General features: G+C 43.4%; 1 protein-coding gene across 2 annotated transcripts; it reads left to right on the top strand.

Moving 5' to 3' along the window:
• The first annotated feature begins 59,383 nt into the window (after positions 1 to 59,383).
• Positions 59,384 to 104,543, top strand: LOC139406497 (protein Wnt-7b). Of its 2 annotated transcripts, none has more exons than XM_071149148.1 (4): positions 59,384 to 59,570; positions 67,414 to 67,640; positions 95,176 to 95,447; positions 102,612 to 104,543. In XM_071149148.1, the coding sequence occupies exons 1-4, from the start codon at positions 59,494 to 59,496 to the stop codon at positions 103,089 to 103,091; spliced, it is 1,056 nt and encodes a 351-aa protein (XP_071005249.1). In that variant the 5' UTR covers positions 59,384 to 59,493; the 3' UTR covers positions 103,092 to 104,543. The 2 variants fall into 2 exon arrangements, with proteins under 2 accessions (XP_071005249.1, XP_071005247.1); XM_071149146.1 differs by lacking the exon at positions 59,384 to 59,570 and adding an exon at positions 61,265 to 61,565.
• Positions 104,544 to 144,179: the final 39,636 nt, after the last annotated feature.

Raw genomic sequence — 144,179 nt, 5'->3', positions numbered from 1 at the left:
AAAACTAACATGATGTTATTAAAACTAACACGATACTATAAATACTAACATGATGCTATTAAAACTAACATGATACTTACTATAAATACTAACATGATGCTATTAAAGCTAACATGATGCTATTAAAACTAACATGATACTATAAATACTAACGTGATGCTATTAAAACTAACATGATGCTATTAAAACTAACATGATGCTACTAAAACTAACATGATACTATAAATACTAACGTGATGCTATTAAAACTAACATGATGCTACTAAAACTAACATGATGTTATTAAAACTAACATGATAATATAAATACTAACGTGATGCTATAAATACTAACATGATGCTATTAAAACTAACATGATACTTACTATAAATACTAACATGATGCTATTAAAACTAACATGATACTTACTATAAATACTAACATGATGCTATTAAAACTAACATGATACTTACTATAAATACTAACATGATGCTATTAAAACTAACATGATACTATAAATACTAACGTGATGCTATTAAAACTAACATGATGCTACTAAAAGTAACATGATGCTATTAAAACTAACATGATACTTACTATAAATACTAACATGATGCTATTAAAACTAACATGATCCTATTAAAACTAACATGATGCTACTAAAACTAACATGATGCCATTAAAACTAACATGATGCTTTAAAAACTGTGATACTATAAATACTAACATGATTCTATTAAAACTAACATTATGCTATTAAAACTAACATGATGCTATTAAAACTAACATGATGCTATTAAAACTAGCATAATGTTATTAAAACTGTGATGCTATAAATACTAACATGATGCTATTAAAGCTAACATGATGCTATTAAAACTAGCATAATGTTATTAAAACTGTGATGCTATAAATACTAACGTGATGCAATTAAAGCTAACATGGTGCTATTAATACTAACATGATGCTTTTAATACTAACATGATGCTTTTAATACTAACATGATGCTTTTAATACTAACATGATGCTATTAATACTAACATGATGCTTTTAATACTAACATTATGCTTTTAATACTAACATGATGCTATTAAAACTAACATGATGCATTTAATACTAACATGATGCTATTAAAACTAACAAGATGCTTTTAATACTAACATGATGCTTTTAAAACTAACATGATGCTTTTAATACTAACATGATGTTATTAAAACTAACATGATGCTATTAAAACTAACATGATGCTATTAACACTAACATGATGCTATTAAAGCTAACATGGTGCTATTAAAACTAACATGATGCTTTTAATACTAACATGATGCTTTTAATACTAACATGATGCTTTTAATACTAACATGGTGCTATTAAAACTAACATGATGCATTTAATACTAACATGATGCTATTAAAACTAACATGATGCTTTTAATACTAACATGATGCTATTAAAACTAACATGATGCTTTTAATACTAACATGATGTTATTAAAACTAACATGATGCTATTAAAACTAACATGATGCTATTAACACTAACATGATGCTATTAAAGCTAACATGGTGCTATTAAAACTAACATGATGCGTTTAATACTAACATGATGCTATTAAAACTGTGATGCTGTAAATACTAACATTGTCACGGGATTCTTCCTGGGAAGGAGAGGCGGACCAAAACGCAACGTGGTTATTTTGATACATCTTTAATAAAGATGAAAATAGTACAGTATGCAAAACAAAAAACGTGAAAAACTGAAAACAGCCCTATCTGGTGCAACAAACACAAAGACAGGAACAATCACCCACAAAACCCAACACAAAACAGGCTACCTAAATATGGCTCCCAATCAGAGACAATGACTAACACCTGCCTCTGATTGAGAACCATATCAGGCCCAAACACAGAAACAGACAATCAAGACATCCAACATAGAATGCCCACTCAGATCACACCCTGACCAAACAAAACATAGAACATACAAAGCAAACTATGGTCAGGGTGTGACAGGCACTGGCGGCTCCTGGCTGACTGGCGGCACTGGCGGCTCCTGGCTGACTGGCGGCACTGGCGGCTCCTGGCTGACTGGCGGCACTTGCGGCTCCTGGCTGACTGGCGGCACTGGCGGCTCCTGGCTGACTGGCGGCACTGGCGGCTCCTGGCTGACTGGCGGCACTGGCGGCTCCTGGCAGACTGACGGCACTGGCAGCTCCTGGCGGACAGGCGGCACTGGCGGCTCCTGGCGGCACTGGCGGCTCCTGGCAGACTGGCGGCACTGGCGGCTCCTGGCAGACTGGCGGCACTGGCGGCTCCTGGCAGACTGGCGGCACTGGCGGCTCCTGGCAGACTGGCGGCACTGGCGGCTCCTGGCAGACTGGCGACACTGGCGGCTCCTGGCAGACTGGCGGCTCTTGGCGGCTCCTGGCAGACTGGCGGCACTGGCGGCTCTTGGCAGACTGGCGGCTCCTGGCTGACTGGCGGCACTGGCGGCTCCTTGCAGACTGGCGGCACTGGCGGCTCCTTGCAGACTGGCGGCACTGGCGGCTCCTTGCAGACTGGCGGCACTGGCGGCTCCTTGCAGACTGGCGGCACTGGCGGCTCCTTGCAGACTGGCGGCACTGGCGGCTCCTTGCAGACTGGCGGCACTGGCGGCTCCTTGCAGACTGGCGGCACTGGCGGCTCCTTGCAGACTGGCGGCACTGGCGGCTCCTGGCAGACTGGCGGCACTGGCGGCTCCTGGCAGACTGGCGGCACTGGCGGCTCCTGGCAGACTGGCGGCTCTTGGCGGCTCCTGGCAGACTGGCGGCACTGGCGGCTCTTGGCAGACTGGCGGCTCCTGGCTGACTGGCGGCACTGGCGGCTCCTTGCAGACTGGCGGCACTGGCGGCTCCTTGCAGACTGGCGGCACTGGCGGCTCCTTGCAGACTGGCGGCACTGGCGGCTCCTTGCAGACTGGTGGCACTGGCGGCTCCTTGCAGACTGGCGGCACTGGCGGCTCCTTGCAGACTGGCGGCACTGGCGGCTCCTTGCAGACTGGCGGCACTGGCGGCTCCTTGCAGACTGGCGGCACTGGCGGCTCCTTGCAGACTGGCGGCACTGGCGGCTCCTTGCAGACTGGCGGCACTGGCGGCTCCTTGCAGACTGGCGGCTCTGATGGCGCTGGGCAGACGGGTAGCTCAGGCAGTGCTGGGCAGACTGGAGACTCCGGCAGCGCTGGAGAGGAGGAAGGCTCTGGCAGCGCTGGACAGGCGGGAGACTCCGGCAGCGCTGGAGAGGAGGAAGGCTCCGGCAGCACTGGACAGGCGGGAGCACCTGTAGGGATGAGACGGAGAGACAGCCTGGTGCGGGGGGCTGCCACCGGAGGGCTGGTGCGTGGAGGACCGTGCAGGCGCACTGGAGCTCTTGAGCACCGAGCCTGCCCAACCTTACCTGGTTGAATGCTCCCGGTCGCCCTGCCAGTGCGGCGAGGTGGAATAGCCCGCACTGGGCTATGCAGGCGAACCGGGGACACCATGCGCAAGGCTGGTGCCATGTAAGCCGGCCCAAGGAGACGCACTGGAGACCAGATGCGTAGAGCCGGCTTCATGGCACTTGGCTCGATTCCCACTCTAGCCCGGCCGATACGCGGAGCTGGTATGTACCGCACCGGGCTATGCACCCGCACTGGGGACACCGTGCGCTTCACAGCATAACACGGTGCCTTCCCGGTCTCTTTAGCCCCCCGGTAAGCACAGGAAGTTGGCGCAGGTCTCCTACCTGGCTTCGCCACACTTCCTGTGTTCCCCCCGCAAGAATATTTTGGGGCTGACTCTCGGGCTTCCATCCACGCCGCCGTGTTGCCTCCTCATACCAGCGCCTCTCCGCCTTCGCTGCCTCCAGCTCTTCTTTGGGGCGGCGATATTCTCCTGGCTGTGCCTAGGGTCATTTACCGTCCAACTCATCCTCCCATTGTCCAGTCCTCCTTGCACTGCTCCTGCTGCCACTGCCTGTCACCACGCCGCTTGGTCCTGTTGTGGTGGGTGATTCTGACACGGGATTCTTCCTGGGAAGGGGAGGCAGACCAAAACGCAGCGTGGTTATTTTGATACATCTTTAATAAAGATGAAAATAGAACAATATACAAAACAAAAAACGTGAAAAACAAAAAACAGCCCTATCTGGTGCAACAAACACAAAGACAGGAACAATCACCCACAAAACTCAACACAAAACAGGCTACATAAATATGGCTCCCAATCAGAGACAATGACTAACACCTGCCTCTGATTGAGAACCATATCAGGCCCAAACACAGAAACAGACAAACAAGACATCCAACATAGAATGCCCACTCAGATCACACCCTGACCAAACAAAACAGAGAACATACAAAGCAAACTATGGTCAGGGTGTGACAAACATGATGCTATTAAAACTAACATGATGCTATTAAAACTAACATGATGCTATTAAAACAAACATGATGCTATTAAAACTAACATGATGCTATTAATACTAACATGATGCTATTAAAACTGTGATGCTATAAATACTAACATGATGCTATTAAAACTAACATGATGCTAGTAATACTAACATGATGCTATTAATACTAACATGATGCTATTAAAAGTGTGATGCTATAAATACTAACATGATGCTATTAAAACTAACATGATGCTTTTAAAACTAACATGATGCTAGTAATACTAACATGATGCTATAAATACTAACATAATGCTATTAAAACTAACATGATGCTTTTAAAATCAACATGATGCTTTTAAAATCAACATGATGATATTAAAACTAACATGATGCTTTTAAAATCAACATGATGCCATTAAAACTAACATGATGCTTTTAAAACTGTGATACTATATATACTAACATTATTCTATTAAAGCTAACACGATGTTATTAAAACTAACATAATGCTATTACAGTAAAACTGTGATGCTATAAATACTAACATGATGCTATTAAAACTGTGATGCTATAAATACTAGCATTATGCTATTAAAACTAACATGATGCTATTAAAACTAACATGATGCTTTTAAAACGGTGATGCTATAAATACTAACCTGATGCTATTAAAGCTAACATGATGCTATTAAAACTAACATGATGTTATTAAAACTAACATGATGCTATTAAAACTGTGATGCAATAAATGCTAACGTGATGCTATTAAAGCTAACATGATGGTATTAAAACTAACATGATGCTTTTAATACTAATGTGATGCTATTAATACTTATATGATGCTATTAAAACTAACATGATGCTTTTAATGCTAATGTGATGCTATTAATACTTATATGATGCTATTAATACTTACATGATGTTATTAAAACTAACATGATGTTATTAAAACTGTGATGCTATAAATACTAACGTGATGCTATTAAAGCTAACATGATGCTATTAAAACTAACATGATGCTTTTAATACTAACATACCCAGCTGCTTTGAACTGACTGACTCATGTTTCTGCGCTTAAATGCATGATCATTTTGATCCTGCTGGCCTAGCGTTGGCCATACAGTGTTTGCCGAGGTCGCAGGGTAGGTCACACAACAACCTTGTTGACCCTAGCAGCGACATAGAGAGACAAGGTTTAATGAGATTGCCCAGGCCGAGTGTGAGTGTTTGTTGGTGAAGTCTTTTCTCCAGACTGCGCAAGCAGGCAGTCGTTCAGCCCCGTGGTCATGTGATGAGATCACTGAGTTTAGGAGCGGGGGATTACTTGGCGGGCCCAGGGTGATCGGGTTCATCAGGCCAGGGACTCAGGGCAAGAGTTACATGTGCTCTGTATAAAGAAAGAAAATATATATTACTGTAGGGACTTACAGAGCTAGAGGGTTGGGTATTCCTGACCCTATGCCATTCTAAAAGGAACACTCTGTCTCTATAATGAAATGCTTTCAGATCATTCCAATGCCACAATTCCTGATAACTTGTCAAATCCTTTGTTGATAGCTTTGTTTTTCTATTAGAACTGCATGAATGTGTCTTAAACCAGGTTGTTGTTGACGTGCCCAGGGTGGGTGGGAGGGAGCACATTGCGTGCTATAGTCCTTTGGTGGTGTGACCAGGAAGCAACACTAGAGGTATTACATTTTTATTTTACTAGGCAAGTCAGTTAAGAACAAATTCTTATTTTCAATTTTTTGGTTACTAGCCCAACATTCTAACCACTAGGCTACACTGCCGTCATCACTGGTCAGGATTAAGAAGGTCTCCCAGCCCTATAGCCCTAGTCTTAGACCATGCTGGCATGTTCTCCAGGAGCACATGTGGTGGGAGAAAGCATGGATTTATGGAGCGCTGACACAGACTCCACAGGGAAAGTCTACTTTGGAAGCTCCACAATGCTTTGCTTTGCCCCACCATGAGCCCACCCGACCCACAGCCGTTTCTCTCCCTCAATCCAATACAGACATGGAGCCATCCAGAAGAATAAAGACAGAACTGTAGAGCACCCTGTCAGACCAAGGCACTGCTGTCAATAGGACATGCTGTTGCATATTCAGGAGATTCCAGCTATATGTCAATAGTTCAGCCTCAGTGACACTTTATTTCACTATTAAAGCCTTGTAGTCAATGTTGCAGGAACGAATGAACGCCAAGTACGGAACAAAATGAAAGGGGATTGAGATCTAGGATTTCCAACTGGTTGATTTCCTTGATGTTGAAATAGAAATAAATGTGAATTTACGTCTAATGCATATCTGTAATGGATAATCCAGCAGTACAATCATTCTGGTGAAGAGAAAGCCTGTCTTTCCAATGTGTGGACACATGCTTCCCCTTGTTCCATGTGCTGTGTAGCTCTAACTAAAGACAATGAGCTTCTTATGGTGCCTAATCAACAGGTCAGACACAACATGCTTGCATATCAAGATGCAAACCACCAGATATTTAGCTTAAGGATTACAATTTACTGCCTCAGAGTTTCCGCCTGAAAATCTATTCAATAGAGTTCCCACTGGGAACAGTGGTCATTTCAAAAATAGAGTTTTTATATGCATTTGGTTGAGTTGTCAACTAACTTGAATTCAACGTGAAATCAAACACAAATGTTAACATGTCATTGTATTTAGGTTAAAAGTTGGGTCAAAAAAAGATGACATTTGCTTACGTTGATGACTTTTGGAAAATCCGATCAGTTTTCCAGGTTGATTCAACTTTATCGCATATCATTTTTGTTGTTGAAATGACGTGGAAACAACGTTGATTAAACCAGATTTTGCCCAGTGGGTTGGTTGTGTCACCTGTATGAATTCCAACTCAGAGAAGTGGTGTGGTCTATTGCTAACTATGGTTAGATGTTTGTCTAAATGACCCCTTTGACTGCAAACTGTCTGGAGACTCTCTATACACAGTCACACTAAGCCATGCCTAACGTTCTCTGGATTCTCCTTGGAGAGGAGACTAGTGACAGCACCACAAGTACAACGCTACAACTCTCTTTTGAGTTTGGGCTCCATGTCTGCTGCCTACTATTAACCAGTATAAGTGGCAAAGGTTGAAATTCTGTTTCTTTCGTAACTCTGACTATCGCATGAATTGCACATTGATGGGAATGGTTTCTGCATACCACAGGTTGCATAAAAAGCATCTCCAGTTGGGGATTCACCTGAAGAGTCCATACGCAATAACTGTCCCACCCACAGACCACACAAACCCCTCAGGGGGATTTTCTAACAACAGATTGCAGAAAGATGAACAGGATCGTAAACCAAAAACTGCCATTGGAACCAAATTCCGAAATTCTTAGCTTTTAGCTTTCTCACATAAACCAAGAAACACATTATATGCTAGTTTGTTAACTCTGGGAGATATAATCTTATGAAAACACAGTCATTACACTCCTAGCAGGAGTCCCTATGTGGGGCCTCACCCCTGTCAATGAAAGATGCATGTATGACTAAATATGTGCTTAGATTTGTCAACCTGTGAAGGCTTAAGAAAGAACCAGGGAGACAACGGGCAACTTGAGGGGAAAGCCGCGCTGCCCCGTAGTCTAAACAAAATCTTATTGTTCCTGTTTTCCATAGCTGTGGGAGTGGGGGGCAGGAATTCCCTCAACTACCCCTCCCCAATGGGGGGTGGTGCAGAAAAAAGCATTTGCCCACTCTACAGATGGCTAAATCGGTCCGCTAATACAGGACTAGTAAAGGCACAGTGCACTACTTTTGTTACTATGTATAAGGGAGAGGCAGATTTTTGGTTGTTGACTCTGCTAGAAACGGCTACATCTTTTCTTTTAAATATTGTTTTTTGATTTTTCAAGGGGTTCTGGAGCACCCTCAGCCCCCATACTTCCTGCGGCTAGGACCCCATCTCAAAGACACCCTCTCCTCGTTCTCCTTCCCAATTCTATCCATTCTCTCCCTCCCCAGTCCTCTCCCTCCTCCCTCTCCCTCCCCAGCCCTCTCTCTCCCCAGTCCTCTCCCTCCCTAGTCCTCTCTCTCCTCTCTCCCTCCCCAGCCCTCTCCCCCCCGTCCTCTCTCTCCTTCCTCTCCCTCCCAGTCCTTTCTCTCCTCCCTCTCCCTCCCCAGCCCTCTCCCTCCCGTCCTCTCTCTCCTTCCTCTCCCTCTCTAGTCCTCTCTCTCCTCCCTCTCCCTCCCCAGTCCTCTCTCTCCTCACTCTCCCTCCCCAGCCCTCTCCCTCCCAGTCCTCTCTCTCCTCCCTCTCCCTCCCCAGTCCTCTCTCCTCCCTCTCCCTCTCCAGACCTCTCCCTCCCCAGCCCTCTCACTCCCCAGCCCTCTCCCTCCCCAGTCCTCTCCCTCCACAGTCCTCTCTCTCCTCCCTCTCCTCCCCCAGCCCTCTCCCCCCTCTCCTTCCCCAGCCATCTCCTCTCTGTTCCTCCTCAGCCCTCTCCTCCTTCTCCCTTCACACTCCTCCAGCTCTGAGGCAGTTGCCAGGCTGGTAATTAAACAGTGCCTCCACTCAGTGTCTCTGTCTCCTTGGGGGGAGTCTCGCCCTTATAATGCACCCTCCATTTTGGGTCCAGACGGCAGTTGATGAGGGATTATCTGCTTGCTGGTGGAGGGACGGCGTAACCCCCCCCCCCCCCCCCCCCCCCCCCCCCCCCCATAATATAAAATGAGTTCAATTCACTGCAGTCGCGTTGGGTGGATGTGCCACTACCTTTCCCACGGTTCCTTTGCATACACACGCACATGCACACACACACCCAGGCTCTCTTCACCAGCAGACTACCAACATTGGCACCATTACTCCCCTGGATTTGGCTATCAGGCCTCTAAGATATACTTCGTCGCTCACTGAATTGGTCAGCCTCAGAGTAGTCTATAGAGTACAGCATGAGGTAAAGTTCAATATGGATGAAATACATTTAATTTGGGCGATTAAGATACATCAGTTGATTATTATATGGTCTGCTGAAACACATATCATTTCATGTTGTCAGCTCTTAAGACAACCAGAGTTTAGTTAAGATCTTATTACTGTAAACTGTATGGTAAATTTGTCTCGCAGGCCCTATAGACGTGCATTCCACTATAATTCGAAGGCCTCAGAGTGCCCAGAAATCCTTTAAATTGGTCATATTAATGATCAATCTTTCAACAGGGCTCTCGTGTTCTAGGGGTTTGTATGTTAAAAGGAAGTTGGTTCTGTATTGAATGAGCGACAGTGTTTGGAAAGAAACACAATCTTTCGCTGCGCTGCTTCTTACAGCTATAAACCTGGCCTGGGCTTCTATGGTAGAGCTGTGTGTACTTCTGTGTCACTCAGGACTACCTAATGCCAACAGAGTGTTACTCTGGGGGAGGGGGGGGGGGTATAGTGTGTTTGTCTCTGCTGGAGAAACACATGATCTGGATCTGCAAATCTGCCATGTCAATGGTTTGTCCCAAATCCAAATGGCACCCTATCCCCTATATAGTTCACTATTTTTGACCGGGGCACAAAGGTCTTTGGTCAAAGTAGTGCACTATATAGGGAATAGGTTGCCATTTGGGACAGAGAAAATTTGAGAGTTTCTTGATCTCCAGAACAAACTGCCAAGTGACAGGGAAATAGGATGGACCAGAAAAGATTGTGAATAAAACCCTTAGTGGTTATTTTCTGCTTTCTATGATCAATTGTCATTTTTCATGGGAAGTCACCAACGAAATGTCTGCGTGCTAACCTGAAAATAGTTCTAGATATACTGTGAAGAGACCTCTTGTGGCATGTCTTGTGGGGCATGTCTATGCATGGCTGTCTGAGCTATGTGCTTGTTGTCTAAACAGACAGCTTGGTGCTTTCAACATGTCAGTACCTCTCACAAAGAAAGGTAGTGATGTAGTCAATAGCTCCTCTATTTTGAGCCAGGAGAGATTGATATGCATATTATTAATGTTTGCTCTCTGTGCACATCCAAGGGCCAGCTGTGCTGCCCTGTTCTGAGCCAATTGCAATTTTCCTAAGTGGCTCTTTATGGCACCTAACCACACGACTGAACAGTAGTCCATGTGCGACAAAACAAGAGTCTGTAGGACCTGCCTTGTTGAAAGTTGTCACGACTTCCGCCAAAGTCGGTCCCTCTCCTTGTTCGGGCGGCATTCGGCGGTCGACGTCACCAGCCTTCCATCCATCGCCGATCCACTTTTCATTTTCCATTTGTTTTGTCTTTGTTTTACACACCTGGTTTCAATTCCCCAATTACATGTTCATTATTTAACCCTCTGTTTTCCCCATGGTTTTTCTGCGGGTTTGTTTTATGTATTTCGGTCCTTTTGTGTTGGCTTGGTATTACTACATGTATTTGGTAATTTTGAGTAAAGTTACTTTTATTACTCATCTCTGCTGTCCTGCGACTGACTCCTCTGCACCAGCTACACCCAGACCTTTTACAATAGTGGTGTTAAGAAGGTAGAGCAGCGTTTTACTTTGGACAGACATCTCCCCTTAGCTACCGTTGTATCAATATGTTTTGGCCATATCAGTTTACAATCCAGAATTACTCCAAGCATTTTAGTCACCTCAACTTGCTAAATTTCCACATGATTTATTACAAGATTTAGTTGAGGTTTAGGGTTTAGTGAATGATTTGTCCCAAATACAATGCTTTTAGTTTTTTAAATATTTAGGACTAACTTATTCCTTGCCACCCATTCTGAAACTACCTTCATCTCTTTGTTAAGTGTTAAAGTAATTTCAGTTGCTGTAGTAGCTGACGTGTATAGTCTTGAGTCATCTGCATACATACACACACTGGCTTTACTCAAAGCCAGTGTCATGTTGTTAATAAAGAAAATATTTCAAAAAGTAAGGGGCCTAGACAGCTGCCCTGGGGAATTATTGTTTCTATCTGGATTATGTTGGCGAGGCTTCCATTAAAGTACTATTAGACAGGTAACTCTTTATCCACAATATAGCAGGGGGTGTAAATCCATAACATACATTTTTCCAGCAGCAGACTAGGATCGATAATGTCAAAAGCTGTCTAACAAAACAGCCCCCACAGTATTTTGATCATAAATTTCTCTTAGCCAATCCTCAGTGATTTGTGTAAGTGCTTCCCTATAAGCGTGCTGAAAGTCTGTTGTCAATTTGTTAACTGCAAAATAGCATTGTATCTCATCAAACACAAACACCATTTTTTCCAAAACTTTACTAATGGTTGGTAACAGGCTGATTTGTCAGCTATTTGAGCCAGTAAAGGGGGCTTTACTATTGTTGGGTAGCGGAATAACTTTTGCTTCCCTCCAGGCCTGAGGGCACACACCTTCTAGTAGACTTAAATTGAAGATATGGCAAATAGGAGTGGCAATATCATCCTCTTTTATCCTCAGTCATTTTCCATCCAAGTTGTCAGACGCCGGTGGCTTGTTATTGTTGATAGACAACAATAATGTTTCACCTCTTCCACACTCACTTTACGGAATTCAAAATTACAATGCTTGTCTTTCATAATTTGGTCAGTTATCCTTGGATATGTAGTGTCAGTGTTTGTTGCTGGCATGTCATGCCTAAATTTGCTAATCTTGCCAATGAAAAAATCATTAAAGTTGTTGGCAAAATCAAGGTTTTGTAACGAATGAGCCTTGTGATTGAATAAATGATGGAGCTGAGTGTGCCTTTTTTCCCAAAATGTAATTGACTGTGCTCCAAAGCTTCTTACTATCATCCTTTATGTATTTTATCTTTGTTTCATAGTGTAGTTTTTTATTATTTTCTTCAGTTTAGTCACATGCTTTCTCATTTTGCAGTATGTTTGCCAATTGGTTGTGCAGCAACAGTTAATTGCCAGTTGTTTTGCCTCATCCCTCTCAAAAATACAGTTGAAGTCGGAAGTTTACATACACTTAGGTTAGAGTCATTAAAACTAATTTTTCAACCACTCCACAAATTTCTTGTTAACAAACTATAGTTTTGGCAAGTCAGTTAGGACGTCTGCTTTGTGCATAACTGTCACGTTCTGACCTTAGTTCCTTTGTTATGTCTTTGTTTTAGTATGGTCTGGGCGTGAGTTGAGGTGGGCAGTCTATGTTTGTTTTTCAAGGTTGGTTTTTGAGTTTGGCCTGATATGGTTCTCAATCAGAGGCAGGTGTTGTTAGTTGTCTCTGATTGAGAATCATACTTAGGTAGCCTTTTTCCACCTGTGTTTCGTGGGTGTTTATTTTCTGTTTTGTGTGTCATCACTAGACAGGACTGTTTCGTTTGTTCATTCTTCCTAGTTGTTATTTTGTTTAGTGTTCAGTTTCGTTTTATATTAAAAATCATGAACACTTACCATGCTGCACCTTGGTCGTCACCTTCTTCCAACGACGACGGCCGATACAATGACAGAAGTAATTTTTACAACAATTGGTTGCAGACAGATTATTTCACTTATAATTCACGGTATCACCATTTCAGTGGGTCAGAAGTTTACATACACTAAGTTGACTGTGCCTTTAAACAGCTTGGAAAATTACAGAAAATGATGTCATGGCTTTAGAAGCTTCTGATAGTCTAATTGACATACATCATTTGAGTCAATTGGAGGTGTACCTGTGGATGTATTTCAACGCCAACCTTCAAACTCAGTGCCTTTACTTGACATCATGGGAAAATCAAAAGTAATCTGCCAAGACCTCAGAAAAACAATTGTAGACCTCCACAAGTCTGTTTAAATCCTTGGGAGCAATTTCCAAATGCCCGAAGGTACCACGTTCCTCTGTACAAACAATAGTACGCAAGTATAAACACCATGGGACCACGCAGCCGTCATACCGCTCAGGAAGAAGACACGTTCTGTCTCCTAGAGATGAACGTACTTTGGTTCGAAAAGTGCAAATCAATCCCAGAACAACAGCAAAGGACCCTGTGAAGATACTGGAGTAAACAGGTACAAAAGTATCTATATCCACAGTAAAAACGAGTCATATATCGACATAACCTGGAAGGCGGCTCAGCTAGGAAGAAGCCACTGCTCCAAAACCGCCAGGCTACGGTTTGCAACTGCACATGGGGACAAAGATCATACTTTTTGGAGAAATGTCATCTGGTCTGATGAAACAAAAATATAACTTTTTGGCCATAATGACCATTGTTATATTTGGAGGAAAAAGGGGGAGGCTTGCTAGCCGAAGAACACCGTCCCAACCGTGAAGAACGGGGGTGGCAGCATCATGTTGTGGGGGTGCTTTGCTGCAGGAGGGACTGGTGCACTTCACAAAATAGATGGTGTCATGAGGAAGCAAAATGATGTGGATATATTAAAGCAACATCTCAAGACATCAGTCAGGAAGTTAAAGCTTGGTCGCAAATGGGTCTTCCAAATGGACAATGTGTGTTTGTAGAATTGAAAAAGCGTGTGCGAGTAAGGAGGCCTACAAACCTGACTCAATTACACCAGCTCTGTCAGGAGGAATGGGCCAAAATTCACCCAACTTATTGTGGGAAGCTTCTGGAAGGCTGCCCAAAACTTTTGACCCAAGTTTAAGTTTAAAGGCAATGCTACCAAATACGAATTGAGTGTATGTAAACTTCTGACCCACTGGGAATGTGATGAAATAAATAAAAGCTGAAATAAATAATTCTCTCTTCTGTTATTCTGACGTATTTGAATAATAATTCTCTCTTCTGTTATTCTGACGTATTTGACTAAGGTGTATGTAAACTTCCGACTTCAAATGTACATTTGACAATTTCACAATCCAAGGGGATTTAACAGTTTTCAACAATCATTTTCTTAGGTGGTGCATGCATATCAGTAACTGGGATAAGCAATTTCATAAATGTTTCAAGTGCAATGTCTGTTTGCTCCTCATTACACACCACGGACCAACAAATATTATTTTCTCATCAACAACATAGGAATCACTACAAAACTTCTTCTATGCCCTCTTATGCACTTGACTAGGCCTAGACTTTGAACTTTTGATTTCCTAGATATGGCTACACTATTGTGATCACTACATCCAATTGATCTGGATACTGCTTTCAAGCACATGTCTGCAGCATCAGTAAAGATGTGTTGATGTGATTCCTGAATGATGTCATTCCTGTGCTGTTTGTAACTATCCTGGTAGGCTGACTGGTAACCTGAACCAGGTTGCAGCCACTGGTCACAGTTGAAGCTTTTTCTTGAGTGGGCAGCTTGGTGAAAGCCAGTCAATATTTAAATCACCTGGAAAATATACATCTCTGTTGATATCACATACATTATTAAGCATTTCACACATGTTATCCAGATATGGACTGTTAGCACTTGGTGGTCTAATGTATAATGGAATGATTGTTTTGATTATTGTTATGCTGATTGTGACATAGGTAAAGAGGTTGTTGTTATGCTGTTTGTGACATAGGTAAAGAGGTTGTTGTTATGCTGATTGTGACATAGGTAAAGAGGTTGTTGTGTGCTGAAAATGTTGACCAGTGACCATTCTCAGCATGCCTTGGTGAGTGGAGAGGTGAACTCTGATCCTAAGAGTGAAACGGATCCTAATCTATTTGATTTATATCCATTGCCAAATTGCAATTTTTGATGATACAGATAATACTCAGGAACTATAGCAGGTTTATGCTAATGGGACATAGAGTCCATAGGCGATGCCTTATACATAGTGGGATCATGATGCTTGTCCTGTGTCATGTTCATTAGGCACTAAACGGAAGAAATGTGACTTAAACAGGGAGTCACTACCTGGATTTGTCCAACAAGATATGCTAATTTTTGTTTCTACAGATGGTTCTACGGGGAAGAAAATGGTTATCTATTCCATGCTGACCAATGGGGGTATGCTCAGTATCGATATGATGAATTGTTTTGTGCTGATGGAAAATGTACTCCAATTTAGAAGGCTGAGAATTTCTTAAACCATATTTTGATGTTTATATCAATCCCAATGAAGGATATTTTATGTTAATGTAAAAACTCAGTGAACCAACGGATGATCATTTACAATGGTATTATACTAGTGCAAGAAAGATTATGCTTAAAAGTTGTTTGATGGTTTTCTCATCTATGTAATGTCTTTCTAAACCATGTAATTTTATTTTTAAGCTGAGTTAATTCACAAAATGGGGGAATGTGATAGAAAAATGACATATTTACCTGATTTGTTTAATATTAATAGTTAACAATTAATTAACAAATAGGACATTTCTGTTCTGTTTAATTCTGTGTTTCTGTGAAGAGATGGTTTCCACTCTAGTTTCCTGCAGTTAGTCTGCTAGAGATAGCTTGAGCTGACAATGTCTTGGTGATAAAAACCTAAAAGCTGGCAATTCATAGACAAGATGTGGTGTGTGTGACCCAAGATAGAGATAGCCTGGAAGTGTTTAGAGCAATACCTCCTTGTCTCATCTTCCTGGCATCTGGGAAACTACGCCGGGTTGGGGTAAAACACCATCCTGTGTAGATAACCAAGGTGTCTTATGGGACTTGGAACCAGTCTGACTAAGTATTTTTAGGTCCCATATAACTTCAGTTTTTTTCATTATCAGTTAAGCACTCGGCAACACACTTCAGAGTGTGGGGTCGACGGTTTCATTATTGCAATAATTCATCGATATGATAAAGACAATAAAGAGGATTGTTTGAACGAATGACCAAGTCTCTCTCAGTACGGAATTTCTACGACAGCTTCCCAGAAGAATGGGCTTTAAGCGAGGCAGATGAACCTGTAGCCATATTACTTCAACAGTATTTAACATGAGATCCTCTCTAATCTTTACAGGAATGTGGTTCTGAATTTAAACAGACACAGCAGTGGTTCAAAACATTTGAATGTAAAAATGGATTTTATCAAACAAAACTATGCTACATTTTATCTCTGGGACCCTCAGGATGACAAATCAGAGCAAGATTACTGAATGTAAGTACATTATTTACCTTCAGAGGTGAATGTATCAAACCAGTTGCCATGATAAAAGTTTTTGTTGTTGTGCACTCTCCTCAAACAATAGTATGGTATTTCTTCACTGTAAAAGCTACTGCAAATTGGACACCGGTTAGATTAACAAGAATTTAAGCTTTCTGCCCATATAAGACATGTTTATGTCCTGGAAAGTTGGCTGTTACTTCAAACGTCATTCTAGTCACATTAGCGCACATTAGCAACAACCGTCCCAGTATAGGGACACCGATCCCGTTCAGGTTAAATCCTTTGTTGTTGTAATGAATTCTTTACAGTCATGTTTTCATTTATTATATTTTAAATAACTTGTAGAAAATACACTTTATGACACTGTCAAGAAGCATTATGACCATCCTGTGTCACTTTACTTGGACTAAGAAAATACACTTTATGAGACTGTCAAGAAGCATTATGACCATCAGAATCATATAAGCCAGATATGACTCAGGATAAGACCCAGATGCAGACAGCTAGAATCACAGATGTTTATTGACCAAACAGCCTCCACAGCCTCGGGTCCGGAGACCAAGGCTATGGAGTGGGTACATTGAGAACTCGGCCTCCCCCGCCGGCACAGGATTCTTCTTTGTGGAGAAGAAGGACAAAACCCTGCACCGGCGGGGGAGGCCGATGAGCGAATACTCCCTGCAACGAGCAAATTCTCAATGTACTCCTCCATAGCCTTGGTCTCCGGACACGACATGGAGTAAAGCCGCCCCCCGAGGGGGTGTAGCGTCCAGGAGAAGGTCAGTGGCGCAGTCATAGGGTCGATGTGGAGGGAGCGCTGGCCTTTTGAAGACATCCCCAAGGTCCAGGTACTCCGCGGGAATGGCGGAGAGATCCGAGGCTTCTCTCAAGCCTACAGGAAGACGTCCCGGGGCAGGCTGGGCTGACTTGAGACAATGAGCATGGCAGAACGAGCTCCAAACCACGATGCGGGTGACTCTGCCAATAGAGCGCCCATCCAGCACTGAGTGGAGATACCAACCTCCGACACCAAGGTAGCATCGATAAAGCTCTTATCGGCCCCAGAGTCAATGAGCATCCGGAGCAACTGACAAACTGAGAACAGGTATAAATGCATAGGAGATAATGGGGAATATGGGCGACACCTGGAGGGGGGTGGAGACAAGCACAAAGACAGGTGAAACCCATCAGGGTGTGACACCTGTCACATACATGCCCTTATGCCAGTCATCAGTCAAAAATAAGGTGTTTTGTCCTGCACCTGATATCTGCTGCTGCATTCATCCCTGTCATTAGAAACAGAGCATCGGTAGGTGCGTGTCCGAAATCAATGTGTGCGCAATTACAATGATAATTTAAGTGATCAATTTCAGAAAATGTTTATAAATGTTTATAAACATTTTATTGATAAGTAGGCTATGGCGTAATGGAATGTTTTGCCTTGTGTGGTAGGTTTTGTGGGCTTTGACACTCTTATGTAGGTGTTATAACCAGCCATAAAATAATGTGTATAATAATAATAATATATGTCACATGTCTAAATATGTGTCTTGACAGTAATATTTATTTATTTATATTTATTTATTAAATATGTGTCTTGACAGTAAATATGTGTCTTGACAGTGTTATGAACCATATTATGACAGGTTATGACAAGTTATGTCAGCTGTTATAACATATTATGATATGGTTATGATCGTCTCATAATGTGTTATGACGCTGGGTTTCATGTAAAGTGTTACCAATTTTTTTCTCTCACCCATCTACACACAATACCCCATAATGACAAATTGAAAATATGTTTTTTTACATTTTTGCAAATTGAATGAAAATTAAATGCAGAAATATTTTATTAACCTAAGTATTCACACCCCAGAGTCAATACATGTTAGAATCACCTTTGGAAGTGATTATAGCTGTATGTCTTTCTGGGTAAGTCTCTTTGAGCTTTGCACAGCAATATAGGCACTGTGTCATAAATGTTTTGGCACAGCTTATCCATCAAACCGGGTACATTCCTAGAACATTAGCTAAGATTTCCATTAAGTTCGACTTAGGGTTTTATCTAACATGAGGATGATAACATCCCAAAACCATTCAGAGAACGGTAAATGTTCTCCCAATGTTCAATAAAATGGAGTGCACAACATTTTTAAGAACCACCACAGATCATTCCGCAAAAGTTCTCATTAGATTTCCAGGTAATGTAATAACACAATGTGCCAGTACCAGGGTCATTTTATGTGCACTACGTCAAAATTCAAAAGGCACTCGCACATCTGAGCTATCTTTGTTGCAGGTGCATGGCAACAGTTGAATAAGATTAGGATAAATAAGATACCCGCACACTGCTCTTGATAGTATCTCTGCTCTTGATAGTATCACTGCTCTTGATAGTATCACTGCTCTTGATAGTATCACTGCTCTTGATAGTATCACTGCTCTTGATAGTGTCACTGCTCTTGATAGTATCACTGCTCTTGATAGTATCACTGCTCTTGATAGTATCACTGCTCTTGATAGTATCACTGCTCTTGATAGTATCACTGCTCTTGATAGTATCACTGCTCTTTAATAAGTTTTATGTCTGTGCACTATGTCATCACGCACAGCCTTTTATCCACAACAAGTCAATTTGATGGGAAAATGCGCATATTGTTTTTAAGCAGATTTTAGAATATTCACATGAAAATCTGTCGCTAATTGAATGGAAACCTAGCCACAGATTTCACAAAATGTTGTGTCATTTATTATATGATTGCGTGATATTTCTGTGTATACTTTCCGTTGAAACTTGCATCAATCCATGTCAACACAATATTCTATAACTGGCTAGTTTTGTCTCTCCTTACATTCCCTGTTAGATCTTTCCCGGGGGACAAATCCCAGAACTAATATCCCTACAGGTGTAACTCACAGGAGGTTGGTGGCACCTTAATTAGGAAGGACGGGTTCGTGTTAATGGCTAGAGCAGAAGAGGTGGAATGGTATCAAATACAATAAACACATGGTTTCTATGTGTTTGATGCCATTCCATTTGTTCCGTTCCAGACATTATTAGGAGCCGTCCTCCCCTCAGCAGCCTGTGGACAATGCACAAACATGGCCAACTTGAATGTAGATTACATTTATCAACAAAATAAATGATGGGTGTGTTTGTGTCACAAAGACCAAACATTTTCTGCTATAAATAAGCTATCATATTGATTTGCTTATAAAGACAGTATGCTTACACTTTACCTAGAAAATGAAAATAAGTTGTGTGTAGAGTACAACCACAGAGAACAAGTAGCATAACAATCTTTGGTACAACTTATGGCATTCAATTATATTTCTATGGTCTAACCGCACACTGACATGTACAGCTATCTGGGTGAGGTTCTGTCTTCAAGTCTGCAGTGGGCGATGAAGTCCCTTCCAACTATGTAATGTATGACAGGTTATGGACAGATGCAGTCAGGTGGCAGGAGGGGTGAAGTGCATGACACTCCATCCTGGATATGACAGAGTCAACCCATGGGTCCAGCAGGCAGAGTTCAGTAAATACAGGCAGACGTGAGATGTTGGAACATGCCACTCTTCTCAAACCACTCCGCAGCTACTGGCCAAGCTTCTTCAAGGAGGAAACCCCCCACCATTCAATTCAATAATAACAAAAGACAATGAAAAGTGATAGATGTGTCTTGTATAATTTTAATGCCGAGTGTAAGATCTCTCCCAGTTCAGACATCTGTAACAACTTGTCTTTTAGTCAGGGGACTCCATGACAAACAATCTCTCCTGTCCTCCATCTGTAGAAAAACAAGGTAGAGTTGATACACACAGCACTGACTACATTATCAATGGTCGTTAGGCAAATTCAAGAACAAATATGACCAACCTGAAGTGGGACTGATGCCTGGCAACGTACTGCCTCAGCCTTCTGCTCCTGATTTTGTAGGGGTTTCCCACGACACTGCTGAACAACAAATCCACCAGGTTTTGTAAGTAGCCTGTGAATTAAATTAAATATCACTCAATAAACATATAATGAGAAAAAAAAACCTGGAAGTAATTAAATCGCTAGCTATGCAAATCTTCCTCTCTATGACATAACATCACATTACACATTAGGGAGAGGCTACGTATTTAGCTAGTTTACATCACAGTGTCACAGTAGCATAGCTAGCTACTCACCACACCATTCCATTCCTTGACATCTTTAAAAATAACTTTTTATCCCTTTTTCGGGACATCCAGTTGGTAGTTACAGTCTTGTCCCATCACTTCAACTCCTGTACGAACTCGGAGGGGTAAAGTCGACATCCATACATCCTCCGAAACACGACCTCGCCAAGCCGCACTGCTTCTTGTATACACTGCATGCTTAACCCGGAACCCAGCCGCACCAATGTGTTGGAGGAAACACCGTACAGCTGGCAACCAACGTCAGCGTGCATGCGCCTAGCTCGAAAGACAAGGAGTCGCTAGGTCTGTAGTGACGCCTCTAGCAATGCAATGTAGTGCCTTAGACTGCTGCGCCACTCGGGAGGCCCATTCCTTGCCATCTTGCACAATATTGTTGAATGCATTATAAGTATGCACCAACTTTATAGAAGCTCATTTTCACTCCTTTGCCGAGCAAGTGTTTATGTGTTGCAGACTTGACAACATGTCCACAACATATGGCAGCTGGGGGCAGACCACATATTGTCGTCTCTGCAAAAGTGGGCATGTAAGTAATCCATACCCCACCCATCAATACCTTCGTTTTGGCCAAGGCAGCAGCTACTCTTCCTGGGGTCCGGCAAAATTAAGCATAAATGGGACCGTTTTTGTGTTTTGGGAATATACTGTATATCTTGTCATGTCCACACAATGTTCCCACAACCTAATGAAACATTCTGTGAACCTTTAAAGAACAGACAAAATGTGTTCTGGGAACGTTCTTGTAAAATCATGTGAATGTTTTTTCACTTTAAAATAAACATTGTATAATCATCCGCACAACTGGACAACTTTTGTGTTTGGGAAGACATATTTTGTGATGTCCCCACAATATTCTCACCAGACTGTTCCCACAACCGAATGAAACATTCTGGGAACCTTTAAAGAACAGATTAAATGTGTAATAGGAACATTCTTGTAACGTCAGGCGAATGTTTCATACAAACATTGTATAATCATTACCACGACTGGACTGTTTTTGTGTCATGAGAACATTTACCGTGATCTAACAAATGTTCTAGGAACCTTCACAGAATACATTCTGGTTTGCTGGGTAGGCACTTTGTCCTCACACAGGTTCATCAAGGTCACAAAATGTTACACCTCAGAGAGGGAGGGACGGACCACAGTGATCTATAGAACCTGCCTGTATAGCTGCTATAGGCTAAACAACACCATTCAGCTAGGGATTGAGCCCTAAGGTGTGCTGTGGATCAGATTACATTATCATCATTGTCATACGGATAGAATACATAATGAAAGCTACAGGCAGAGCCTCCCATAGATGAGTCATCTATCCTGCTCTGAGTGGGTTATCCCAGTTGAAGAAGAGATAATGCGGGCACACATCGAGGATCCTTACCCACACATTGTGCAACGCAGTCTCACACTCAATTCGCGCAATAACATGCAAAAACTATCACAATGTGGAAGTGGCTGAACCTGGCCCCATATGTAGTGGATGACAGCTCAGGTTGACACACAGCCAAAACCCTGGACACACTAACAAGTCAGAGGGCTGTCTTCTATATCCTTATTCTTATTCTTGACCTATTTTAAGGTTAACTCTAAAGGATGAGCTCCCAAAGGCTGCTGCCAACTCCCTCCCCTAGCTGTCTCTGCTGTCTCTTGTTTGTTTTCACTAGCAGCACAACACATCGATAAGCTTAGGTTGGTTGGCAGATGTGTCTTAACAAGCTATCAGGCATCAGGCATTTAAATGAGCTAACAGTCACTCTAGGTCATCCCGGGACTCCGTGGACTCCCTCACCCCTGGAAGTAGAAGCTCAGGCAAATCAAACTATTTTCAAGGAAAACAAATCATTAAAATTACTAGGGATTCACCAAAGCTAAATCTCTGTTGGTTCAACACTCAGCACTCACAGTGGTAAAAGAGAGTACAGACTGAAGAAGACATAAACAAGACCCCATAAAAGTTAGACTGAAAACAAATATTTATCACTTAATTCTAGGCTTGGCTTGTGTGTCCTTGAGTGCACTCTATCTGTCTGCATATGTAATGTGTGTATGTACACGTTTATAATTGTGTGTGTGTGTGCAAGACTGTAACTTTTGTGTTGCATATTGGTGGGGTCAGGGTCAATGGGTTCCAGGGTCAACACCCTTCTAGGGGGGTCTGGATGTATTTTTACAAAAAATTACAATTTACAATTGCGACCTGGCCAAGATAAAGCAAAGCAGTTCGACAGATACAACGACACAGAGTTACACATGGAGTAAAACAAACATACAGTCAATAATACAGTATAAACAAGTCTATATACGATGTGAGCAAATTAGGTGAGAAGGGAGGTAAAGGCAAAAAAGGCCATGGTGGCAAAGTAAATACAATATAGCAAGTAAAACACTGGAATGGTAGTTTTGCAATGGAAGAATGTGCAAAGTAGAAATAAAAATAATGGGGTGCAAAGGAGCAAAATAAATAAATAAATTAAATACAGTAGGGAAAGAGGTAGTTGTTTGGGCTAAATTATAGGTGGGCTATGTACAGGTGCAGTAATCTGTGAGCTGCTCTGACAGTTGGTGCTTAAAGCTAGTGAGGGAGATAAGTGTTTCCAGTTTCAGAGATTTTTGCAATTCGTTCCAGTCATTGGCAGCAGAAAACTGGAAGGAAAGACGACCAAAGGAGGAATTGGCTTTGGGGGTGACCAGTGAGATATACCTGCTGGAGCGCGTGCTACGAGTGGGTGCTGCTATGGTGACCAGTGAGCTGAGATAAGGCGGGGCTTTACCTAGCAGAGACTTGTAGATAACCTGTAGCCAGTGGGTTTGGCGACAAGTATGAAGTGAGGGCCAACCAACGAGAGCGTACAGGTCACAATGGTGGGTAGTGTATGGGGCTTTGGTGACAAAACGGATGGCACTGTGATAGACTGCATCCAGTTTGTTGAGTCGAGTATTGGAGGCTATTTTATAGATGACATCACCAAAGTCGAGGATCGGTAGGATGGTCAGTTTTACGAGGGTATGTTTGGCAGCATGAGTGAAGGATGCTTTTTTTGCGATATAGGAAGCCGATTCTAGATTTAATTTTGGATTGGAGATGCTTAATGTAAGTCTGGAAGGAGAGTTTACAGTCTAACCAGACACCCAGGTATTTGTAGTTGTCCACGTATTCTAAGTCAGAGCCGTCCAGAGTAGTGATGCTGGACGGGCAAGCAGGTGCGGGCAGCGATCGATTGAAAAGCATGCATTTAGTTTTACTTGCGTTTAAGAGCAGTTGGAGGCCACGGAAGGAGAGTTGTATAACATTGAAGCCCGTCTGGAGGTTAGTTAACACAGTGTCCAAGGAGGGGCCAGAAGTATACAGAATGGTGTCGTCTGCGTAGAGGTGGATCAGAGAATCACCAGCAGCAAGAGCAACATCATTGGTGTATACAGAAAAGAGAGTCGGCCCGAGAATTGAACCCTGTGGCACACCCATAGAGACTGTCAGAGGTCCAGACAATAGGCCCTCCGATTTGACACACTGAACTCTATCAGAGAAGTAGTTGGTAAACCAGGCGAGGCAATCATTTGAGAAACCAAGGCTGTCGAGTCTGCCAATAAGAATGTTGTGATTGACAGAGTCGAAAGCCTTGGCCAGGTCGATGAATACGGCTGCACAGTAATGTCTCTTATCGAAGGCGGTTATGATGTCGTTTAGAACCTTGAGCGTGGCTGAGGTGCACCCATGACCAGCTCTGAAATCAGATTGCATAGTGGAGAAGATATGGTGGGATTCGAAATGGTCAGTAATCTGTTTGTTAACTTGGCTTTCGAAGACCTTAGAAAGACAGGGTAGGATAGATATAGGTCTGTAGCAGTTTGGGTCTAGAGTGTCACCCCCTTTGAAGAGGGGGATGACCGCGGCAGCTTTCCAATCTTTGGGAATCTCAGACGAAACCAAAGAGAGGTTGAACAGGCTAGGAATATGGGTTGCAACAATTTCGGCAGATAATTTTAGAAAGAGAGGGTCCAGATTGTCTAGCCCGGCTGATTTGTAGGGGTCCAGATTTTGCAGCTCTTTCAGAACATCGGCTATCTGCATTTGGGTAAAGGAGAAATGGTGGGGGCTTTGGCGGGTTGCTGTGGAGGGTGCCGGGCAGTTGACAGGGGTAGGGGTAGCCATGTGGAAAGCATGGCCAGCCATAGAGAAATGCTTATTGAAATTCTCAATTATAGTGGATTTATCGGTGGTGACAATGTTTCCTAGCCTCAGAGCAGTGGGCAGCTGGGAGGAGGTGCTCTTATTCTCCATGGACTTTACAGTGTCCCAGAACTTTTTTGAGTTAGTACTACAGGATGCGAATTTCTGTTTGGAAAAGCTTGCCTTAGCTTTTCTAACTGCATGTGTATATTTGTTCCTAACTTCCCTGAAAAGTTGCATATCACAGGGGCTATTCGATGCTAATGCAGAATGCCACAGGATGTTTTTGTGCTGGTCAAGGGCAGACAGGTCTGGCGTGAACCAAGGACTATATCTATTCCTAGTTCTACGTTTTTTGAGAGGGGCATGCTTATTTAAGATGGTGAGGAAGGCACTTTTAAAGAATAGCCAGGCATCATCTACTGACGGGATGAGGTCAATGTAATTCCAGGATACCCAGGTCGATTAGAAAGGCCTGCTCGCAGAAGTGTTTCAGGGAGTGTTTGACAGTGATGAGGGGTGGTCATTTGGTCACAGACCCATTACGGATGCAGGCAATGAGGCAGTGATCGCTGAGATCTTGATTGAAAACAGCAGAGGTGTACTTGGAGGGCGAATTAGTTAGGATGACATCTATGAGGGTGCCCGTGCTTACTGACTTGGGGTTGTACCTGGTAGGTTCATTGATAATTTGTGTGAGATTGAGGGCATCAAGCTTAGTTTGTAGGATGGCCCGGGTGTTAAGCATGTCCCAGTGTAGGTCACCTAGTAGCACGAGCTCAGAAGATAGATGGGGGCAATCAGTTCACATATAGTATCGAGGGCACTGCTGGGGGCAGAGGGAGGTCTATAGCAAGCGGCAACAGTGAGAGAATTTTTAGAAGTAGAAGCTCAAATGGTTTGGGTACAGATCTAGATAGTAAGACAGAACTCTGCAGGCTATCTTTGCAGTAGATTGCAACACCGCCCCCTTTGGCAGTTCTATCTTGGCGGAAAACGTTATAGTTAGCAATGGAGATTTCAGGGTTTTTGGTGGTTTTCCTAAGACAGGATTCAGACACGGCTAAGACATCTGGGTTGGCAGAGTGTGCTAAAGCAGTGAGTAAAGCAAACTTAGGGTGTAGGCTTCTAATGTTAACATGCATGAAACCAAGGCTTTTACGTTTACAGAAGTCAACAAATGAGAGCACCTGGGGGTGGGAGTGGAGCTAGGCACTGCAGGACCTGGATTAACCTCCACATCACCAGAGGAACAGAGGAGAAGTAGGATAAGGGTACTGCTAAAGACTATACGAACTGGCCATCTAGCACGTTCAGAACAGAGAGTAAAAGGAGCAGGTTTCTGGGCACAATAGCATAGATTCAAGGCATAGTGTACAGACAAAGATAAGGTAGGATGTGAGTACATTGGAGGTAAACCTAGGCATTGAGTAATGAAGAGAGAGATATAGTCTCTAGAGATGTTTAAACCAGGTGATGTCATCGCATATGTAGGAGGTGGAACAACATGGTTGGTTAAGGCATATTGAGCAGGGCTAGAGGCTCTACAGTGAAATAAGACAGTAATCACTAACCAGGACAGTAATGGACAAGGCATATTGATATTAGAGAGAGGCATGCGTAGCCAAGTGAACATATGGGTCCAGTGAGTGGTTGGGCTGGCTGGGGACACGGCGATTCAGACAGTTAGCAGGCTAACAAGCTAACAGTCAGTAGGCCGGAGCTAAACAAGCTAGCAGCTAGTAGACCAGGGCAAGCTAGCAGTTAGCAGGCCGGGTTAGCAAGCAAGCAGTTAGCATGGGCTAACAGTTAGTAGACCAGGGCAAGCTAGCAGTTAGCATTCCGGGTTAGCAAGCAAGCAGTTAGCAAGGGCTATCAGTTAGCAGACCGGGCAGGCAAGCTAGCAGTTAGCAGACCGGGCAGGCAAGCTAGCAGTTAGCAGACCAGGGCCCGGCAGTTTAGCAGTTAGCAGACCGGGTTAGCAAGGAAGCAGATAGCAGGGGCTAGAAAGTTAACCTTTGGGGGGGGGGGGGGGGCGTCGTGTTGGGGGTAAGTCTGTTTTTGCCTCTTTGTGGGGTGACGTCGATAGACCAGTCGTGGAATTAGTAGGGTTCCAAGTAGCTCTAGGTAGCTAGCAGGCCGATATTGTGGCCCAGGAGTATGCTTCGGTGGTAGCACAGGAGCCCTGGCCGGGCTAGCTTCAAGCTAAATTGGTGCTTGCTCTGGGATGGAAACGCTAGCCAGGAGTAGCCATCCGGGATTGCGGTTAGCTAGTTGTGAAGATCCAGATGAAAATGTTCAGTTTGCGGTAGGAATCCGGGGATAAAAATAACAGGTCCGTTATGCTCTGCTTAGAGTCACGTTGTTCAAACTGGCGAGAGCTTTCCGAGCTGAAGGTTAGCTGATGACCGCTGGCAATGGTTTGCTGACTGATATCTGGTAGTTAGCTGGCTAGCTTCAGTTGAGGGATTCCAGATCCGAAGTAAATATAAATACTTTAGGAAAAAAAGCAGATCCACGCCACATTGGGTGAGGTGGGTTGCAGGAGAGTATTTAGATGATGAGGTTTAGCAAAATATTTGAAAGGATATGTGACGAAAAATATGTAAAACGATACATACAAGGGACAGGACAGGACAACGACGTCTGACTGCTACGCCATCTTGGATCGCCATCTTATTGCTTTTCTAATAACACAACATGCCATTGGAACACAGGAGTGATGGTTGCTGATAATGGGCCTCTGTACGCCTATGTAGATATTCCATAAAAAAATCAGCCGTCTGCAGCTACAATATTCATTTACAACATTATCAATGTCTACACTGTATTTCTGATCAATTTGATGTTATTTTAATGGACAAAAATATTTGCTTTTCTTTCAAAAACAAAAACATTTCTAAGTGACCCCAAACTTTTGAATGGTAAGGTATATACACTACCGTTCAAAAGTTTTAGAACACCTACTCATTAAAGGGTTTTTCTTTAGTTTTACTATTTTCTACATTGTAGAATAATAATGAAGACATCAAAACTATATGTCACGTATTCTCCCTCTCCAGCTTCGAGGTCATCAAGCTGCTGATTATCCCGCACACCTGTCACCATCATCTCGCACACCTGCGCCTCATGACACTCACCTGGACTCCATCACCTCCTTGATTATCTTCCCTATGTCTGTCACTCCCCTTGGTTCTTTCCTCAGGTGTTATTGACTCTGTTTTCATGTTGGTGCGTTTGTGTTCATTTTATTTATTAACACTCACTCCCTGTACTTGCTTCCTGACTCTCAGCACACTCGCTACACTATAAACTAACACATCATGTCGTAACCAAAAAAGTGTTAAACAAATCAAAATATATTTTATATTTGATATTCTTAAAATAGCCACCCTTTGCCTTGATGACAGCTTGGCAAACTTGGCATTCTCTCAACCAGCTTCATGAAGTAGTCACCAAGAATGCATTTCAATTAACAGGTGTGCCTTAAAAGTTAATTTGTGGAATTAACGCTTAATGCGTTTGAGCCAATCAGTTGTGTTGTGACAAGGTAGTGGGGTGGGTATACAGAAGATAGCCCAATTCTGGTAAAACACCAAGTCAATATTATGACAAGAACAGCTCAAATAAGTAAAGAGAAATGACAGTCCATCATTACTTTAAGACATGAAGGTCAGTCAATACGGAAAATGTAAAGAACTTTGAAGGTTTCTTCAAGTGCAGTCGCAAAAACCATCAAGCACTATGATGAAACAGGCTCTCGTGAGGACCGCCACAGGAAAGGAAGACCCAGAGTTAACTCTGCTGCAGAGGATAAGTTCATTAGAGTTACCAGCCTCAGAAGTTGCAGCCCAAGTAAATGCTTCACAGAGTCCAAGTAACAGACACATCTCAACATCAACTGTTCAGAGAAGACTATGTGAATCAGGCCTTTATGGATGAATTGCAGCAAAAAAAACACTACTAAAGAAGACCAATAAGAAGAAGAGACTTGGATGGGTCAAGAAACACAAGCAAAGGACATTAGACTGGTGGAAATGTGTCCTTTGGTCTGGAGTCCAAATTTGAGATTTTTAGTCTTTGTGAGACACGGTGTGGATGAACAGAGGATCTCTGCATGTGTATTTCCCACCGTAAAGCATGGAGGAGGAGGTGTGATGGTGTGGAGGTGCTTTGCTGGTGACACTGTCTGTTATTTACTTAGAATTCAAGGCACACTTAACCAGCTTGGCTACCACAGCATTCTGCAACAATACGCCATCCCATCTGGTTTAGACTTAGTCCCACTATCATTTGTTTTTCAACAGGACAATGACCCAACACACCTCAAGGCTGTGTAAGGGCTATTTGACCAAGAAGGAGAGTGATGGAATCCTGCATCAGATGACCTGACCTCCACAATCCCCGACCACAACCAAATTGAGATGGTTTGCGATGATTCGGACCACAGAGTGAAGGAAAAGCAGCCACCAAGTGCTCAGCATATATGGGAACTCCTTCAAGACTGTTGGAAAAGCATTCTAAGTGAAGCTGATTGAGAGAATGCCAAGAGAGTGCAAAGCTGTCATCAAGGCAAAGAGTGGGTATTTGAAGAATATGTTTAATACTTTTCTGGTTACTACATGATTCCATATGTGGTATTGCATAGTTTTGATGTCTTCACTATTATTCTACAATGTAGAAAACAGTAACAATAAACCCTTGAATGAGTAGGTGTATATTTCTTTATATTTAACCTTTATTTAACTAGGCAAGTCAGTTAAGAACAAATTCTTATTTACAATGACGGCCTACTCCGGCCAAACCCGGCCACCGCTGCCCTATGGGACTCCCAACCACGGCCGGATGTGATACAGCCTTGATGCATCCCTATCAATGAAGACTAGGGTGGGACAATTTATTTTGTAGATTTTCTCAATTGAAATTACATATATAGGTGGTTCTGGAAGTATTATTTTGTTGATTGTTATGTTAAACAAACATGATGAGTGCTAATCATAAACATTGAGGACAGGTTGCTGCTGATGGTCAGAGTCTGACTGGGGAGAGAAACCTGCTTGCTTGAGCCTACTGCCTGAGGTTCAGAGAAACAGCTCTTCTCCAATTCTGTAGCCTACTAGAAACCAATTGTTTCCAAGTTTATAATACTTCCAAAGCTGTCTTTGAACTCACAAAATTGAGCCCAATATAACCATTACGAATTATCACTAGTTTTGAGAAATACCGGTCAGACACGAGATGTGCATCTCATCAATTCGCAATAAATCTTTCTCCATTTGAAAAATATCCCTTTCTATATAATTCCTATTTGTTCTTATGAATTTACTGCGTTAAATGGGACTGTACTTCTTAATTATGGGTTTGGTAGCCCTTTCCTGCAGTCAAATAACTAATGGCCTCATGGGCGGAGTATTATTCTATTTTTTCATAATTTCATAATTAATATTTTTTTTTTTATGAAACTGCAGTAAATCTGGTGTTTCTATGTCAAGCAGTTTTGTCATATTTCAGTCTTCTGTGAAGTATATAAAGTGTAATACTGAGATTCAAACTCAGAATTGAATACATTTCAACTCTATATCTGACATGGTACTTGTGTCTTCTTTTTTTAAGCCCATAACCATGTGTGTGAGGTGTATACTTTTGTTTAAAACCAGATGTGTTGAAGACTACCAAGAAACACTCTGTGACCCTGATTTAGGCTACTGCAGTAAAATGTTTTAAGAAGAGGAGTGAGAGAGTAAGAAGAGGAGAGAGAGATGAAGAGGAGAGAGAGGAAGAAGAGGAGAGAGAGATGAAGAGGAGAGAGAGAGAAAGAAGAGGAGAGAGAGAAAGAGGAGAGAGAGAGAAGAGGAGAGAGAGATAAAGAGGTGAGAGAGAGAAAGAAGAGTAGAGAGAGATAAAGAGGAGAGAGAGAGAAAGAAGAGGAGAGAGAGATAAAGAGGAGAGAGAGAGAAAGAAAAGGAGAGAGAGAAAGAAGAGGAGAGAGAGATAAAGAGGAGAGAGAGAGAGAAAGAAGAGGAGAGAGAGATAAAGAGAGAGAGAGAGAAAGAAAAGGAGAGAGAGAAAGAGGAGAGAGAGAAGAGGAGAGAGAGATAAAGAGGAGAAAGAAAGAAGAGGAGAGAGAGATAAAGAGGAGAGAGAAATAAGATGAGAGAGATAAAGAGGAGAGAGAGAAAGAGGAGAGAGAGATAAAGAGGAGAGAGAAAGAAGAGGACAGAGAGAGAGAGAAAGAGGAGAGAGAGATAAAGAGGAGAGAGAAAGAAGAGGACAGAGAGAGAGAGAAAGAGGAGAGAGAGATAAAGAGAGGAGCTATTGCTGAGTTCTCCTTATGCAACTTTTTTTCCCTTTACAAACCACGGGCCAAACCAAAAGCATAATTTGTGGGTGAGGGGGATCCAATCATACAATTAGGAATTGAGTAGTACAGTGTAATGTAAAGCCACATAAAGCCAATAGCTATGGTGGGAAAATAATTTCCAATCCATCAAATGTGTCATGGTATATTATTGAGGGCGTCAAATTGTCCAATGTGTGTGTGTGTGTGTACGTGCTTAGGTGCGTGTGTGGCATATGGTGTTGTTTACCTTAAACAACCTTAATCCGTTGTTTCCAGTGGAATTTATGTCTCAACCAGTTGGGGTGGCAGGTAGCCTAGTGGTTAGAGCATTGGACTAGTAACTGAAAGGTTGCAAGATTGAATCCCCGAGCTGACAAGCTAAACATCTGTCATTCTGCCCTTTAACAAGGCATTTAACCCACTGTTCCTAGGCTGTCATTGAAAATAAGCATTTGTTCTTAACTGACTTGCCTAGTTAAATAAAAATATATATCCAGTATTTTCTATGCCAGCTCAGATCTGCTCCACTCCAGGGTTCCTCCAAGCATCTACCCTGAGACCTCCCGAGATTTAGGCTCGCTGTCTGGCCAGGTACCAGCCTAGCTGTGGTTATGTTGCACAACACTTTGTGTCATTTGTCACACATTGTCATTGTCAAAGATGCCTGTGATAAATGACTAGCATTCTGTTTACCAAACCGATGTGTTGGCTTTGTGGTTTGTCAGCGTTGTTATTATGTTTAACTGATCGTTCATGTAAAGTTGTAAACTCCCTTTTGAGGACTTTCCGGGTTATTACTCAAAGGCAGGAGGACATTCAATGTCTAAGCTAAAGTGGTATAACAGACCAATGTTGTTTTATCCGTGCCTGTACTTACAGTAAAATCCTGCCAGAGAAACACACCAACATGACACTAGTGTAATGAATGGTTATGCTAGAATTGCTGTGGATTTGTAGCAGAACAACATTCCTCCTCCCTACAGTAAGAATGACCTCTCTGAACTTACATTACGGAGCCAGACACACCATGGGCACACAATAACATTACTGTATGTCCCATACACCCCCTCTCTGCACCCAGTAATGACAAACATGCATTGTCCAAGAGTAGAACCAGAACAATCACTTCCTTTGTGCTGCAGACACTCAAGGGTCCAGCAAGGTCAAGAAACTTTAAGAGTTTCAAGACACTCAATCATGTCAACAGAATCATATCCAGCTACTGTCTGTTTATTATGAAAATGAGTTTTACTAAAAAGATTGCTGTGACTATTACTGGTTTCTGATACTGTAGGTATTCTAATTAAACATTAACTCCTATTTCCATATTACTTCAAATGTTTGTTTTGGCTAATGAATTTGGCTAATAAAACTACTTATATTAGATAATCTGGATACAGCTATTAAACTTTCTTAAACATTCTCAATACCCAAACCAATTCCCAAAGCACCCATCTCACTCTTTAATTGTTTAATTCTTGCATTTGTACTTTTTCCTGTGCTCTATCTATTTAAAGGGCAAGTGCACTTTCTGATTTGGCCTCGTTTTAGATTTGGTTAATTACGAAATGCTAGAGGCCATGACTGAATTCAAAAGTGAGTTGGTTTCGGGGTTTGGCTTGATGCGAGTGTCTCTTGTGTGTGTTCGCAGGTGGTAAGAGTTATTTAGCCAATTAGCTTCAGCCGGCTGGTGTGCAACCGTGACAAAGTTGGTTTGACTTTGGATAGCCTATCTCCGAGGCTAGTTAGGGACCTTCAATACATTACAGAATGTAACTAAGACAATATTTTCATGTTACACACTTTTTAGTTTTCTCATTAAATGTTTAAAATATTTGTATATGAATTCCTACAATTTATGGTTGGTTTGAGGTGTTTAAGTCATTGAAATATGGAGCTATTGGAATATTTACATACTAGCCCTATATGCATATCCAAAGTAAACCCAAATTTAGCACGGGCATTACGATTGGGTTGCGTGCAGCTGCACAATTGCAGCTTTCGCAACTTGTGTGCTACCAGCTGTAGGCATGTGAGCAGGATTGAAACAAACCCAACCTTCATTTACGTTCTTATGTTGTCACGACCACAAGTCTCACAAAACTCAGTTTTAGATGACCAAAATTGTCCTATTTACACTTTGTAGTCAATTTTGACAGTAGAATACATGTCTCTGACTCATATCGATGCCACATAGGTTGTTTTCTAAATGAGAAGTTTTTTTTAGGGGCAGTTGCTCTTTAAGAGAGCATTGCCTGCTAGAAATATCTTCCCTCCCTCCCTCTCCTCCCTCATTCTCCACAGAGCCTGATTCAGCACACCAGGCTCTGGTATCCCTCTGCGATGACATCATAATATAATAATAATTATTAATATCATCATCATCACACATCTGCCCTGCTGAGCTGGGCCCTTGCATCACAGACGGAACTCGGTCTACCCCAATGACAGAGCCACGAAGGACAAAAGGTCAGAGTGGGTTACACCAGCAGAACAGGCTCTAAGAGAAGTAAAAAGTTGAGGGAAAGTAGACAATACAATATTTAAAAAAATGAATACCAGGCACGGACAGGCACATTGAGATGCAGAAACGATATACCTGCTGTGCCTTTGTGATGCTGTTTTTCCTATGCCTCTCTGAGCAATCCAAAGTTATATCAGATGACCCAAGCCTTTACCTCACAAGTACTCAATTCAAGACAACTAAATGGGTTATGGCTGAACACATTCATACAGTACTTGATCTAACTCTGCATGTCAGGAATGCTACATCCAAACAAAGGAAGAAAATCATCACTCAAACTCTGCAAATGTACAGTTGTTCTGAGCTGGACTTCCAGCTGACCCGTATGTATGATTAAAGCTTCAATCAGCAGTTGAAACAATAACAAGCATTTCCCCGCCTCTGTTTCAGTAAAACGCTGAGGGTTGGGGCTGGAGAAATGCAACTACTCTCAAATTCATAGACAGAGCTATAGATGCAAGGACTGACCATCCATTATATCTAGTTTTAGCCATGTTTTGAGGCTGTATAGTGTTTGAGTAAAACAAGCCTATATTTTGGGTTATGATGGGGTATGATGGGGATTTGCATTTGTATTTATTATGGATCCCCATTAGCAGCTACTCTTCCTGGGGTCCAGCTAAATTAAGGCAGCTTATACAATTTTTAAATATTACAATACATTCACAGATATCACAACACACAGTGTGCCCCTAGACCACTACTTCTACTTGCTTGTGTCAATTACTTGATGTGGAATAGAGTACCATGTAGTCATGGCTCTACGTAGAACTGTGTGCCTCCCATAGTCTGTTCTGGACTTGGTGACTGTGACCTCTTGTGGCATGTCTTGTGGGATTGATGAGGTATGATGGGATATGATGGGTTATGAGGGGTGTAATGGGGTATGATGAGATATGATGGGGTATGATGGGGTATGATGGGGTACGACTAAGCAATGAAGCAGTTCTAAGTTATATTCTTCAAGAATCAGAGGGTTCTTATCATTAATTTATAAGTCCAAAAATAGGAACTGCTGATTGCCCCTCAATCAATCAAGAAAATGTGTAACACATTTACTGTGAGTGATGGAGTTAACTAGGTTGTGGCTCTGCTGAAAGATGCCAAAACTAAACTAAATTGAAAGGGAGGGGAAGTTGATTTTGCCGGGGTAGTATAGTGAACATGTAGTATAATTTCATCACAATTCTGCTTGCATATCAAGAGAAAACACAGGCAGACCTCATATCTATTTTAGCGTCAAATCCTTCAAAACCTTATCTCAAAACACTCTCTGTGCTACCAGTATTGATTCAGGTTATGTCTGGCTAACAGTTCTATTCAGGTGTTCAGATAAAAGAGAAGAATTTCTTCTTAAGAATACTCTCTTTTCCTTTCAATTGAACATGCTAGAGAATCCCTCATATGGCACAGAATGAAAGGACAATGAAATCGGTACCTTCAGGTGTTTGGAAAAACGCGGTACCTTCAGGTGTTTGGAAAAACGTGGTACCTTCAGGTGTTTGGAAATTGCTCCCAAGGATGAACCAGACTTGTGGAGATGTTCAGTTTTTATTTCTGAGGTCTTGACCGATTTCTTTTGATTTTCCCATGATGTCAAGCAAAGAGGCACTGAGTTCGAAGGTAGGCCTTGAAATACATCCACAGGTATACCTACAATTGACTCAAATGATATTAATTAGCCTATCAGAAACTTCTAAAGCCGTTCAACTTAGTGTATGTAAACTTCTGACCCACTGGAATTGTGATACAGTGAATTATAAGTGAAATAATCTGTCTGTAAACAATTATTGGAAAAATTACTTGCACAAAGTAGTAAGTCCTAACCGACTTGCCAAAACTATAGTTTGTTAACAATAAATTTGTGTAGTGGTTGAAAAACGGGTTTTAATGACTCCAACCTAAGTGTATGTAAACTTCTGACTTCAACTGTAGGAGGAGACAGCCTTTTAATTACGGTGCAGTTCATCTAAAAGAGTTGATTACCTCCAGAATGAAACAGACCCTTTGGTCCAGTCTATCAATAACAACAGTGACAGCCAACACATTGAAAATACATGTGTTCATCTTCATGCAGTGTCCATCTTCAATAACACACACACACACACGCACGCACGCACGCACGCACGCACGCACGCACACACACACACACACACACACACACACACACACACACACACACACACACACACACACACACACACACCTTAGTTATCCAACTAATCCATGTCCTTGGCTGCACTCAGGAAGCGCTAATTAAGTTATTAATGATATGCATGTGTGCTGCGGTGCCGTGCAAGCCCTGGCTCAGTAGGGCAGCTGGTAGCTCCTACTCAGCTTTATAAGTGGTGCGAGAGAGGGAGGGGGGTTAGTGGTGATTAATAGTGAGACAGAGAGAGAGGGAGAGGTGTTAGTGGTGATTAATAGTGAGCCAGAGAGAGAGGGTGGTGGGTTAGTGGTGATTAATAGTGAGCCAGAGAGAGAGGGGGGTGGGTTCGTGGTGATTAATAGTGAGCCAGAGAGAGAGAGGGTGGGGTGTTAGTGGTGATTAATAGTGAGCCAGAGAGAGAGAGGGTTGTGGGTTAGTGGTGATTAATAATGAGACAGAGAGAGAGAGAGAGAGGGGGGGGTAGTGGGAATTAATAATGAGACAGAAAGAGAGAGAGAGGGGTTAGTGGGGATTAATAATGAGACAGAGAGAGAGAGAGAGAGACAGAAAGAGAGAGTCAGAAAGAGAGAGACAGAAAGAGAGAGAGAGGGGTTAGTGGGGATTAATAATGAGACAGAGAGAGAGGGAGGGGGGGTTAGTGGGAATTAATAATGAGACAGAAAGAGAAAGAGGGGTTAGTGGGAATTAATAATGAGACAGAGAGAGAGAGGGGGGGGGGTTAGTGGGAATTAATAATGAGACAGAAAGAGCGAGAGAGGGATTAGTGGGGATTAATAATGAGACAGAGAGAGAGAGAGAGAGAGAGAGAGAGACAGAAAGAGAGAGTCAGAAAGAGAGAGACAGAAAGAGAGAGAGAGGGGTTAGTGGGGATTAATAATGAGACAGAGAGAGAGGGAGGGGGGGTTAGTGGGAATTAATAATGAGACAGAAAGAGAGAGAGGGGTTAGTGGGAATTAATAATGAGACAGAGAGAGAGAGAGAGGGGGGGTAGTGGGAATTAATAATGAGACAGAAAGAGAGAGAGAGGGGTTAGTGGGGATTAATAATGAGACAGAGAGAGAGAGAGAGAGAGAGAGACAGAAAGAGAGAGTCAGAAAGAGAGAGACAGAAAGAGAGAGAGAGGGGTTAGTGGGGATTAATAATGAGACAGAGAGAGAGGGAGGGGGGGTTAGTGGGAATTAATAATGAGACAGAAAGAGAAAGAGGGGTTAGTGGGAATTAATAATGAGACAGAAAGAGAGAGAGAGGGGTTAGTGGGAATGAATAATGAGAGAGAGAGAGAGAGAGAGAGAGGGGTTAGTGGGGATTAATAATGAGACAGAGAGAGAGGGAGGGGGGGTTAGTGGGAATTAATAATGAGACAGAAAGAGAAAGAGGGGTTAGTGGGAATTAATAATGAGACAGAAAGAGAGAGAGAGGGGTTAGTGGGAATGAATAATGAGAGAGAGAGAGAGAGAGAGAGAGAGAGAGAGAGAGACAGAGACAGAGACAGAGAGACAGAGAGAGAGGGGGAGGGGGGGTTAGTGGGAATTAATACTGAGACAGAGAAAGAGAGGGGGGGGGGTTAGTGGGAATTAATAATGAGGGAGGGAGAGGGAGAGAGAGACAGAAAGAGAGAGAGAGGGGTTAGTGGGAATTAATAATGAGACAGAGAGAGAGAGGGGGGGGGGGGGGGGGTTAGTGGTGATTAATAGTGTGAGAGAGAGAGAGGGAGGGAAGGGGGTTAGTGGTGATTAATAGTGATGTTGTGATTGAGTTCTTCTTATCAAGACAGTCTGCATGTGAGCCTGGGGAGAAGAGAAGGGAGTGATTAATATACATTGGTATAACTGACTCTATGCACACACACACACTCACCCACTCACTCACCCACTCACTCACTCACTCACTCACTCACTCACTCACTCACACACGCACGCACGCACGCACGCACGCACGCACGCACGCTCGCTCGCTCGCTCACTCACTCACTCACTCACTCACTCACTCACTCACTCACTCACTCACACACACACATACACACACACACACGCACACACACCTCCACACTCCACAGAAATGCAGTCCCCATGATTACAGTGAGTAGCCATCGAGGTCAGGTAAACATTTCTCAATAATGGCGCGAGACATTGCTACCAAGACGGCAGCAATTAAGATGCCGGAATGACTGGAGGACATACGGAACTCTAGCCCAGATCCACTGTTGGAGGAGTTTGAGGCAGGAGCTCCTGCTTTATTCATTGTGAATACTTATGGAATAGCACCCTCTGGTGGGTGTTATTGATAAAATCTCATACGAACTTGAGGTGTTAATACAAATCGTATTCGAAAAATAAAGGCCATTGTAAATCCAATGGAATTTGTCATCCATTGTGTGTGTGTGTGTGTGTGTGTGTGTGTGTGTGTGTGTGTGTGTGTGTGTGTCTGTGTGTGTGTGTGTGTGTGTGTGTGTGTGTGTGTGTGTGTGTGTGTGTGTGTGTGTGTGTGTGTGTGCCCTGACGTTTGAATTTTCTGCACCAATTCAGCCACTTGGATTCTCAAACTAGAACACATGCAAAAATATCACACAACACATGTTCTACAGCAGTAGGCAAACAGGCATTTACATTCAAATAATACATTCTCTCTCTTTCCATGATAATCCATTTTAGACCATTTATTTTGTCTGTTCACCCTGCGCTGTCTCCATCTACTGGGAGGGTTTGGAATGTCTTATTTTATTTATCTTTCAAGCCATTACACAACTAACACAGACGGAACTCTCGACGCACAGTGGAGGACATTCCATGGGTGAGGATGACAGCTCCATGGCAGAATATTATGACTAGGGCAGTGTCTGTGTGTGTTACAAGGAAATGACAGACAAGAATGTTTTCACTAACATACAATAATGGCCAGTTACTCAATCATTTCAACAGAAACAGGAACACACTACAGAGGATATTTACTACAACATCTATACAACATATTGCAATGTATTGAATCACACAAAGACATGACTTATCTTGTTTCATCATGCAATGAATGACAATGAGTGCATGTAAGGTAGGTCTGAATATCATACAAGTTGTGAGGTACAGACCAACCGACCGCCCACTAGCTTCAATATATCCCTCAAATTATTTAATTACTTGGTTATGACATGATTTATCTCTCCGACAACAATCGGAGCCGGCCCTGTGTAAATTCAGGAGCCATTACAGTCATTTCAGTCAAAACTGATAAAATAAATACTAGATAAAATAAATACTAGTTTATTGCCCTGTTCTGTACTGTATAAAAGAGAACCTCATTGTCCAGAGACAGTCCTATCTGCCACTTCCTGTGAGTTTGTGTCTGTGCACGTCGCTGCCAACGACTCAGCACTAGCTACAAATTCCACTGGATTCCAGTAAGTAGCATTTGACAGCTTTCCTGGGCTTAACGGGAAATCACTCAATGGGACCCAAGATTATAACCTCTGTAAACCACTGGTCAATGGAAAAGTCTTAATCCACTCATAGCCAACCACTCCCTGGTGTAACATTGGCCTCGGCAGATACCGAGGTGGCCGATTTCACCATAAAGCAAATAAATTCAGTGTAGAAGAAATACATTCCCAGAGGAACAGTATGTTTGGAGCCACTGCATGGCGTGTGTGGCCTCTCCTCCTAATGGTCACTTCAGCATTTATATATCCTTCTGTATTTATTTATTCACAGAAACAGAGGCTAAATGAGGTATTATCTAAACTAACAGATTCTTAGACAGTGTGTCACAAGGTCAGCTGTGTCCTGTATAGCGCCCCATGCCCTTAACAGGTTACTGGGGGTCACAGTCTACAAACTATACTAGCCACAGCCTTGTTTTGCTTACGAAACTAATTATTGATCCTAGCTTGTTTTACAGTGTAAAGAGAAGCTCCTGGACCCGGAATAAAGACTTGACTTACTTGACTTATTACATTGAGCCCCTAGAGGAGCAAAGGGCCACAAGAGGTCCTCTGGAATAGAGACAACAACTTATTCCACGTCAACACATCACGTTGTATGAGAACATGGTTACTCAGTGAGTTTTTCTACATGAGCCTCATGCAGGCAGGAGCTGATGGCGACCAGTTTTACACTTCAGTATGGCCTCTGTGTAATTGTCTAAAGACATCTACAGACCAAACAGTCTTCTTAATTCTCAAAAGAAAACACATGTAGTGAACTCATGCACCACAGCAAAATAAAACTAAATGGATACCTTTCATGTCAAACAGTTCCAGTTTATAGCTGGGTTACGTTGTGACTGAAAATGTAATTGTCATCTCTGTGTCAGCTGAGGTAATGGATTCAGCATAGCCTTGAAGGTGGCTCTTTCTCTGACTCCCTCTCCAGCTGTTGTCACGTCGGCCACACACTGGAAAGAAACAAGATGGAGACTGCAGACAGAGCGACGCAGACGGAAAAAAACAAGAAATAACCAATGAGGAGCAGAGAGGAGAGAAGTAAAGTGTCAACCACAAACAAACTTCAACAACAGAACCCAAATATGCCTTTTGACCTTCTGTCACCAAAAACCACAGAATGCTTTCTGCTTGCAGTTCCACTGGAGTTCAGCCACTCAGCGGGGGTGTCTGGGTCACCCATGGTGACTGACTGTCACTCTTCTGTCGCCGTGGAAACTGTCCACTTCCCATCCCGTGTCACATGGGCTGAGAGAAAGCCAGGGGGCAAATAGACAGACAGACAGACAGACAGACAGACAGACAGACAGTGACAGGAGGACAGATAGAGAGACGCACAGACATTAAGGAGGACAGAGACAGGAGGACCGACAGACAGACATGAGGACAGACAGAGAGACGCACAGACATTAAGGAGGACAGAGACAGGAGGACAGACAGACAGACAGACAGACAGACAGACAGACAGACAGACAGACAGACAGACAGACATGAGGACAGACAGAGAGATGCACAGACATTAAGGAGGACAGAGACAGGAGGACAAACAGACAGACATGAGGACAGACAGAGAGACGCACAGACAGACGGACGGAGAGACAGACAGGAGGACAGACTGACGGACAGACAGACAGACAAACCACAGGCACCCAAACTGGCTTGACTTCATATAACAGTCATTTCTGTGAGGAAGTCAAGCTCAATGTGACGGTCCATTACTGAAACACAACAAAGCAGCCTTTTCATCAACTCACAAACACCGGGAGAGGAACATGGGGCTCACCACGTGCCAGCTACAAGATGGGGGCTGAAATAGAGTGTATTGAGTACAAACAGTAGCTAGAAGACATTGAGAACTTATTTTTACTTTTTATAAGTCATGTCCTCTAACTAAAAATATAATCCTGTTGGAAAGAAGTGCAGCATTCACTTTACTGTAGAGGTTAAAATCCTCCCCTGACCTGACTAAGATGTCATCAGGTTACTGTTGTTAGGTCCCAAACAAACAAGCAGTCCCTGTGTAATGTATCCTACTAAACATTCCTTTGTGTGTGAGGCCCTGTGGAGGCAGAAGCACTCTCCTGGACTGCAGACAGACACAACAAAGGGCACCTGTGTTTGACAGGCAGCACCATGCCAAACCTGAGGTCAGAAAGAACACTAGGACACACACTAGATCTAGGACAGGCACTAGCAGAGGGGTTCTCAAAGTGGGGTCTGTCCGCGGAGGTACTGCATGGGATCCGCAACCAGAACTAAAATATATATACAGTATCAGTCAAAAGTTTGGACACACCTACTCATTCAAGGGTTTTACTTTATTTTTACTACTTTCTACTTTGTAGAAAAATTGTGACGACATCAAAACTATGAAATAACTTATATGGAATCATGTAGTAACCAAAATAGTGTTAAGCAAATCAAAATATATTTCACATTTTAGATTTCTTCAAAGCAGCAACATTTAGCATTTATGACAGCTTTGCAGACTCTTGGAATTCCCTCAACCAGCTTCACCTGGAATGCTTTTCCAACAGTTGTGAAGGAGTTCCCACATATGCTGAGCACTTGTTGGCTGCTTTTCCTTCACTCTGTGGTCCAACTCATCCCAAACCATCTCAATTGGGTTGAGGTTGGGTGATTGTGGAGGCCAGGTCATCTGATGCAGCACTCCATCACTCTCCTTCTTGGTCAAATATTCCTTACACAGACTGGAGCTGTTTTGGGTCATTGCCCTGTTGAAAAACAAACGATAGTCCCACTAAGCGCAAACCAGATGGGATGGCGTATTGCCGCAGAATGCTGTGGTAGCCATGCTAGTTAAGTGTGCCTTGAATTCTAAATAAATCACTGACAGTGTCACCAGCAAAGCAACCCCACACCATCACACCTCCTCCTCCATGCATCATGGTAGGAACCACACATGCGGAGATCATCCGTTCACCTATTGTGCGTCTCACAAAGACACAGCAGTTGGAACCAAAAATCTCAAATTTGGACTCATCTGACCAAAGGACAGATTTCCACTGGTCAAATGTCAATTGCTTGTGTTTCTTGGCCCAAGCAAGTCTCTTCTTCTTATTGGTCTTCTTTAGTAGTGGTTTCTTTGCAGCAATTCGACCATGAAGACCTGATTCACACAGTCTCCTCTGAACAGTTGATGTTGAGATGTGTCTGTTGCTTGAACTCTGTGAAGCATTTAATTGGGCTGGAATCTCAGGCTGGTAACTCTAATGAACTTATCCTCTGCAGCAGAGGTAACTCTGGGTCCCCCTTTCCTGTGGTGGTCCTCATGAGAACCAGTTTCATAATAGTGATTTATGGTTTTTGTGATTGCACTTGAAGAACCTTTCAAAGTTCTTGAAACGTTTCGCATTGACTGACCTTACCAACAACGACGAGACGGCCTACAGGGAGGAGGTGAGGGCCCTCGGAGTGTGGTGTCAGGAAAATAACCTCACACTCAACGTCAACAAAACTAAGGAGATGATTGTGGACTTCAGGAAACAGTAGAGGGAACACCCCCCTATCCACATGGATGGAACAGTAGTGGAGAGGGTAGTAAGTTTTAAATTCCTCGGCATACACATCACAGACAAACTGAATTGGTCCACCCACACAGACAGCATCGTGAAGAAGGCGCAGCAGCGCCTCTTCAACCTCAGGAGGTTGAAGAAATTCAGCTCGTCACCTAAAGCACTCACAAACTTCTACAGATGCACAATCGAGAGCATCCTGTCGGGCTGTATCACCGCCTGGTACGGCAACTGCTCCGCCCACAACCGTAAGGCTCTCCAGAGGGTAGTGAGGTCTGCACAACGCATCACTACCTGCCCTCCAGGACACCTACACCACCCGATGTCACAGGAAGGCCATAAAGATCATCAAGGACAACAACCACCCGAGCCACTGCCTGTTCACCCCGCTATCATCCAGAAGACGAGGTCAGTACAGGTGCATCAAAGCTGGGACCGAGAGACTGAAAAACAGCTTCTATCTCAAGGCCATCAGACTGTTAAACAGCCACCACTAACATTGAGTGGCTGCTGCCAACACACTGACTCAACTCCAGCCACTTTAATAATGGGAATTGATGGGAAATTATGTAAAATATATCACTAGCCACTTTAAACAATGCTACCTAATATAATGTTACATACCCTACATTATTAATCTCATATGTATATGTATATACTGTACTCTATATCATCTACTGCATCTTTATGTAATACATGTATCACTAGCCACTTTAACTATGCCACTTTGTTTACATACTCATCTCATATGTATATACTGTACTCAATACCATCTACTGTATCTTGCCTATGCCGCTCTGTACCATCACTCATTCATATATCTTTATGTACATATTATTTATCCCCTTACACTTGTGTCTATAAGGTAGTAGTTTTGGAATTGTTAGCTAGATTACTTGTTGGTTACTGCATTGTCGGAACTAGAAGCACAAGCATTTCGCTACACTCGCATTAACATCTGCTAACCATGTGTATGTGACAAATAAAATTGGATTTGATTTGATTTGACCTTCATGTCTTAAAGTAATGATGGACTGTCGTTTCTTTTTGCTTATTTGAGCTGTTCTTGTCATAATATTGACTTGGTGTTTTAATAAATACAGTTGAAGTCGGAAGTTTACATACACCTTAGCCAAATACATTTAAACTCACTTTTTCACAATTCCTGACACTTAATCCTAGTAAAAAATTCCCTGTCTTAGGTCAGTTAGGATCACCACTTTATTTTATTTGTTATTTTAAGAATGTGAAATACCAGAATATTAGTATAATAATATAATTATTTATTTCAGCTTTATTTCTTTCATCACATTCCCAGTGGGTCAGAAGTTTACATACACTCAATTAGTATTTGGTAGCATTGCCTTTAAATTGTTAACCTGGGTCAAACGTTTTGGGTAGCCTTCCACAAGCTTCCCACAATAAGTTGGGTGGATTTTGGCCCATTCCTCCCGACAGAGCTGGTGTAACTGAGTCAGGTTTGTAGGCCTCCTTGCTCAACATGCTTTTTCAGATCTGCCCACACATTTTCTATAGGATTGAGGTCAGGTCTTTGTGATGGCCACTCCAATACCTTGACTTTGTTGTTGTAAAGCCATTTTGCCACAACTTTGGAAGTGTGCTTAGGGTCATTGTCCATTTGGAAGACCCATTTGCGACCAAGCTTTAACTTCCTGACTGATGTCTTGAGATGTTGCTTCAATATATCCACATCATTTTCCTCCCTCATAATGCAATCTATTTTGTGAAGTGCACCAGTCTCTCCTGCAGCAAAGCACCCCCATAACATGATGCTGCCACCCCCGTGCTTCACAGTTGGGATGGTGTTCTTTGGCTTGTAAGCCTCCCCCATTTCTCTCCAAACATAATGATGGTCATTATGGCCAAACAGTTCTATTTTTGTTTCATCAGAGGACATTACTCCAAAAAGTACAATCTTTGTGCAGTTGCAAACTGTAGTCTGGCTTTTTTATGGTGGTTTTGGAGCAGTGGCCTTCTTCCTTGCTAGCCGCCTTTCAACTTATGTTGATATAGGACTCGTTTTACTGTGGATATAGATCATTTTGTACCTGTTTCCTCAAGCATCTTCACAAGGTCCTTTGCTGTTGTTCTGGGATTGATTTGCACTTTACGCACCAAAATACATTAATCTCTAGGAAACAGAACGCGTCTCCTTCCTGAGCGGTATGACGGCCATGGTGTTTATACTTGCGTACTATTGTTTGTACAGATGAAAGTGGTACCTTCAGGTGTTTGGAAATTGCTCCCAAAGATGAACCAGACTTGTGGAGGCGTCCAGGTCTTGGCTAATTTATTTTGATTTTCCCATGATGTCAAGCAAAGAGGCACTGAGTTTGAAGGTAGGCCTTGAAATACATCCACAGGTACACCTCCAATTGACTCAAATGATTTATTTATTTATTTATGATTCATTATTTATTGATTCATCATTTAGCCTATCAGAAGCTTCTAAAGCCATTCAATTTAGTGTATGTAAACTTCTGACCCACTGGAATTGTGATACAGTGAATTATGAGTGAAATAATCTGTCTGTAAACAATTGTTGAAAAAATAATTTGTGTCATGCACAAAGTAGATGTCCTACCCGACTTGCCAAAACTACAGTTTGTTAACAAGAAATGTGTGGAGTGGTTGAAAAACTAGTTTTAATGATCCCAACCTAAGTGTATGTAAACTTCCGACTTCAACTGTAGGTCTATCTTCTATCTACCACCTCTACCTTGTCACAACACAACTGATTGGCTCAAAGGCATTAAGAAGGAAAGAAATTCCACAAACAAGGCACACTTGTTAATTGAAATGCATTCCAGGTGACTACCTCATGAAGCTGGTTAAGAGAATGCCAAGAGTATGCAAAGCTGTCATCAAGGCAAAGGGTGGCTACTTTGAAGAATCTCAAATATAAAACATATTTTGATTTGTTTAACACTTTATTGGTTACTATTGATTCTATATGTGTTATTTCATAGTTTTGATGTCTTAACTATTATTCTGCAATGTAGAAAATATTAAAAATAAATTAAAACCATTGAATGAGTAGTTGTGTCCAAACCTTTGACTGGTACTGTATATTTATATATATACATTTAATATTATTGTCACACCCTGGTCTTAGTATTTTGTGTTTTCTTTATTATTTTGGTCAGGCCAGGGTGTGACATGGGTTTTGTATGTGGTGTGTTTTGTCTTGGGGTTTTTGTTAGGTATTGGGTTTGTGGCTTAGTAGGGGTATCTAGTATAGTCTATGGCTGTCTGGAGTGGTTCTCAATCAGAGGCAGGTGTTTATCGTTGTCTCTGATTGGGGACCATATTTAGGCAGCCATATTCTTTGAGTGTTTCGTGGGTGATTGTTCCTGTCTTTGTGTTTGTTGTCACCAGAAAGGCTGTTTAGGTTTTCTCACGTTTATTGTTTTGTTAGTTTATTCATGTATAGTTTTCTTCATTAAAAAAAACATGAATAGAAACCACGCTGCATTTTGGTCCGCCTCTCCTTCACCTAAAGAAAACCGTTACAATTATTAATATTAATAAAAACAGATACAATTTTGGCCAAGGGATATGTGGAATATGTCTAGCGGGTGTATTACAATACAATATAATTTTATTAATCTAACATATGTTCTTAACTCTGGATGTCACGCCCTGGCCTTAGTATTCTGTGTTTTCGTTAGTATTTTGGTGAGGCCAGGGTGTGACATGGGGATTTATGTGGTTTGTTTTGTCTGGGGTTGTTTGTAGTATGGGATTGTGGTTAGAGTAGTACTCTAGGTAAGTCTATGGTTGCCTAGAGTGGTTCTCAATCAGAGGCAGGTGTTTATCGTTGTCTCTGATTGGGAACCATATTTAGGCAGCCATATTCTTTAGGTCTTTTGTGGGTGATTGTTCCTGTCTTTGTGTTTGTGGCACCAGATAGGACTGTTTTTTTCTTTCTTTTTTTTTTTCCACATTTCTTGTTTTGTAGATTGTTGTATTTTCATCTTTATTAAAGATGTACAAAACTAACCACGCTGCATTTTGGTCCGCCTCTCTTTCACCAGAAGAAAACCGTTACACTGGACAACAAGGGGCTGGGAGGCTCACAGGAATTTGCTATTTCAAAAGGGTTCCCCAGCCTCAAAAAGTTTGAAAATCCCTGCACTAAGACACACTAACTCAAGGAGGACAGGACACCCACCTCACATACAATACTGTGGGTCAGAAGCACAATAACACATGAGTCATATACTGCAGTGTAGAAAGCTGTGAAGTATGGCACAATACGTTCAAACTACATGTATAGGCACAGTATATGAATTAGTATTTTTTTGCCCATGTTTGTTCAGCCATATAAGGTCTGAGGTTATCACCAGCTTAGGATCTCTTATACGTTTTGTTCTGTGAGATATCAATCAGTTAAAATGACCTTCATGAATTATGAAGCCTTTATGTGCTTGTTTTGATTACATAAATGCTTAAAATTTCACAAAAAGTGACGTTAGCTGCAGAAGATTATCTCAGAACAAAACCTAGAAGATCTCCTAAGCCTGTGTTTACCACAAACCATATTTTCAGTGTTTACCCCAAGGCATGAATAGTTAGCCTCCGTTAGTGGCTATAAAAAGACACCATTACTGTTGCTCTCTATGTAGGCTATATCCTGTGGCGTGTGGCAATAGTATAGCATAAAAGCTGGCTTCATCATGACAAATGGTTTTGACATTGACTGGTTAAACAAATTGTCAACTAGGTATGCAGTATAATGTATATGACCTAATGTGCCCCTGAGCTTTCAGAATGGCATGGGTTTAGGAGTCAGGAAATACTGGTTGTGTTTCCTCAATGCCACAGTAATACATTAGTCTGATATTAGACTCACACTCTTGCTGTGTTGCCAAGCCATCGATGGACATGTGAGGAAATAACAGAGGACCTGCCTGCCGTGATATCAATACTCTGTGCTAGATGTTATGATTATATATGAAAGGACCTTGTCGTAGTGCCAAGAATGAAAACCCCAATCTTATAGTTGAACATATCAGCCCATGCCATGTTGAAATAAGAGCCTTAAAAACACCCGAATACAATGTTAAAGATAAACAGTGGGAATCATTGAAGGACATGGTAGATGTAATGGTGAGAGATTGGGGTGGAGGGGAAAGAGTGCAAACTCTAAGCTGAAACAAGTGCACACTAAATACTTGAAATCTTTTGAATGTATTTGACTACATCTCTCTTCTACAGAGCACCCAGTGTGTACAGCATCATTATGCTGCTATTGTCACCCAAGACAAACTCATCATGCTCATCATGTGTGTGAAACTGCTTAGAATACTAACACAATGTCAATGAATGATGACACATAACATTGGGAGAACACACAAGGTACATTACTGGGATTACGATTGATTTCACAATTAATTAATGCTCTTGTTTTTCAAGTGACTGTGCTTTGAGACCTCTCTCTCTCTCTCTCTCTCTCTCTATCTCTCTCTCTCTCTCTCTCTCTCTCTCGCTCTCGCTCTCTCTGCAGTATTTGTTCGTAACAAAAGATAGGCTTTGAGTGTGGTAGAATGTGCTGGGGATGGATGGGGATGGACACATTGCCTGCCTGTTTCAAGCACAGGGTCATTGTGTGAGCAAGAGGAGAGGAAAATGGGTGACCCACTCACACAGCAAACACACCCAGCTGTTCAGAGGAAGAATAGCGTAGTGTGTGTGTGTGTGTGTGTGTGTGTGTGTGTGTGTGTGTGTGTGTGTGTGTGTGTGTGTGTGTGTGTGTGTGTGTGTGTGTGTGTGTGCGTGTGTGTGTGCATGTGCGTGTGTGTGTGTGTGTAGATGGGTCTGTCCGTAACTGCGGTCTGGTACAAACGAGTCAATGCAGTCTGTTAAGTTTTTACAGGTATGCAAACTCACGTGAACTCCCATTAATTTGCTGTTTCCGTAGCATTTGCCCAAGGAATGTTAGTACTGTGACCTACCTGGCAATATCCTCTGAAATAAATCAATAACAATTAAGCAATGCAGTAATATTCAAAACATAATACTAATATGCCACTTGGATGACAGTAGGTTTGTTGCATTAACATTACTTTACTGGAAAGCTTTATGACTTGCAATGGTGACACAACTACGTCAAAAAGCACAATCTATACTACGTCAAAAAGCACAATCTATACTATGCCAAAAAGCACAATCTATACTACGCCAAAAAGCACAATCTATACTACGCCAAAAAGCACAATCTATACTACGCCAAAAAGCACAATCTATACTACGTCAAAAAGCACAATCTATACTACGCCAAAAAGCACAATCTATACTATGCCAAAAAGCACAATCTATACTACGTCAAAAAGCACAATCTATACTACGCCAAAAAGCACAATCTATACTACGCCAAAAAGCACAATCTATACTACGCCAAAAAACACAATCTATACTACGCCAAAAAGCACAATCTATACTACGTCAATAAGCACAGTCTATACTATGCCAATAAGCACCATCTATACTACGCCAATAAACACAATCTATACTACACAAATAAGCACAATCGGTACTACGCCAATAAGCACAACCTAATAAATGGAGGCTATTATTGTCTATCTCTATCATGCCGTCTATTTGAAAACAAAACTAAAATGTACTAGAGGACTAGTTTCCTCTGGATGTAAAGACAACTTTTATAATGCTAATATTACAGAAAAAATCATGTCCAAAAACTAAATTAGACTTCTTAGTCTGTTCTAAAAGTTCTTCTCATATCGTATGGCTTATTAACATAGAACAAACTGTCATTGGTCGGGCCATATACAAGCAATATGTCTGTCTGATTTTATTATCAATGCAAATCCTTCAGTTCCATTTGCAGACCAGAATGTTTTTATGTTTTTGGGGGTAACTACAATCATTTTTTCTTTTGTTTTTGAATGGTGAACTCAAATATGATTGTCTGCTAGTAGATGAACTGGACCCGGTCCTTGTCTGCTAGTAGATGAACTGGACCCGGTCCTTGTCTGCTAGTAGATGAACTGGACCCGGTCCTTGTCTGCTAGTAGATGAACTGGACCCGGTCCTTGTCTGCTAGTAGATGAACTGGACCCGGTCCTTGTCTGCTAGTAGATGAACTGGACCCGGTCCTTGTCTGCTAGTAGATGAACTGGACCCGGTCCTTGTCTGCTAGTAGATGAACTGGACCCGGTCCTTGTCTGCTAGTAGATGAACTGGACCCGGTCCTTGTCTGCTAGTAGATGAACTGGACCCGGTCCTTGTCTGCTAGTAGATGAACTGGACCCGGTCCTTGTCTGCTAGTAGATGAACTGGACCCGGTCCTTGTCTGCTAGTAGATGAACTGGACCCGGTCCTTGTCTGCTAGTAGATGAACTGGACCCGGTCCTTGTCTGCTAGTAGATGAACTGGACCCGGTCCTTGTCTGCTAGTAGATGAACTGGACCCGGTCCTTGTCTGCTAGTAGATGAACTGGACCCGGTCCTTGTCTGCTAGTAGATGAACTGGACCCGGTCCTTGTCTGCTAGTAGATGAACTGGACCCGGTCCTTGTCTGCTAGTAGATGAACTGGACCCGGTCCTTGTCTGCTAGTAGATGAACTGGACCCGGTCCTTGTCTGCTAGTAGATGAACTGGACCCGGTCCTTGTCGGCTAGTAGATGAACTGGACCCGGTCCTTGTCTGCTAGTAGATGAACTGGACCCGGTCCTTGTCTGCTAGTAGATGAACTTGATCTTCTCTACAGACAGCATGTGAAAACACTAAAGCTTAATGCAGTCATTCGTCTACCGCACATTCCAAAACACAACACACATGCTCATTTATGAACAGCCTGTCCTCCTTTCATTTGACAATCCATGTCCACAAATGTGGTGATGGCCTCTTGTCCATCTGATTTCAATTCAAACATCTGTATACAAATTGCTTCTCTAACTATTGCAACAGGCCTTCTATCCCTGGAATGAATTGGAGAGAGTATTGATACATAATGACGGGATCTAAGGGGCTTAGGAGAGGCATACTGTGTCCGGATGCGGCGGGCGCTCACATATTCGGCATTGGCCAGGAGACAATGATTAAGTGGAGGTCTGGTATGCTACAGTACTCTGCAGGGGAGTGTGATTCACTCAATATTACACATGGCCAAAATGTTTGTTGAGTCTATTGTCTCAGGGCTTTGGGGAGGACACGTCACACAATGAAGTCCCAGATGGGATCATAAGTCATCAACAGACTGTTGTCCCCTGTAATCACCATGACAGCTCAGTGTAATGTGGGATGTGATCAGTGCATCATTATAGAGTCGCCACTCTACGTATGTGGCCTTCAGTTAATCATGGCACCATTCTGTTTAACAGGCTGTGTGTTGATTTGGGATACATTTCAGTTGGTGTACAATAGACAAATAAAATGATCTTAAGCTGTTTAACAGAGTTGAGAAATCACTGGTCGCTCACGTCTGCAGATGGACTCTTCACTTGATTGGTGTATTCTGCTAATAAGGTAATTTGTGTGTGGAATTTGTTGTGGAAAAACTTCTGACCCTTACTCAACACACACAGCTCACCATGACCCAGACAGAGTAGTGGCAGCACATCCTAATCTCTTCTCAGACAGAGGAAGCTCCTCTCCTGTTAGAAACGGAATGATTTTCTCTCTCTAAGCCACTAGACAATTTAGAAATGTACTCTTGACAAAAAGGGCTTTAGCTTTGAGTCCAAAACTGTCAGATCTGGGTAAATCGATCTGGGTAAATCGATCTGGGGACTCTCTGCAATGTCTGAGTGATCAGACTGATCAGAAAACACACTTGACAGGTTGGCAAGAGGCCCAAGTGAGAAGTGCACTCTATTTAAAATAGCAACCTCGCAAATTAGCATTTGAAGGTTTAACATTAGCAAAACCCCCGCTCACTTTTGAGTTTTTTAATTAAATCTTTATCCAAGCACTCCTGATGTGGCATTCGGCTCTGGCAAGCAACAGTGAACCTCAGAAAACCTGCTTTCCATCTAGAGGGCATGGTGGAGCATTTCAGCTTGCTCTAATCAGCCAGTGGAGCGAGCCGGGCCACATGTGGACACAGTCTGGCGTATCTACACACACCCAGTCAAGCCTCTCCTCTCAGGCCCCAATATCAGTGGGCATGTTGGGGAATTAATCAGGCCTTGGTCCACTCCACACCCCCGTACGGTTATCCACAGCTGTGCCCGACCAGAAAATTAGGAGTTCAGTCGCATCCATCAGGTTAGGAAGTAGACGTTTTTTATATACCTTTAAATGGTTAGAATAACTAATTGTGTGATGTTTTCTGCACTGGTCATACAGGTCACGCCCTCTCTCTCTCTTTCAGTCTCTCTGTCCCTTTCTAATGCTCTCTTTCCCCATCTCTCTCTCTTTCCCCCTCTCTCTCTTTCCCTCTCTCTCTCTTTCCCTCTTTCTCTTTCCTCCTCTCTCTCTTTCCCTCTCTCTCTTTCCCTCTCTCTCTTTCCCTCTCTCTCTTTCCCTCCCTCTCTCTTTCCCTCTCTCTCTCTTTCCCTCTCTCTCTCTTTCCCTCTCTCTCTCTCTTACCCTCTCTCTCTCTTTCCCTCTCTCTCTCTCTTTCCCTCTCTCTCTTTCCCTCTCTTTCCCTCTCTCTTTCCCTCTCTCTCCCTCTCTCTTTCCCTCTCTCTCCCTCTCTCTATTTCCCTCTCTCTCTCTTTCACTCTCTCTCTCTCTCTTTCCCTCTCTCTCCCTCTCTCTTTCCCTCTCTCACCCTCTCTCCCTCTCTCTCTTTCCCACTCTCTCTTTCCCTCTCTGCTGTGATCCATATCCTGGTCTCAGTCTTTTCTCTCTCAGACAGACCGCGCCTACTACTCCCTCTCTTTCCCTCTCTCTTTCCCTCTCTCTCCCTCTCTCTTTCCCTCTCTCTCCCTCTCTCTATTTCCCTCTCTCTCTCTTTCACTCTCTCTCTCTCTCTTTCCCTCTCTCTCCCTCTCTCTTTCCCTCTCTCACCCTCTCTCCCTCTCTCTCTTTCCCACTCTCTCTTTCCCTCTCTGCTGTGATCCATATCCTGGTCTCAGTCTTTTCTCTCTCAGACAGACCGCGCCTACTACTCCCTCTCTTTCCCTCTCTCTTTCCCTCTCTCTCCCTCTCTCTTTCCCTCTCTCTCCCTCTCTCTATTTCCCTCTCTCTCTCTTTCACTCTCTCTCTCTCTCTTTCCCTCTCTCTCCCTCTCTCTTTCCCTCTCTCACCCTCTCTCCCTCTCTCTCTTTCCCACTCTCTCTTTCCCTCTCTGCTGTGATCCATATCCTGGTCTCAGTCTTTTCTCTCTCAGACAGACCGTGAGCTGGGGCCCCCTTTCAGGAATAGGAAGTCCTCTTTCATCCACACCATCTCCGTGCCAACCTAAATCTTCCCTGGGCTAATTGAGGGAAGTGTTAAAATCTGGAGAGAGAGTGTGGAGCTGATGGAGCCGGAGACACCAGGGAGCAGCATAATGCCCGGTTGGTTCCCCCTCTGAGCTGCATCTGCCTTGGGCCTTGGTTTGGCATGCTGCTGCATTTATCCCTTTCACTGCACTGCTGCAGCCGCTTTCCAGCTGACAGAACTCCCACACAAACACATGGATGTCCGGTGGGTTTTCTTGGGTTTTCTTGTTTAGTTGTTGGTCAAGAGTACTTAATAATATTCAAGAAGACAGTACAACATATCATCTGACTTCTGCCAAAACACAGGCCGATCTTTTTTCAACTTTCCTTCTTCCCTCCTGCAGTTTGAAAAGATCGCAAATGAAAAGCAGATACAATTGTGCAATCTTCCAAAAAAAAATCACTGACCATTACAGAGGAGCATACTGTAGAGATCTCAGAAACTTTTAAGGGGACACTTTGAACTTTCGTAACACAATGTAAATGGGACAAAACTGCCAATACAATTTAGTGTAAGATTATAATACAGGTATTATATGTGTAACATAATGTTTATAATTGGGTCAAATAGTGACGGATCTAGCTACAGGAAATACAAAGTGATAATAGACCAAACTAAATAAAAACGTTTGGTCCAGGAGTTTTCCTGATCATGTCGTTGGGGCCCAAGGTTTTCAATCTCAAAAAAAACTTTCCCTATACAGCGCCTTCAGAGAGTATTCACATCCCTTGACTTTTTCCAAGTTTTGTTGCGTTACAGTCTGAATTTAAAATGGCATGAATTCCAATTATTTGTCAATGGCCTACACACAATACCCCATAATATCAAAGTGGAATTATGTTTTTAGAAATGTTTACAAATTAATTAAAAATGAAAAGCTGAAATGTCTTGAGTCAATAAGAATTCAACCACTTTGTTATGGCAAGCCTAAATAAGTTCAGGAGTAAAATAGTCACATAGTAAGTTGCATGGACTCATTCTGTGTGCAACAATAGTGTTTAACATGACTTTTTTAATGACTACTTCATATCTGTACACCACACATACAATTACAGTGGGGCAAAAAAGTATTTAGTCAGCCACCAATTGTGCAAGTTCTCCCACTTAAAAAGATGAGAGAGGCCTGTAATTTTCATCATAGGTACACTTCAACTATGACAGACAAAATGAGAAAAAAAATCCAGAAAATCCCATTGTAGGATTTTTAATGAATTTATTTGCAAATTATGGTGGAAAATAAGTATTTGGTCAATAACAAAAGTTTATCTCAATACTTTGTTATATACCCTTTGTTGGCAATGACAGAGGTCAAACGTTTTCTGTAAGTCTTCACAAGGTTTTCACACACTGTTGCTGGTATTTTGGCCCATTCCTCCATGCAGATCTCCTCTAGGGCAGTGATGTTTTGGGGCTTTTGCTGGGCTACACAGACTTTCAACTCCCTCCAAAGATTTTCTATGGGGTTGAGATCTGGAGACTGGCTAGGCCACTCCAGGACCTTGAAATGCTTCTTATGAAGCCACTCCTTCGTTGCCCGGGCGGTGAGTTTGGGATCATTGTGATGCTGAAAGACCCAGCCACGTTTTATCTTCAATGCCCTTGCTGATGGAAGGAGGTTTTCACTCAAAATCTCACGATACATGGCCCCATTCATACTTTCCTTTACACGGATCAGTCGTCCTGGTCCCTTTGCAGAAAAACAGCCCCAAAGCATGATGTTTCCACCCCCATGCTTCACAGTAGGTATGGTGTTCTTTGGATGCAACTCAGCATTCTTTGTCCTCCAAACACGACGAGTTGAGTTTTTACCAAAAAGTTATATTATGGTTTCATCTGACCATATGACATTCTTCCAATCTTCTTCTGGATCATCCAAATGCTCTCAAGCAAACTTCAGACGGGCCTGGACATGTACTGGCTTAAGCTCACCGTTCTTGTGATCATTTTGACCCCACGGGGTGAGATCTTGCGTGGAGCCCCAGATCGAGAGAGATTATCAGTGGTCTTGTATGTCTTCCATTTCCTTAATAATTGCTCCCACAGTTGATTTCTTCAAACCAAGCTGCTTACCTATTGCAGATTCAGTCTTCGCAGCCTGGTGCAGGTCTACAATTTTGTTTCTGGTGTCCTTTGACAGCTCTTTGGTCTTGGCCATAGTGGAGTTTGGAGTGTGACTGTTTGAGGTTGTGGACAGGTGTCTTTTATACTGATAACAAGTTCAAACAGGTGCCATTAATACAGGTAATGAGTGGAGGATAGAGGAGCCTCTTAAAGAAGAAGTTACCGGTCTGTGAGAGACAGAAATCTTGGTTGTTTGTAGGTGACCAAATACTTATTTTCCACCATAATTTGCAAATAAATTCATTAAAAATCCTACAATGTGATTTTCTGGATTTTCTTTCTCATTTTGTCTGTCATAGTTGAAGTGTATCTATGATGACAATTACAGGCCTCTCTCATCTTTGTAAGTGGGAGAACTTGCACAATTGGTGGCTGACTAAATACTTTTTTGCCCCACTGTATCTGTAAGGTCTCTCAGTCGAGCAGGGAATTCCAAACACAGATTCAACTACAAAGACAAGAGAGGTTTTCCAATGCCTCGCAGAGATGGGCAACTATTGGTAGATGGGTAAAAAAAGCAGAAATTGAATATCCCTTTGAGCATGGTGAAGTTATTAGTTACACTTTGGATGCTGTATCAATACACCCAGTCACTACAAAGATACAGGCATCCTTCTTAACTCAGTTGACGGAGAGGAAGGAAACTGCTCAGGGATTTCACCATGAGGCCAATGGTGACTTTAAAACAGTTACAGGTGGCTGTGATAGGAGAGAACTGTGGATCAACAACTTTGTAGTTACTCCACAATAGTAACCTAAATAACAGAGTGTAAAGAAGGAAGCTTGTATGGAATAAAAAATATTATTTGCAATAAGGCACTAAAGTAAAACCCCCCAAAATGAACTTAATGTGCTGAATACAAAGCATTATGTTTGGGGAAAATCCCACACAACGCATCACTGGAGTTGCTTACGAAGACAACATTCAATGTTCCTGAGTGCCTGTCAGAATGGTGGGTGTAGGTGGTGTATGCAGTCAGGCGCAGGAGAGCAGAGAATTGGGAGCAACGTAACTTTACTCAGAATAATGAATGGTGCAAGGTAAAACAATACACTTGCCCAAACACAAACACACGAACATCAACTTTTACGCACGGGCAAGAAACAGCACCCGTCGAAATAACCACCAACATTACCGAACATGACATAAAACAATCCCACACAACACCATGGGGGAAACAGAGGGTTAAATACATGAACAATAATTAGGGGAATGAAAAACAGGTGTGTAGAAACAAAGACGTTACAAATGGAAAATGAAAAGTGGATCGGCGATGGCTAGTCGACCGGCGAAGCCGACCGCCGAGGGTCGCCCGAACAAGAATAATGTGCAAATATTGTACAATCCAGGTGTGCAAAGCTCTTAGAGAGAGACAACAACATGTGGAATAAGTAAAGGGGTATGACATCTTTCTGAAGGCACTGTATATGCTATTGTAACAGGATGTTTCCACTTGCCTTTGCAGAAATATGTAGTATAATGTTTATGTATTCCTATTGGCTGGTTGAATTTACATATTAATAAGGCGTTATGCCATTGGTCATGCTTGCAGATAGGGGATGATTGCGAATGTCAATTCTTCCCAGTCTACAATTACAAGCAAGTATTAGGTTCAATTCTAAAGCATTCTATAAACAGGGTGGTTCGAGCCCTGAATGCTGATTGGCTGAAAGCCAAGGTATATTAGACCGTATACCACGGGTATGTGAAAACATGTATTTTTACTGTTCTAATTAGGTTAGTAACCAGTTTATAATAGCAACATGGCACCTCAGGGTTTGTGGTATATGGCCAATATACTGTGGCTAAGGGCTGTATACAGGCACTCCGCGTTGCGTGATGCTTAAGAACAGCCCTTAGCATGGTATATCGGCCATATACCACAAACCCCCCCGGGCCTAATTGCTTTAGTAGTCTATTTATGTTATTTACTATTTGTACAAGTTATTTATGTACACTATGCACATTAAATATGTAACTAATTTGAACATCATCAATATCTAAATATTCTTCACTGTCTGCAACTGTCTTAACTGTCTTAATTAATTATCTAATTAATTACAATCACATGAGTATCACTAGAGTTTTCTGCTTGAAACAACTGACTGCATTGTGTGCTGTGGCATAGGACTTGGCTTGATTGATGAGTCCTCCCTGTCCCTAATGCTCTCATCTCTGCTCCTGTTCCCTAAGCTCTTTAAAGTAGAATAAACACTATAAACACTATGTCATAAGATGTTCCACATGCCAGCCACCACAGTGTCATGAGTGTGTGTGTGTGTGTGTGTGCGTGCGTGCGTGTGTGTGTGCGTGTGTGTGTGTGTGTGTGCGTGCGTGCGTGCATGTGTGTGTGCCTGTGTGTGTGTAGGCCTATGTGTGTGACATGTCTGTCTGCAATGACAGTGGCGGGTGACAAATGCCGCTGACGTATTTTGTCCCTGGTCTTTGAGGACCGGGCCTAATAAAACATGGGAGCTCCTTTGAACGTTTTAATTAAACTAAACAGGACCATCCCCATACAGCCTCTACCAAGAGTTATGTTTGAAGAGAGAGAAACAAATCCATCTTTTACAGGGACACATCAAATACGTGTATTTTTATGTCGCCCTGGGTCTTTATGTTGACGTTCATTATTTCAAAAAATCCATCTGGAATTTTGATGGACATGTTTTGAAGGAAAATGCCTGGAAACCACAAAGCAAGGATGTCTTGGAACAAAGGTTTCTGCTGTTTTGTCTGTTTCTCGTGGTTAACAATAACTCTCAGCAGCACAGAGATGGGTCATGTCTGTCATTTTTGTTTAAACTGTCATTATTATTCCAGTTTAGATGTTTTCATGCGGATAGTTTTATTCAAATATGGTATGACTTACAGTTTATGTGCTGTTTTAACAAAGAGCATTAATGATTCATAAAATCTTATGGAATCTTGAATAATGGATTACATTTCTTTGTCATTTAAACAATTCAAATGCAACAAAAAAATACAGAAATTAACAAAACTCAATTTAAATACATTTGCATATTGCATATTGATGGTGATTTACACTTTCTAATGAATACTCAGGCACACATCATATTAAAATATACATGAAATGAGCCACCAAACTGTCTGTAATGTCAAGTGTGATGGCATCTTGATGTGAAAAGAGTAGTGATATAACTAGAAGACCTAGCTTGACCCACAGTCAGAAACACATTCAGAGGCACACCCACTCACATCATTTAGGACAGTACAGTAACACAGAAGACTTCTGGCAGTAAGACAGCAGTTGTCTCCTTTAGCCACCAGGGGGAGTATTATACAGCAGGAAGGGACCCCAGGGGACAGACATTCAAGGAGGCATTTTTATGAATTGTTCTAAAACGCATTCATTATAGTAGGAAAATCTGTCGCGTATGTAATGAAAACGAGCCCTATGATTTGATCTATCGAAAAAAAAGAAATACATTTCCCTAATGAGCTTTACATATTGTCTATAATTCACAAAATGTGCCATAAAAGTTGTTTTTGTTGCTATACGAATTAAATGCAGAATACTCTTCTGCTCACTAGTCACAATGTAAACTGGTGGACTAACCGCTACTATTGATTGGCTACTTGATGAGGAAAGTCTATCTCCTGGTGGGCAATACCCAAGGTTGCAACCTCAACTAGCCTACAGTATATAAGGCCGTTTCGGTTCGGCTATCTGTGTGTTACTGTACAACAACTGCACGTGTTCAGCTCAACCCCGAAGCCCGTCCCATGCCCTGCATATCCATACCAGTTCAAAGGAGGAGGCGTGGATAGAACTTTTCTTACCTGTATTAGAGTACCTGCAGCTACATGGAAAGAATTTAAGATGTCGTCAAGGGAGAGGAACTGCAACCGATGTGTCACGGCTTCAATACAGACGAGATTCTATTGAAAAGGAGGACATTGCACCGGGTGTAAATGTACCTGGCGCTAGCAAGAACAAGTGAGAATACATAACTTGCCCTACTTTGATACAAAGGACGAAATATAAGAACGCTTCACTCGAGAACTCATCTTTCTCATCGACCCCTCTCTCTCACTCTCATAAGTGTTTCGTTTTTTAACACGCACGTTTTGGATCAACATCACTCTGCGACTCTCACCTGTGACGCGTTGACAATGGATTTCAGACGGCTAAATATTTCAAAGGTGTTTAGATTTTACATTTTGGAAAACAGAAGTTACAGGCCTATCTGCATCTGGAAAGGTTAGGTATTGTAGTGTTGCCAATGTGAACATAAGCGTGACCATTTCATTCTAGTGAATGGCCAGTCCCAGAAGCGGTTATGATCGTGCACAGACCCCTCCGAAGGTGGAGTTTTTACGTCTTCTTGTGTTTTGGCATCATCTACTTAAGGCTTGGGTAAGTGTAAATGTACTTATTGCAACTGTCAATATGTTTATGTTGCTTTGTTGTGTGTATTATTATTTTAAATATAGCCTACAACACGCTGTACCACATACGGCTATGGATATTCTGAATGTATACAAATGCAGTGTAATTCGGGCAGTAATTCGACCCACCTGCCCTTTTGACCTAAATGACATATAACAAACTAACTAAAAAAACTCAGTGTGTTCCGTCCATGTCAGTGTTCAAATAAACCTGACACCCATAGCCATCAGGGACAACTGCTGGACGCGTGCGTAAAAGCTGTCCAATTATTTAGCGGTTTGCAAAAACCCCCAAAGAAGATTAATCCATATTCAATTTTATTTTTTGTTCCTCTGCTCAGAGTCTGGTTGGTCTGTCGCTCTATAGGGAGATAATTTGACCCGCTGTCTGTCTCCACCGCTCCGGCTCACTGCTGCATACCTTCATTAATAGCGGCAGCCTGGTTGAGTTGTATTTCCACATTCCACAGCCTAGACTGAGTTTTTACCTGTTTTGCAATAGCTCACCTTGATGCATAAAGAGAGATGATTTATACATGTTCTGTGTTTGCAAAAACAAGAAGAGATGCCATACCTCATAGAGAATAATTATATGCAACCAGTTCATAAAAAATTGTAATAAAACACATCTATTTCAACAGAGGTAAGACTTTCAGACTAGTGTTGCTCCTCATACAAGAATCCATAGCCATGTCACAGTTATCAAAACAACAGGTGTCATTCCCCAGCTCGTTCCATTGCTGTGATCCTTGAGTGAAATTGGCCTAACGGATAACCTCCACAGGTATTCATATCTAAACAGTTCAAACAGGGAAAATCACTCCAAGTGAAGCGTCACCAGATATCTCATGGTTTCATCAAGCCAAACCAGTTAGCTCATTCCCGCGCCTACTACTCCCTCCATCAGCCTGGGAAAATCTTTCACGATGACCTCTTCACACACAATAAGTGGAGTCTGCAGGTGACGAGTGAAATCACGTTGGGCTGAAGCGATTGTGCAGACGGAGCCTTTCATTCACTGGGTTCAACGCAAAGATGCACCTTGCGGATCCTGAGTATTAAAACGTCTAATTCTGCAGTGAGACTGTGAGAGCTTGTTGGTATTAACACCTTAACCTGCAGTACTCTTTTATAGATAGACTGAAGCCATTAATAACACATCATATCAATTGATAATTTATATACAGTTAGTTATTAGGCTTTTCACAATGTATGTCTATTAATTAAATAACGATATGATCACATTAACTTTTTTAACAAGCTTTGGATAAAATGTTTGCAATACAATTTAATATATTTGCTTTACGCCATTACGCACGGACGTTTTTTTTCTTCAACCTGATGATGTGTGTGTGAATCAGTAGGCCTAAAGATGAAACCGTCGGTGAGTGCGCCAGTGTTTGTTTACTTTGGAGTTTGATTTGATGAATGAAATACAGCTTTCCAGGGTTGCAGCGGATCACTATCACCCTATGGTCCTGTTGTGGCGCAAAAGTGGGCGGATAGCAGTGTCTCTCTGCCCAATGGCAGCCACGACTCTCATGAGAGTGAAGAAAGGCACTTTTCTGCCATCCAAAATCCCTAAAACCATCATCATTCCGGCTCGGAAACCACACTCTGTAACAGCCTCTACCGCTGAGAGATGACAGAGCCAATCTCCGCGCCCGCTGCACACTCACGGCCCTGGGACTGGGAGCTAGGAGCTGCATAGCACCGCCACTCAAGCGAGCACCGCAAACGCTTCGCAGCAAACCGGGAGTCAGCTGTTTGATTTTGGAGCAAAGGGGAACTAAAACGAGCGACATCAAGGAATTAAAAAGGAGTTTATCACATTATTTCGTTTCACTCCATCAGAAAGCGGCCATTTGTTCAATGTCATCATGATCATATTCTCGTCGCGCAGTGTACTGCTATCAGTCTACTATCCACAGATCTTCCTCATCCTTACGAGTGGGAGCTACCTGTAAGTTGACCCAATCAACGGGCCCCTTAGTTAGCTCACTTGTGTGCTTTTGTGTTCAAAGACATACTGAGTAGGCCTATATGAATTTAATTTTCGAGATACTTGTTGGATAATTCTGTTGTTAAATCTCTCTCTGAAAGATTGGCGCAGGTTGTTGGTTAAGGTATGGTTGTTTGCTTCCACAGTGTACGTCCCTACTAAAAACGGTTTGAACATAGAACATACAACATCGTTGAATATAGGACAACTAGGGTATATCAAAATGAAGATTCCAACATTATTTCGATGTCAGCGCTTTTCTGCTTGGGTGTGCATTTTACGCACCGAATTTGATTGAATATTGGGTATTTCCAGACATTCGATTGTGTTCTAAAGACGTTACCGTTTAAAATGACAAAATTATACTCAAAATCTATTCGTTATCAAAGCATACATGTATGTTTCAGGTAGCTGGGGAATCCCTCCGGTCCACGTGGTAAATAACGGATCGAGTTTTACGTCGATGTCAATTACCCGAAGTCCTATTTTATGGGCAGGTTGTAACACAGGACTTGCTTCTGATGAGGTAATATAAATACTTTTTTTGTTAGGTCTATTTATTCTTCTTAAAGACCCAAATCCTCCTTACAACATTGTAATGACGGTTGGACACGGTTTCATTTGGCCACAGAGTGGCAGAGATGTTCAAGACAATTAAATGGAGAGAGAACATTATTTCATTTTTCCCCCTATGTTAGCAAACCCCGAAGGTATGAATAGCTTTTACGCATGCATTGGATTATTACCTGTCACAGATGTGGATATGGATTCGGATTTATGCATTACATCACCCATGGTTTTATGCAGATCTACTAAGGTATAATTTAAAGCCACATCTGGAAAAGTGGCTGTAAAACATCGGTCTCTGACATGTAAGCACGTGATTGACACTAGTCATAATACTTGCGTCATTTAATCAGTTGCTCTCGCAAGATAACGTTTTATTTTCGGTTTAAAAATAATTACTGAACCATACTTTGAATCCATCCTGGAGACCCGAAACTTGATGTTACTGGAGACCCCAAACTTGATGTTAAAATATATGTGGTTCATGGTTGCAGTTAAAAGTGGCTATGCCTATGTTTAGTATGGATTTGCACATTATAAACTACATACCATTGTTTGAATTTGTAATTTAAACATGCTTAATTACAGTACAGAAAATGAAATAGGTTTTAGGGATGAGGATGTTTTTAAAGTGGAAAAAGAAAAGAGAGGATTGTGATCCCCATCCTCCAAGGTGCTCCTTTCTCTCTCGTTACATGTGCAAATAATGTTTATATGTGTTAAACTCACATTGACATTTGGTGAACTGCATGGGTGACAAATAAATCATCCACACACAGAGGGATTAGTCAGAGTACGCTATAATTCAATTAAATAATATTCAATTAAGGTCAATCACACATTTAAAGTTGCCTTTATTGCACCACGTCACCAAATAGGAACATTATGTCGTTTTTAAAACGGGGAACTTTAGAACTACGTTTTTACCTTATTAAACCCTAATAAAATCAACGTGGAATAAGACATGAAAACGAGCTCCTTTGCTGTTCTACTTATTTATCTTGCCTTCAAATAGGCCTACATATATTACACAAGTTTTAAAAGCTTTTCATTAGAGAACTATTTGTTTTTACTTAAGGTAAATATTATTCATTGATATCGTAAATTTCCACAAAACAGCTTAATTTCGTTTCACAATTGATATTCCAGCAATTTGCCACTGGAGCACTTTGTGTCTGACATCTTATTTCTCAGTGAGACATACCTGTGAGCTTAATGCTGTGTCATATCAAAGGCATTCTTTCTGATGGAATAGGTGTGTGTGTGTTGGTGTGTCTGTAGCCCCATCCAACCCACCACTTTATAATGGAAGGTTTGTGGGAAGGTTATTTTGCCTGGACAATAATACACTGTGGGAATCACTGGATTTGCTATAGTTAACATCCCTACATAGCCTACTGTACATTTCTGGTAGCAGAATTGTTTCTATAATGAGCAAAAATATGAACGCAACATGCAACAATTTCAACAATTTTACTGAGTTACAGTTCATATAAAGAAATCAGTCAATTTAAATAAATGCATTAGGCCCTAATCTATGGATTTCACATGACAGGACATAGGCCCACCCACTAGGGAGCCAGGCCCAGCCAATCAGAAATAGTTTTTTTTGCCACAAAAGGGCTTTATTACATAAATACTCCTCAGTTTCATCAGCTGTCCGGGTGGCTAATCTCAGATGATGCAGAGGTCCAGGGGCGGCGTGGTTACACGTGGTCTGAGGTTGTGAGGCCGGTTGGATGTGCTGAAATAATGATCTAAAATGACGTTGGATGCGCTTATGGTAAAGAAATTAACTTTAAATTCTCTGGCAACAGCTCTGGTGGACATTCCTGCAGTCAGCATGCCAATTTTTGAGTGGCCTTTTATTGTCCCCATGCAGCACAAGGTGCACCTGTGTAATTATCCTGCTGTTTAATCATCGTCTTGACATACCACACCTGTCAGCTGGATAGATTATCTTGGCAAAGGAAAAATGCTCACTAACAGGGATGTAAACAAATTTGTACACAAAATTTGAGACTAATAAACTTTTGTGCTTTTGGAAAATGTCAGAGATCTTTTTTTCACTCATTAAACACGGGGCCAACACTTTACATGTTGCGTTTATACAGCATTTTTGTTTAGTATATATTGTAGATCTTTTTTTTTCTTTAAAAACCTTTACCAAAAGTACTTACACTTTCAACATGAAGACCGGATAACACATTTTTGGTTAACACATTCTTTGGTTAACACATATTCACAATATCTAATTTGAGCAGGCAATGGGGCTCCTAGCTGTGTCTATTGCAGTGCTCCCTGTCGCAAACTGCTACTGGGCACACAGAGTTGTCACTAAGCAAACAGAATCGCATTTGTGCACTTTGATGATGCAGGGATTTAACAGCTTAACTGAGGAACACTCTGTTTTGCATTGTCTGCTGCTTTTGCAAGCCCATGTTAGACAGTGATACTGGGAATTGGCAGCTGGAAATGGCAAGGATACTATTACCCAGGAGAATAATAGCAATATCATTAAGCTCCTCATAATCACTTTAATAGTCAGTGAGGTGCACAGTGACTCGTTGCTGACCGAGACGCGACACACAGGTATTACTGTTGTTATTGTTGTTATAGGATATTTGGGATCTATGTCTGCCAAACTCTTTTGTTCTCCTGACTGTGTCACGTGATGTAATCCAGAGCATCGGTTTACCTTGCTAGAGCAGTGCACCTGACCTCATAAACATTAGCATAATGCAGTATATGATTCCAACATACATTTAAACCACAAACTCCATGGGGGTTGTTTTACAGTAGAGAAGGTTGGTGGAGCATTTGGATGGTTTTGTTTGGTAGACATCAAGGAACAACAGGTTTGAGAGGTATGCAGAGTTATTTTAGTGCTCTGTGCTTCACAAATTATTTGCTTTATATCTCAATTTCAGTTTTGGATGGATATGAAGCTGAGATTTTGAATGACATTTGAGAGATTTCTAATGGCATTTGCCAGACTTTGATTATGCACCTGATTTCGTTACGCCTGCATGGTGATTATGTTATCTTTGCAAAGATCAAAGCATGGGTGAGGTTAATTTATCATATGGTTTTGGATATGAAAAACAGAGAGGTATATGTTGCTTAGGATGCACAGCAGTTTTGAAGCAAGCAGGGATGACTGAATCATCTCTTTTGCACTAATGAAATCCTTTGCAGTTCATTTGAGTTCACTGGGCTTAAATGTTTGAATCTTTAAGAATTTTAAACAACTTTTGCAACTGAAGCTTACCCACAACACATCGATAGTACATCCTCTAGTGCAGATGAAGTACCAACGATCCTGAATTAGACAGAAGTATTTCTTGTTTCCAGAGATGACTGGTTGCCGTTCTGGTTTAATTTCAACATGTCATGTGGTTTTACATTCAAGGTTTATTTTTTATCTGGAGAGAGCCAAACAATTAAGATGAACATGGTTGGCCATAACCAATTTACAATCAATATTCTTTCACTCTTTGGGTTGTTTGAGTCAGAGGGGCAGTATGGTTTTGTTCCATAATCGTTTTGAAGGGGAATCCACAAAATGCAGTCGACCCCGCTCTCTCTTCTCTCCCTCTTTTCTTTGTCACACTCCCTTCTCCCCCACTCTCCTCTCCTCCCCTTTCTCTCTTCTCTCCCTCTCTCCTCTCTCTCCCCTTTCTCTCTTCTCCCCCTCTCTCTCCCCCCTTTCTCTCTTCTCTCCCTCTCTCCTCTCTCTCCCATTTCTCTCTTCTCTCTCCCCCCTTTCTCTCTTCTCTCCCTCTCTCCTCTCTCCCCTTTCTCTCTCCTCTCTCTCCCCTTTCTCTCTTTTCTCTCCCCCTTTCTCTCTTCTCTCCCTATCTCCTCTCTCCCCTTTCTCTCTTCTCTCCCTCTTTCCCCTTTCTCTCTTTTCTCTCCCCCTTTCTCTCTTCTCTCCCTCTCTCCTCTCTCCCCTTTTTCTCTTCTCTCCCTCTCTCACCTTTCTCTCTTCTCTCCCCCCTTTCTCTCTTCTCTCCCTCTCTCCCCTTTCTCTCTTCTCTCCCTCTCCTCTCTCTCCCCTTTCTCTCTTTTCTCTCCCCCCTTCTCTCTCCCCTTTCTCTCTCCCTCCCCCCTCTCTCTCTACCCCTACTGTCGTTTTTCGCTGACACACAACTTGCCTGCATCAGCCTGCCCTGCTTGTGGTAAAGCCCTTGAAGGCCTACGTCAGACATCAAAGCTGGCATTCGTCTTCATGCTCTTTTACGGCTCCTACTGACATGTTTGAAAGGCATGTATCTGCAGGGTTTGGATGGCAATAAACCATCTGATAGAGAAATAACCCCATTTGTTTAGCCGTCTGTTTTCTGGTACATGACTGTTCCAAACCCATCCAACATGTGTCAGGAACAGGGATGATATTAAGTCCCAAGGCGGTGATCAGAGGTGCTACAGAACAGCCTCTGAGGAGCAGAAGCTCCAAGGTGTCATGTCATGTCATGGGTTAAATGGCTGCTTGATCTAGGGTTAACCCTCGAGGACTTGCACCTCATTGGGCTTGCAGAGAGGCTGGTGTCGGAAACCTTGCTATTAGCCAGGCATACTGTAGCATAGCTATCAAAATGTGGATAAAGGAAAGAAATCTCACACAGGAAATATATTTATAGGCGGTGCAGTACACTGCATGCATGCTTTAAACAGATCAATCTCAAATTCGTGGGGATAACATAGTTGTGTGTGACCTCTTGGTTGAGAAGCCCAGTTACAAATTGAAGGCACGGTTGTGCCGGTGCAAGGCTTGCCCAGCTCCCTCATCCCTGGAAACAATTCTAGCCATGTTACCTAAAAATTAACGCAAAACTCCCAACTCATTTCTCTACGATCACGAGCCAAACCAATGCGGAGAGGCATTGTCAGTAAGAAAATAAACACAATGTCATTTTCTGCCTTGGATCTGTTTTACAATCCTATGCAGCGTCAGATATTGGTTTCAGATGCTCTCTTTTTATCTCACCTCTAATCCATTAAAATCTAATATTTTTTGTAAAACAGCACTGTGTAATTAAGGAATGCTCATCAAGGCTTTGGTTTAATTTATTCCTGGTCTGGAGAGGCCTAAAGTCCATGTAATCTATCCTGCAGTAGCACTGACTGACTATGTGTGTGTGTGTGTGTGTGTGTGTGTGTGTGTGTGTGTGTGTGTGTGTGTGTGTGTGTGTGTGTGTGTGCGTGCGTGTGTGTGTGTGTGTTACCTCCCGATCCATAGGGCCCTGTCTTCCGTGGTGGCATTGGGTGCCAACATCATCTGCAACAAGATCCCTGGGCTGGCTCCTCGCCAGAGGGCCATCTGCCAGAGCCGCCCGGATGCCATCATCGTGGTGGGGGAGGGCGCCCAGCTGGGCATCAATGAGTGTCAGTACCAGTTCCGCTATGGCCGCTGGAATTGCTCCGCCCTGGGGGAGAGGACTGTCTTTGGACAGGAGCTGCGAGTAGGTCAGTCTGGGCTTCTTGGGCCTGTCTCAAGGCTGGGGAGGATTTGGCTTTGGAGGGGGAGATCATTGTCTGCTGCACTAGGGTCTGACGCTGTAATTTCCTCAACTCAGAAAGACATGTATGCCAGATTTAGATTCAGAGTGTTTAATTGTCACATGGACAGGTTTGCAGGTGTGATTGCAGGGTACAGTGAAAATCTTAGGCTCCGAGCTCCAACATGCAGGACTGAGTAGAATGAAAGAATGAAAATAATAATAATAGTAATAAACAACAACAACAATAGACACAGAAATCATAACTGTAGCAATGATGAATAAATACATGTCCATTGGAGTTGGGGGGGGGGGGGGGTGACAAAAGGGGGAGCAGCATGACCATTGGGGGGGTGTGGGGACCATTTGAGATAAAAACAATACCAATTATAATAAAACAAAAATAAGTTTGCTACATTTGTGGGGAGGCATGAGGCTATCATTTTAAGAGTTACTTCAAATCTTATTTGCAGGGAGGACTGGATTGCAATCAGGGTGGGAAATTAACACCAGCCACCAGCCAAATGTTTGTAGATTTTGGCATTGGCTGGTAGAATGTCTATTCTTACCAGCCACATTGGAGGGTGGTCACACAGAGCATTTGGGAGTAGTAAAACAAAATGTCTCCAAAGCCCACATGGTAAAAAGCAACAACAACATGTGTGTGTGTCATCTCAATGCTACAGTGGTGAAAGCGGGATGGGGTACCGTTTTTTCTGTTATTTATCTGGTAAACAAATTGAGTGGCTGGTAAAATTAGGGCATCCACCAGAGACTGGTGGACCAAAGAGGACATTTCCCACCCTGATTGCAATGGTAGTCATCGGTCATTGAAGCTGTGATTGAAAACATTTTAATGGTAGCCTTCTCTAAATGGTAGCCTTCTCTAGATGGTAGCCTTCTCTAGATGTTAGCCTTCTCTAAATGGTAGCCTTCTCTAAATGGTAGCCTTAGAGTGGAACTCAGTACACTACCAAGCCCCGACCCCTGTAGCCTTGTGAAAAATGGATCTTCGCAAGCCAAACCCAAGCTGTACACATCAGAGTCTAACTTTAACCAACTGAGCACAACTCTATTGTATAACCATACATATTGTCAATGGTTGCTCAAGACGTCTTCATTATGTTACCATTCCAACATATTCCAGTCCGGTGTATCCTCATCTCAATTAACACTGTTACTTTTCTGCAGCATGGCTTGGTTTCTGTTGATGTAAGATTTGCATTGAACTTCTGGTTAAAAGTATGCCGTACATTGCTGGCTGTACCAAAGTTATGGAAAGGTTACCAGAAGCACTAAAGTCTAATGGGGAAAAAGTATGGTGGAAAAATTATATAGCAAATGAGGAGACAACCAATGGTATTATTGTAGAGAACGTTGTTGAACCAAAATACTGTAGATGGCCACATCTGTTGTTCATCTTAGAAAACTGGTTGTGTCCATTGCTTGGTTCGTGTGTGTGTGTGTGTGTGTGCGTGTGTGTGTGGTGTGTGTGTGTGTGTGTGTGTACATACAGTCAGAACAAGCTACAAACAGACAAACATTTACATTTACATTTACGGTGTTTTCGTTGGAAATGGCATTCTGCAGAGCTCTTCTGCGTGGCTTTTTTTTACAAGGACTTTTATACATTTCCTTTCATTTAGAAATGTTTTGTTGCTGTTAAAGTGCGGTTTGACTATGCATTTAATCCAATAGCTCTGTTAACAATCACTGCTATTTAAGAGCGGCTGACTTAGCTCCAACCTCTCTAAAAGCATTTTTCTTTGTTGTAATTCTGGCGCTTTGGTAATGGATCTCGTCTCATTTTCTTCTGTTTTCAGCATCTCTTCTTTTTCATCTTTTCTTTTTTACAAAGCTTCAGAGAGACGTGAAGTGAACAGCACCGCAGGGTACGCCTTGCTTATCACTGAGAACATGATCAGGCTACTGCATGTCTCTGATTACTGGATCTTCTTTTCTTTAGTCCCTGAACAACTATGCTGCTAATGTTTTTAGACAATTTGTATGACTTTTTCTTCTTATTTTACTCATGACCCCGGCCACATCTATGGTCAAAGCCTTAACTCAGTCAGGCTTGGACTTTAACTTTAGAGGGATGTTTCCCTCTCTCCTATACGCTGAGAGAGAGGGAGAGAGAAAGGGAGAGAGAGAGAGAGAGAGAGAGAGAGAGAGAGAGAGAGAGAGAGAGAGAGAGAGATAGATAGAGTCCTTGTTCTCTACAGTACTGCCATACTGTCCTCTATGATAATCTGTGGCAGTGAAACCAGGGATGTTGCACTACACTCTCTCAGAACTGGAGCCAGACCATGGGTACTGGTACTGTACAGTATGACTCACACTGGTTAGTGATTGGCTGCTACCAGGGTCTCCATGGGCGAATTACCTGTGAGGTCACCTGCTCCAGTACTGTAGGTAGAAAGGTCATTGGATGGCCATTCAGTCAGTATTCAGCTTAGGGTTTTCATGTCCCTTACTAGGTCATCATGGGACGCCACATCAACCAGCACTGCTGCATGTCAACTTCCACTTCTAAAAGTGGCCCTATTTAGTGGTTTCCGTAAACACCTTATTGTCAATCTGCCATTGGGTTTTTCAATGCTGCTTGTTTTTGATACTAATTTGATATTTACAATTAGTGAACATTGAGAGTAGCCGTGCTCTCTAATTCTGTTGTATTTATGACAGTACTGTTGTTCAGTGTGGGATATGAAGTCATGGAATACACCTCCTTAGTAGACAAACATTCCAATCCTTTTCCTTCTCCTCCCACATAATCAACTCCTAGGAAAAGATCCCTGTTCTGCTCCTGCTGAAGTTTTTCATTCAAATCCCCAAATTATGAACACTAAACCTTTCCTCTTCTCAATGATCCAGTCTTCATTTTGGATCAGGGGAGATGCCGTCGTTTTCTGAAGAGTTAAAGATCAGGGAACCACAAGCCTAATGCTTTCTCTCTGCGCTGCTTGCACTGGGATGGAGTCGGTCAGTTTGGCCGGGTTCCGTGGTATTACATTCGCCTTCCAAGAAAGCACACATTAATAGCTGGGTTATTGAGAATTACAGAACCCCAAATATCTTGATTCAAGGAAAGATTCTGTTTCAGAAAAGGCCAGTAATTTGATATTTATTTCTGTGTTATACTGTAAATATAGATCCTTTCGAGAAAAAGGGTGCTGTTGGCTAACGCCGCGCTCCTCAACACTGGCAGTTCTGTTCCATGGGACTTTAAAGGATGGATGGAAACATGCTCATTATGGCCATGTCCTTCAACAGTTCCTCTATTGTGCGAAGAGTCGTTGGCTCTCCTGTTATGTTCTAAATGACACGTTGGAGAACAAGGCCATAAACACTGAAACCTGGGTATTAAAATATGTTTGTGTTTCCTCCAATGGACACAGAAGATTTAGCAATCTCACTCACTCACGTTGTAGTATGCCACAGCACAATGACATTGGCACCACTCTGACAGTTGAGCCAATAAAATATGGAGTGAATTATCCTGTGCTAACAGAAGTGGGTGTCATTGAACGGCATATTTCCCTCAGTTAATAACGCAATTGAAGTCAGATCCATCATCAAGGCAGGGAGGGGCTATGGATAGTCAAAGCAAATTGACGCAGTAGGGTTGGACAGAGACATGGAAAAAGCCAGGATAAATGGCAAGAGAGTGATACTCAGCAGCAATTTTCTGATACAGTAAGAATAGTAGGGATGAATGGTGGGTTGTTTCCTGTGGGAAGTCAACACCTTGTCAGTTTTAACACTGCTGTCTACTTTGGCCTGTTGCTGGTCAGTTAAGATTATATATATATATTTTTTTTTTATTTTATTTTTTATTTGACCCCTTTTTCTCCCCAATTTCATGGTATCCAATTGTTTTTAGTAGCTACTATCTTGTCTCATCGCTACAACTCCCGTACGGGTTCGGGAGAGACGAAGTTGAAAGTCATGTGTCCTCCGATACATAACCCAACCAAGCCGCACTGCTTATTAACAGAGCGCGCATCCAACCTGGAAGCCAGCCGCACCAATGTGTCGTAGGAAACACCGTGCACCTGGCAACCTTGGTTAGTGCGCACTGCGCCCGGCACGCCACAGGAGTCGCTGGTGCGCGATGAGACAAGGATATCCCTACCGGCCAAACCCTTCCTAACCCGGACGACGCTAGGCCAATTGTGCACCGGTTCCAACTTGCTCAATGTGACTACAAAATATCTCAAAAGTTACCTGCAAACTTTGCCAAAACAATTCAAACTACTTTTGTCATACAACTTTGGGTATTTTTTAACGTAAATAATCGATAAAATTGAAGACGGGATCTGTGCTCAATACAGGAAGAAAACAAACTGAAGCATGCTTTCTGGTCACGCGCCTGTATCTAACAGTACACTTCAAGTGACCCTCGTTCAAGATGGCGTACTTCTTCATTACACAAAGGAATAACCTCAACCAATTTCTAAAGATGGTTGACATCCAGTGGAAGCGATAGGAACTGCAAGAAGGTCCCTTAGAAATCTGGATTCCCAATGAAAATTCTTTGAAAAGAGAGTGACCTCAAAACAAAACAAATTCTGAATGGTTTGTCCTCGGGGTTTCGCCTGCTAAATAAGTTCTGCTATACTCACAGACATGATTCAAACCGTTTTAGAAACTTCAGAGTGTTTTCTGTCCAAATCCACTAATAATATGCATATCTTATCTTCCGGGGATGAGTAGCAGGCAGTTGAATTTGGGCATGCATTTCATCCGGACGTGAAAATACTGCCCCCTGTCACCAATAAGTTAAAAGAACCCTGTCGTTATATTATGTGAAATAGTAGATTGTAGGGAGCACCAGGGAAGTCCTAAGCCCCTGAGCCTGAGCACCTTCAGATTGAACAACCTCAGCCTGAACAGAAGAGCAGAGCGCTTGATGTTAGCGATTATAGTATGAAAGCAGACACCTTTCAACGGCTACACTCAGCATCAAAGGCAGAGGTAGGCTCCGTCATCTAACTGCCCTGCCCTGGTTACTTTCTATTTAACATTCCAACCAGTTTGTCACCATAGGGATTCATGCTTTTCATCTCAAAGAGGTTCATGTTGTGCTCAATGATGAAATATTGCAGAAGTTAAATCACTTCAGCCCCTGGCTCAGTCAGTCCTCCCCCTGGCTCAATCACTCTGACCCCTGGCTCAATCACTCTGTCCCCTGGCTCAATCACTCTGTCCCCTGGCTCATCACTCTGACCCCTGTCTCAATCACTCTGTCTCCTGGCTCAATCACTCTGTCCCCTGGCTCAATCACTCTGTCCCCTGGCTCAATCACTCTGTCCCCTGGCTCAATCAGTCTGTCCCCTGGCTCAATCACTCTGTCCCCTGGCTCAATCACTCTGTCCCCTGGCTCAATCACTCTGTCCCCTGGCTCAATCACTCTGTCCCCTGGCTCAATCAGTCTGGCCCCTGGCTCAATCACTCTGTCCCCTGGCTCAATCAGTCTGGACCCTGGCTCAATCACTCTGACCCCTGGCTCAATCAGTCTGTCCCCTGGCTCAATCACTCTGTCCCCTGGCTCAATCAGTCTGGCCCCTGGCTCAATCACTCTGTCCCCTGGCTCAATCAGTCTGGCCCCTGGCTCAATCACTCTACCCCCTGGCTCATTGCACAATAATGGAGAATGGATGCAGCAAAGGGGTTGGTGAACCTCAGTGTAGAATAAAGGAACGCTGCTATTATTTCATACCAACGCTAAAAGCCTGGGTTGGGCTTGGGAATCCACTTTATAGAATCTATTAGAGACTGGAGACCTCAACCCACAGGCTTTGATTCAATGACAAAGCAATACAGTAGATGCCTATCCCTTAGTTTTTTGACCAATTATCAGAGAGGAGAAGCTGTCAGACTAACAGGCAGTTCTCACAGGCTGTGAGTTGAGTTATAGCGCTGAGCCTGACATTGCGTTGCACCAGACAGACAGACAGACAGGCAGGCAGGCAGGCATGCTGTGAGTTGAGTTATAGCGCTGAGCCTGACATTGCTTTGCACCAGACAGACAGACAGACAGACAGACAGACAGACAGACAGACAGACAGACAGACAGACAGGCAGGCAGGCAGGCAGGCAGGCAGGCAGGCAGGCAGGCAGGCATGCTGTGAGTTGAGTTATAGCGCTGAGCCTGACATTGCGTTGCACCAGACAGACAGACAGACAGACAGGCAGGCAGGCAGGCAGGCAGGCAGGCAGGCAGGCAGGCAGGCATGCTGTGAGTTGAGTTATAGAGCTGAGCCTGACTCCATGAGTACAGCTCTGGAGAGAGGCACTCCAAGGCACGACCAGGTAGGAGGCGAACGGACTGCAAGAGAAACGCGGACCAGCTCCAACTGCCTGGTTACCAAGCAAACGAGAGGTCCGGTGCTTTAGGAAGAGGCGAAAACAAACAGGGGTGGAATGTGGGAGCTGGTGGGGGGTGGTTCCATCTCTATTTCCTCTCCCCTTGGCCCATAGCAAACAGTATCATCTCCCCAAGGAAGCTCTGTCTCACTCCCACACAGCACGGGGGGTGGGCTGAGAGGTGTAGACGGGCTGGGCTGAGAGGTGTAGACAGGGTGGGCTGAGAGATGTAGACGGGGTGGGCTGAGAGGTGCAGACGGGGTGGGCTGAGAGGTGTAGACAGGGTGGACTGAGAGGTGTACAGTAGAAAGGGTGGGCTGAGAGGTGTACAGTAGACAGGGTGGACTGAGAGGTGTAGACAGGGTGGGATGAGAGGTGTAGACGGGGTGGGCTGAGAGGTGTTTATAGGGTGGGCTGAGAGGTGTAGACGGGGTGGGCTGAGAGGTGTAGACGGTGTGGGCTGAGTGGTGCAGACGGGGTGGGTTGAGAGGTGTAGACGGGGTGGGCTGAGAGGTGTACAGTAGACAGGGTGGGCTGAGAGGTGTACAGTAGACAGGGTGGATTGAGAGGTGTACAGTAGACAGGGTGGGTTGAGAGGTGTACAGTAGACAGGGTGGGTTGAGAGGTGTAGACGGGGTGGGCTGAGAGGTGTACAGTAGACAGGGTGGGCTGAGAGGTGTACAGTAGACGGGGTGGGCTGAGAGGTGCAGACGGTGTGGGCTGAGTGGTGCAGACGGGGTGGGTTGAGAGGTGTAGACGGGGTGGGCTGAGAGGTGTACAGTAGACAGGGTGGGCTGAGAGGTGTAGACAGGGTGGGCTGAGAGGTGTAGACGGGGTGGGCTGAGAGGTGTACAGTAGACAGGGTGGGCTGAGAGGTGTACAGTAGACAGGGTGGGCTGAGAGGTGTACAGTAGACAGGGTGGATTGAGAGGTGTAGACAGGGTGGGATGAGAGGTGTAGACGGGGTGGGCTGAGAGGTGTAGACGGGGTGGGCTTAGAGGTGTAGACGGGGTGGGCTGAGAGGTGTAGACAGGGTGGGCTGAGAGGTGTAGATGGGGTGGGCTGAGAGGTGTAGACAGGGTGGGCTGAGAGGCGTACAGTAGACAGGGTGGGCGGAGAGGTGTAGACAGGGTGGGCTGAGAGGTGTAGACGGGGTGGGCTGAGAGGTGTACAGTAGACGGAGTGCGCTGAGAGGTATAGATGGGGAGGGGTTCAGAAGGGGAGGATAGGGGTGCAGGGTTGCCGGGGTAGGCCGAGCCAAACAGACGTCTAGCCAGATAAATGATGAGCAAGTCAGCAGGTTCATTGAAAGCCACTTGAGTGGAACATTCTAGATCAGTAGCTGAAGATGGAAACTACTACGCCCCTAAACAGACCAGCTCCCCCACCCCGACCCGGATCAGACAAGGTCACTGTCAATAGATCACATCGCTCCATAAGTCACGGTGATTAGAGTGTGTTTTTATCTCTCTTTAGAAGTGGGCTGCACAGAGGAAGGTGAATCATGTTTTGGCATTGTATTGGAGGAGAGTTTGACTTATACAGGTCACTCCAAAGGAATATCTGTGATTTATAGTGCTGAGGGATTAATCAAAATTCTGGTTATTTTTTATTTATTTTTAACAATGAATTGACCCAAGTTAGTTCCATTATTTGAATTCCATTCAATAAGCAACATTCCTCAGATTCTCTAGAGATACAGTGGGGAGAACAAGTATTTGATTCACTGCCGATTTTGCAGGTTTTCCTACTTACAAAGCATGTAGAGGTCTGTAATTTTTATCATAGGTACACTTCAACTGTGAGAGACGGAATCTAAAACAAAAATCCGGAAAATCACATTGTAAGATTTTTAAGTAATTAATAAGCAGTAATGGACAGTCACTACCATCACGGGACTTTATTTAATTGTTTTATTCTGTGTTGTTACAGCATTCAACCAACATCATGCATCGTGCATTTAATGTATAAAAATAATAATATCGAAACCAAAGTAGAAACCATGATTCTTTTTTAATAATCGAACCAAAAACAAACCAAACTCAAAAGCACTAATTGCTCAGCAGTCGTGAATTGGATATATTTTGTGTTTATGTTTTTGTATTAATAACTATTTTTGGGACAGGGAACAGCATTTTCACTTTTGGATGAATAGCCTACCCAGAGCGAACTGCCTCCTACTCTGTCCCAGATGTTAATATATGCATATTATTAGTAGTATTGGATAGAAAACACTCTGGAGTTTCTAAAACTGTTTGAATGATGTCTATGAGTATAACAGAACCCATATGGCAGACGAAAACCTGAGAAAAATCCAACCAGGAAGTGGGACATCTGAGGTTTGTAGTTTTTCAAAGCTTGGCCTACACATTGAGATATGGATAAAGTTGCACTTCCTACGGCTTCCACTAGATGTCAACCGTCTTTAGAAACTTGAATGAGGATTCTACTATAAAGGAGGGGCTCATGAGACCTCTTTGAGTCAGTGGTCTGGCAGAGTGCCTTGGTCTCATGACGCGCGCTCCCGACAGAGTTACCTCTCGTTCCAGTGCTTTTCTTCAGACAAAGGAATTCTCCGGTTGGAACATTATTGATGTTTTATGTTAAAAACATCCTAAAGATTGATTCCATACATCGTTTGACATGTTTCTAAGGGACTGTAACGGAACTTTTGTAGTTTTTGTCTGGACGAAGTGCCTGCGCCTCATGAAGATGGATTACTGGGCTGAACACTCTAACAACAAGTGGCTATTTGGACCTAAATTATGGACTTTATGGAACATTATGGAACAAATCAGTCATTTATTGTCGAACTGGGATTCCTGGGAGTGCCTTCTGATGAAGATCACCAAAGGTAAGTGAATATTTATGGTATTGTTTCTAACTTCTGTTGACTCCAAAATGGCAGATATTCCTCTGGCTGTTTTGGGTTCTGAGCGCCGTTCTCAGATTATGCTTTTTCCGTAAAGTTCTTTTGAAATCTGACACAGCGGTTGCATTAAGGAGAAGTCTATCTTTAATTCTGTGAATGACAGTTGTATCTTTTATCAATGTTTATTATGAGTATTTCTGCAAAATCACCGGATGTTTTGGAATCAAAACATTACTGCACGTAACGCGCCAATGTAAACTGAGATTTTTGGATATAAATATGCACATTATTGAACAAAGCATACATGTATTGTGTAACATGATGTCCTATGAGTGTCATCTGATGAAGATCGTCAAAGGTTAGTGATTAATTTTGTCTATATTTCTGCTTTTTGTGACTCCTCTCTTTGGCTGGAAAAATGGCTGTGTTTTTTTGACTTGGATATGACCTAACAATCATATGTTGTGCATTCGCTGTAAAGCATTTTTGAAATCGGACACGATGGGTAGATTAACAAGATGTTTATCTTTAATATGCTGTATTGGATTTGTTAATGTGTGAAAGTTATATATTTCAAAAAATATATTTTTGAATTTCGCACGTTGCCTTAGCAGCGGAATGTTGTGGAGGGGTTCCGCTAGCGGAATGCCTGCCCTAGAAAGGTTAATGGCTCTGGTCAGATAAAGTATGAGGTGCACTAGATTGCGGTTGGAGCAAAAACCTACAGGAAGGTAGCGCTCCAGAAACACGGTATGAGAGCCCTGTGCTAGGCTCATAGGTGTTCAAATAAATCAGGGTTTCCCAAAGTCGGTCCTGGGACCCCCCTGGGTGCACATTTTGTTTTTTGTCCTAGCACTACACAGCTGATTCAAATAATCAAAGCTTGATGATAAGTTGCAAGTGATAGTGTAAATTATTCATTAGCGGTTTGAGCGCAAACAAAGAAAGTATAGCTCTGTCTCATGGACTGTAATATAGCCAAAGCTCACAATTGGAGGACAACTAATACTCCATTCCAATTATAAATTAATTGGTCAGAGTTACTTCCCTTTCTCAGAATCAATTGATGGTCATTTGATGTGAAAGAGCGCAAATGCCGATGGTATCTACATACAGTTGAAGTTGGAAATTTACGTACACCTTAGCTAAATATATTTAAACTCAGTTTTTCACAATTCCTGACATTTAATCCAAGTAAAAATTCCCTGTCTTAGCTCAGTCAGGATCAGCACTTTATTTTAATAATGTGAAATGTCAGAATAATAGTAGAGAGAATTATTTCATCACATTCCCAGTGGGTCAGAAGTTTACACTCAATTAGTATTTGGTAGCATTGCCTTTAAATTGTTTAACTTGGGTCAAAAGTTTTGGGTAGCCTTCCAGAAGCTTCCCACAATCAGTTGGGTGAATTTTGGCCCATTCCTCCTGACAGAGCTGGTGTAACTGAATCAGGTTTGTAGGCCTCCTTGCTCACACACTATTTTTCAGTTCTGCCCACAAATCTTCTATAGGTTTGAGGTCAGGACTTTGTGATGGCCACTCCAATACCTTGACTTTGTTGTCCTTAAGCCATTTTGCCACAACTTTGGAAGTATGCTTGGGGTAATTGTCCCGCTCTGACCTTTAATATCTCTGTTTTCTTTATATTTTGGTTAGGTCAGGGTGTGATGAGGGTGGGTATGCTAGTTTTTGTATTGTCTAGGGTTTTGGTATGTCTAGGGGTTTTGTAGGTCTAGGTATTTATGTCTATGGTGGCCTGATACGGTTCCCAATCAGAGGCAGCTGTTTATTGTTGTCTCTGATTGGGGTTTATATTGAGGTGGCCATTTTCCCTTTTGTGTTTGTGGGTTCCTGTTCTATGTTTAGTTGCCTGTCTGCACTACTCATATTAGCTTCACGGTTCGTTTTGTTATTTTGTTCGTTTGTTCAGTGTTCATTCTTAAATAAAGAAGAATGTACGCATACCACGCTGCACCTTGGTCTGATTCATACGACGAATGTGACAGTAATTGTCAATTTGGAAGACCCATTTGCGACCAAGCTTTAACTTCCTGACTGATGTCTTGAGATGTTGCTTCAATATATCCACATAATCTTCCTCCCTCATGATGCCATCTAGTTTGTGAAGTGCACCAGTCCCTCCTCCAGCAAAGCACCCCCACAACATGATGTTGCCACCCCCGTACTTCACGGTTGGGGTAGTGTTCTTCGGCTTGCAAGTCTCCCCCTTTTTCCTCCAAACATAACAGTTATATTTTTGTTTCATCAGACCAGAGGACATTTCTCCAAAAAGTACGATCTTTGTCCTCATGTGCAGTTGCAAATCGTAGTCTGGCTTTTTGAAGGCGGTTTTGGAGCAGTGGCTTCTTCCTTGCTGAGCCGCCTTTCAGGTTGTGTCAATATAGGACTCGTTTTACTGTGGATATAGATACTTTTGTAACGGTTTCCTCCAGCGTCTTCACAAGGTCCTTTGCTGTTGTTCTGGGATTGATTTGCACTTTTCACACCAAGGTACGTTCATCTCTAGGAGACAGAACACATCTCCTTCCTGAGCGGTATGACGGCTGCGTGGTCCAATGGTGTTTACACGTACGTACTATTGTTTGTACAGATGAACGTGGTACCAACCAATCCTTGTTTATTGTGGAGAGATTTTTTTAAGAATAATTTTTTGGAAGAGCACTATAAGTTGATGCTTTGACACTCTCCCAAAATATCATTATTCACCTTTGTATAATACAGCTACTGAGCTATTCCTTTCAGCATCACTGTTTCTCCTCTTCCTGTTGGCTATGTTATTCTCAAGTAAATTATTGTAATCAAATCTGATAATTATGCTATCATACTATCTACAGCATTATTATGGATAGATATAGTATCTATTGATTTAATGTGCAACAACATAATGTCCATGAAGCTCTCAGAAAATGGAGTCACCCATAGCCAAGTAATTGATATCATGTGGATAACCCTATGCAAGTGATGCATACACTGTGCTATGCTAGAGTGGCAACAAATAACATACCTATGTTTGGAGCCATCATCATGTGGGTAGGCCTAATCCACTGGCCTCCTCCCTGTCAAGCCGCTGAGGCCAGGGGAAACAGAGTGGGATGAGGGACTCCTAATGGAAACATGCAGGATGTGTATCACCATCTGTAGGCTTTATCAGGATCATTAGAGTTTATCAGGTACTGTACTGTTGTCTGGCTGTGGGTTCCACTACAGTGTGGGCAGTATCTTTAGGCTTTATCAGGTACAGTAGTCTGGCTGTGAGTCGACCTACAGAGAGTGGGTTGTTATTACCCAAGGCAGGGCAAAGGTCAGTTCTTTTTCCCTTTAGACAGTGTGCAGTGTTTTCCCTAATGCGTTTGTTGGCTAGGTGGGGCCCAACACCTACGTCAGGGAAACAGTGATGTCTGATCCCCATGGCTGGTCTCTCTTCCTCTCTCTCTCCCCCTCTTTCTCGCTCTCTCTTTCTATCTCTCATTCTGTATACCCACCCACTCTCTCTCTCTGTTTCTCTCTCTATATATATATACAGTGCATTTGGAAAGTGTTCAGACCCCTTGACTTTGTACACATTTTGCTACATTACAGCCTCATTATGAAATTGATTAAATAGTTCCCCCCCATCAATCTACACACAATACCCCATGATGACAAAGTCTCTTTTTTAATTTATTTAGCAAACAGAAATATTACATTCACGTAAATATTCAGACCCTTTAATCAGTACTTTGTTGAAGCACCTTTGACAGAGATTATAGCCTCGAGTCTTCTTGGGTCTGACGCTAAAAGCTTGGCACACTTGTATTTGGGGAATTTCTCCCATTCTTCTCTGCAGATCCTCTCAAGCTATGTCAGGTTTGATGGGGAGCGTCTCTGCACAGCTATTTTCAGTTCTCCCCAGAGATGTTCGATCGTGTTCAAGTCTGCCTGGGCCACTCAAGGACATTCAGAGACTTGTCCCGAAGCCACTCCTGCATTGTCTTGGCTGTGTGCTTAGTGTCATTGTCCTGTTGGAAGGTGAACATTCACCCCAGTATGAAGTCCTGAGTGCTCGGGAGCAGGTTTTCATCAAGGATCTCTCTGTACTTTGCTGCGTTCATCTTTCCTTCGATACTGACTAGTATCCCAGTCCCTGCCGCTGAAAAACATCCACACAGCATGATGCTGCCACCACCTTGCTTCACCGTAGGGATGGTGCCAGGTTTCCTCCAGACATGACGATTGGCATTCAGACCAAAGAGTTCAATCTTGGTTTCATCAGACCAGAGAATCTTGTTTCTCATGGTCTGAGAGTCTGCTTTTTGGCATGCGCCAAGCGGGCTGTCATTTGCCTTTTACAGAGGAGTGGATTCCGTCTGGCTACTCTACCAGAAAAGGGCTGATTGGTGGAGAGATGCAGAGATGGTTGTCCTTCTGGAAGTTTCTCCTATCTCCACGTAGGAACTCTTGAGCTCTGTCAGAGTGACCATCAGGTTCTTGGTCACCTCCCTGACCAAGGCCCTTCTCTCCCGTTTTCTCAGTTTAGCCGGGCGGCCAGCTCTAGGAAGAGTCTTGGTGCTTTCAAACTTCTTCCATTTAAGAATGATGGATGCCACTGTGTTTTTGGGGACCTTCAATGCTGCAGATGTGACAGTATAAACTTTACGTCCGTCCCCTCGCCCCGACCTGGGCGCGAACCAGGGACGCCCGTCACCCCCCTTTTGACCTCCTCCTCTTTCCGCAGCAACCAGTGATCCGGGTCAACAGCATCAATGTAACAGTATAGACTTTACATCCGTTCCATCGCCCGGACCTGGGCGCGAACCAGGGACGCTCTGCACACATCAACAGTCACCATCGAAGCATCGTTACCCATTGCTCCACAAAAGCCGCAGCCCTTGCAGAGCAAGGAGAACCACTACTTCAAGGTCTCAGAGCAAGTGACGTCTCCGATTGAAACGCCACTAGTGCTAACTAGCTAGCCATTTCACATCGGCTACACAGACACTTTTTGGTACCCTTCCCCAGATCTGTGCCTCGACACAATACTGTCTCGGCGCTCTGCCGACAATTCTCTTGACCTCATGGCTTGTTTTTTTCTCTGGCATGCACTGTCAACTGTGGGACCTTAAATATACAGGTGTGTGCCTTTCCAAGTCATGCCCAATCAATTGAATTTACTCCAAACAAGTTGTAGAAACATCTCAAGGATGATCAATGGAAACAGGATGGACCTGAGCTTAATTTCGAGTCTCATAGCAAAGGGTCTGAATATTTATGTAAATAAGGTATTTCTGTTTTTTATTTTTAATACATTTGCAAACATTTCTAAAAACATATTGTCATTATGGAGTATTGTGTGTAAATTGACGAGGGAAAAAATATATAACTTTTTTTCCCCTCATACAATACCGTTGTTTCTTGGCAATTTCTCACATGTAATAGCTTTCATTTCTCAGAACAAGAATAGACTGACGAGTTTCAGAAGAAAGATATTTGCTTCTGGCCATTTCGAGCCTGCAATCGAACCCACAACTGCTGATGCTCCAGATACTTAACTAGTCTAAAGAAGGCAAGTTTTATTGCTTCTTTAATCAGAACAACAGTTTTCAGCTGTGCTTACATAATTGCTAAAGGGTTTTCTAATGATCAATTAGCCTTTTAAAATAATAAACTTGGATTAGCTAACACAACGTGCCATTAGAACACATGAGTGATGGTTGTTGATAATGGGCCTCTGTATTTATTTATTTAGATATTCCATTAAAAATCAGCTGTTTCCAACTACAATCGTAATTTACAACATTAACAATGTCTACACTGTATTTCCTGATCAATTTGATGTTATTGTAATGGACAAAAAATGTGCTTTTCTTTCTTAAACAAGGTCTTTTGAACAGGAGCGTTTGTACCAGTCAAAAGTTTGGACACCTATTCATTCCAGGGTTTTTCTTTATTTTGATTATATTCTACATTGTAGAATAGTAGTGAAGACATCACAACTATGAAATAACACATATGGAATCATGTAGTAACCAAAAAGTGTTAAACAAATCAAAACATATTTTATTTTTGAGATTCTTCGAAGTAGCCACCCTTTGCCTTGATGACAGCTTTGCATACTGCTAGCATTCTCTCAACCAGCTTCATGAGGTGGTCACCTGTAATGCATTTAAATTAATAGTTGTGCCTTGATAAAAGTTAATTTGTGGAATTTCTTTCTTAATGTGTTTGAGCCAGTCAATTGTGTTGTGATAAGGTAGTGGGGGTATACAGAAGATAGCCCTGTTTGGTAAAAGACCAAGTACATATTTTGGCAAGAACAGCTCAAATAAGCAAATAGAAACGACAGTCCATCATTACTTTAAGACATGAAGGTCAGTCAATGCGGAAAATTTCAAGGAACTTTGAATAACCATCAAGTGCTATGATGAATGATGAAACTGGCTCTAATAAGGACCGCCACAGGAATGGAAGACCCAGAGTTGCCTCTGCTGCAGAGGATAAGTTCCTTGGATTTGCCAGCCTCATAAATTGCAGCCCAAATAAATGCTTCACAGAGTTCAATTAACAGACACATCTCAACATCAACTGTTCAGAGGAGACTGTGTGAATCAGGCCTTCATGGTCGAATTACTGCAAAGAAACCACTACTAAATGACACTATTAAGAAGAAGAAGACACTTGTTTGGGCCAAGAAACACAAACAATGGACACTAGACCAGTGGAAATCTGTCCATTGATCAGATGAGTCCAAATTTGACATTTTTGGTTCCAACCACCGTGTCTTTGTGAGATGCAGAGTAGGTGAACGGATGATCTCCTCATGTGTGGTTCAATCCATGAAGCATGGAAGAGGAGGTGTGATGGTGTGGGGGTGCTTTGCTGGTGATCCAGTCAGTGATTTATTTAGAATTCAATGCACACTTAACCAGCTTGGTTACTAAAGCATTCTGCAGTGATACACCATACCATCTGGTGCGCTTAGTGGGACTATCATTTGTTTTCAACAGGACAATGACCAAACACACCTCCAGGCTGTGTAAGGGCTATTTGACCAAGAAGGAAAGTGATGGAGTGCTACGTCAGATGACCTGACCTTCATAATCACCTATTCTCAACCCAATTGAGATGGTTTGGGATTAGTTGGACCGCAGAGTGAAGGAAAAGCAGCCAACAAGTGCTCAGCATATGTGGAAATTTAAGAATCTAAAAATGTGTTTAACACTTTATTGGTTACTACATGATTCCATATGTGCTATTTCTTAGTTTGAAGTCTTCCCTATTATTCTACAATGTACAACAGTGTAGAACTCTTGACTGGTACTCTGGTCTCTCTCTCTCTCAACTCAATTTCAATGTAAGGGCTTTATTGGCATGGGAAACATATGTTTAAATTGCCAAAGCAAGTGAAATAGATAATAAGCAAAAGTGAAATAAACCATAAAACATTTACACATTGCACTCCCAAAAGTTAATATCACTCTATGTCTCTCCACCTACCCCTTGCTCTCTGACAGCATGGGGTTCCTCCCTCCCTCCCTCCCTCCCTCCCTCCCTCCCTCCCTCCCTCCCTCCCTCCCTCCCTCCCTCCCTCCCTCCCTCCCTCCCTCCCTCCCTCCCTCCCTCCCACTACAGATTATATTGTCTGCTGACAGGGGCTGGGTTTCCCGGCCTGCCCTACCCCTTTGCCCCCTGGGGGCCTGATGCCGTGGGCCGGGGTGGGTGGATAACCCACGTGGCGTTATCGTCCGCTGGGATCTGTGTCCGTCTATGTCTGCCTGGCCGCTAGACGCGGGGGAACAGGATGTGAGAGGATCAACTGTAATCTCAAAGTGTGCTTTGTTCCACACAATCCCAGCACTAACTGTGTTCACTACCGCAGGGCAGCAGAGCACATTTACATGTGCCAACAATCACAGTACTATTGGCCATTAAAGAGAGTTGAGAGACAGATACAGAGAGGTTAGGATGAGGAACTGTTAAAGAGGCTTTAACCCCTTATTGAGAGGAGGATATGAGAATGGAAGGCTTTGCATATTGTTAATGTTGGGACGATCAGATATCCTCTGAGACTTGAATGAGTGGTTGAGTTAAAGTTCAACCAGTACGTTGGATATCTAGGCAGCATACTACTGTTCCATATCAAACAAGATGTCAATAAACAAGATGTCACAAACAATCATTCTAACAATGACCTCAAATTAACTTCTTTCTAAGTTGCACAGTTAGATGAGGACTTGAACTGTACTGACTCATTATAGGATTTTCCATTAAAGGAGTTTGATGGATTCTGGCTCGTTTTTTGACAGTGTCATCATTGTGTCGAAATCTTCATCCTCACCTGGGGGAAGACAGATGGGAGAAGTGTAGGCAAGGCACATGAACAGTGTTCAAACTGTAAGTCTTATGTCCATGTCTTGAAGGCAGATTGGTTGGCTTCCCAGCATTTAAAACCATTGAACCCAAATGACCCCATATTGTTGTTCAGTTCTAATTACAACTTAACTCTTTCTCTCCTCATCATCACTCTATGGAACAGAGGTTAAGACTTTTTTTCGACTGCCGAAGTGTGTTACAATGTGAGTACATCCAGTATGTAGTTCTGGTAAAAAAAAATAAGATTTTATTGTAAAGGAACATGGCTGCGCTAATTCCTCTAGCTGCAAACCTCACGGACCACAACATTGTCTACAATTTTCTCTGAGCATAGGTTCATAGCAACTGTACATAAAGCTGAACGGAAAACAGTAGTACAGGGTATATTAGTCGGAGGGGGGGGGGGGAGTGGTTGGTATACAAAGCAGGGGTTTTCCTTTAAAGAATCGTGAACCATACTGTTCAACTGCAGCACCTCGTGACAACCAGCAGGTGCCACTTTTTTCTTTGTTCCAAATTAATGATTACAGTTGTGCTGTACATTATGGGCTCTCTCTGTGCCTAAAGCTGCAATATGTAACTTTTTGGGCAATTAATCGAAATTCACATAGAAATGTGAGTTATAGATCTGTCATTCTCATTGAAATTAAAGTCTAAGAAGTTCTATGTGCGCTATTTCTATGCTTCCTGTTCTTAAGTTTTGGTTTTGTGTTTTTTACTTTCAGTTTTGTACACCAGCTTCAAACAGCTGAAAATACAATATTTTTGGTTTTGGAAAATATATTTCAGTGAGATTTAGATGGTAAAATTATTCTCTACACTATACTTGCCTGTTTTGTCACATAAACTGAAATTAGGTGAACTATAAAAAAATGTGCAACCAGGAAATGGGGGAGAAATTTCTGCATAGTGTACCTTTTAATGGATGACTACAACGATATAACTGTTCTATAGCTGTAATGCGTCCATGCTATAAGCAACACACTCCTCCTCTCTCCTTCTTCCCCCTGTCTCCTCCCCCCCTCCTCCTCTCTTCTTCTCCTCCCTCTATCCTCCTCCTTTCTCCTTCTCTTCCCTCTCCTCCTCCTCCTCTCTCCTCCTCCCTTTCTCCTCCTCCACCTCCTCTCTCCTTTTCCTTATCTTCTCCCCCTCCCTCTCTCCTCTTCTTTCTCTCCTCTCTCTATCCTCCTCCACCTCCTCCTCCTCTCTGAGTGCATGTCAGAGACAGGGTCTTTAAAAAGTCTTTCCTCTCCAGAAGCCAAGGCTGTCCCCCTCTCTTTTACAGACGCTGGGCTTGTGTGTAGAGGCCACTGGTCTACTCTGCTGGGCTCAGTGTGTGTGTGTGTGTGTGTGTGTGTGTGTGTGTGTGTGTGTGTGTGTGTGTGTGTGTGTGTGTGTGTGTTTGTGTCTGTGTGTTCTGCCTCTGCTTTGCCTGGGTTCCCACCCTGATTCCGTCCGGGACCGCTTCCCTCTCCCCCTCTTCCCCGCTCCCCCCTACCCAGCTCTCTTTCCTTACCCCGCTCTCCTCTCCCCAACTCCCCCTCCTCTCCCCCTCTCCCCAGCTCCCTCTCCTCTCCCCCTCTTCCCCGCTCCCCCCTACCCAGCTCTCTTTCTTTTCCCAGCTCTGCTCTCCCCAGCTTCTCCTCCTCTCCCCCTCTACCCAGCTTCTCCTCCTCTACCCCTCTACCCAGCTTCTCCTCTCCCCAGCTCCCCCTCCTCTCCTCTCCTCCTCTCCCCAGCTCCCCTCCTCTCCGCCATTCCCCAGCTCCACCTCCTCTCCCCTGCTCCCCTGCTCCCCATCCTCTCCCCCTCTCCCGGCGCTCCACCCCAGAGCAGTGATTAAGTCATTGCTGTGCTCTGTGACTTACTGGGAAGGCTGTCTGTCTGGTCCTCTGATCCTCTGTCCCCCATCACCTACTGAGATCCAAACACAGGATCTACAGAGACATCACACTACCAGACCAGAGGCATGGTTAGTTGTAGTGTTTCCACTCACTACCACTTCCAGGCAGTCCAGTGCAGAGGAATGGTTAGTTGTCGTGTTTCCACTCCCAGGCAGTCCAGTGTCAAGGCCAGGAGCTCACCAAAAAGACAGGCAAGGGGCTGGCTGTAACCTCAGTACGTATGAACCGGCTGTCGTTTCTACGGTGACTCTCCCCAATGTGTGTCCTTTTGTGCCCTCTTTTCCTCCCTGGTCAGCAACATCAACATAGGCCTGGCGTGGCGGGGACGCTGAGCCCAGAGGGGTCACAAGGAGAGTGTTGCTAGTGTAGCCTAGCACTGCCAGTATTCTCTCAGGTTGTAAATCTCCTTTGCTGTGTCATGTAAACATTTTTAGTGGTGCGCTCGCCTCCGCTTTAAACACAGATTGTCGTAAAAGCGGGCGGCCACCACATCCAGAAATGTTTGGGTCCATTTGGGACGTATGAAGGACGCGCGGAGACCAGGCAGTGGTCAGCTGATGTGAAGGCCATACTCTCACACCCACTCTCTCCATACAGGGTGTATTCCTCCGTACAGGGTGTATTCCTCCGTACAGGGTGTATTCCTCCGTACAGGGTGTATTCCTCCGTACAGCGTGTATCAGGGTGTATTCCTCCGTACAGGGTGTATTCCTCCGTACAGGGTGTATTCCTCCGTACAGGGTGTACTCCTCCGTACAGGGTGTATTCCTCCGTACAGGGTGTACTCCTCCGTACAGGGTGTATTCCTTCGTACAGGGTGTATTCCTCCGTACAGGGTGTATTCCTACATACAGGGTGTATTCTTCCGTACAGGGTGCATTCCTCCGTACAGGGTGTATTCCTCCCTACAGGGTGTATTCCTCCGTACAGGGTGTATTCCTCCCTACAGGGTGTATTCCTCCGTACAGGGTGTATTCCTCCGTACAGGGTGTATTCCTCCGTACAGCGTGTATCAGGGTGTATTCCTCCGTACAGCGTGTATCAGGGTGTATTCCTCCGTACAGGGTGTATTCCTCCGTACAGGGTGTATTCCTCCGTACAGGGTGTATTCCTCCGTACAGGGTGTATTCCTCCGTACAGGGTGTATTCCTCCCTACAGGGTGTATTCCTCCGTACAGGGTGTATTCCTACCTACAGGGTGTATTCCTCCGTAAAGGGTGTATTCTTCCGTAAAGGGTGTATTCTTCTGTACAGGGTGTATTCCTCCCTACAGGGTGTATTCCTCCGTACAGGGTGTATTCCTCCGTACAGGGTGTTTTCCTCCGTACAGGGTGTATTCCTCCGTACAGGGTGTATTCCTCCGTACAGGGTGTATTCCTTCGTACAGGGTGTATTCCTCCCTACAGGGTGTATTCCTCCGTACAGGGTGTATCAGGGTGTACTCCTCCGTACTGGGTGTATTCCTCCCTACAGGGTGTATTCTTCCGTACAGGGTGTATTCCTCCGTACAGGGTGTAGTGAGCGATCCTGTATGGCCACAGGATGTTGACTGATAACTGCTCTCAGGGAGGAGCTTGAGCCTTCCTTCCTTCTCCTTCTGTCCATATTGGACACTGTCACAGACACTTGCCACTAAACTCCATTAGACAGATGGTTTAATATTTCTCTATTCTTCTCCCCAGACCATTCCAAGTTCATTGAGGTTTTTATGGTTAGTCCAATTTTCCACTGGCAGCCTACAAGGCTACCCCAGGGTGGTTCCTCCTGGAATCCTGTCAGGACGATGGGGCCTGGTGCCTCTTTAGCCTTTTTCTCTTTCATAAACCACATGCCTGTTCAACAAGTAGGAGCTCCCCAAGGGCATGGGAGTACAGTACACAACTCCCAATCATAGAGTAGATGTACTGGAGCATCATGTCCAACACAGCATGAAACATCTGTCTTCTCAATACACAATCAACCACCTCACGGGTCAATGATGAAACTACTCATTAAACTACATCAAACCTTTCACTCACTGAGACGCAGAGGCTCAAACACAGAAATGGAGCATCAGAAATCTCACAGTTGTAGCATCGAACATCTCCTCCATGGAAGCAGTATTAAAGTTTCTCACTGCTTGCTAGTCCAAGCATCAAGCAACTCCCTCACTCACTCACACAGCATAAAACACAACCTTTAAAACCCTGGGGTTGGGTCTTGCGTCTGTCGTAAAACAGTCAGATTCATGAGGACGTAAACCAGTTGTAGAGTTAGAAACGTGTATTAAAGTGACACTCCACAATTCTACAAATTAAATCACATTTCTTTGTCACGTGCGCCGAATACAACAGGTGTAGACTTTACTGTGAAATGCTTATTTAAGAGGCCTTTCCAACAAAGCAGAGTTAAAAATTAAGAAAATGTGCTAATAAAAATACAAGAACTGACAATAAAATACAGATTTTAGAAATCACATTGTGGAACACTCAAATTTCATTTTGAGACTCTTAAAGCAGTCAAAGTCAAAACATGATACAACGAAAGTTGTCCAGCAGTAGTAAATGTTGATATCATTATCTAATAGATAATGCAGATTCCCAGTTGATATCATTATCTAATGGATAATGCAGATTCCCAGTTAATATCATTGTCTAATGTATAATGCAGATTCCCAGTTGATATCATTATCTAATAGATAATGCAGATTCCCAGTTGATATCATTATCTAATAGATAATGCAGATTCCCAGTTGATATCATTATCTAATGGAGAATGCAGATTCCCAGTTAATATTATTGTCTAATGTATAATGCAGATTCCCAGTTAATATCATTGTCTAATGTATAATGCAGATTCCCAGTTGATATCATTGTCTAATGGATAATGCAGATTCCCAGTTAATATCATTGTCTAATGGATAATGCAGAATCCCAGTTAATATCATTGTCTAATGGATAATGCAGAATCCCAGTTGATATCATTGTCTAATGGATAATGCAGAATCCCAGTTGATATCATTGTCTAATGGATAATGCAGATTCCCAGTTGATATCATTATCTAATGGATAATGCAGATTCCCAGTTGATATCATTGTCTAATAGATAATGCAGATTCCCAGTTGATATCATTATCTAATGGATAATGCAGATTCCCAGTTGATATCATTATCTAATAGATAATGCAGATTCCCAGTTGATATCATTATCTAATAGATAATGCAGATTCCCAGTTGATATCATTATCTAATGGAGAATGCAGATTCCCAGTTAATATTATTGTCTAATGTATAATGCAGATTCCCAGTTGATATCATTGTCTAATGGATAATGCAGATTCCCAGTTGATATCATTGTCTAATGGATAATGCAGTTTACCACTAACATAGCTCTCCATTGTGCTTAGGATCACTGCAGGATAATATTTTTATATAAATGTTTTATTTAACCTTTATTTGACCTTTATTTAACAATGAGGGTACTGCTCTCCTACCATTACGAGGTTCAGCCCTCTTAAGGCATCCACATGCCTCACAGCCAAAACAGTTTGGAACAGATCTTGCAAGTATTATGATGACATTTTGTGACGTTTTTGTTCAATTTGGATTACAACAAGGTTTTTTTGGGGCCGATCGGGCACACAACATTTTTTCTTGAGGCAAGCTGAAGTCAGTAGCTGAAGTCTACGCCCCCTCATCGGTGATTGGTCTACAGTAGAGATGCCTGTTGTCATTCAGGCTGTATCACATCCGGCCGTGATTGGGAGTCCCATAGGGCGGCACACAATTGGCCCAGTGTCATCAGGAGAGGCCGTCATTGTAAATAAGAATTTGCTCTTAACTGACATGCCTAGTTAAATAAAGGTTAAATAAAAATACTACACCAAACATCCTAGTTAGAAGCAAAATTGTGCGACTAAGATCCCCTCGGCAAAAACGTCAAAATTAATGACAGATTTCTTGAGTTATACTATTTTGAGGACATGTATACTGGCTGCGGCATCTCAAAATGGACAAACAGTACTACAGCCGCTTTTTTCTTTTAGGCAACTGAGGAGTCAATGTGTAAGACTGACCAAAAAGGCTAAATGTGATTATTATGTAACCACTCTTTATGATTGCAAGGGAAACTCAGCTACAATCTGGAAAACTGTCTAATCTCTAAAGGGTTGCACTTCCTCCTCTCTGCCCCAAACAATTAATTCAGACTGGTAGTCAAGTTTGGGAACCACTGATCTAAGTGACAGAACTCAGGCCATCGTGGTTGATGGGGTGAAGTCCGCATTTCGTGAAGTACATGTAGGTGTTCGGCAGGGGTCGATTCAAGGACCTGGTCTTTTCACTATGTATATACATGCTTGGTCAATGATACTACAATGTATGCAATTGCTCCAACTGCTGACCTGGCTGTGACAAGGCTATAGTCCAATTTTGCAGCAGTGCAGAAAGCCCTAATTAAACTAGTGCTTAATACAGGAAAAACTAAATACATGTTGTTTTCAAGTTCTCGTAAGATTGTCTCAGATGGATTAGGTCTTCAGTTGTCGGCTGGTTCTATAATTGAACTAGTCTGTCATACAAATACCTTGGTATTTGGATTGACAATGATTTAAAAAACATACGAATGAGCTTGTTAAGAAACTAAGATTTAAAGTAGCCTTTTACAAAAACAGATATTTTCTCTCTAGTCAGCAGGAAGCAGATTGTGCTGTCAAACTTTCTATCAGTTCTTGCTTATGGTGATACTATTTATTAAAGTACAGCTGCCTCTTCTCTTAAACTCCTGGATGCCATTTGTCATCTTTTTATCACAGGAGACAGATGTATTACTCATCACTGTATTCTTTACCAAAAGGTTGGCTGAACCTCTTTGAAGTCATGTAAATCACATCATTACGCTCTTTTTGTTCACAAAGCCCTGCTCCACAAGCTTCCGACTTACTTAACTTCACTATTAAGATTTAAAAGTATGTTCACAGGGTTGGTTAACTCTGGGGACTCCTTTGGTGTCTTCAGAGTTAGGTAAATTGGCTTTTAGTTTTTATGCCCCATATGTTTTGAATAATCTCCAAAAAGCAGTACACATAGAGGTAGTGTCCCTGGGGCTGTTTAGAGAGATGCCTTAGTGTCCCTGGGGCAGTTTAGAGAGATGCCTTAGTGTCCCTGGGGCAGTTTAGAGAGATGCCTTAGTGTCCCTGGGGCAGTTTAGAGAGATGCCTTAGTGTCCCTGGGGCAGTTTAGTGAGATGCCTTAGTGTCCCTGGGGCTGTTTAGAGAGATGCCTTAGTGTCCCTGGGGCTGTTTAGAGAGATGTCTTAGTGTCCCTGGGGCTGTTTAGAGAGATGCCTTAGTGTCCCTGGGGCAGTTTAGAGAGATGTCTTAGTGTCCCTGGGGCAGTTTAGAGAGATGCCTTAGTGTCCCTGGGGCTGTTTAGATAGATGCCTTAGTGTCCCTGGGGCAGTTTAGAGAGATGCCTTAGTGTCCCTGGGGCAGTTTAGAGAGATGCCTTAGTGTCCCTGGGGCAGTTTAGTGAGATGCCTTAGTGTCCCTGGGGCTGTTTAGAGAGATGTCTTAGTGTCCCTGGGGCAGTTTAGAGAGATGCCTTAGTGTCCCTGGGGCTGTTTAGAGAGATGTCTTAGTGTCCCTGGGGCAGTTTAGAGAGATGCCTTAGTGTCCCTGGGGCTGTTTAGAGAGATGCCTTAGTGTCCCTGGGGCAGTTTCGAGAGATGCCTTAGTGTCCCTGGGGCAGTTTAGAAAGTGAAAAGAGGAATGTTATAATGAACAATGTGTCTGTTTTAGTTGATTGTCTTTTGTGTATTTATGCTTGTCTGTATTTGACTTGTTTTATATTGTATTAGATGAATATGAATATTGTATATGCAGGGCTCCTTGAAAAAGAGACACTGGTCTCAATGGTGACTCCCTGCTAAAATAAAGGTCAAATTAAAGGAAATGTTTTTAAGTGAATGTCCTTTAAGGGAGTATGCGAGCACACTCGTTTGGTTCTCCTAGCCGAGCTCGGCTAGGCACCAGCCGAACTGAAGCATGTTGACGCCATTAGCGTTAGTTGACAGTTCCAGACCCAACAGGGGGTGTCAACCAATACCATTTCCCCCATGAGATGTGTTATTGCAGGCTGAATGGGCCCAGAAACAAGCCTGCATCTATGGCACAGGGAACCAAACTTCTTACCCTGGAAACTTCATACTCCATTCTGTTTTTACCATCATACTGCCCCGCCATGTGTGTGTGTTCGTTGTGTGTGTGTGTGTGTGTGTGTCTGTGTGCATGTGTCTGTATGCGATTCTGTGTGTGTGTGTCTGTATGTGTGAGATGAAGGTGGCTGAGAGTGACCATAAGCTGGCAGGGCATAACTCTGTTGGTAACCAGTAAGGCTGGTGTTTGTGAGTCTGTCCACATACAGTACATACAGCAGGCAGTGGGCAGGCAGGCAGGGCATTAGCAGCAGTCATGGCCGGGCTCATCTCCAGCAGCACAGACTAGCAGCCTTAGCCCCTTAGCCTCCACTGGATGTGACCACAGTGTTTTGAGCTGTAAAATAAGGTAAAATAAGCAGTGATTTTGCATCTAGCAAGTTTCTAAATTGTTAAATATTTATTTGCTTAGCCAAATAACGTATAACTTTTCACATTTGAGATTTGTCATGTTTTTTTTTCTGTAATTTGGCTGTATTGCAATATGCAGTGGTCAATATCATTTTCCCTTCCCTCATGCTGGTAGCCTGGTACAGTAGTCCTGGACCAGACAGCAGAAAGTACATGTCGGTCTGATGATCATAAAATCTCCTGGATATCTGAAATACTTGATTAATATTGTTTACATGATATGGAACACACATTTGAGTAAGAAGAAAACACAACCATGAATTCTACAGAGTGATGTTACACGCAAAGTACGTTACGTAAAGAAACAGAAACATCCATGTAAAACATATATATATATCCCCTTTAAGGCCCAATAAACCCACTGGTTTGTCACTAGTAGCATTTGTTCTCCTTCCACCCGCTACCCTTTCTCTCTGAGGCCCAGAGCCCCTCTACCCTCTCTCTCTGAGGCCCAGAGCCCCTCTACCCTCTCTCTGAGGCCCAGAGCCCCTCTACCCTCTCTCTTTGAGACCCAGAGCCCCTCTACTCTCTCTCCTCCTGAGGCCCAGAGCCCCTCTTCTCTCTCTGTGGCCCAGAGCCCCTTTTTCTCTCTCTGAGGCCCACACCCTCTCTCCCACATGAAGGACTACTCAGGGGACACCTGGGTAACTCACTGTGACTGCACAAGCATCCACGGCCCCTTTTGGAGCACAGCAGCCTTTTAAAGACTGAGCACTCCCTACTGACAATTGGACAGCACTGTCTGGGGGATGCATACTTGAAAACGGATGGTAGAAAAAAGCATTTGTATTATCAGTCTTGAACAGTTCCTCTCATTGGAGGAAATACTATGTCATACCGGCATCACTTTTGTCTGTTGACTGTCCTCTGTCCGAACTTGTGCATGCATACATCGCCTATACCAGTAATGCTGAAGTCCTAACCACTGCAAGTGTACTGTAGAGCGAGAGAACACCAGGCACTAGAGCGAGACTGCACCAGACAGCCAGACAGACCTGCAAATCACAGCTGTAGTAATGTGGGCATGCAGTACAAGGTGCTCGAGGAGAGGAATTCAGCACTGTGGACAGCACCTAGCTACAGTACTCTCCCCTCCCCACTCGGCCTAGAATCACAGCACTGCACACTTGGAGGCTGTCCTTGAGGACTTGTGGTCTGATGCTGTGACCATCTTCTTACCAAGGTGCAGGAGGGGCCGGAGGTAGGAGGGAGGGACGCCAGGGAGGTCTTGCCTGGATGATTGTGCCTGATTTCTTTAACTAGAGATCATCAAGTCAAAATAGAGCAACAAGGTCATAGTACACAAGCTTCTATGACGTTCTGTTGTCATCGCTGTAATTCTACAATTATTTAACGTCCCTAACCTCTCTACCTCTTCTCAGGTAGCCGGGAAGCTGCGTTCACGTACGCCATCACGGCCGCCGGCGTAGCCCATGCCATCACGGCGGCGTGTAGCCAGGGAAACCTGAGCCAGTGTGGCTGTGACCGGGAGAAGCAGGGATACTATAACCAGGAAGAGGGCTGGAAGTGGGGAGGCTGCTCGGCAGACATCAAGTACGGCGTTGAGTTCTCCAGGAGGTTCGTGGACGCCCGCGAGATCAAGAAGACCACGCGCCGGCTGATGAACCTCCACAACAATGAGGCAGGGAGAAAGGTAAACAACCACATAGAAGAAATACATCTTTATCTTTTTAGATCAGTGTGTGTGTGTGTGTGTGTGTGTGTGTGTGTGTGTGTGTGTGTGTGTGTGTGTGTGTGTGTGTGTGTGTGTGTGCGCACGCTCGTTCACTCGTGCATTTGTGGTTTGTGTGTGTGCACGCGCATCCATGTGTAAACACCCCAGCCCAGATAGAGAATGGAACCTACAGAGTGGTGGCGGCAACCCCTAAATGGGGGTCGTGCTGATTGACAGTTAGCCTCTCAGTAGCCTGTTTTGCTTTAGCTCAATTACAGTTTTTTTTCCTACTATAATGTGGGGTGTTTTTCTCTTGGAGATCTGGCACACTTCTCCTGTGGTGGTGGTGGTGGTGGTGTGGTCCTGGGCTATGTTTGTTTGTTATTAGTCATCCCAGAACAAAGAACAACATGAATCATAACAGAGAGACAGAGAGAGCAAGAAAGTGAGAGAAAGAGAGAGAGAGCAAGAGAGAGTAAGAGAGAGCATGCCTGCCTGGGCTTCTCTGGCGTTCTGGTGATAAATGGATCTAATGAATAAGCGGAGCGGAGCGAGGACGGTAGCCGGCTGCCAGATGGAGTTCTGCCATGGCCCTCCATCCAGCCCTTTCATGGAATTATGAAGTGTAAAGTCAGGAACAGGATATTATTGCAGGTCTCTCAGCCGTACCAAAAACACAGCACTGCCATTTCACTGCGCCCATTCAGTTTCTGAAAGCACAGCGACAATGGTGGAGTTAACGCAGGCAGACTGATATGAGGGGATCGTAGTCAGGTGACCTGTCTGAGTCTGAGTTAAGCCTGGCAGAGGTTTGGTATGGATGATGGGATTCAATCAAACACACGCTGTGGAAACAGAGCGTTGTGGGGGATCAGTACATTTTTAAGTGCAATCTGTTGATTAACGAGACAATGGGGAAACTCAGCTAAACACATTTTTTTTGTTTGAAAGGCTGCATTTTCACAGCACAGGAATAACGTGATTTTCTTCACAGTGTTTGTGGTTTGATTGATGCTGGCCCGAGACTACTACTCTACCACTACAAAGATCCCTCTGTATCTAGAACATTCCGACACAAACACTGTAGGCTCCAGTTATGTGAATCCCAAATAAATACAGACAAACCCATGGAATGATTTAGTCTCTCTGTATACTGGGATCCAGTGAGTTTGACAAATCTGGTCATATCTGACTAATTGGTAGCAGACAAGGTTTTGATGGACACAGTGTAAAGTAAATGTTTTCAACCATTCAGTAATTCTGTTTCACACAGACATTCATTGTGGTTTATACCACCATATATTTTGGGAAATCCTCGTTCTGAATCATCATCTGTAACGAGATTGTCGGTTGACCCTCAAGTATTCTATGTACCTTCTCCCCACACTTTCAATCGAATATCTGCTAATGAGGGATTTCAAAACACATACAGTGTCAATGTAAGAATCAGGCAGCATTTATTGATCCATAACTCTGTGTACATTGTGTACATTGTGGAAGTGTCTGACAGAAACGATGACTACTGCTGGCAAGGCGTCATGCCAGGAAAAAAACTGCTCTGGAAAAATGCCCTGCCAACAAAACTGAATATCTTATATAACGAATACATACTTGGTTCTTACAAGTAGAAAAACCCAGTTAGGTTGGAAGAGTCATGTTCATGAAGTGGACTTCATCCACTCTATTCTCCACAGAATACAACATGTACTGTAGTCACAGAATACAACACATACTGTAGTCACAGAATACAACACGTACTGTAGTCACAGAATACAACACGTACTGTAGTCACAGAAAACAACACGTACTGTAGTCACAGAATACAACACGTACTGTAGTCACAGAATACAACATGTACTGTAGTGACAGAATGCAGATTTACAGTAGGTAAGTAGAGGCCTGTTGTAGAACAAGGATTGACTTGGTCCTGACACTAAACTGCTGAGGACAGCACACAATATTTCCCAGGTGCCCTAGGATTAGGCATTTAGAGGAGTTCTCTACTACAATGTGTGCCACATGTCAGAGATGAGCTTGGTAATGAATGGGCACCAGTGCATTTTGAAACGATTCCGTTTCTAAGATAAATGACTGCTATCTGAACATGTAAGAGTGTTTTGATTTAAGATAAGAGGCCTTGAAGTGTTGATTTGCATGATCTTTTATATTGTGAAATCCAGTATTAAATACTTCTTTCATTCAAACGTCATGTTTCTTTAGTTAATTAACCAACCCATGATCCCAGCATTCACACTGATCCAGATGCAAACGGTTAATAAACATCTGTTGAGTATGTCGTATCTGCAACGCATTAAATAGCTGAATGATCCACATTTAACTCAAGCGTAATGGTGTATGGTTATATGAGATTTATATTTATTTTCCCTTGCTATTGATGTAGTCTTCAGGAAGGTAGGGATAATTATATGGTTGAATATTACCAGTAAGTGCATTTTCCCTTGTTTTTGACATATAGCTGGCATCAGTGTCCCTCTTAGAATGTCAGATATGCCTGGTTTGGTCTACTTCATAGGGAACAGTCACTCTACGCCAGATTGGGAATGTTTGACCCTCAGATGTAAATGGATGTGGCACAACGCACAAAACAAACAACCAGTGTGAATTCAGATCAAACACAACTCTCTATTCTATAACACAATGTACTCAAATACTTTAAAATCAAAACAACTGTCTTTGGAATGGCACGCATCTGTCATTGTGAACATCCGTTTCCACTTACAGGGACTCCTCCATACAAAGAGGGCATTCACCAACCGTCTGCTGAACACTCTTTGTTATTCATTAATAAACACAATGTTGAACTCAAATAAATACGTCCTCTTCACTCAAAATGTTTCTTGGTCTCTCTCTAAAGAATTTACACTGAGTGAACAAAACATTAGGAACACCTGCTCTTTCCATGAAATAGACTGACCAGGTGAATCCAGGTGAAAGTTATGATCCCTTATTGATGTCACTGTTAAATTAACTTCAATCAAATCAAATCAAAATGTTATTGGCCACACATATTTAGCAGATGTTATTGTGGTTGTAGCGAAATGCTTGTGTTCCTAGTTCCAACAGTGCAGTAGTGTCTAACAATTCACAACAATACACACAAATCTAAAAGTAAAAGAATGGAATAAATAAATATATAAATATTAGTAGCATTGACTAAAATACAGTAGAATAGAATACAGTATATACATATGAGATGAGAAAAGCAGTATGTAAACATTATTTAAACATTATTGAAGTGACTAGTGTTCCATTATTAAAGTGACCAATGATTCCAAGTCTATGTATAAAGGGCAGCAGCCTCTAAGGTGCAGGGTTGCGTAACCGGGTGGAAGCCGGCTAGTGATGGCTATTTAACAGACTGGTCCTTTGAGATAGATCAGTGTAGATGAATGAGAGGAGACAAGTTAATGAAGGATTTTTAAGCTTTGAGACAACTGAGACATGGATTGTGTATGTGTGCCATTCAGAGGTCGAATGGGCAAGACAAAAGATTTAGTGCCTTTGAAGGGGGTATGGTAGTAGGTGCCAGGCGCACCGGTTTCAGTGTGTCAAGAACTGCAATGCTGCTGGGTTTTTCACGCGCAACAGTTCCCTGTGTGTATCAAGAATGGTCCACCACCCAAAGGACATTCAGCCAACTTGATACAACTGTGGGAAGAATTGGAGTCAACATGGACCAGCATCCCTGTGGAACACTTTCGACACCTTGCTTATAGAGTCCATGCCCCGACAAATTCAGGCTGTTCTGAGGGCAAAAGGGGGTGCAACTCAATATTAGGAAGGTGTTCCTAATGTTCCTAATGTATATGTAACACAGAACCCAAACCGGCTGCGCGTGTGCGCCATCGTGCGCTATCGTACATACATTTATTTTGTCCCCCTACACCAAACGCGATCACGACACGCAGGTTAAAATATCAAAACAAACTCTGAACCAATGACATTCATTTGGGGACAGGTCGAAAAGCATTAAACATGTATGGCAATTTAGCTAGTTAGCTTGCACAGAAGTTTACATACACTCAATTAGTATTTGGTAGGATTGCCTTTAAATTGTTTATCATGGGTCAAACGTTTCGCGTAGCCTTCCACAAGCTTCCCACAATAAGTTGGGGGAATTTTGGCCCATTCCTCCTGACAGAGCTTGTGTAACTGAGTCAGGTTTGTAGCCCTCCTTGCTTGCACACGCTTTTTCAGTTCTGCCCACACATTTTCAATAGGATTGAAGTCATGGCTTTGTGATGGCCACTCCAATACCTTGACTTTGTTGTCCTTAAGCCATTTTGCCACAACTTTGGAAGTATGATTGGGGTCATTGTCCATTTGGTAGACCCATTTGCAACCAAGCTTTAACTTCCTGACTGATGACTTGAGATGTTGCTTCAATATATCCACAAAATTTTCTTCACTCATGATGCCATCTATTTTGTGAAGTGCACCAGTCCCTCCTGCAGCAAAGCACCCCCACAATATGATGCTGCTACCCCCGTTCTTCACGGTTGGGATGGTGTTCTTTCGCTTGCAAACCTCCCCCTTTTTCTTCCAAACATAACGATGGTCATTATGGCCAAACAGTTGAATTTTTGATTCATCAGACCAGAGGACATTTCTCAAAAAAGTACGAGCTTTGTCCCCATGTGCAGTTGCAAACTGTAGCTTGGCTTTTTTATGGCGGTTTTGGAGCAGTGGCTTCTTCCTTGCTGAGCGGCCTTTCAGGTTATGTCGATATAGGACTTGTTTTACTGTGGATATAGATACCTTTGTACCTGGTCCTTTGCTGTTGTTCTGGGATTAATTTGCACTTTTCGCACCAATGTACGTTCATCTATAGGAGACTGATAGCATCTCCTTCTTGAGCAGTATGATGGCTGCATGGTCACATGGTGTTTATACTTGCATACTATTGTTTGTACAGGTGAATGTGGTACCTTCAGGCGTTTGGAAATTGCTCAGAAGGATGAACCAGACTTGAGGAGGACTACCATTTTTTCTTGAGGTCTTGGCTGATTTCTTTTGATTTTCCCATGATGTCAAGCAAAATAGAGAGTTTGAAGGTAGGCCTTGAAATACATCCACAGGTACACCTCCAATTGACTCAAATTATGTCAATTAGCCTATCAGAAGCTTTTAAATCCATGACATAATTTTCTGGAATTTTCCAAGCTGTTTAAAGACACAGTCAACTTAGTGTATATAAACGGCTGACCCACTGGAATTCTGATACAGTGAATTATGAGTGAAATAATCTGTCTGTAAACAATTGTTGGAAAATTACTTGTGTCATGCACAAGGTAGTTGTCCTAACTGACTTGCCAAAACTATACTTTGTTAACAAGCCATTTGTCGGGTGGTTGAAAAACGAGTTTTAATAACTCCAACCTAAGTGTATGTAAACTTCCGACTTCAACTGTATATACAGTACCAGTCAAATTAAAAATCCTACAATGTGATTTTCTGGAATTTTTTTCTCATTTTGTCTGTCATAGTTGAAATGTACCTATGATGAAAATGACAGGCCTCTCTCATCTTTTTAAGTGGGAGAACTTGCACAATTGGTGGCTAACTAAATACTTTTTTTGCCCCACTGTATGTGTTATTTCATAGTTTTGATAGCTTCACTATCATTCTATCATTCAAATAGTAAAAATAAAGAACATCCCTTGAATGAGTAGGCGTGTCCAAACTTTTGACTGGTTCTGTTTATATATATATATATATATATATATATATGCAATTTCTCGCATGGACTAGCCTTCATTTCTCAGAACAAGAATAGACTGCCGAGTTTCAGAAGAAAGGTCTTTGTTTCTGGCCATTTTTAGCCAGTAATCGAACCCACCAATGCTGATGCTCCAGATACTCAACTAGGCTAAAGAAGGCTAGTTTTATTGCTTCTTTAATCAGAACAACAGTTTCCAGCTGTGCTAATATAATTGTAAAAGGGTTTTCTAAGGATCAATTAGCCTTTTTAAAATAATAAACTTGGATTAGCTAACACAACATGCCATTGGAAGTGATGGTTGCTGATAATGGGCCTCTGTATGCCTATGTAGATATTCCATTAAAAATCAGCCGTTTCCAGCTACAAGTCAACATTAATAATGTCTACACTGTATTTCTGATCAATTTGATGTTATTTTAATGGACAAAAAATGTGCTTTTCTTTCAAAAACAGGGACATTTCTAAGTGACCCCAAACTTTTGAACGGTAGTCTATAGAGTGTCATTTTGCCACAGTGCCATGGTGTATACTGTACTTAGACATTAGCTAAAAGTGCTCCAAATACACCACAGACAACAGTTGTCTTTTGGTCCATGCAACAGTGTGGTATCGCTCCATGTTTTGACACATTTAATTAAAGAATATTAAGACGGTTAGAGACATTGAAACTTTATGCTTTCACGTATTCTCAGACTTGTCTTGTAAAAATTGGTTCCTGATTGTTATCTGAGTTTGTCCTTTTTAAAGTGTCAGGGAAGACTTTGGAGCAGTGTGATTCATTAGTATCATTAAATGTTCTCGTACTTTTTAAAAATAAACATCATCAATGTTACCAAGCCCAATAGAGGATTGTTGGACAACATCATGTCACATTTTCACCTTGCATTTGGTTTAGGAGTTCAGTAGTTATTGCCAAACGCACTAAAATAATATCCCTTCAAAGGACAGTTGTTGGCTCAAGAGGTAATTCGTAGGGAGTTTTTAGAAAAGTGTGGTGGTTCACCAACGTTTGAGAACAGCTTGGTCTTGTCTAATGTTCATTTATTATAGAAAAAACTGATATTATCCAAGGAACATCTTTTCTCACTGACCTTCTGTGGATTGTTTTTTACATCATTCATTCAGCAGCAGAGCTAGCTAGCAACCTCTTCACCCTTTGGGTTTCTTTGGGTTTCTCTTTCCACCCAAGTCAGGTCATCTCTCTATTTCAACACTGGGCCTACCCCAGTAAAACATTGTCATGTATGACTCTCTCCCCCTGTTTGTCCATGTAATGTCATGTAATGTAATCTAACACCATGTAACCTCCTCTCCCCCTGTTTGTCCATGTAATGTCATGTAATGTTTAGTAATGTAATCTAACACCATGTAACCTCCTCTATCCCTGTTTGTCCATCCAGGTCCTGGAGGAGCGGATGAAGTTGGAGTGTAAGTGTCATGGCGTGTCAGGCTCCTGCACCACCAAAACCTGCTGGACGACCCTGCCCAAGTTCCGAGAGATCGGCTATGTCCTGAAAGACAAGTACAACCAGGCGGTCCACGTGGAGGTGGTCCGGGCCAGCCGACTACGCCAGCCCACCTTCCTCAAGGTGAAGAAGACCCAGGGCTACCGCAAGCCCATGGAGACCGACCTCGTCTACATCGAGAGGTCGCCCAACTACTGCGAGGAGGACGCAGCCACGGGGAGCGTTGGCACCCAGGGGAGGCTGTGTAACCGCACCTCGCCCCACACAGATGGCTGCGACCTCATGTGCTGTGGCCGGGGCTACAACACGCACCAGTACACCAAAGTGTGGCAGTGCAACTGTAAGTTCCAGTGGTGCTGCTTCGTCAAGTGCAACACATGCAGCGAGAGGACGGAGGTGTTTACCTGCAAATAAAGGGGCATGACATAATGGACCTACAGTACGGTACTATGATTGGAAGGGGCGTGGCAGGACTACCTGGATGACAAGGAAGACCCCAGAGAAAAGATAAAAGGACATGTCTTGGAACAGGAATAGTGAGAGATTTAAAAATAAAAAGGAATGGAATGTTCAATATCAGCTCTTCATGGCATCGTTTTGCACAGCAGAATCTATATGAGCTTTTTAAAAGAAACGTGAGCGCTAAATATCAATAGATAATAATACTAAAATCTTTGACTGACTGAGACAGAATAATGTGTGATCATGTACTGATGTAAAAGTTATGACTACAGGAAGCAAATGGTGCCTGGATGGGAACTGTGCATTGCACTCTGGGATTTGTAGTTATTTTTTTCACAAAATGGCTTCTTCATGGAACAGAAAGACAGAGACAGACTCTGGAGATGTGGTAGAAAATGACAGTAACTGTTGAGGGATGAGACTGGCATGAGACTCTAAAAGTCTTTTAGTGAGAACTTTGAGTTTTACTTTCTTTTTCCACAGAGGGAGAGAGCAGAGGTGAATATTTGAACTGGAGGTGTTTTCTTTTTGGAGCTGTGTAGACATGAAGAACGCTGTGTAAGTGTGGTGCCTTGGGGCGCATTGAAAGTGGAGAAGTCTCTATAGTAAGCCCTCTGCTGCCAACTGGAATACGGTGGAGTATGTTAGTTTTCCAGTCACACTGGAACTGTCTGTTTGAACACTGAAAATAAATTGTTTATTTATGTTATAGTATCTTAAAACAAAGCACTAACGGGTAGAAATGTCTTTTTTTGTACTAAGTGTAAAAATTACTTTTTAGAAAACTCTGACTGAAGATAATGTGTATCTTTTAGAATATGGCCCTATCCCACTATCCCACTATCAATCCCCCTTTTTCTAAAATGGTTTCATTGCTACTGGTGTGTTGACTACATAAAACATCAACAATACAGGGTATTTCACATCACAATCAATCACATTGGTTCTATTTTTCTGGAGCATAGCTTTTGTTTGCAGTCATTTATGCAGCAGACGTTAGGCCTACATCCTGTCTGGGTTATTTAGCATAGACAGTAGCAAGAGAACTCATCTCTTAACCGCAAAGATCCTTCCTCAATTATTTAAACATGATATTGCTGGATGTATTGTAGAGTGGTGCACTGATATTATTTTCTATTCAGAAACGACCAAAATTAAAAAGAAATTATCTCCCATTTGACTGCTTTTTGAAATTTATTGCAAAGAAAAACAAGACTGAGAATCAAAGAAAAACAAGACTGATAGTCAGTGAGTGAAGTCTGCTGGTCGTGAGAGGAAATGTTAGGTTTTAGCCAACAGTTTCGGTAATTCACTGCTTCCAAAGCTGTGTTGGCATTCTCATCTGTATTCATTGGTTGTGGTTAAACTATACCAAGTGTCAGGCTATGTAGAGTTCCATTGACGTAAACCATCAGTATACATCACTGATCAAAAACAGTCATTATTTTCAGCATCTTTTCGTCATGCTTAAAGCTAGAATATTTAGTTGCAACATCCATTTTTGGACTTATAAACGAATGGTATATACCCATTGATTTTTGAAGAATATAACTTGTAAATGCCTCATGAGCTTAGTTCAACTGTCTCATCCTATCAGAATCCCAAATATAAGCCTGTTTTACTCCAATGTCTGTAAATAACGTAAACAAACACTGTATAGCCTTAAAACATGATTGAAACTATAATTTTGATGTCTGGGATGGTCAGTCATTGCATCCATAGCTCTGTCTATGAATTTGAGAGTGGTTACATTTCTCCAGGCCCGTCCCTCAACTTTTTCCCAAAAAGGAGGCGGGTGACCACTTTGGTATAGTTTCAACAGTGGATTTTAGCTTTAACCTTCATATGTTGATAAGAGAATATTTGCTTTCTGCTTATTTGAGATTATGATGACCCAAGGTTTACCTGTCAGATGTGCCAGTTTCTTTCTTGGCTAATTTATATGTGTTCAAATTTTGATTAAAACCACCGCAGGCATGTTGCTATTTCTAGATACAATATGAACTCAGCAACAAGGGGACAAAAGCGTGAAAATGATCCAAACCATCTCTCAAACAGTTTCTCATAATATTACTAATACACATTTAGCGACACCAAAACAAACAATATGAAAAACTCATCCTGAATCAGTTATTTCAAACCTCTTTGGCAGAAAACCATACACATTGTAGGATTTTTAATTTGACTGGTACTGTATATACAGTTGAAGTCGGAAGTTAACATACGCTTAGGTTGGAGTCATTAAAACTCATTTTTCAACCACCTCACACATTTCTTGTTAACAAACTATAGTTTTAGCAAGTCGTTTAGGACATCTACTTCGTGCATGACACAAGTAATTTTTCCAACAATTGTTTACAGACAGATTATTTCACTTAGAATTCACTGTATTACAATTCCAGTGAGTCAGAAGTTTACATACACTAAATTGACTATGTCTTTAAACAGCTTGGAAAATTCCAGAAAATTATGTCATGGCTTTAGAAGGTTCTGATACATAATTTGAGTCAATTGGAGGTGTAGCTGTGGATGTATTTCAAGGTCTACCTTCAAACTCAGTGCCTCTTTGCTTGACATCATGGGAAAATCTAAAGAAATCAGCCAAGACCTCAAGAAAAAAGTGTATACCCCCACAAGTCTGGTTCATCCTTGGGAGCAATTTCCAAACGCCTGAAGGTACCACATTCATCGGTACAAACAATATTACGCAAGTATAAACACCATGCGACCACGCAGCCATCATACTGCTCAGGAAGGAGACGCGTTCTGTCTCCTAGAGATGAACGTACTTTGGTGCGAAAAGTGCAAATTAATCCCAGAACAACAGCAAAGAACCTTGTAGAGATGCTGGAGGAAACAGGTACAAAAGTATCTATATCCACAGTAAAACGAGTCCTATATCAACAATCCTATATTGCCGCCCAGCAAGGAAGAAGCCACTGCTCCAAAACCGCCATAAAAAACCCAGACAATGGTTTGCAACTGCACATGGGGTTGTACTTTTTGGAGAAGATTGTACTTTTTGGAGAAATGTCCTCTGGTCTGATGAAACTAAAATGGAACTCTTTGGCCATAATGACCATCGTTATGGCTGGAGGAAAAAGGGGGAGGCTTGCAAGCTGAAGAACACCCTCCCAACCGTGAAACACAGGGGTGGCAGCATCATATTGTGGGTGTGTTTTGCTGCAGGAGAGACTGGTGCACTTCACAAACTAGATGGCATCATGAGGGAGGAAAATTATGTGGATATATTGAAGAAACATCTCAAGACATCAGTCAGGAAGTTAAAGCTTGGTCACAAATGGATCTTCCAAATGGACAATGACCCCAATCATACTTCCAAAGTTGTGGCAAAATGGCTTAAGGACATCAAAGTCAAGGTATTGGAGTTGCCATCACAAAGCCCTGACCTCAATCCCATAGAGAATTTGTGGGCAGAACTGAAAAAGCGTGTGCGAGCAAGGAGGCCTACAAACCTGACTCAGTTACACCAGTCCTGTCAGGAGGAATGGGCCAAAATTCACCCAACTTGTTTGTGGGAAGCTTGTGGAAGGCTACCCGAAACGTTTGACCCAAGTTAAACAATTTAAAGGCAATGCTACCAAATACTAATTGAGTGTATTGTGATGAAAGAAACAAAAGCTGAAATAAATCATTCTTTCTACTATTATTCTGACATTTCACATTCTTAAAATAAAGTGGTTATCCCAACTGACCTAAAACAGGACATTTTTATTTGGATTAAATGTCAGGAATTGTGAAAAACTGAGTTTAAATATATTTGGCTAAGGTGTATGTAAACTTCCGACTTCAACTGAATATTGTTTGGGCCAAGTGCGTGTTAATCCACATAATGTCGGTGCTCATCTCAGTTGCCCATGTCAACTGTTCCACCAAATACCCAAAGCCCTTATTTGGCCTCTGACTCCCTGAAATTCAACACATGCTTTACATGTCTGGCCATTGTATGTAGAGGTTTGAGCCGCCAACATGTATATAAAACATACCCCTTATTCAGAACTTCCAACCACCCTTAATATGGCTATTGGCGATATGAAGGAAGCATAAATCATTCAATATTGTTAATACATTATTTTGTACACAGCACATGTTCATAGTAATCTGTGCTTTGTTTGTCTTTATGGCACGCAGGGACCAAAAGTGAATTATCTCTCGAAGCCCATCTCCGAGTCAGTCAGTCACATGCGAGTCTGAGAGAGACTGATGAGAGGAGGATAATAGTAATAATAATAATAGTAATAATAATAATGTCTGGTATGGAGTGATTGGTATCAAACACATGGAAACCATGTGTTTGATACCATTCCATTCTTCCCTTTCCAGCCAATACAATGAGCCTGTCCTCCCTAATTATGCTTCCACCAGCCACCTGTGGTCTTGGGGCTTTGTGAAGGTCTGGCTTGGATTGTCAGAGCTGCCTCTGAAGATAAACCTTCTCACGCTATCATCTGATTAATTGGTCTAACTCAGTCACCATGCATTGCCCAGGTTCCTGGATGTAGGCCTGCGGTACGTCAATATATCACCATTTGATATGAGATAACTTATTCACATCAATAAGTTATCTCTCAAGTGTTATGGCCGCCATTATATGTTGATAGTGTACCAGTACAGTGATTATCTTAACTCTCTGGACCCTCTCCATACTCTCTGTGTTGGCAGCATTGGCATCCAGTGTCACTGGGGAAGTGGAGCTCCATGCAAATGACCTGTGCTGAATAGGCAGTGCCTCAGTTTGCCTCTTGTTTCTGGACACAAACGAGAGTTTCGTTCTTTTGAGTGTGTTTTCTAGATGGATGGGATGGCTGGATGGAACAAGGATGTGCATGTGCAGCCGGAAACAGCAAGTGAAAAGAATGGCTAGCAGAGAAAGGGGCTGGTGAAAATGGGTTGGGAGAGGGAGCGAACGTGTGGGATACTGTTCAGGAGGTACAGCCCTAGGATTAACCTATCAGGTCTGTGTGGCGGAGAGCAAATGGTGTGAATCACAAATGTTTGATTTGTGTTGCTGTCTTTTCCTCAACTGGGATGATGTGTTCTCTAATAGTCAATATTCAATAAGTTAAATAAAGGTTAAATAAATAAAAAATATTCACTTTTTAAGATCAATTAAGATTATGATCAGATCAAAAAAGTAAGAAGAAACCCATAGCCTAGTCATCTTTGAACCAATTCATGTGTTGGTTAGTTCTCTTGTTCATTGTGGATGGTTAAATCAACTTTTCTATGGATTCTCAAATGGACTCAGGAAAGTCAGTGAGCAAGACTTGGGTTTGTTTACGTAGCCACAGCTTCAAATTAGCATTGTAGGAGTTAACAAGTTCATGTCATTTGCTAGATGGGTTTCTCAACTCAGTCGATAGGTTTTATTAAAAAGTCTGGGATTCCAGCAAACAAAGAAAGGTGCGCAGCTACAGGGGACAAACCTAGGTACACGGTAAGGGTTTAAGAGTTTACAGAGACTCGATGTCGTTGGAGGTACACCCACAGTCATCAACTCCACAATCTACACCACATCTATGGAGTTGAGAACAATTTGTCTAGTCATTTCCTAGTGAAGTACTAATGTGGGTGAATGTTGCCTTTAAAATTGAAAACTTGGTATTTTAGCATTGACAATATGATTGATATAACAAATTAGTTAGCCCTGAAAAATAAAGAAAACTAAAATAAACATGAAATTCACTTGGGCCAGCAAGTATTTAATAAAATTCAGATATGAAGATATTACCAGATAATTTAGACAACAAAATATTGTTTCATTTCTATTTAAATCCAATACATTTTTAAAAAAATCAATGGTTTCAACATTGCTATTTTTATACGTGACTATGAGTCAAAATCAATATTTCCATGGGTATTATTGTTGAGTTTTATGGTATATTTGACATGTGACATATGTATATCTACAGCTTTTAAACAGACAAGTGTCTGTCTATATTTGTAAAGATTATGGGTGAATTGGTATAAAGACAAACAATATTAATGCATAATTACATAAGGGTATATTATGACTGTTGTACATAAAGAGCTTTCACACTTACAGCTATTGAAAACAAATCTCGTAAATTATGTTTTTTTTTATTATGTGAAAAGTGTAAATGGTTGCTGTGTGATAAACTGGACATTTCAAATCCAGATCTTAATGTAAAGTGGCGCTACATAACTGTGAAAAGGGCCATGCTACTTTATTAATTTAGTGGGCGCTCCCACTTCTTTATGTGAAAAGCATTACAGCCGGGCACCAGAGCAGAAGTAAGATGTGTTTTGTTAGTTGTCTGAAACCCTGGGGACCGGAACCACATAAGCTCCCCATACTATACCCTGGATTGAGAAAAATAAATCCATTTGTGTCTGACAAACATTTTGTCATTAAAAAATATGAGATAGAAAAACAGACTTTGCTGTGTGTGTGCCTTCTTGTAAACCAGCTATTGTTCAGGTGTCAGAATCATTAGTTCATTGGGTTATATTCTGCAAGCTAATCCTTCTGGGCTAATTCACACTAGTAGAGAGCGACGTGTCTGCTTTTCCAAATCAGGGCCCGGGATGGGAGAGAGAGTTGCAAAGTAACACAGCCATTGAAAACTAGTGGGGAATGGATGAACAGTGGTTGTATCTGTAACCAACCCACATCTATGGTCATGATTAAGAGTTTAGAGTGGGGACAAACAAGAGGGGGAGGTCTGATCCAATGTACATGACTTTGGCAAGAGAACGAGATCCGTTAACTTAAAGATGACTGAGTGTTTGTCCAAAATGGCACCCTATTAGGGCTCTGGTAAGAAGTAATGCACTATATAGGGAATAGGGTGCCATTTGAGACACAGTCGGAGTCTAAAGAACATAAGAGAGGCCCAAAAGGCTGCCAAGTCTCATTTGAGACCAGTTGGTTGCCCACAGCACAGAGCAAAGAGAGGATGAAGAGAGGACAGGAAGCTGGATGCCCTCCCTCGTGAGTTCCTGATCAATTCTAGTGAATGTTTTCTCTCCATTTTTTCTGGAAGTCTTTGCTGCTCAGACCCATTGAAGTGCCTGCACAGATTGACCATGCAGTGTTGTCCTGCTTCAGCTGACAAACATCCTCATTCACTGCTTCTAGAAATGGGGCAGCATTAGTTACTATGGTCTAATGGGCCTGAGTCAGCCCAGAGGCACAAGAACCAACTGTCAGCTTCAAGTATCAGACCAGCTCTATGTAGAATAGATATGGGGTGGTCACTAAAGAGGTAACAAAGACGTTAGCTAGTCCTGCCTTGCACAGAACTACCGGAAAAACCCCAGTGTAGGGGCTAGGGTTTCCTCTGTCTTTTCCCTTAACATTTAAGAATTGACAAAAGCACTATAGATTCCTCAAGCTTGGCTCGGGGGATCTGGGGATCTGGCTCCACCCAGTAATTTATAACTTCTGTGAAACAAACGAGAACCTTAGGATCAGAGGCTGGCCATCACAGATAAGGCACAGCTGCGGTGGGGGAGAGAGGCGAGGGTGGTGAAAATGTTTTTTTTCTTCCTCAAAACCATGGGGGGGAGGGGGTAAATTCAAGGAGTCAGGAGTCGTTGGAGTTGAGGTTTGAGATTTTCCAGGGATCAAGAGAGAAGAAAGGAAGGACGGTTGTCTTCCAGACATTGAACATCAATTACAGTGTGCCTGGGAGACACGTAGGGAACATATGTAAAAGTCTGCAGAGTGATGCATCATTCTAAACCATTCTACTATGTCTTGTTTGTTGTTGGAGCAACATCCCACTGGGCACACACTGGTTGAATCAACATTGTTTCCACGTCATTTCATTGAAATTGAAGTTGAACCAACGTGGGAATTGTCACGGGCGTCCTCCTCTTCATCTGAAGAGGAGAGGCGAGAAGGATCGGAGGACCAAAATGCGGCGTGGTATGTGTTCATTATGAAATTTAATAAAGAAAACACTGAACACTGAAACACACTATACAAAACAATAAACAAATAACGACCATGCAGCTAAATGAGAACTGTGATGACACAAGCAATCAACATAGACAATCACCCACCAACAAACAGTGAAACACAGGCTACCTAAGTATGATTCTCAATCAGAGACAACTAATGACACCTGCCTCTGATTGAGAACCATACTAGGCCGAAACATACAAATCCCCAAATCATAGAAATACAAACATAGACTGCCCACCCCAACTCACGCCCTGACCATACTAAATAAATACAAAACGAAGGAAATAAAGATCAGAACGTGACAGTACACCCCCCCCCCCCCCAAAGGTGCGGACTCCGGCCGCAAAACCTTAACCTATAGGGGAGGGTCTGGGTGGGCGTCTGTCCACGGTGGCGGCTCTGGCGCGGGACGTGGACCCGACTTCACCATAGTCTTTGTCCGCCTCTGTGGCTTCCTAACCACGGCGACCCTTCTAAATGACTTCACTGGACAGAGGGGCAGCTCGGGGCAGCTCGGGACAGAGGGGCAGCTCGGGACAGAGGGGCAGCCCCGTACTGGCTGACGACTCTGGCAGGTCCTGGCTGACTGGCGGCTCTGGCGGATCCTGGCTGAATGGCGGCTCTGGCGGATCCTGGCTGAATGGCGGCTCTGGCGGATCCTGGCTGAATGGCGGCTCTGGCGGCTCCTGGCTGACTGGCGGCACTGGCGGCTCCTGGCTGACTGGCGGCACTGGCGGCTCCTTGCAGACTGGCGGCACTGGCGGCTCCTTGCAGACTGGCGGCACTTGCGGCTCCTTGCAGACTGGCGGCACTGGCGGCTCCTTGCAGACTGGCGGCACTGGCGGCTCCTTGCAGACTGGCGGCTCTGATGGCGCTGGGCAGACGGGTAGCTCAGGCGGCGCTAGGCAGACTGGAGACTCCGGCAGCGCTGGAGAGGAGGAAAGCTCTGGCAGCGCTGGATGGAGGAGCTCTGGCGCCTCTGGACTGAGGGGCGGAAGCTCTGGCAGCGCCGGATAGGCGGGAACACCTGGCTGAATGGCGGCTCTGGCGGCTCCTGGCTGAATGGCGGCTCTGGCGGCTCCTGGCAGACTGGCGGCACTGGCGGCTCCTGGCTGACTGGCGGCACTGGCGGCTCCTTGCAGACTGGCGGCACTTGCGGCTCCTTGCAGACTGGCGGCACTGGCGGCTCCTTGCAGACTGGCGGCACTTGCGGCTCCTTGCAGACTGGCGGCACTGGCGGCTCCTTGCAGACTGGCGGCACTGGCGGCTCCTTGCAGACTGGCGGCTCTGATGGCGCTGGGCAGACGGGTAGCTCAGGCAGCGCTAGGCAGACTGGAGACTCCGGCAGCGCTGGAGAGGAGGAAAGCTCTGGCAGCGCTGGATGGAGGAGCTCTGGCGCCTCTGGACTGAGGGGCGGAAGCTCTGGCAGCGCCGGATAGGCGGGAACACCTGGCTGAATGGCGGCTCTGGCGGCTCCTGGCTGAATGGCGGCTCTGGCGGCTCCTGGCAGACTGGCGGCACTGGCGGCTCCTGGCTGACTGGCGGCACTGGCGGCTCCTTGCAGACTGGCGGCACTTGCGGCTCCTTGCAGACTGGCGGCACTGGCGGCTCCTTGCAGACTGGCGGCACTTGCGGCTCCTTGCAGACTGGCGGCACTGGCGGCTCCTTGCAGACTGGCGGCACTGGCGGCTCCTTGCAGACTGGCGGCTCTGATGGCGCTGGGCAGACGGGTAGCTCAGGCAGCGCTAGGCAGACTGGAGACTCCGGCAGCGCTGGAGAGGAGGAAAGCTCTGGCAGCGCTGGATGGAGGAGCTCTGGCGCCTCTGGACTGAGGGGCGGAAGCTCTGGAAGCGCCGGATAGGCGGGAACACCTGTAGGGAGGAGACAGAGAGACAGCCTGGTGTGTGGGGCTGCCACCGGACCCACCAGGTTGGGGAGACCTCCAGGAGGCTTGGCGTTAGGAGGAGGCACCTGAAGGACCGGGCTGTGGGGGAGCGCAGGAGCTCTGGTGCGCAGCCTTGGCACCACTCCCCCAGGCTGGATCACTGCTTTAGCCCGGACCCTCCAGAGTGCAGGCACAGGTTGAACCGGGCTGTGGGTAAGCACGGGAGATCTAGTGCCTACTACACACACCTCTCCCTTAGGCTCCACTCCCACATTTGCCCGGCACGAGCGGAGCACAGGCATAGGACGCACTGCACCCACCCAGCGCCCCGGAGACACAGTACGCAGAGCCAGCGCAGGATACCCTGGACCAAAACTGCATACCGGCGACCAGACACGCTGAGCAGGCACCATACGCCCTGGCTCGATGCCCACACTCGCATGACACTCTCGGGGGGCTGTCCTATAGTGCACCGGGCTATGGGCACATACTGGCGACACCGTGCGCTTAACCGCATAACACGGTGCCTGACCAGTAACGCGCTGCTTATAATAAGCACGAGGAGTGAGCTCTGGTCTGCTACCTGGCTTAGCCCCACACCTCGTGTGCCACCCCCCACATTTTTTTGGGGCTGCCTCTCGTACCTGTCGCGCTGCCGTGCTGCCTCCTCATATTGCCGCCGCTCAGCTTTCGCTGCCTCCAGCTCTGCTTTGGGGCGGCGATATTCCCCAGCCTGTGCCCAGGGTCCCTCTCCGTTCAATATCTCCTCCCATGTCCAGGAGTCCTGTGATGCTGGCCGCTGTTGTTGCTGCTGCTGTCGTCGCTGTCTTTTACCACGCCGCTTGGTCCTTGGTTGGTGGGTGAATCTGTCACGGGCGTCCTCCTCTTCATCTGAAGAGGAGAGGCGAGAAGGATCGGAGGACCAAAATGCGGGGTATGTGTTCATGATGAAATTTAATAAAGAAAACACTGAACACTGAAACACACTATACAAAACAATAAACAAATAACGACCGTGAAGCTAAATGAGAACTGTGATGACACAAGCAATCAACATAGACAATCACCCACCAACAAACAGTGAAACCCAGGCTACCTAAGTATGATTCTCAATCAGAGACAACTAATGACACCTGCCTCTGATTGAGAACCATACTAGGCCGAAACATACAATTCCCCAAATCATAGAAAAACAAACATAGACTGCCCACTCCAACTCATGCCCTGACCATACTAAATAAATACAAAACAAAGGAAATAAAGGTCAGAACGTGACAGGAATAGACATTGAATTTACGTCTCTGCCCAGTGGGATGATGGCTTTTGATGAGCTGATCAGAAAGTCCTGAGGCACTACTGTGCTGCTGAAACCATCTGTCCTGGTATGGTAGCACTCTGTAACGTGATGTAAGAATTTTTACAGTATACAATGTCATTTGATTGTAATCTTAGACTGTATTCAATCTGTATCGCTAAAGCGCTACAGACTGCGTATTATACATTTTACGGTAATTTACGATTGAGCCGGCATTTACTGCTAACGCAGGAACATTGTCTTTACATTTCAACCACGCTGTATCGCCATACAGGTTGAATATGTCGCTTAGTCTGACTTCAGTGTTCCTGAGAGGTAAATCAGCTGATGTTCAAGGATCTCTATTGGCTCTAAAATCTATTTCTAAAATGCATGTTATCCTTTTCTGTGATCTAAGAACAACACACCAAAACTCATGAAGTGTTCTTCCAGTAAATGGAATCAATAGAAAATAGGTGCAAACTATTTTTGCCAAGTCAACAGGTTGCGACACAGTACTGTACCCAGTTCCAAAATCACATGTCCTTTTATCTGCTGTTAGGTTAGAATGGTGTTTCTCATCAGTTATTTTACATTGTTTTGACTGCTTGTCTTATTGAAAGACCGTCATTTTGAGGTTTCGCATCATCTGTTTGATATTAGTGGCAATGAACACATGGCTATTCAAAGGCAGAGGCCTGAGTGACATCATAGACCGCATGGCGAAGCAGGGATCGTAACATCAGACCCCAGTCAGAGACTTCTTAAATATATACTGAACAAAAATATAAACAAAACATGTAAAGTGTTGGTCCCATGTTTCATTAGCTGAAATAAAAGATATCAGAAATTTCCCATACTCACAAAAAGCTTATTTCTCTCAAATTGTCTGCACAAATGTATTTACATCCCTGTTAGTGAACATTTCTCCTTTGCCAAGATAATCCATCCACCTGACAGGTGTGGCATATCAAGAAGCTGATTAAACAGCATGATCATTACACAGGTGCTGCTTGTGCTGGGGACAAAAGGCCACTCTAAAACATGCAGTTTTGTAACACAACATAATGCCACAGATGTCTCAAGTTTTGAGAGAGCATGCAGTTGGCATGCTGACTGCAGGAATGTCAACCAGAGCTGTTACCAAATAATTGAATGTTAATTTCTCTACCATAAGCCGCCTTCAACGTCGTAGATAATTTAGCAGTACGTCCAACCGGCCTCACAACTGCAGACCACGCGAGTGGAGCAGCGGTCTAAGGCCCTACACTACAGACACCCTGGTTCGATTCCAGACTGTATCACAACTGGCTGTGATTGGGAATCCCATAGGGTGGCGCACAATTAGCCCAGTGTTGTCCGGGTTTGGCCGGTGTAGGCCGTCATTGTAAATAAGGATTTGTTCTTAACTGACTTGCCTAGTTAAATAAAGGTTAAATGTAAATTTAATGTGTAACCACACCAGTCCAGGAGCTCCACATCTGGCTTCTTCACCCCCTGGATTGTCTGAGCCCAGCCACCTGGACAGCTGATGAAATTGAGGAGTATTTATTTTTGTAATAAAGTCCTTTTGTGAGGAAAAACTAATCTTGATTGGCCGGGCCTGGCTCCCGGGTGGGTGGGCTTATGCCCTCACAGACAAACCCACGGCTGAACCCTTGCCCAGTCAAGTGAAATCCATAGATTAGGGCCTAATCAATGTATTTAAATTGACTGATTTCCTAATATGAACTGTAACTCAGTAAAATCCTTGAAATTGTTGTATGTTGCGTTCAGTATACCTGACTACCCCACTACCCTGCATCTTCTACATTGTTGTATTGGTGTAGTCTTCATCTATGGGATTCACCTTGGATTCCCCCCTTTAGAATGATTCCAATTACCTTCATTTATTCAACAGTACAACTTACTATGTGTAGTCTTCTTGGCTTCAAACTTTAACTTTAACACACATTACTTGTTAGAGGCCGGTTCAGGAGGCTACATAACATTTGCATAATTCCAGGAAATGGTTAACCAATATCTATTAGTTGCATATTCATTCTAAATAATCACTACCTTATTGAGACTAACAAAGACAAAGATAGGGGACATAATTTACAAGCAAATGTTGATGTATTTGTTTGCGACAAATTTGAGCACACCTCTTAGAATATAAAAAATGTGCTTATTCATTGAATTTTCAGCAATATTATATAGTTAGAGATGATTGACTCATATTCTTCAGGGTAAATGTCTACAAGCAAATGTTGATGTTTTTGTTTGCGAAAACATTTTAGCACACCTTAGAATATAAAAAATTTGCTGTTCATTGAATTTTCAGCAGTATTATATAGTTAGAGATGATTTACTCATATTCTTCAGGGTAAATGTGTTAGACAATTGATATTTACTAACTATACGAAAGTGAAACTTTAAATCAGTTCAGATGAATAGATCATGTGAACGAGAAAGTTGTATGTGGAGATGAGACATTAGCCTAGGGAGTCATTTTGCCAGCACACCTGTTTATGTTGGACAGGGGCGGTAAGCGGTGCTCGTAAAATACAGGCAAGGTTAATACTTATATGGTGATCACTTCAGTCAGGCCCCACAGCTACAGTTAGGAGAGCATCAGTACTCTTACATGATGGGATGGGTCCAACCCCAGGCTGAGCAGATGTGCGTGTGTGTGTGTGTGTGTGTGTGTGTGGGTGTGTGTGTGTGTGTGTGTGTGTGTGTGTGTGTGTGTGTGCACGTTTACGATACTTGTGCGTACCAGAAGTCCTCACAAGAATAGTGAATCAACAACAATTCAGAGAAGCGAGGACATTTGTAATGGCGAGGAGTTTTGCTGTGATGGCACCGGAGAGGATGGCTGCCATTTTATTGGCTCTTAACCAACCGTGCTATTTTGTTATTTTTTTCGCATTGTTTGTAACTTAATTTGCACGTAATGTTGCTGCTACCATCTCTTATGACCGAAAAGAGCTTCTGGACATCAGAACAGCAATTACTCATCTTGAATTGGACGCAGAATTTTTCTTTGAGTCGGACTAGAGGGATTTACTCCAGACACCCGAACAGGCCCTCATCCCCGTCATTCGCAGGAGAAATAGACAGAGATTTTGCGGAAGGAGATCGGGGTGCGTTGTGAGGAGTGGCTAATCTTCCTTTTCCATACCATTGTACAATCGCTGGATAATATATTGGGCGAACTAAAATATTGTATATCCTACTAACGACAAATTAAAAACTGTAATATCTTGTGTTTCACCGGGTCGTGGCTGAACGACGACATGAATAACATACAGCTGCCGGGTTCTACACTGTATCGGCAGGAAAAACAGCAGCCTCTGTTAAGACAAGGGGTTGCGGTCTATGTACTGCATATTTGTAAACAACAGCTGGTGCATGACATCTAAGGAAGTCTCAAGGTTTTGCTCGCCTGAGATAGAGTATCTTATGACAAACTGTAGACCACACCATCCACCTAGAGAGTTTTCATCCGTATTTTTCGAAGCTGTCTAAATACCACCACAGACCAATGCTGTCACTAAGACCCCCCTCAATGAGCTGTATACCGCCGTAAGCAAACAGGTGCACCAAATGGCTGAGGACTTTAATGCATGGAAACTTAAATCTGTTTTACCTAATTTCTATTAGCAGGTTAACTGTGCATCCAGAGGGAAAAAAACTCTAGACCATCTTTACTCCACACACAGATACGCGTAAAAAATTCTCCCTTGCCCTCCATTAGGCAAATCTGACCATAATTCGATCCTCCTGATTCCTGCTTACAAGCAAAAATTAAAGCAGGATGCACCAGTGACTCGGCCAATTAAAAAGTGGTCAGATGAAGCAGATGCTAAGCTACAGGACTGTTTTGCTAGCACAGACTGTAATATGTTCCAGGATTCTTCCACTGGCATTGAGGGGCACACCACATCAGTCACTGGCTTCATCAATAAGTGCATCAATGACGTCATCCCCACAGTAACTGTACGTACATACCCCAACCAGAAGCCATGGATTACAGGCAACATCCGCACTGAGCTAAAGGGTAGAGCTGCTGCTTTCAAGGAGCTTATAAGAATCCTGCTCTGCCCTCCAACAAAGCATCAAACAAGCAAAGGGTCAATACAGGACTAAGATCGAATTGTACTACACCGGCTCCAACGCTTGTCGGATGTGGCAGGGCTTGCAAACTATTACAGACTACAAAGGGAAGCACAGCCGAGAGCTGCCCAGTGACACAAGCCTACCAGATGAGCTAAATTACTTCAATGCTTGCTTCGAGCAAAGTAACACTGAAACAATCTTGAGCTCACCAGCTGTTCCGGACGACTGTGTGATCACCCTCTCCGCAGCCGATGTGAGTAAGACCATGAAACAGGTCAACATTTAGAAGGCAGCAGGGCCAAAACAGATTACCAGGACCTGTACTCCGAGCATGCGCTGACCAACTGGCAATTGTCTTTGCTGAAATTTTCAACCTCTCCCTGTCTGAGTCTGTAATACCAAAATATGTCAAACAGACCACCATAGTCCCTGTGCCCAAGAACACTAAGATAACCTGCCTAAATGACTACCATGAAGTGCTTTGAAAGGCTGGTCATGGCTCACATAAACACCATTATCCCAGAAACCCTAGACCCACTCCAATTTGCATACCGCCCCAACAGATCCACAGATGATGCAATCTCTATTGCACTCAACACTGCCCTTTCACACCTGAACAAAAGGAACACCTATGTGAGAATGCTATTCATTGACTACAGCTCAGAGTTCAACACCACAGCGCCATCAAAGCTCATCACTAAGCTAAGGACCCTGGGACTAAACACCTCCCTCTGCAACTGTATCATGGAGTTCTTGACGGGCCACCTCCAAGTGGTAAGGGTAGGTAACAACACATCTGCCACCCTGGTCCTCAACACAGGGGCCCCTCAGGGGTGTGTGCTAAATCCCCTCCTGCACAGCCTGTTCCCTCATAACTGCATGGCCAAGCACGACTCCAACACCATCATTAAGTTTGCCGATGACACAACAGTGGTAGGCCTGATCACCGACAACGAGACAGCCTATAGGGAGGAGGTCAGAGACCGGACCATGTGGAGCAAGAGCAACAACCTATCCCTTAACGTGATCAAGACAAAGGAGATGATTGTGGACTACAGGAAAAGGAGGACCAAGCACGGCCCCATTCTCATTGACAGAGCTGTAGTGGAGCAGGTTGAGAGTGTCAAGATCCTTGGCATCCACATCACCAACAAACTAACATGGTCCAAGCACACCAAGACAGTCGTGAAGAGGGCATGACAAAATGTATTCCCCCTCAGGAGACTGAAAAGATTTGGCATGGGTCCTCAGATCCTCAAAAGGTTCTATAGCTGCACCATCGAGGGCATCCTGACGGGTTTTCCCTGGAGATTATGTAATTTTGTGTCATAACTTGTGGACTTGTTTACGTGATGCTGTCCGTTATGTTGCTAGCGTTACTTTGCTACCTGCAGAAGTTTACGGTTATTATTTTTTAATTACCGTTTTATATATTTTTTTTATCCCTCGCTCAACTTTTTTCATTCAACCTTTTCACCCATTACGCTTTATCTGTACATGGTTCTACAGGACCTCTACCAGCCGAAGCTAAGTAGTAATATTAACATTATGCCTTCTAATTGCAGTCGCTGTACTCAAAATATACAGGAGAACGATCGCTTTATGGTGAGGATAGCCGTGCTGCAAGCCCAGCTTCAGACGCAATCGTTAGGCAAGGGTAATTTAAGTGTAGGAAAGGATGAAACAGCATCTGTGCCACAAATTAGTACAGATGGTTTAATTAACTCCTGCGCACAGTCCCCGCAGCTGGACAATTTTCTCATGGCTTCTGGAAGGAAATGCTGTAGGAGTGCTCAACCGGTGTCGCTCATTCACCTGACAGAAACTTTCAACCAGTTCTCACAATTAAGCAATGAGTCGGAGTCAGAGGCCGAGCCATCTCTGGTCTCTCCTCCACCCGTTACGGCGTCTGAGACACCGAACCCTCCCACCATTCGCTCTGACAACTTGAAAACCCTAGTCATTGGCGACTCCATTATCCGCAGTACTAGACTTAAAAATAATCATCCAGCAATCATGCGCTGTTTACAAGGGGGCAGGTCTACCAACGTTGAGGCTAATCTAAAGATGGTGCCAGCTAAGGCTAACACTGGCAGGTGTAGAGAGTATAGGGATATTGTTATCCATGTCGACACCAACGATATTAGGATGAAACAGTCAGAGGTCACCAAGCGCAACATAGCCTCAGTGTGTAAATCAGCAAAACAGATGTGTCGGTATCGAGTAATTGTATCTGGCCCCCTCACAGTTAAGGGTGAGCTCTACAGCAGAGTCTCACAACTCAATTGCTGAAATCTCCCATTCCTCTAAAACAAAATTGAAAAAGCTGTTGCACAACATCTCACTGCCTCCCTGAAGACCAATAATGTATACGAAACGCTTCAGTCTGGTTTTAGACCCCATCATAGCCCTGAGACAGCACTTGTGAAGGTGGTAAATTATATTTTAATGGCGTCAGACCAAGGCTCTGCATTTGTCCTCGTGCTCCTAGACCTTAGTGCTAATTTTGATACCATCGATCACCACATTCTTTTGGAGAGTTAGGAAACCCAAATTGGATACATGGACAAGTTCTGGCCTGGTTTAGATCTTATCTGTGTGAAGGATACCAGTTTGTCTATGTGAATGGTTTTTCGTGTGACAAATGAACTGTAAATTTCGGTGTTCCTCAAGGTTCTGTTTTAGGACCTCTACTGTTTTCACTATATTTTACCTCTTGGTGATGTCATTCAGAAACATAATGTTAACTTTCACTGCTTTGCAGACGATAGACGGCTGTAGATTTCAATGAAACATGGTGAAGCCCCAAAATTACCGTCTCTGGAAGACTGTGTTTCAGACAGAAAAAAGTGGATGGCGGAAAATAGATATAGGAAGAAGATATATATTTTTTCCTCTACGTAACATTGCAAAAATCCCAAACTTTCTGTTTAATAATGATGCAGAAAAATGTATCCATGCTATTGTCACTTCTAGATTGAACTACTGCAATGTTCTACTTTCCGGCTACGCGGATAAAGCACTAAATAAACTTCTGTTAGGGCTAAACATGGCTGCTAGAATCTTGACTAGATCCAAAAAATAATCATAATACTCCAGTGCTAGCCTCTCTACACTGGCTTCCTGTTAGGCTAGGGCTGATTTCAAGGTTTTACTGTGAAGGTGAACGGAAAGGCGCTGGAGCGACGAACCACTCTTGCTGTCTCTGCCTGGCTGGTTCCCCTTTCTCCACTGGGTTGCTCTGCCTCTAACCCTATTACGGGGGCTGAGTCACTGGCTTACTGGTGCTCTTCCATGCCGTCCCTAGGAGGGGTGCGTCACTTGAGTGGGTTCAGTCTCTGACGTGATCTTCCTGTCCGGGTTGGCGCCCCCTTCGGATTCGTGCCGTGGGGGAGAACTTTGTGGGCTATACTCGGCCTTGTCTCACGGTAGTAAGTTGGTGGTTGAAGATATCCCTCTACTGGTGTGGGGGCTGTGCTTTGGCAAAGTGGGTGGGGTTATATCCTATCCCGGGGTATTGTCGGACGGGGCCACAGTGTCTCCCGAAGCCTCCTGTCTCAGCCTCCAGTAATTATGCTGCAATAGTTTATGTCGGGGGGCTAGGGTCAGTCTGTTATATCTGGAGTATTTCTCCTGCCTTATTCTCTCTCTCTCTCTCTCTCTCTCTCTCTCTCTCTCTCTCTCTCTCTCTCTTTCTCTTTTTATTTTTCTCTCTTTCTCTCTTCTCTTAGAGAACCTGAGCCCTAGGACCATGCCTCAGGACTACCTTCCCTGATGACTGTCCCCAGTCCACCTGGTCGTGCTGCTGCTCCAGTTTCAACTGTTCTGCCTACGGCTATGGAAATCTGACCTGTTCACCGGACGTGATACCTTTCCCGGACCTGAGGTTTTTGACTCTCTCTCTCTGCTGCACCTGCTGTCTCTAACTCTGAATGATCGGCTATAAAAAGCCAACTGACATTTACTCCTTAGTTGCTGACCTGTTGCACCCTCTACAACCACTGTGATTATGATTATTTGACCCTGCTGGTCATCTATGAACGTTTGAACATATTGGCCATGTACTGTTATAATCTCCACCCAGCACAGCCAGAAGAGGACAGCAAACTACAGAGAGGGTAGTGCGTATGGCCCAGTACATCACCAGGGCCAAGCTTCCTGCCAACCAGGACCTCTATACCAGGCGGTGTCAGAGGAAGGCCCTAAACATTGTCAAAGACTGCAGCCACCCTATTCATAGATTGTTCTCTCTGCTACCGCACGGCAAGCGGTACCGGAGCTCCAAGTCTAGGTCCAAGAGGCGTCTGAACAGCTTCTACCCCAAGCCATAAAACTCCTGAACATCTAATGAAATGGCTGCACAGACTATTTGTATTCTCCCCCTACCCCCATCTCCTCTTTTACGCTGCTGCTACTCTCTTTTATTATCTATGCATTGTCACTTTAATAACTCTACCTACAGTACATCCACATATTTCCTCAATTACCTTGACTAACCGGTGCCCTCACACATTGACTCTGTGCCGGTACCCCCTGTATATAGCCTTGCTATTGTTACTTTACTGCTGCTCTTAAGTATTTGTTACTTTAATTTCTTACTTTTTTAGGTAATTGTCTTAAAACTGACTTGTTGGTTAACTCTTAGTGTCTGTACTTTATGTATGAGTGTCTGTATGTATGAGTGTCTGTATGGGCTCCTGAGTGGCGCAGCAGTCTAAGGCACTGCATCTCAGTGCAAGAGGTGTCATGACATCTAGCCATGATTGGGAGTCCCATAGGGTGGTGCACAATTGACCCGGTGTCATCCATCTTTGGCCGGGGTAGGCTGTCGTTGTAAATATACATTTGTTCTTAACTGGCTAGCCTAGTTAAATAAAGGTTCAATGTATGTGTGTTGCTATGAATTAATTAGTGTGTGTCTTTCGGAGACAGACAGACAGATCACATAGGGAAGTGGGTTTCTACATGGAGACATTGGTGGGGAGAGTTCGAAGACAGCCCACATGCTCTTTGTGCAGTGTGTCTCGGTGTCCGGTGGTAGACAAGGCCACGGCTTTTCTTTGAGGATATTTTCTTCCAAGCATATTTTTTTTGATTATATGAGGTTGGGGTTCTAAAAGCAGACTCCACCTAGGGAAAACTCAGAGAAAACTTTCACAGCTTTTCTTAGCACATTCATTGAAAGTTTCAATGTGAAACTGGCCCCTTCCTCTAAATCCCAACCTCCTCAAAAGGAACAGAGGACAAAATGCTTTGGAACTTACCGGTGACTGTTTGAACAGTAGCAGACATATAAAACACAAGAAAACAAACGCCATTTTGTCAATGGTAATAATCCTCTTGCGGGAATAATAAAGAGAGAATTGAAGAAAGAGAGGAGCATTGTTTTCTTGCATTTACAAACCAGGTCCAAGCCGGAAACATGAAAATGGCCCAGAATGCCATGCTCTGAGTGATCTGTTCTCAATTGATAAAACATCAATGTGCTACACAGCTGAGACCACAGAGCTCGATACCCCACAGCCCAATTCCTTGGACATTTGGAAAATGTTTTGCATTTTGAACGTTTTGGTTAGCTTTCAGAGCACTCAAGATGTTGTCACCAAGCTAAGAAAGGATCTGCCAACTGTGAGAAGAGATCAGACTTTACAATCATTTCAATCAGGTACTTTTCGCAACGGTTCAACTCGCACTCAGAAACAGTAAAGAAAATACATTTATTTAAAAAGTATTGTAAATGACAGCGATACATGCCATTGCCTTGTGCTGGTGCTGTGTTGGAGTAGACAGTGGCATGTGTGCAGAGTTGGGTCAACTCCAGTACTGAATATCATCCTCCCCTGTCTGTCTGTCTGTCTGTCTGTCTGTCTGTCTGTCTGTCTGTCTGTCTGTCTGTGTGTCTGTGTGTGTGTGTACAGAGGTGGGTAAAATCCAGTACTGAGCATCATCTTTTCCTGTCTTTGTCTGTCTAGCTTACACCAGTTGGATGAGAAGGAAAAAGAAGCTTGCTAGCTAGCTAGGGACAGGGAGTGTGACGTGTACTAGTACTAGTGTGTGCGTCTTTCTACTAAGGAAGAGAGAGCAGTGGAGAGATCAGTCACAGATAGCTCTCAAACTCTCAAGTCTTTGCCCTCATGTCTTTGCCCTCATCCATCAGTTGCAAGCCGCCCCTACGGTACGAATGCATGCCATAAGTTGCACAAGTTGTAAACATTTCTCCTTTTCAGGCGCCACTTTCTGTCATGTGAGAAGCTACTAAATTTGACAAGTTGGTCCACTTGGAACTGACAAACGACACGCTCATCCATATGTACACAGTACATCGCACACTATCAGTAGCACCTATGTATGTTGTGTGGGAAATGACATTAAAACTAATAACTACTAATTATTTCTGTTGCCATTTGTCATTATTGTGTGCTTTTATTGCTGTGTTATGCTGTATTACAATGTTGCATAATCACTGTCTGGTGTAAAAACCATGGAAATTAAAAACATTAAAAAAACAATGTTTTAAGTGAGAAGTTGCCACTGGTCTGAAGCCGAAAAAGAAAGGAAAATCATGAGCACCACAATAAGTACATCACCCATGCTCTACCAAGGTTTTCCAGCACGCAGCTTTGTACTACTACAGTAGCTATGTTGGTCTATTGTACTTCCAACATTGTGTAGCGAGGTTGCTTGGGATTCAAACCTTCTCAACCAGCCCAATTCATACTCTTCAGAGGGATAATGGACTTTAAAGTTTCCTTCTATAAAAATAACATACATTATTGTCCTCACAACCTTCTCAATTTGACTCTGCAAGGTTTCAAAAGCAGTCCACAGGGATGCTGGCCCATGTTGACTCCACTACTTCCCACAGTTGTGTTAAGTTGGCTGGATGTCCTTTGGGTGTTGGAGCATTCATGATATACATGGAAAACTGTTGAGTGTGAAAAACCCAGCAGAGTTGCAGTTCGTGACACAAATTGGTGTGCCTGGTTCCTACTACCTTAACCCGTTCAAAGGCACTTAAATATTTTGTCTTGCCCATTCACCCTCTGAATGGCACACATACACAATCCATGGATCAATTGTAAGACGGCGCCGGAGAAGATGGCTGACGTTTTACGTGCTCCTAACCGATTGTGTTTTTATGTTCATTTTTTGTTGTTGTTTGTAACTTATTTTGTACATAATGTTGCTGCTACCGTCTCTTATGACCGAAAATAACTTCTAGACATCAGAACAGTGATTACTCACCATGAACTGGCATAAGCTTTTTTTCCTTTCACGAGTCTGACGAGCCCGACGTGAATGACATACTGCTTTCCCAGGAACAGGCCCAAATCCCCGTCATTTGCATGAAGACACAACAGAGAAAAAGAGGACGGGCTGCCTTCTGAGAATTCGTAGGCGATCGAATAAAACCCCCTGCCTTCCGTTCTACTAGCTAACATGCAAACATTGGAAAATAAAATTGACAAACTACGAAGAAGATTAAACTACCAACAGGACATGAAAAACTATAATATCTTATACTTCATGGAGTCGTGGCTGAACGATGTCATAATCAACATGCAGCTGGCTGGTTATGTTCTGTATCGGCAGGATAGAAGAGCGGCCTCTGGTAAGACAAGGGGTGGCAGACTACATGTAAACACCAGCTGGTGCACGATATCTAAGGAAGTCTTGAGGTTTTGCTCGCCTGAGATAGTGTGGTCTACAGCTTGTCATGAGATACTCTATCTACCTAGAGAGTTTTCGTCTGTATTTTTAAACTGTCTACATACCACCACAGACTGATGCTGGCACTAAGACCGCACTCAATGAGCTGTATACCGCCATAAGCAAACAGGCGCTCCTAGTGGCCGGGGACTTTAATGCAGGGAAACTTTTAATTAGTTTTACCTAATTTCTATCAGCATGTTAACTGTGCAACCCAAGGGATAAACTCTAGACCACCTTTACTCCACACACAAATCTCTCCCTTGCCCTCCATTTGGCAAATCTGACCATAAAGAGTACACCACATCAGTCTCTGGCTTCATCAATAAGTGCATTGATGACGTCATCCCCACAGTGACAGTACGTACATACCCCAACCAGAAGCCATGGATTACAGGCAACATCCGCACTGAGCTAAAGGGTAGAGCTGCTGCTCTCAAGGAGAGGGACTCTAACCCGGAAGCTTATAAGAATCCTGCTCTGCCCTCTGACGAAACATCAAGCAGGCAAAGGGTCAATACAGGACTAAGATCAAATCATACTACACCGGCTCCAATGCTTGTCGGATGTGGCAGAGCTTGCTAACTATTACAGACTACAAAGGGAAGCACAGCCGAGAGCTTCCCAGTGACACAAGCCTACCAGACGAGCTAAATTACTTCAAAGCTCGCTTCGAGGCAAATGACACTGAAACATTCTTGAGCGCTTCAGCTGTTCCGGACAACTGTGTGATCACGCTCTCCGCAGCCGATGTGAGTAAGACCTTTAAACAGGTCAACATTCAGAAGGTAATGCCCTGCAGACAGATTACCCTGCAGATCTGCCCTGCAGACAGATTACCAGGACCTGTACTCCGAGCATGCGCTGACCAACTGGCAATTGTCTTTGCTTAAATTTTCAACCTCTCCCTGTCTGAGTCTGTAATACCAAAATATTTCAAACAGACTACCATAGTCCCTGTGCCCAAGAACACTAAGGTAACCTGCCTAAATGACTACCGACCCATAGCGCTCATGTCTGTAGCCATGAAGTGCTTTGAAAGGCTGGTCATGGCTCACATAAACACCATTATCCCAGAAACCCTAGACCCACTCCAATTTGCATACCGCCCCAACAGATCCACAGATGATGCAATCTCTATTGCACTCAACACTGCCCTTTCACACCTGGACAAAAGGAACACCTATGTGTGAATGCTATTCTTTGACTACAGCCCAGTGGTCAACACCATAGTGCCATCAAAGCTCATCATTAAGCTAGGACTCTGGGACTAAACACCTCCCTCTGCAACTGTTTCCTGGACTTCTTGACGGGCCGCCTCCAGGTGGTAATGGTAGGTAACAACACATCTGCCATGCTGACCCTCAACACAGGGGCCCCTCAGGGGTGTGTGCTCAGTCCCCTCCTGGACTCCCTGTTCCCTCATAACTGCATGGCAAGCATGACTGCAACACCATCATTAAGTTTGCCTATGACACAACAAAGGTGGGCCTGATCACCGACAATGACGAGACATTCTATAGGGAGGAGGTCGGAGACCGGACCGTGTTGTGCAAGGACAATAACCTCTCCCTCGTCGTGATCAAGCTAAAGGAGATGATTGTGGACTACAGGAAAAGGAGGACTGAGCATGCCCCCATTCTCGTCGTCAGGGCTGTAGTGGAGCATCTTGAGAGCTTCAAGTTCCTTGGCGTCCACATCACCAACAAACTAACATGGTCCAAGCACACCAAGACAGTCGTGAAGAGGGCACGACAAAACATATTTCCCCTCAGGAGACTGAAAAGATTTGGCATGGGTCCTCAGATCCCCAAAAGGTTATATAGCTGCACCATTGAGAGCATCCTGATGGGTTGCATCACTACCTGGTGGACAAGTAATCCCTAGAGATTACATAATTTCCTGTCACAACTTGGACTTGTTTTCATACTGCTGTGCGTTTTGCTGCCAGCGTTACTTTGTTACCTGCCAAGTTCATGATTTGTACTAATTAATTACCATTTTATATTTACATTTTTCCCTCGCTCAACTTTTTTCATTCAACCTTTTCACCCCGTACGCTTTATCTGTACATGGTTCTACAGGACCCCTACCAGCCGAAGCTAAGTAGTAATATTAACATTATGCCTTCTGATTGCAGTCGCTGTACTCAAAATATACAGGAGAACGATCGCCTTATGGTGAGGATAGCCGTGCTGCAAGCTCAGCTTCAGACGCAATCGTTAGGCAAGGGTAATTTAAGTGTAGGAAAGGATGAAACAGCGTCTGTGCCACAAATTAGTACAGATGGTAGTATAAATCCCGTCGCACAGTCCCTGCAACTGGACAATTTTCTCACGGCTTCTGGAAGGAAATGCTGTAGGAATCCTCAACCGGTGTCGCTCATTCAGCTGACAGAAACTTTCAACCGGTTCTGTCCATTAAGCAACGAGTCGGTGTCAGAGGCCGAGCCTTCTCTGGTCTCTCCTCCACCCGTTACGAGGTCTGAGACACCGAACCCTCCCACCATTCGTTCTGAAAAATTGAAAACCCTAGTCATTGGCGACTCCATTACCCACAGTATTAGACTTAAAAAGTATCATCCAGCGATCATACACTACCAGGGGGCAGGGCTACAAACATTAAGGCTAATCTAAAGATTGTGCTGGCTAAGGCTAAAACTGACGAGTGTAGAGAGTATAGGGATATTGTTATCCATGTCGGCACCAGCTATATTAGGATGAAAAAGTCAGAGGTCACCAAGCGCAACATAGCCTAAGCATGTAAATCAGCTACAAAGATGTGTCGGCATTGAGTAATTGTCTCTGGCCCCCTCACAGTTAAGGGGAGTGATGAGCTCTACAGCAGTCTCACAACTCAATCGCTGGTTGAAAACTGTTTTCTGCCTCTCTTGAAAAAGCCAAACCTTGACCCAGAAAATATGAAAATCTATCGAACTATATCAAATCTCCTATTTCTCTCAAAAAAATGGAAAAAGCTGTTGCGCAGTAATCACTGCTTTCCTGAAGACTAACAATGTATACGAAATATTTCAGTCTGGTTTTAGACCCCATCATTGCACTGAGACAGCACACGTGAAGGTGGTAAATTATATTTTAATGGCGTCAGACCAAGGCTCTGCATCTGTCCTTGTGCTCCTAGACCTTAATGCTAATTATGATACCATCGATCACCACATTCTTGTGGAGAGTTAGGAAACCCAAATTGGTCTACACGGACAAGTTCTGGCCTGGTTTAGATCTTATCTATCGGAAAGACAGTCGGAAAGACAGTTTTTCTCTGTGGATAGGCTGTCCTCTGACAAATCAACTGTAAATTTTGGGGTTCCTCAAGGTTCTCTTTTAGGACCACTATTGTTTTCACTATACATTTTACCTCTTGCTGATGTCATTCAGCAACATAATGTTTACTTTCATTGCTATGCGGATGACAGCTGTAGATTTCGATTAAACGTGGTGAAGCCCCGGAAGCCTGTGTTTCAGACATAATGAAGTGGATGGCGGCAAATGTTTTACTTTTAAACTCGGACAGAACAGAGATGCTAGTTCTAGGTCCCAAGAAACAAAGAGATCTGTTGGATCTGACAATTAATCTTGATTGTTGTACAGTCATCTCAAATAAAACTGTAAAGGACCTCGGTGTTACTCTGGACCCTCATCTCTCTTTTGACAAACCTATCAAGACTGTTTCAAGGACAGCTTTTTTCCATCTACATAACATTGTAACTTAACATAACACATAACACAAAATCAGGAACCTTCTGTCCAAAAATTACGCAGGGAAATGTATCCATGCTATTGTCACTTCTAGGTTAGACTACTGCAACGCTCTACCTGGATAAAGCACTGATCTTATTTCTCCAGTGCTAGCCTCACTACACTGGCTTCCTGTTAAGGCTAGGGCTGATTTCAAGGTTTTATTGCTAACCTAGAAAGCATTACATGGGCTTGCTCCTCTCTATCTTTCCAATTTGGTCCTGCCGTACATACCTACAATTACGCTATAGTCACAAGACGCAGGCCTCCTTATTGTTCCTAGAATTTCTAAGCAAACAGCTTTAGGCAGGGCTTTCACCTATAGAGATCCATTTGTATGGAATGGTCTGCCTATCCATGTGAGAGACGTAGACTCGGTCTCAACTTTTAAGTCTTTATTGAAGACTCACTACTTCAGTAGGTCCTATGATTGAGTGTAGTCTGGCCCAGGGGTGTGAAGGTGAACGGAAAGGCAATGGAGTGATGAACCACCCCTGCTGTTTCCACTCTCTCCACTGGGATTCTCTGTGTTTAACCCTATTACGGGGGCTGAGTCACTGGCTTATTGGTGCTCTTCCATACCGTCCCTAGGAGGGGTGCATCATTTGAGTGGGTTCAGTCTCTGACGTGATCTTCCTGTCCAGGTTGGCGTCCCCCTCGGGTGCGTGCCATGGGGGAGATCTTTGTGGGTTATACTCGGCCTTGTCTCAGGGGTAGTAAGTTGGTGGTTGAAGATATCCCTCTAGTGGTGTGGGGGCTGGGCTTTGGCAAAGTGGGTGGGGTTATATCCTGCCTGGTTGGCCTTGTCCGGGGGTATCGTCGGACGGGGCCACAGTGTCTCCCGACACCTACGGTCTCAGCCTCCAGTAATTATGCTGCAATAGTTTGTGTTGGGGGCTAAGGTCAGTCTGTTATATCTGGAGTATTTCTCCTGTCTTATCCGGTGTCCTGTGTGAATTTAAGTAGGCCTCCTTTAATTCACTCTCTCTCTTTCTCTTTCTCTTCTCTCGGAGGACCTGATCCCTAGGACCATGCCTCAGGACTACCTGGCCTGATGACTCCTTGCTGTCCCCAGTCCACTTGGTTGTGCTGCTGCTCCAGTTTCAACTGTTCTGCCTACGGCTATGGAAGCCTGACCTGTTCACCGGACATGCTACCTTGTCCCGGACCTGCTGTTTTCGACTCTCTCTCTCTACCGCACCTGCTGTGCCTAACTCTGAATGATCGGCTATGAAAAGCCAACTAACATTTACTCCTGAGGTGCTGACCTGTTGCACCCTCTACAACCACTGTGATTATGATTATTTGACCCTGCTGGTCATCTATGAACGTTTGAACATATTGGCCATGTACTGTTATAATCTCCACTCAGCACTGCCAGAAGAGGACAGGCCACCTCTCAGAGCCTGGTTCCTCTCTAGGTTTCTTCCTAGGTTCCTGACTTTCTAGGGAGTTTTTCCTAGCCACCGTGATACTACATCTGAATTGCTTCCTGTTTGGGGTTTTAGGCTGGGTTTCTGTATAGCACTTTGTGACATCTGCTGATGTAAAAAGGGCTTCATAAATACATTTGATTGATTGATTGATTGTATGGCAACTGCTTGGCCTCCGGCACTACAGAGGGTAGTGCGTACTGCCCAGTACATCACCAAGCTTCCTGCCATTCAGGACCTCTATACGTGTGTGTGTGGGTGTGTGTGTGTGTGTGTGTGTGTGTGTGTGTGTGTGTGTGTGTGTGTGTGTGTGTGTGTGTGTGCACGTTTACGATACTTGTGCGTACCAGAAGTCCTCACAAGAATAGTGAATCAACAACAATTCAGAGAAGCGAGGACATTTGTAATGGCGAGGAGTTTTGCTGTGATGGCACCGGAGAGGATGGCTGCCATTTTATTGGCTCTTAACCAACCGTGCTATTTTGTTATTTTTTTCGCATTGTTTGTAACTTAATTTGCACGTAATGTTGCTGCTACCATCTCTTATGACCGAAAAGAGCTTCTGGACATCAGAACAGCAATTACTCATCTTGAATTGGACGCAGAATTTTTCTTTGAGTCGGACTAGAGGGATTTACTCCAGACACCCGAACAGGCCCTCATCCCCGTCATTCGCAGGAGAAATAGACAGAGATTTTGCGGAAGGAGATCGGGGTGCGTTGTGTGGCTAATCTTCCTTTTCCATACCATTGTACAATCGCTGGATAATATATTGGGCGAACTAAAATATTGTATATCCTACTAACGACAAATTAAAAACTGTAATATCTTGTGTTTCACCGGGTCGTGGCTGAACGACGACATGAATAACATACAGCTGCCGGGTTCTACACTGTATCGGCAGGAAAAACAGCAGCCTCTGTTAAGACAAGGGGTTGCGGTCTATGTACTGCATATTTGTAAACAACAGCTGGTGCATGACATCTAAGGAAGTCTCAAGGTTTTGCTCGCCTGAGATAGAGTATCTTATGACAAACTGTAGACCACACCATCCACCTAGAGAGTTTTCATCCGTATTTTTCGAAGCTGTCTAAATACCACCACAGACCAATGCTGTCACTAAGACCCCCCTCAATGAGCTGTATACCGCCGTAAGCAAACAGGTGCACCAAATGGCTGAGGACTTTAATGCATGGAAACTTAAATCTGTTTTACCTAATTTCTATTAGCAGGTTAACTGTGCATCCAGAGGGAAAAAAACTCTAGACCATCTTTACTCCACACACAGATACGCGTAAAAAATTCTCCCTTGCCCTCCATTAGGCAAATCTGACCATAATTCGATCCTCCTGATTCCTGCTTACAAGCAAAAATTAAAGCAGGATGCACCAGTGACTCGGCCAATTAAAAAGTGGTCAGATGAAGCAGATGCTAAGCTACAGGACTGTTTTGCTAGCACAGACTGTAATATGTTCCAGGATTCTTCCACTGGCATTGAGGGGCACACCACATCAGTCACTGGCTTCATCAATAAGTGCATCAATGACGTCATCCCCACAGTAACTGTACGTACATACCCCAACCAGAAGCCATGGATTACAGGCAACATCCGCACTGAGCTAAAGGGTAGAGCTGCTGCTTTCAAGGAGCTTATAAGAATCCTGCTCTGCCCTCCAACAAAGCATCAAACAAGCAAAGGGTCAATACAGGACTAAGATCGAATTGTACTACACCGGCTCCAACGCTTGTCGGATGTGGCAGGGCTTGCAAACTATTACAGACTACAAAGGGAAGCACAGCCGAGAGCTGCCCAGTGACACAAGCCTACCAGATGAGCTAAATTACTTCAATGCTTGCTTCGAGCAAAGTAACACTGAAACAATCTTGAGCTCACCAGCTGTTCCGGACGACTGTGTGATCACCCTCTCCGCAGCCGATGTGAGTAAGACCATGAAACAGGTCAACATTTAGAAGGCAGCAGGGCCAAAACAGATTACCAGGACCTGTACTCCGAGCATGCGCTGACCAACTGGCAATTGTCTTTGCTGAAATTTTCAACCTCTCCCTGTCTGAGTCTGTAATACCAAAATATGTCAAACAGACCACCATAGTCCCTGTGCCCAAGAACACTAAGATAACCTGCCTAAATGACTACCATGAAGTGCTTTGAAAGGCTGGTCATGGCTCACATAAACACCATTATCCCAGAAACCCTAGACCCACTCCAATTTGCATACCGCCCCAACAGATCCACAGATGATGCAATCTCTATTGCACTCAACACTGCCCTTTCACACCTGAACAAAAGGAACACCTATGTGAGAATGCTATTCATTGACTACAGCTCAGAGTTCAACACCACAGCGCCATCAAAGCTCATCACTAAGCTAAGGACCCTGGGACTAAACACCTCCCTCTGCAACTGTATCATGGAGTTCTTGACGGGCCACCTCCAAGTGGTAAGGGTAGGTAACAACACATCTGCCACCCTGGTCCTCAACACAGGGGCCCCTCAGGGGTGTGTGCTAAATCCCCTCCTGCACAGCCTGTTCCCTCATAACTGCATGGCCAAGCACGACTCCAACACCATCATTAAGTTTGCCGATGACACAACAGTGGTAGGCCTGATCACCGACAACGAGACAGCCTATAGGGAGGAGGTCAGAGACCGGACCATGTGGAGCAAGAGCAACAACCTATCCCTTAACGTGATCAAGACAAAGGAGATGATTGTGGACTACAGGAAAAGGAGGACCAAGCACGGCCCCATTCTCATTGACAGAGCTGTAGTGGAGCAGGTTGAGAGTGTCAAGATCCTTGGCATCCACATCACCAACAAACTAACATGGTCCAAGCACACCAAGACAGTCGTGAAGAGGGCATGACAAAATGTATTCCCCCTCAGGAGACTGAAAAGATTTGGCATGGGTCCTCAGATCCTCAAAAGGTTCTATAGCTGCACCATCGAGGGCATCCTGACGGGTTTTCCCTGGAGATTATGTAATTTTGTGTCATAACTTGTGGACTTGTTTACGTGATGCTGTCCGTTATGTTGCTAGCGTTACTTTGCTACCTGCAGAAGTTTACGGTTATTATTTTTTAATTACCGTTTTATATATTTTTTTTATCCCTCGCTCAACTTTTTTCATTCAACCTTTTCACCCATTACGCTTTATCTGTACATGGTTCTACAGGACCTCTACCAGCCGAAGCTAAGTAGTAATATTAACATTATGCCTTCTAATTGCAGTCGCTGTACTCAAAATATACAGGAGAACGATCGCTTTATGGTGAGGATAGCCGTGCTGCAAGCCCAGCTTCAGACGCAATCGTTAGGCAAGGGTAATTTAAGTGTAGGAAAGGATGAAACAGCATCTGTGCCACAAATTAGTACAGATGGTTTAATTAACTCCTGCGCACAGTCCCCGCAGCTGGACAATTTTCTCATGGCTTCTGGAAGGAAATGCTGTAGGAGTGCTCAACCGGTGTCGCTCATTCACCTGACAGAAACTTTCAACCAGTTCTCACAATTAAGCAATGAGTCGGAGTCAGAGGCCGAGCCATCTCTGGTCTCTCCTCCACCCGTTACGGCGTCTGAGACACCGAACCCTCCCACCATTCGCTCTGACAACTTGAAAACCCTAGTCATTGGCGACTCCATTATCCGCAGTACTAGACTTAAAAATAATCATCCAGCAATCATGCGCTGTTTACAAGGGGGCAGGTCTACCAACGTTGAGGCTAATCTAAAGATGGTGCCAGCTAAGGCTAACACTGGCAGGTGTAGAGAGTATAGGGATATTGTTATCCATGTCGACACCAACGATATTAGGATGAAACAGTCAGAGGTCACCAAGCGCAACATAGCCTCAGTGTGTAAATCAGCAAAACAGATGTGTCGGTATCGAGTAATTGTATCTGGCCCCCTCACAGTTAAGGGTGAGCTCTACAGCAGAGTCTCACAACTCAATTGCTGAAATCTCCCATTCCTCTAAAACAAAATTGAAAAAGCTGTTGCACAACATCTCACTGCCTCCCTGAAGACCAATAATGTATACGAAACGCTTCAGTCTGGTTTTAGACCCCATCATAGCCCTGAGACAGCACTTGTGAAGGTGGTAAATTATATTTTAATGGCGTCAGACCAAGGCTCTGCATTTGTCCTCGTGCTCCTAGACCTTAGTGCTAATTTTGATACCATCGATCACCACATTCTTTTGGAGAGTTAGGAAACCCAAATTGGATACATGGACAAGTTCTGGCCTGGTTTAGATCTTATCTGTGTGAAGGATACCAGTTTGTCTATGTGAATGGTTTTTCGTGTGACAAATGAACTGTAAATTTCGGTGTTCCTCAAGGTTCTGTTTTAGGACCTCTACTGTTTTCACTATATTTTACCTCTTGGTGATGTCATTCAGAAACATAATGTTAACTTTCACTGCTTTGCAGACGATAGACGGCTGTAGATTTCAATGAAACATGGTGAAGCCCCAAAATTACCGTCTCTGGAAGACTGTGTTTCAGACAGAAAAAAGTGGATGGCGGAAAATAGATATAGGAAGAAGATATATATTTTTTCCTCTACGTAACATTGCAAAAATCCCAAACTTTCTGTTTAATAATGATGCAGAAAAATGTATCCATGCTATTGTCACTTCTAGATTGAACTACTGCAATGTTCTACTTTCCGGCTACGCGGATAAAGCACTAAATAAACTTCTGTTAGGGCTAAACATGGCTGCTAGAATCTTGACTAGATCCAAAAAATAATCATAATACTCCAGTGCTAGCCTCTCTACACTGGCTTCCTGTTAGGCTAGGGCTGATTTCAAGGTTTTACTGTGAAGGTGAACGGAAAGGCGCTGGAGCGACGAACCACTCTTGCTGTCTCTGCCTGGCTGGTTCCCCTTTCTCCACTGGGTTGCTCTGCCTCTAACCCTATTACGGGGGCTGAGTCACTGGCTTACTGGTGCTCTTCCATGCCGTCCCTAGGAGGGGTGCGTCACTTGAGTGGGTTCAGTCTCTGACGTGATCTTCCTGTCCGGGTTGGCGCCCCCTTCGGATTCGTGCCGTGGGGGAGAACTTTGTGGGCTATACTCGGCCTTGTCTCACGGTAGTAAGTTGGTGGTTGAAGATATCCCTCTACTGGTGTGGGGGCTGTGCTTTGGCAAAGTGGGTGGGGTTATATCCTATCCCGGGGTATTGTCGGACGGGGCCACAGTGTCTCCCGAAGCCTCCTGTCTCAGCCTCCAGTAATTATGCTGCAATAGTTTATGTCGGGGGGCTAGGGTCAGTCTGTTATATCTGGAGTATTTCTCCTGCCTTATTCTCTCTCTCTCTCTCTCTCTCTCTCTCTCTCTCTCTCTCTCTCTTTCTCTTTTTATTTTTCTCTCTTTCTCTCTTCTCTTAGAGAACCTGAGCCCTAGGACCATGCCTCAGGACTACCTTCCCTGATGACTGTCCCCAGTCCACCTGGTCGTGCTGCTGCTCCAGTTTCAACTGTTCTGCCTACGGCTATGGAAATCTGACCTGTTCACCGGACGTGATACCTTTCCCGGACCTGAGGTTTTTGACTCTCTCTCTCTGCTGCACCTGCTGTCTCTAACTCTGAATGATCGGCTATAAAAAGCCAACTGACATTTACTCCTTAGTTGCTGACCTGTTGCACCCTCTACAACCACTGTGATTATGATTATTTGACCCTGCTGGTCATCTATGAACGTTTGAACATATTGGCCATGTACTGTTATAATCTCCACCCAGCACAGCCAGAAGAGGACAGCAAACTACAGAGAGGGTAGTGCGTATGGCCCAGTACATCACCAGGGCCAAGCTTCCTGCCAACCAGGACCTCTATACCAGGCGGTGTCAGAGGAAGGCCCTAAACATTGTCAAAGACTGCAGCCACCCTATTCATAGATTGTTCTCTCTGCTACCGCACGGCAAGCGGTACCGGAGCTCCAAGTCTAGGTCCAAGAGGCGTCTGAACAGCTTCTACCCCAAGCCATAAAACTCCTGAACATCTAATGAAATGGCTGCACAGACTATTTGTATTCTCCCCCTACCCCCATCTCCTCTTTTACGCTGCTGCTACTCTCTTTTATTATCTATGCATTGTCACTTTAATAACTCTACCTACAGTACATCCACATATTTCCTCAATTACCTTGACTAACCGGTGCCCTCACACATTGACTCTGTGCCGGTACCCCCTGTATATAGCCTTGCTATTGTTACTTTACTGCTGCTCTTAAGTATTTGTTACTTTAATTTCTTACTTTTTTAGGTAATTGTCTTAAAACTGACTTGTTGGTTAACTCTTAGTGTCTGTACTTTATGTATGAGTGTCTGTATGTATGAGTGTCTGTATGGGCTCCTGAGTGGCGCAGCAGTCTAAGGCACTGCATCTCAGTGCAAGAGGGGTCATGACATCTAGCCATGATTGGGAGTCCCATAGGGTGGTGCACAATTGACCCGGTGTCATCCATCTTTGGCCGGGGTAGGCTGTCGTTGTAAATATACATTTGTTCTTAACTGGCTAGCCTAGTTAAATAAAGGTTCAATGTATGTGTGTTGCTATGAATGAATTAGTGTGTGTCTTTCGGAGACAGACAGACAGATCACATAGGGAAGTGGGTTTCTACATAGAGACATTGGTGGGGAGAGTTCGAAGACAGCCCACATGCTCTTTGTGCAGTGTGTCTCGGTGTCCGGTGGTAGACAAGGCCACGGCTTTTCTTTGAGGATATTTTCTTCCAAGCATATTTTTTTTGATTATATGAGGTTGGGGTTCTAAAAGCAGACTCCACCTAGGGAAAACTCAGAGAAAACTTTCACAGCTTTTCTTAGCACATTCATTGAAAGTTTCAATGTGAAACTGGCCCCTTCCTCTAAATCCCAACCTCCTCAAAAGGAACAGAGGACAAAATGCTTTGGAACTTACCGGTGACTGTTTGAACAGTAGCAGACATATAAAACACAAGAAAACAAACGGCATTTTGTCAATGGTAATAATCCTCTTGCGGGAATAATAAAGAGAGAATTGAAGAAAGAGAGGAGCATTGTTTTCTTGCATTTACAAACCAGGTCCAAGCCGGAAACATGAAAATGGCCCAGAATGCCATGCTCTGAGTGATCTGTTCTCAATTGATAAAGCATCAATGTGCTACACAGCTGAGACCACAGAACTCGATACCCCACAGCCCAATTCCTTGGACATTTGGAAAATGTTTTGCATTTTGAACGTTTTGGTTAGCTTTCAGAGCACTCAAGATGTTGTCACCAAGCTAAGAAAGGATCTGCCAACTGTGAGAAGAGATCAGACTTTACAATCATTTCAATCAGGTACTTTTTGCAACGGTTCAACTCGCACTCAGAAACAGTAAAGAAAATACATTTATTTAAAAAGTATTGTAAATGACAGCGATACATGCCATTGCCTTGTGCTGGTGCTGTGTTGGAGTAGACAGTGGCATGTGTGCAGAGTTGGGTCAACTCCAGTACTGAATATCATCCTCCCCTGTCTGTCTGTCTGTCTGTCTGTCTGTCTGTGTGTCTGTGTGTGTGTGTACAGAGGTGGGTAAAATCCAGTACTGAGCATCATCTTTTCCTGTCTTTGTCTGTCTAGCTTACACCAGTTGGATGAGAAGGAAAAAGAAGCTTGCTAGCTAGCTAGGGACAGGGAGTGTGACGTGTACTAGTACTAGTGTGTGTGTCTTTCTACTAAGGAAGAGAGAGCAGTGGAGAGATCAGTCACAGATAGCTCTCAAACTCTCAAGTCTTTGCCCTCATGTCTTTGCCCTCATCCATCAGTTGCAAGCCGCCCCTACGGTACGAATGCATGCCATAAGTTGCACAGGTTGTAAACATTTCTCCTTTTCAGGCGCCACTTTCTGTCATGTGAGAAGCTACTAAATTTGACAAGTTGGTCCACTTGGAACTGACAAACGACACTCTCATCCATATGTACACAGTACATCGCACACTATCAGTAGCACCTATGTATGTTGTGTGGGAAATGACATTAAAACTAATAACTACTTATTATTTCTGTTGCCATTTGTCATTATTGTGTGCTTTTATTGCTGTGTTATGCTGTATTACAATGTTGCATAATCACTGTCTGGTGTAAAAACCATGGAAATTAAAAACATTAAAAAAACAATGTTTTAAGTGAGAAGTTGGCACTGGTCTGAAGCCGAAAAAGAAAGGAAAATCATGAGCACCACAATAAGTACATCACCCATGCTCTACCAAGGTTTTCCAGCACGCAGCTTTGTACTACTACAGTAGCTATGTTGGTCTATTGTACTTCCAACATTGTGTAGCGAGGTTGCTTGGGATTCAAACCTTCTCAACCAGCCCAATTCATACTCTTCAGAGGGATAATGGACTTTAAAGTTTCCTTCTATGAAAATAACATACATTATTGTCCTCACAACCTTCCCAATTTGACTCTGCAAGGTTTCAAAAGCAGTCCACAGGGATGCTGGCCCATGTTGACTCCACTACTTCCCACAGTTGTGTTAAGTTGGCTGGATGTCCTTTGGGTGTTGGAGCATTCATGATATACATGGAAAACTGTTGAGTGTGAAAAACCCAGCAGAGTTGCAGTTCGTGACACAAATTGGTGTGCCTGGTTCCTACTACCTTAACCCGTTCAAAGGCACTTAAATATTTTGTCTTGCCCATTCACCCTCTGAATGGCACACATACACAATCCATGGATCAATTGTAAGACGGCGCCGGAGAAGATGGCTGACGTTTTACGTGCTCCTAACCGATTGTGTTTTTATGTTCATTTTTTGTTGTTGTTTGTAACTTATTTTGTACATAATGTTGCTGCTACCGTCTCTGATGACCGAAAATAACTTCTAGACATCAGAACAGTGATTACTCACCATGAACTGGCATAAGCTTTTTTTCCTTTCACGAGTCTGACGAGCCGGACGTGAATGACATACTGCTTTCCCAGGAACAGGCCCAAATCCCCGTCATTTGCATGAAGACACAACAGAGAAAAAGAGGACGGAGGTCGGGCTGCCTTCTGAGAATTCGTAGGCGATCGAATAAAACCCCCTGCCTTCCGTTCTACTAGCTAACATGCAAACATTGGAAAATAAAATTGACAAACTACGAAGAAGATTAAACTACCAACAGGACATGAAAAACTATAATATCTTATACTTCATGGAGTCGTGGCTGAACGATGTCATCAACATGCAGCTGGCTGGTTATGTTCTGTATCGGCAGGATAGAAGAGCGGCCTCTGGTAAGACAAGGGGTGGCAGACTACATGTAAACACCAGCTGGTGCACGATATCTAAGGAAGTCTTGAGGTTTTGCTCGCCTGAGATAGTGTGGTCTACAGCTTGTCATGAGATACTCTATCTATCTAGAGAGTTTTCGTCTGTATTTTTAAACTGTCTACATACCACCACAGACTGATGCTGGCACTAAGACCGCACTCAATGAGCTGTATACCGCCATAAGCAAACAGGCGCTCCTAGTGGCCGGGGACTTTAATGCAGGGAAACTTTAAATTAGTTTTACCTAATTTCTATCAGCATGTTAACTGTGCAACCCAAGGGATAAACTCTAGACCACCTTTACTCCACACACAAATCTCTCCCTTCCCCTCCATTTGGCAAATCTGACCATAAAGAGTACACCACATCAGTCTCTGGCTTCATCAATAAGTGCATTGATGACGTCATCCCCACAGTGACAGTACGTACATACCCCAACCAGAAGCCATGGATTACAGGCAACATCCGCACTGAGCTAAAGGGTAGAGCTGCTGCTCTCAAGGAGAGGGACTCTAACCCGGAAGCTTATAAGAATCCTGCTCTGCCCTCTGACGAAACATCAAGCAGGCAAATGGTCAATACAGGACTAAGATCAAATCATACTACACCGGCTCCAATGCTTGTCGGATGTGGCAGAGCTTGCTATTACAGACTACAAAGGGAAGCACAGCCGAGAGCTTCCCAGTGACACAAGCCTACCAGACGAGCTAAATTACTTCAAAGCTCGCTTCGAGGCAAATGACACTGAAACATTCTTGAGCGCTTCAGCTGTTCCGGACAACTGTGTGATCACGCTCTCCGCAGCCGATGTGAGTAAGACCTTTAAACAGGTCAACATTCAGAAGGTAATGCCCTGCAGACAGATTACCAGGACCTGTACTCCGAGCATGCGCTGACCAACTGGCAATTGTCTTTGCTTAAATTTTCAACCTCTCCCTGTCTGAGTATGTAATACCAAAATATTTCAAACAGACTACCATAGTCCCTGTGCCCAAGAACACTAAGGTAACCTGCCTAAATGACTACCGACCCATAGCGCTCATGTCTGTAGCCATGAAGTGCTTTGAAAGGCTGGTCATGGCTCACATAAACACCATTATCCCAGAAACCCTAGACCCACTCCAATTTGCATACCGCCCCAACAAATCCACAGATGATGCAATCTCTATTGCACTCAACACTGCCCTTTCACACCTGGACAAAAGGAACACCTATGTGTGAATGCTATTCTTTGACTACAGCCCAGTGGTCAACACCATAGTGCCATCAAAGCTCATCATTAAGCTAGGACCCTGGGACTAAACACCTCCCTCTGCAACTGTATCCTGGACTACTTGACGGGCCGCCTCCAGGTGGTAATGGTAGGTAACAACACATCTGCCATGCTGACCCTCAACACAGGGGCCCCTCAGGGGTGTGTGCTCAGTCCCCTCCTGGACTCCCTGTTCCCTCATAACTGCATGGCAAGCACGACTGCAACACCATCATTAAGTTTGCCTATGACACAACAAAGGTGGGCCTGATCACCGACAATGACGAGACATTCTATAGGGAGGAGGTCGGAGACCGGACCGTGTTGTGCAAGGACAATAACCTCTCCCTCGTCGTGATCAAGACAAAGGAGATGATTGTGGACTACAGGAAAAGGAAGACTGAGCATGCCCCCATTCTCGTCATCAGGGCTGTAGTGGAGCATCTTGAGAGCTTCAAGTTCCTTGGCGTCCACATCACCAACAAACTAACATGGTCCAAGCACACCAAGACAGTCGTGAAGAGGGCACGACAAAACATATTTCCCCTCAGGAGACTGAAAAGATTTGACATGGGTCCTCAGATCCCCAAAAGGTTATATAGCTGCACCATTGAGAGCATCCTGATGGGTTGCATCACTACCTGGTGGACAAGTAATCCCTAGAGATTACATAATTTCCTGTCACAACTTGGACTTGTTTTCATACTGCTGTGCGTTTTGCTGCCAGCGTTACTTTGTTACCTGCCAAGTTCATGATTTGTACTAATTAATTACCATTTTATATTTACATTTTTCCCTCGCTCAACTTTTTTCATTCAACCTTTTCACCCCGTACGCTTTATCTGTACATGGTTCTACAGGACCCCTACCAGCCGAAGCTAAGTAGTAATATTAACATTATGCCTTCTGATTGCAGTCGCTGTACTCAAAATATACAGGAGAACGATAGCCTTATGGTGAGGATAGCCGTGCTGCAAGCTCAGCTTCAGACGCAATCGTTAGGCAAGGGTAATTTAAGTGTAGGAAAGGATGAAACAGCGTCTGTGCCACAAATTAGTACAGATGGTAGTATAAATCCCGTCGCACAGTCCCTGCAACTGGACAATTTTCTCACGGCTTCTGGAAGGAAATGCTGTAGGAATCCTCAACCGGTGTCGCTCATTCAGCTAACAGAAACTTTCAACCGGTTCTGTCCATTAAGCAACGAGTCGTTGTCAGAGGCCGAGCCTTCTCTGGTCTCTCCTCCACCCGTTACGAGGTCTGAGACACCGAACCCTCCCACCATTCGTTCTGAAAAATTGAAAACCCTAGTCATTGGCGACTCCATTACCCACAGTATTAGACTTAAAAAGTATCATCCAGCGATCATACACTACCAGGGGGCAGGGCTACAAACATTAAGGCTAATCTAAAGATTGTGCTGGCTAAGGCTAAATCTGACGAGTGTAGAGAGTATAGGGATATTGTTATCCATGTCGGCACCAGCTATATTAGGATGAAAAAGTCAGAGGTCACCAAGCGCAACATAGCCTAAGCATGTAAATCAGCTACAAAGATGTGTCGGCATTGAGTAATTGTCTCTGGCCCCCTCACAGTTAAGGGGAGTGATGAGCTCTACAGCAGTCTCACAACTCAATCGCTGGTTGAAAACTGTTTTCTGCCTCTCTTGAAAAAGCCAAACCTTGACCCAGAAAATATGAAAATCTATCGAACTATATCAAATCTCCTATTCCTCTCAAAAAAATGGAAAAAGCTGTTGCGCAGTAATCACTGCTTTCCTGAAGACTAACAATGTATACGAAATATTTCAGTCTGGTTTTAGACCCCATCATTGCACTGAGACAGCACACGTGAAGGTGGTAAATTATATTTTAATGGCGTCAGACCAAGGCTCTGCATCTGTCCTTGTGCTCCTAGACCTTAATGCTAATTATGATACCATCGATCACCACATTCTTGTGGAGAGTTAGGAAACCCAAATTGGTCTACACGGACAAGTTCTGGCCTGGTTTAGATCTTATCTATCGGAAAGACAGTCGGAAAGACAGTTTTTCTCTGTGGATAGGCTGTCCTCTGACAAATCAACTGTACATTTTGGGGTTCCTCAAGGTTCTCTTTTAGGATCACTATTGTTTTCACTATACATTTTACCTCTTGCTGATGTCATTCAGCAACATAATGTTTACTTTCATTGCTATGCGGATGACAGCTGTAGATTTCGATTAAACGTGGTGAAGCCCCCGAAGCCTGTGTTTCAGACATAATGAAGTGGATGGCGGCAAATGTTTTACTTTTAAACTCGGACAGAACAGAGATGCTAGTTCTAGGTCCCAAGAAACAAAGAGATC

The sequence above is a fragment of the Oncorhynchus clarkii genome, chromosome 4, assembly GCF_045791955.1.
Source record: "Oncorhynchus clarkii lewisi isolate Uvic-CL-2024 chromosome 4, UVic_Ocla_1.0, whole genome shotgun sequence".
Taxonomy (NCBI): domain Eukaryota; kingdom Metazoa; phylum Chordata; class Actinopteri; order Salmoniformes; family Salmonidae; genus Oncorhynchus; species Oncorhynchus clarkii.
This window is presented reverse-complemented; position numbering and strand designations above follow the sequence as displayed.

Coding starts and splice junctions, on each gene's coding strand:
- LOC139406497 (XM_071149146.1), top strand. CDS start 61,483: ATGATCATATTCTCGTCGCGCAGTGTACTGCTATCAGTCTACTATCCA. Junction 61,566..67,413: donor CTTACGAGTGGGAGCTACCT/GTAAGTTGACCC, acceptor CCCGATCCATAG/GGCCCTGTCTTCCGTGGTGG. Junction 95,448..102,611: donor ACAATGAGGCAGGGAGAAAG/GTAAACAACCAC, acceptor TTGTCCATCCAG/GTCCTGGAGGAGCGGATGAA.